Source organism: Medicago sativa, chromosome 2 (genome assembly GCF_051527215.1).
Source record: "Medicago sativa cultivar Bolivia chromosome 2, Bolivia_mono, whole genome shotgun sequence".
Taxonomy (NCBI): domain Eukaryota; kingdom Viridiplantae; phylum Streptophyta; class Magnoliopsida; order Fabales; family Fabaceae; genus Medicago; species Medicago sativa.
In genome coordinates, this window is record NC_140750.1 from 3970046 (window position 1) to 4106379 (window position 136334).

At 33.3% G+C, this 136334-nt stretch overlaps 12 protein-coding genes and 2 pseudogenes across 15 annotated transcripts; 9 read left to right on the forward strand and 5 right to left on the reverse strand.

Annotated features, from left to right (window-relative positions):
• The first annotated feature begins 10155 nt into the window (after positions 1-10155).
• LOC146943744 (F-box/kelch-repeat protein At3g23880-like) lies at positions 10156-11827 on the forward strand. The gene has a single exon (XM_085742017.1). The coding sequence runs from the start codon at positions 10270-10272 to the stop codon at positions 11566-11568; it is 1299 nt and encodes a 432-aa protein (XP_085598143.1). The 5' UTR covers positions 10156-10269; the 3' UTR covers positions 11569-11827.
• LOC146943745 (F-box/kelch-repeat protein At3g23880-like) lies at positions 10156-16077 on the forward strand. Its single transcript, XM_085742018.1, has 3 exons — positions 10156-10320; positions 12028-15765; positions 15861-16077. The coding sequence occupies exons 2-3, from the start codon at positions 14944-14946 to the stop codon at positions 15867-15869; spliced, it is 831 nt and encodes a 276-aa protein (XP_085598144.1). The 5' UTR covers positions 10156-10320; positions 12028-14943; the 3' UTR covers positions 15870-16077.
• Positions 16078-19544: 3467 nt separating this feature from the next.
• LOC146943746 (neryl diphosphate diphosphatase, chloroplastic-like) lies at positions 19545-22433 on the forward strand. 3 transcript variants are annotated; one of them, XM_085742014.1, is made up of 7 exons: positions 19545-19608; positions 19722-20004; positions 20279-20654; positions 20765-20983; positions 21204-21342; positions 21436-21693; positions 21877-22433. In XM_085742014.1, the coding sequence occupies exons 1-7, from the start codon at positions 19606-19608 to the stop codon at positions 22159-22161; spliced, it is 1563 nt and encodes a 520-aa protein (XP_085598140.1). In that variant the 5' UTR covers positions 19545-19605; the 3' UTR covers positions 22162-22433. The 3 variants fall into 3 exon arrangements, with proteins under 3 accessions (XP_085598140.1, XP_085598141.1, XP_085598142.1); XM_085742015.1 differs by lacking the exon at positions 20765-20983; XM_085742016.1 differs by lacking the exon at positions 20765-20983 and having other exon boundaries at positions 20279-20522.
• Positions 22434-23600: 1167 nt separating this feature from the next.
• Positions 23601-26622, forward strand: LOC146943747 (neryl diphosphate diphosphatase, chloroplastic-like). The gene is made up of 7 exons (XM_085748772.1): positions 23601-23624; positions 23720-24002; positions 24501-24876; positions 24956-25174; positions 25461-25599; positions 25691-25948; positions 26166-26622. The coding sequence occupies exons 1-7, from the start codon at positions 23622-23624 to the stop codon at positions 26448-26450; spliced, it is 1563 nt and encodes a 520-aa protein (XP_085604898.1). The 5' UTR covers positions 23601-23621; the 3' UTR covers positions 26451-26622.
• Positions 26623-28143: 1521 nt separating this feature from the next.
• On the reverse strand, positions 28144-29497 carry LOC146943748 (uncharacterized protein At5g01610-like). Its single transcript, XM_085742021.1, has 2 exons — positions 28664-29497; positions 28144-28430 (listed from the first exon to the last, which is right to left on the reverse strand). The coding sequence occupies exons 1-2, from the start codon at positions 29091-29093 to the stop codon at positions 28375-28377; spliced, it is 486 nt and encodes a 161-aa protein (XP_085598147.1). The 5' UTR covers positions 29094-29497; the 3' UTR covers positions 28144-28374.
• Positions 29498-32868: 3371 nt separating this feature from the next.
• Positions 32869-34169, reverse strand: LOC146943749 (uncharacterized; annotated as a pseudogene).
• Positions 34170-35575: 1406 nt separating this feature from the next.
• On the reverse strand, positions 35576-38392 carry LOC146943750 (multiple organellar RNA editing factor 9, chloroplastic-like). The gene is made up of 5 exons (XM_085742020.1): positions 38019-38392; positions 36765-36862; positions 36605-36670; positions 36335-36511; positions 35576-36023 (listed from the first exon to the last, which is right to left on the reverse strand). The coding sequence occupies exons 1-4, from the start codon at positions 38372-38374 to the stop codon at positions 36336-36338; spliced, it is 696 nt and encodes a 231-aa protein (XP_085598146.1). The 5' UTR covers positions 38375-38392; the 3' UTR covers positions 35576-36023; position 36335.
• A 5494-nt stretch (positions 38393-43886) lies between these two features.
• On the forward strand, positions 43887-46761 carry LOC146943751 (replication protein A 70 kDa DNA-binding subunit B-like). The gene is made up of 11 exons (XM_085747734.1): positions 43887-44036; positions 44128-44395; positions 44480-44576; positions 44658-44779; positions 44877-44961; positions 45054-45186; positions 45276-45430; positions 45518-45638; positions 45736-45909; positions 46026-46091; positions 46178-46761. The coding sequence occupies exons 1-11, from the start codon at positions 43890-43892 to the stop codon at positions 46403-46405; spliced, it is 1596 nt and encodes a 531-aa protein (XP_085603860.1). The 5' UTR covers positions 43887-43889; the 3' UTR covers positions 46406-46761.
• A 2745-nt stretch (positions 46762-49506) lies between these two features.
• Positions 49507-51561, forward strand: LOC146943752 (uncharacterized). Its single transcript, XM_085747735.1, has 9 exons — positions 49507-49656; positions 49780-50047; positions 50132-50228; positions 50332-50453; positions 50528-50612; positions 50707-50836; positions 50910-51064; positions 51170-51278; positions 51382-51561. The coding sequence occupies exons 1-9, from the start codon at positions 49507-49509 to the stop codon at positions 51559-51561; spliced, it is 1296 nt and encodes a 431-aa protein (XP_085603861.1).
• Positions 51562-53784: 2223 nt separating this feature from the next.
• LOC146943753 (uncharacterized) lies at positions 53785-56661 on the forward strand (annotated as a pseudogene).
• Positions 56662-60976: 4315 nt separating this feature from the next.
• Positions 60977-64939, forward strand: LOC146943754 (uncharacterized). The gene is made up of 3 exons (XM_085748773.1): positions 60977-61865; positions 61952-63175; positions 63274-64939. The coding sequence occupies exons 1-3, from the start codon at positions 60992-60994 to the stop codon at positions 64932-64934; spliced, it is 3759 nt and encodes a 1252-aa protein (XP_085604899.1). The 5' UTR covers positions 60977-60991; the 3' UTR covers positions 64935-64939.
• A 15567-nt stretch (positions 64940-80506) lies between these two features.
• LOC146943755 (basic helix-loop-helix (bHLH) DNA-binding superfamily protein) lies at positions 80507-83866 on the forward strand. Its single transcript, XM_085742022.1, has 7 exons — positions 80507-81003; positions 81264-81780; positions 82152-82247; positions 82373-82438; positions 82602-82667; positions 82806-82856; positions 83113-83866. Exons 1-7 carry the CDS (start codon positions 80627-80629, stop codon positions 83266-83268), a joined length of 1329 nt encoding a protein of 442 aa, XP_085598148.1. The 5' UTR covers positions 80507-80626; the 3' UTR covers positions 83269-83866.
• Positions 83867-93133: 9267 nt separating this feature from the next.
• Positions 93134-95908, reverse strand: LOC146943756 (NAD(P)H dehydrogenase (quinone) FQR1-like). Its single transcript, XM_085742023.1, has 4 exons — positions 95830-95908; positions 95388-95481; positions 94886-95148; positions 93134-93489 (listed from the first exon to the last, which is right to left on the reverse strand). Exons 1-4 carry the CDS (start codon positions 95850-95852, stop codon positions 93258-93260), a joined length of 612 nt encoding a protein of 203 aa, XP_085598149.1. The 5' UTR covers positions 95853-95908; the 3' UTR covers positions 93134-93257.
• A 28812-nt stretch (positions 95909-124720) lies between these two features.
• On the reverse strand, positions 124721-126474 carry LOC146943757 (putative NAD(P)H dehydrogenase (quinone) FQR1-like 1). 2 transcript variants are annotated; one of them, XM_085742025.1, is made up of 4 exons: positions 126322-126474; positions 126120-126213; positions 125745-126007; positions 124721-125301 (listed from the first exon to the last, which is right to left on the reverse strand). In XM_085742025.1, the coding sequence occupies exons 1-4, from the start codon at positions 126342-126344 to the stop codon at positions 125124-125126; spliced, it is 558 nt and encodes a 185-aa protein (XP_085598151.1). In that variant the 5' UTR covers positions 126345-126474; the 3' UTR covers positions 124721-125123. The 2 variants fall into 2 exon arrangements, with proteins under 2 accessions (XP_085598151.1, XP_085598150.1); XM_085742024.1 differs by having other exon boundaries at positions 124721-125204; positions 126322-126473.
• Between the last annotated feature and the right edge of the window lie 9860 nt (positions 126475-136334).

Here is a 136334-nt window from a genome sequence, read left to right on the forward strand (position 1 = left end):
ATGAAGGCTGGTCAGAAGCAATGTGAGTGGTAGAGGTTGAGACTTGAACATTGACTAGAGAGATGTCAACATCTATGGGAGTTGGTTGTGGGGAGTGTTCAATTTCAGTTGGTGGTTGTTGTGGTGAAGTTGATGTTTGAGTGTTGAGTTGGGGGTCAATGGTAGCTGTTGGTGATTGTGGGGGTGTTGTGGGTTTATGTGGTTCAGGTGTTTGTTGATGGGGGTTTTCTGAAACAACGTTTTCAGAAGCAGCTGCTTCTGGAGTTGCTTCAGAGGCCTTTTCTGAGGTAAACTCAACATTTTCTGGAGGAATCATGTTGAGAGGTTGAATGTTAAGGGGTTGAGGGTTAAGGCGAAAGATAGTCTCAATGACTCTTTCTCTCTGCACAGCCATTTCAGCCAACTTCTCATTAATTATGTGACCAACTGGTTCATAAGTAGTTGACTGAGAGGGCTTTTTGTTGGTTTTGGTTGATGTTGGCTGGCTTTTTACTGGTTTTTGAAAGAGTTGGGCTAAGGGTATATCATCATCAGAATCATCAGAATCTGATAATGGTGAGGATGCGGAATCTGATGATATATTAATTACCTTCTCTGGTTCAGGATCAGAATCCTCTTTAACAGACTCACTGGTCATCAGCAACAGTTGCTTGGCTTCTGAAACTACAGACTCTTGTAGCTCAGCAGCAATCTCCATAGCTTTTCCAATAGCTTCTGACACAATAGTAGCAACTTCAGTCTTCTTAGAAACATGAGGGAAGTTCTTGGTCCTCCTTACTGCTTGCTTCCTTTTCTTCTTTGGTATTGCAGGTTGATCAAGAGTAATGCCAACATCCATGATCATCCTGGAATCCATGTCTTTAATGGCTTCTTCAATAGAAGGTACTGATGAACTACCAATTTTGAGCTTGTCAGTAGCAACTTTTGCCTTTTTAGCAGATTGTTCAACCTCTAGATATTGCTCTGCAGTCATCTTTCTTTTTGACTTTCTGCCTCTGGCTCGTGGCAGAGCACCACCATACATTTCCTCTGGAATATCTTCCAATCTGATTATCTCATTGGTTGCCTCAAAATGTTCCTTTATATAGTACATCTGCACTTCAATGGGATCCTTCTTGCAGATGGGTGGAAAGTCCTTCATAAGATCAGACTTAACAAGTGATTCACTCAAATCTGTATGAAGCTTGGTGACAGCAGGGATCAACTTCATATTCTTGAGGGTTTGTGCATTAATGAACTTTCCAGTTTTAGTATCAAGCAACTCGTCTGTGAAGGCTTCAGCACTGCTTAGCTTGTCCAAGACTCCTCCTTGATAGAATATTTCTGACAAGAGTCTTCCATAAGGTACCCAGGTTCTATTCTGCAGCTGACTCTGTTTCAGACACTCTATCAAGTATTTGAACATATATTTTGGCACGTTCACTTTCTCCTTCTTAATGAAGTGTTGAAGAAAGACCTTTTGTGCCAAATTGGGTTTCTCACTTCCACCACATGGAAGTAAGTCCTCATTCTGAATCTTCAGAAGCAGCTTCTTATCCATGCTTAGATCAGCATACTTTCCTGCTTGTGTTGAGTTGTACAGGGCCAAGTTTACTTTCTCTTTCCAGAGGCGTTCTTCAGCTGTATTTGAGAGATCAATTTCAGAGTATTTTCCAGAGGCCTCTCTACAGAGTACAGCTTCTATCTGCCATTCCGCAATTCTTACTGGAATACCACAAATACTTGACCTGATTTCAATACCTGTAAATGGCTCAAGACCCATTTCTTCTCTGGTCTTCCCTTCCAGTTCGGGATAAATCAACACCATTTGACTTTCTTCAGTTATAGACGCAGCTTTGTCATAAACCTTAGCCCTCACCCAGAAGTGTCTTACCAATGCTTCGTATGTTGGTCCATTCAACATCTTGAAGTAATGCATAAGTTCCTGCTTTTCATAGTAGCTTCTGATCCAACACTCATGGAAGGCGAGTGATTCAAAATCCACCGGATTTTCTATTTGAACCTGTAGTTCCCATTCTTCCAATTTCATGCTTCTTCCTTTGTAGTCATATTCAGGGATCATTCGTGAAGTAGATACTGAAACTTCTCGTTGCGAGCTTGATGATGCCATTTGATGATTGACGAAGATTTGAAGAAGATGAAGATTTTAGGGTTCTAAGGTTGAGAGAATGCGCTTACTTCGCAAGAGGTTTGAGAGCAAATGTGTTTGTTGTGAGTGAGTAGTGTGTGAATTGTCAAAGTGTTAAAAGTAAAACGATTGCAATTCAAAAGAGACAAACAAACATAACATTAATGACAAAATTGGGGGCGCGTGAAAAGTACTTTCAAAGCTATTAAATCATCATTGCCCTTTTTAGTTATACACCAACACATACAGGCCACGTAAGAAGTTCACATAGTAACTACCAAGTTAGTGGGCCAGAAGTTACTTTTTAAAAGGTAACTTCCAACGTTTCCACTAATTCAACTATTCAGAAGCAACAAATCCAGCTTCTGGACTTCAGATGCTGACGTCATCATCAGTTGCGAGTTTTCCTCAGAACCTCAATAGAGAGCTTCTGATGGACTACCGCTTCTGAACTAACTTCAGAACCTAAAATCCTATTCAGGAGCAAGCAAGCATTTAATCAGATACAAAGTGCATGTTCAAATTTTTCTTTATAAAATCAAATCTTTCAACAGTTAAAGGCTTAGTAAATATATCAGCCCATTGATTTTCAGTATCAATGAATTGTATATCTAAAATTCCTTTTTGAACATAATCTCTGATAAAATGGTGTTTGATTTCAATGTGCTTGGCTCTTGAATGCAAAATTGGATTTTTAGACAAACAAATAGCAGCAGTATTATCACAATAAATGGGAATACTGTTAGCAGTTATCTGATAATCTTCCAACTGATGTTTCATCCAAAGTAGTTGTGTACAACAACTTGCAGCTGAAATGTATTCTGCTTCTGCTGTAGACATAGCAATAGTTGTTTGTCTTTTGCTAGCCCAGGATATAAGATTATCACCCAGAAATTGACAATTGCCACTGGTTGACTTTCTTTCAATCCTATCACCAGCATAATCAGCATCACAGAATCCAATTAGCTTATAATCTAAGGATTTCCTATAAAGGAGTCCAAGATTAGTTGTTCCTTTCAAATACCTGAAGATTCTCTTGACAGCAGTCATATGAGATTCTCTAGGATCTGATTGGAATCTTGCACACAAGCATACACTGAATAAAATATCTGGCCTAGATGCAGTGAGGTATAACAAAGAACCAATCATACCTCTATACAGCTTCTGATCTACTTTAGCTCCTTCATCTTCTTTGCTTAAGGTGCACGTAGGGTGCATTGGAGTGTTCATCACTTTACTATCTTCAAGTTTGAACTTCTTCAGAAGCTCCTTTGTGTACTTTGATTGATGAACATAGACTCCATCTTTGCATTGATTGATTTGAATGCCCAGGAAGAACTTCAGCTCTCCCATCATGCTCATTTCAAATTCATCCTGCATTAACTCAGAAAATTCCTTGCAAAGAGATGCATTAGTAGAACCAAATATTATATCATCAACATATATTTGCACAACAAGAATATCTTTCTCAAGGGTCCTTCTGAAGAGTGTAGTATCAACCTGTCCTCTTTTAAAGTCATTTTTGATTAAGAAATTACTTAGTCTATCATACCAAGCTCTGGGAGCTTGTTTCAAGCCATATAGTGATTTCTTCAGTTTAAAAACATGGTCAGGATATTTAATATCCTCAAATCCAGGAGGTTGCTTGACATACACTTCTTCTTCTATGGCACCATTTAGAAAAGCACTCTTGACATCCATTTGATATAATATTATGCCATGATTAACTGCATAGGAAAGAAGTAACCTGATTGCTTCCAATCTTGCAACTGGAGCAAACGTTTCAGTGTAATCAATGCCTTCTTGTTGACTATACCCTTGTGCAACAAGCCTGGCTTTGTTTCTTGTTACTTCACCTTGCTCATTCAGCTTGTTTCTGAATACCCATTTTGTTCCAATAATGTTCTTGTGCTGAGGTTTGGGTACCAGATCCCACACATCATTTCTTTGAAATTGATTCAACTCTTCTTGCATAGCTAGGATCCATCCATCATCTGAAAGTGCTTCATCAACTGTTGTAGGTTCAATCATTGAGATTAGTCCAATCATTGACTCCTCTTGTCTGAAATGTGATCTTGTTCTTCTTGGACTATCTTTGTTTCCAATGATTAGCTCCTCAGGATGTGAAGACTTGTGTTTGAGTGTGTTTCTGGGAGGATCTGCTTGATGTGAGCCATCTTGTGCTTCATCAGAAGCAGCTTCATCTTGTGCTTCTGATGTGGGTTCAGCTTCTGGACTATCTTCAGACTCAGCTATCTGATCAGGTTCTGGAGTAGCTTCAGGAACCTGTATCTCTGCAAAACTTTCACCTTGCTTTGAAGTTTTATCTATGATCTTGCCTGACTGGTTGCCCCCAAATTTCACATTTCCTCCCTCTTTCATTGTTAGGCTGAGGAACATGGACTTGTCTCCTGTCATGTGTCTTGAGCAACCGCTGTCTAGGTACCATGATCTTTGCTTTGGCACTGCTCTTAGACATACCTGCATCATTGACATTTTTAGATTTAGGTACCCATTGTTCTATGGGTCCTGGAAGGTTAGTACCTAAGGCTTTACTCTTCACTTCTTGTACCTTGTGCTGTGAGTTGGGTTGCTTCTGATTAACCATCACCTTAGGTTTTGGTACTTCAGAAGCAGTAACTATCTTCTTCTGAAACTTAGACTTCAGAACCCCAGATTTTGGTTTCACCAGACTCTGAGGAATAGGTTCTGATCTTTTCAGGATCCTGACCTTTGAAGTCTTGGAATCAGATTTGATCATAGCCTTTGACTTAGAGTTCTTTGGCGTTGAAGTAATCTTAACCTTAGGACTAGAAGCTTCAGGTTCTGATTGAACAACAGTTTCCAACTCAGCCCCTTCTGGTACAAAGAATGTTTTCAGACCTTCCTTGATGCATTCACAACAAGATTTTAGATTGGTTTTCTCAAGTTTCACTTCTGGAAAACCAATTCCTCTGCCATTGTTCTTGTAAATGCTATAAATCATAGAAGCTACTCTGCTTCTGTCAATGCCAGATATAATAAAATCTTCAAGAGCAATTTCATGGTTACTTAAAGGTTTTTCATTACACTTTTCTTGTAGCTTCTGACATAAGAACCTGAGCTGATCTTCATATGTTTTACACATGAAGTCAAAGCCCCTAAGTCCTTGTTCAGAAGCTTTCAGATCCAATAGAGTTGATTTTTGCTGTTGTACCAAATCAGCATATTTTTCTTTTAAATCCTTCAACTCATTGGTTCTTACTTCAAAATGTGTAAGAAGTTCTTTAAGTGACTCAACAAGTTCATCTCTGGGAATTTTGGAATATACCTCGTTTTCATCTTCTGAGTCTGAATCTGATCCAGCTTCTGAAGTTGCTGTTGCTACCAACCCAACAGCTACCTTTGCATCTTCATCAGCTTCCTCTTTATCAGATCCAGATTCACTACCCAAATCATCCCAGGTTGCCATTAAACTCTGCTTAATCTGCTTCTTGAGTTTGCTTGGTTTGAATGTAGACCTCTTTGACTTGTCCTTTGACTTTTCTCTTTGAAGATCAGGGCATTCAGCAATGAAGTGTCCAGGCTTCTTACAGTTGAAGCATCCCTTCTGATCTTCTTTCTTTGAGCTTCTGGAGTTACCCCTTCTGGAGAGAAACTTTCTGTTCTTCTTGGCCAGATATTGAAGTCTGTTTGAGAGCATGGCCATTTCAGCAGCATCTGGTTCAGAATCTGAACTTGACTGTTCTTCCTCTTCAGATTCAACTACTTTGAGAGCTTTTGATGACTTGCCTTTGGATGGAAGAGCTATTGATTTACTCTTCTTAGTAGACTCATGTTCATTAAGACTTAACTCATGAACTTTGAGAGAACTAACAAGATCTTCGACACTTAAAGTGTTTAAATCTTTAGCTTCCTCAATGGCAGTCACTTTTGGTCTCCATCTGGCAGGTAAGCTTCTGAGTATCTTGCTTACATGATCAGAAGCAACATAGCTCTTCTTTAGAATCTGTAGCCCAGAAACTAAGGTTTGAAACCTTGAGTACATCTCCTCAATAGTTTCATCATCCTTCATCTTGAATAACTCATACTGATGTACAAGCAGGAGAGCCTTTGCTTCTTTGACCTTCTTGCTCCCTTCATAATTTGAACAGAGAGAAGCAAACATAGCTTTAGCAGTGGATTTGTCACTCATCTTCATATACTCTGCTTTGGGTATGGCAGTGACAAGGGCTCCTCTGATAATATGATGCTTCTTGTAAAGTTTCCTCAGTTCTGGAGTATGTTTCTTTCTATCCACAGCAGCTCCTTCTTCATCAAGGACTAAATCACCAACACCATCTTCCAGAATATCCCATAATTCTTCATCCAGGCTCATGATGTAACTGTAAAAGTTGGTCTTCCACCAAGAGAACTCTTCAGCATCTCCATTGAACTTTGGAACTTTTCCAACACTGGTTTTCTTACTATCACTATAATCATGTGAGACATGTTTATAGCTAGTATCACTAGAACCAGTAGGAGGAGGAGTAGACATGTTTTTCTCAGATCTTTGACTGTTGCACGGTTAAGTGTTACACAACAGACCAAGGCTCTAGATACCAATTGAAGGTGAGAAAAACACAAGAAGGGGGGTTGAATTGTGTTTTGAAAAATTCTTCTTTTCTCCTAAAAACTGAACACACTGATCAGAAGCTAGGTGAGACAGCTTCTGAAGTGATAATCAGAATCTAAATGCAGCGGAATAAAACAGAGAGAGAGAAGAAGAACGACACAAAGCAATTATACTGGTTCCTTCCACAATCCGGAAGTAGTCCAGTCCCCCTTGCACTTCCAAGGGGATTTCACTATGAGTAATATCTGATTACAAATGCTCAAGCACACAAGCAAGAGACTTCCAATGCTCAAGCACACAAGCAAGAGACTTCCTTTGCTCAAGAACACAATCAAGAGACTTCCTGCTCAAGCACAACTGCTAGAGACTTCCTAACTAAACAAAATTACACAGAAAATTGTTTAAGGTTGAACACTTGATATACAATCAGAGGTGCTCACAATACAAATCAGATACAGACTCAATGGACTTAAGAATTTCTAAGATATGACTTTGAGACACAGAAATTCTAAGTGAATGCAGAACAATTTCAGCAGAGGTTTGGTACTTGTGAAAATCTTGTGAGTCTTTCGTTTAGCGTTCTTGCATTACCAATTCTCTAGGTCTTCACTCCTTTATATAGAGGTGTGAAAGAGACGTTATGAAATTGCCAGCACACCAAAGAGTCGTTAGTGAAGCTTGATCTTTCACCAATGATCTTTTGCCTGATTTGGTTGTTGTCCTATGAAGAACCAATTTGAAATCCATTCCTTATCCAAAGGAACATATATGCAGGCGAGACCGTATTCTGGAGCTGTTTTCTTGTCTTGAAGCGTGGACACAAAACAGAGTAGTGGAGAACGTGGTTGTACAATTCGTACAAAGTACAATGTCAACGCTTTCGTCCAAAATGCAAGCACAAGCCTTCAAACACCTTTGAAATGACAGTTGCAAAATTCCACTAATCCTTTGTTTGTGTTTTCGAATCCAATGGACAGCTTTTGCATTGATAATTCTTCAATTCTTGAATCTTTTGCAAATCCAGTTGAGATTCAGCTTCTGGTGAAATAGCTTCTGATGAGGCAGCTTCTGATGATGCAGCTTCTGATGATATGACTTCTGCAGCTTCTGATGACGCAGCTTCTGATGATGTGGCTTCTGGACCTCTTGTCTTCAGAAGCACTATTCTTCAGGAGCAGCTTTACTTCAGGAGCGCTATTTCTTCAGGAGCAGCTTGACTTCAGGAGCGCTTTGCCTTCAGAATCATCTAAGCTTCATTTTCTTTTGCTCTTTATTTGCTCATTCAGAACCAATGATGATGTGACTTTATAATTATGGTCCTGTACACTTGAACAAATATTAGCTAGTCCAATTTACAATTTTTAATACCTTGTTATCATCAAAACTCTTTAAGGTTCATTGTTAAACACATTTTGTTCCAACAGTTTGTACTAGCGTAACTTAAGTCACGCTACGTGACTTAAGTTACGTACGTTTTGTACTTGCGCATGTTAAGTTGCGTAGGGTCATATGTGTAATTTACTTTGGGACTGAGCAAAACTCTTTGGGTAAAGAGCAGAATTCAACTTGTAGATGTAAGCATTTACCTTGTCTGTTGCGGGTGTCTAGCGGGCTTGGGTCCATTCATTTTTTCACTCACTTTTATTATATTTTATTGAAAAGTGCTAACAAATGTCCTTATGACATTAGTTAGAGAAAAAATATACTCCATCCGACAAAGTTATAAGTTGGTTTGAATTTTTTTTTTGTCTCAAATTATAAGTCGTTTCACAATATCAATGAAACATTAATGTTATTATTCCTATTGTACCCTTAACTATTTATAATTATCTCTTTTTTCAATTCTTTAATTTATCTTTCATAAACATTTATTAAGGAAAATTTTGTAAAACAATTCATATTATCTCTTACCATGCAAAATTAACTACATTTCTAAATACGTGTGAAATGTTCAAAACGTTATATAATTTAGGACAGAGGAAGTAGTAATAAAAATATGTTGGAACTTGTGTAGTTAAACTCTTAAGAGTATTAAAAATATTATTTTCAATGCAAAATTAAAATCAACATTAACATGATATACAATAGAAAATGATACTCCGTATTTTATTATAAGTCGTATTGACATTACATTTTTAATGCGACTTATAATAAAACCAAAACAATTTTTCCAAAGCGACTTATATAATAAAGGGTTAAATATGTTTTTCGTCCTTATAAATATACCAACTTTTCATTTTAGTCCCTCTAAAATTTTCCTTCAACTTTTAGACCCTAAAATTTTTTCCATCTTCACTTTTGGTCCCTCCTTTAAAGTAAACTCATATTTAGATTTCATATTTTTGAATAAAATTTTGTAGAAAAATTCATAATATTATAAAAATCTCTTCCAAAAAAATTTAGAATTTTTTAACAAAACATAAATTTAATATGAATTTTTATATATTTTATGGTTAAAAATTCATATTAAATTTATGTTTTGTTAAAAAATTCTAATTTTTTTGGGAAATATTTTTACAATATTCTACACATTTCTGCACAATTTTATTTAAAAAAACTAAAATTAACTTAAAACTAGGGACCAAAAGTAGTGATTGAAAATTTTATAGGGGCTAAAAGTTGATTTTTTTTTTAGAGGGACTAAAATGAAAAGTTGGTATATTTATATGGACCAAAAACATATTTAACCCTATAATAAAATATGGAGGAAGTATGTATTGAGAAATGTTGTTATTTAAGACAATAACATAGTAAATGTTGTTAAAAACAAACATATTTTTTCCTTAAAAAAACAAACGGATTTTAGTCGTCTTGAATTTGAAAACGAATCTCTTATTTAAAGTGGTGGAGGAATATACATTAAGAAAATAATTGTTAAAAAGATTTTTCGTATGCATACTCGCACATGTTAAGAAGTTTAAAATAGTAAAATTTGTATTGAATTTTGTGTATTTTATATTAAATATTGAATTTTTTTAACAAATAATTGTTATATTCAATAAAAAAATTGTTATTTTAATAGCTTTTTTTTTAGGGATGTTATTTTAATAGTTGTAAGTATAAAATATTACAAATACTCCATCCGTTTCAAAATGAGTGTCGTTTTAGGTGTTTAAACACATAGTAAGAAATGCAATGATTAATAGAAAGAAAATGATTATTTTACTAGATTATCCTTATTAACTATTGGTTAGTTTTAAAAGTAATACTTTGGAAGTAGTGTGCTGAGTATTAATTGGAGAGTACAATTGAAAAGAAAAAGTTATTATTGCATTGAAAACTGAAAGCGGCATTCATTTTAAAACAATTTTTTTTGGCTAAAGCGACACTCATTTTAAAAGGAGGGAGTATTAGATTAGATACGGACAAACTCTTAAAAAAAAAAAAAAAAAAAAAAGATATTTATACGCGTGACAATAACGCAAAGTTGTGTACAATACATCTATCGTTACTCTTGACATGCTATATCACAACAGTACCACCACCGACCTAACCTTCAACTACCCGTCGTGAATAGACAACACCACCGCCGCCTCGCTTCGCTCTAATGAGTACTCCGCCAGCTCAATTGCATGCTAGACCCGACGCAGAGTCACCGGTAAGCCTCTCTTATGACCTTATCGCCGAAATCCTTTCATTTTCCGATGTGAAATCTCTTATGCAAATGAGATGCGTATGCAAATCTTGGAAATCTATCATTTCTGATCCTAAATTCGTCAAACTTCACCTTCAGCGATCTGCGCGAAACCCTTACTTGACACTATCCTCACCTAACATAAACAAAAACGTTCTGTTTCTGGAAAGAAAAGTTATTCCCTTCCCGGTGCGTCGTTTAATTCTTGAGAACCCGTCGATCCTCCTTCCGGATAACCTTCGTTATGAATGTCAAGATAAGGAATGTCAATATGCTATTGGATCCTGCAATGGATTGCTTTGTTTGATTGGTTATTCTTACAATCCTGAAGGGATCTGGTTCCGTGTCTGGAACCCTATCATACATACAATGTCAAGAAAGTTGGGACATTTTACAATATCAAAAAATTTCTGGGATTTTTTAGGTCCTGATATAGCCATCCAACTATATTACAAGTTTATAGGTCCTGATATAGCCATCCAACAATATTACAAGTTTGCTTTTGTTTATGATAATTCATCGGAGACATATAAGGTTGTAATGTTAACGTTGGATGTAGTTGAAAATACAACTCATGTGCAAGTTTTAAGTGTGGCTGATAATGTTTGGAAAACTATTCCAAATTTTCCCGCGGTTCCTCTTCCTAATCGATATACTGGTCAGGGTGGGAGTGATGGTGTGTATTTGAATGGTCGTCTTAATTGGTTGGCCATTCAGAATCGTCCTGTTAATGTTGATGGTTGGGAGAATATTAAGGCTAATGAATTTGTCATTGTTTCACTTGATATGGGAACAGAGTCATACACGCAGATGATGCCTCCCTCTGGTTTTGATGAAATGTCATCTGTTAAGCCGCCATCTGTATGTACATTGAAAGACTCCTTGTGTTTTTCTCATGATTACAGAAGAACTGAATTCATTATATGGCAGATGAAGATCATTGGAGTTGAAGAGTCATGGACTCAACTCTTTAAAATTAGTTACCAAAATCTTCGGACTAGATATCATGATTTTGCTGACTTGGAAAATTGTCAATTGTTGCCATTGCACCTTTCTTATCACAATGATACACTAATATTGGCTAATAATCAAGAACAACGAGCCATTCTATATAATTTGAGGAATAATACAGCAAAGCGGACTAGAATTATCGATGAAATACAATGGTTCTCCGCCAAGGTTTATGTTGAAAGTTTGGTTTCTGACATTTAGAAAGCACGTCAAGGCATTTGTGGGATGGTTAGAGGAAAGGAAGAAAAAGGAGGTTTTTGGTGCTACAATAGTTTTAGTTATGATAACTCACTTTCTACAAGACGTTTATGGCCCTTTGTTGCCTTTCTTTTAGGTTTCTTCGAAGACATTTGAAGCAACTCACAATTTAATAATTGTTTTGTTTTATAATAACTCTTCTGTTTGTTTGGAACCATGTGAATGTCACTAATACATTTATGCCTTTTAATCCTTTTCCTAATTCATTTCTTTACATGCCATCTCTCTATTAATTTTTCATCCAATTCAACTTTCAGTTTTTCCTTGTTTCTTTTAATGTAATTGTGGTCTGTGTCATGGGTCTGTGTCTGGTCTGTGTAATTGGTTAAGCAGAGTGGCAAAAAGAAAAATGTTTCAAATATTCGATTGCTCAATGGATGTCTAATCATCTTGCTTGTTTAGCTAGCCATTGGTGGATTATTTGATTTAGTCTCTGCAGTGCCGTTCTAGTTTGGTGAGTTCAGGATTTTTGCTAAAGAGCTGGTGTTTTGTTCAATTGTATCTGCTGTCATTTTTGCACAGTGCTTGTATTGCATGACAGAGTTATGCAGGAGCGTTTTTTTAAGCACAAGTGGTGAATTCTTGTGCTGGATTACATGTATTAATTTGGAACTATATAGCATCTTCTGTCACTGAAGGGCCAGTTAGTACATTAGCTATTTATCCTCTTTCTTGGGCTAGGTGGCATGTGAATTGAGACGTGCTTTGGTTAAACCGATCTGTGTGTCAGGGAGTAGAATCAGTAAGCTCTTGAGCTTAATTTGTCTAGGTGTGGCCTGTGTGGGAGAATTTGTCTGATATAATGTTGCATTTTTTTTCATGTGGGTTAGGCATTTTGGCTCGAGTAGTTTTGGATCACTCTGCGATTGTTGTGAATTCCACTTTGCTTGTATCCTTCTAACTATGAACTAATCCTTGTACTTCTTGTGATTGGTTTAGTGAGTATTATATTTAAGTGTTTGAAATCCATTACCTTATGCTATAATATTTTCTGTCTATTGCTTGTGCTATTATCTATCTCATTTTCTTCCCCCATTTTATTAGATTACCTTCTTTCCCAGATCTTAACCTGCACTTTGAAACTATATTTTTCTATTAGAAGCTCGATTACTTGGTCCCTTTTACTTCAACCATAGAATTTCTTTTTTGTTTTTTAGGCAGAGATATGATTTTTGCATCTAATGACTGATTGGCTGATAAAAGAATCATTTATATGATTTTGTTCATCTGCATTGCATTATACATGTTATGGAAAAACATTATACTTACGTTAATTATACCTTTGAGTCAATCTGTTCTAAGTTTGTTCATCTTTATTTTGTTTTTATTAGGCAGTTAGATTGATTTTTAGTTTGTTATTCTTTTCTTGTTAGGTTAGTTTGTAATGATTCTCCTTTAGCATCTGATTACATATTCAGGGTAAACTGTGTAAACCTTCTATTCTTTTAATTAAATTGTTGAGTATTCATTCATCTTTGGTTAATATTTGAATATCAACAAATAACCCATTGGGTTGATCTTGTGGTGTTGGCTTGGAATGGAGTGTGCTCCTCCTCAAGGTCTTAGGTTTGATTCTCTCCGATGTTAATTTGGATGAGTTAGTTTAACTTATTTGTGGTCTAGTTTAGTTTATTCAAAATAATAATATTTGAATATCAATGTCTTAGTTTATTCAAAATAATAATATTTGAATATCAATGTCCAGCTGCAATGATTAATTTACAACCTGTGAGCTCCAATTTTGGTTTAAGCTCAAGAAATCAATCATTTTTTTAAGTTGCTATCACGTCAAAAAGCAACAACTATAATAGTAGTGTTTTTTTTATTCCAATCTGCACTTTGAAAGATAAGAATCAAGCTTTTTTTTGAATAACCATCAATTTAGATACATAATTCAAACTATTGAATTACTGTTTTGTATTGTGGTCACAGCAAGCAAAACAAGTTTATTCTTAGTAATTGTTAATACATAATGCAAACTTGTAAGTTGTGACAAATCCACCATAGTTTTTATTTGTGGGAGTTTTGAATGGTTCCTAATTAAGGTATATATCATAATTTGTAATGCAATCAAGAGTCTTTGTAATTCAAGTACTATACAAATTAAGTATTGTTCCATGTTTTCGAAAAAAAAAATAATATGATGATTCTAAGAGAGTTCATATTTATACCCAAGAAACATTATTCATGAAAGAGTTTTTGCTCCTGAATTTCAAAGCGGACTAGAAATACAATGGTTATCTGTCAAGGTTTATGTTGAAAGTTTGGTTTCTGACATTTAGAAATCACGTCAAGACATTTGTGGGGAAAGGAAAGGAAGAAAGGGACTTTTTGGTGCTACAATAGCTTTAGTTATAATACTCACTTTCTACAAGACGTTTATGGCCCCTTGATGTCCTTCTTTTAAGTTTCTTCGAATACATTTGAAGCAATTTAATAATTGTTTTGTTTTATAACTCTTTTCTTCTGTTTGTTTGGAAACACGTGAATGTTACTAATACGTTTATGCATTTTAGTCCTTTTCCTTATTCATTTCTTTACATGCTATCTTTCGTTTAATTTTTCATCCAATTCAACCATTCAACTTTCAGATTTTGCTTGTTTCTTTTAATGTAATTGTATCAGTGGCTTCAATTACATACATACTACGGTTGTTGAAAAACATGTTACCCTCCCCCATTCCTTGCTGGTATGATGTCTCTTTTATTTCATTTGATGGCTTCACTAATTGTATGTTTTGAGCTTTTGAAGCAGTAGGCTTTAGAATTAGAAGTGTTGGGTTAGATGTTGTTAGAAGCATCATTTTATTCTTGCTGGTATGATGTCACTTTTATTTCATTTGATGCCCATAAAACTGAGATATCAATGATTGAAAACTGTTAATAGGCAAAGATAGAGAGAGGAAGATTTAATGAGTCCAGAAATATAATAAAACTGTAAATGTTTTATTTGAAACTACATGAGGGGAGATTGTCTAAAATGTTTTTGTGTCATAGTGCTTCCAACAAATTACACACAGTTCAATTCACCGAGTAAAAGGGAGTTTATTTAATGGTGTATTTATGTTTACATGATCAGATCACCTATTACATATTTTTGTCTTTCATAAAATATTAAATTAAGGGAAATGATAGATATAGTGACAAAATTTAATGTCTTTTGATGTTTTATTTGGTATTTAAGTTTGTTTTGTTTGTTTTGTTATCAAAAGTACCAAATAGACACCACCACCACCACAGCTGACCTAATCTTCATCCACCAATCGTGAATAGACAAAACCGCTGCTGCCACCAGCAACGCTTCTCGTCTCCGCCGAGTATGAGTAATCCTCCAGCTGAATCGTGTGCTAAACCCGATGCAGAGTCATCGGAAATCCTCTCTTATGACGTTATCGCCGAAGTTCTTTCCTTTTGCGATGTAAAATCTCTTATGCGAATGAGGTGCGTATGCAAATCTTGGAAATCTATTATTTCTGATTCTGAATTCATCAAACTTCACCTTAAGAGATCAGCGCGAAACCCTTACTTGACACTATTTCGAGGTAACGTTGCTAGCAAAGTTATTCCTTTTTCAGTGCATCGTTTAATCCTTGAGAACCCGTCGATCTTCCTTCCGGAGAACCTTTTTTATCCATGTCAAGATAGGGATTGTTGCTATGCTATTGGATCCTGCAATGGATTGTTTTGTTTGCTTGGTTATACTTTTAATTCCATCTGTAAACCTGTAGAGGTCTGGTTCCGTTTCTGGAACCCTGTCATACGTACAATGTCAAAAAAGTTGGCGCATTTCTCAGATCATGATATGGTCGTCCATCAACATTACAAGTTTGCTTTTGTTTTTGATAATTCATCGAAAACATATAAGGTTGTAATGTTAATATTGGATGTAGGAAAAAATAAAACTCGTGTGCGAGTTTTAAGTGTGGCTGATAATGTTTGGAAAACTATTCCAAATTTTCCCGCGGTTCCTCTTCCTAATGGATATACTGGTCAGGGTGGAAATGATGGTGTGTATTTGAATGTTCGTCTTAATTGGTTGGCCATTCAGGATCGCCCTGTTAGTGTTGATGGTTGGGAGAATATTAAGGCTAATGAATTTGTCATTGTTTCACTTGATACGGGAACAGAGTCATACACGCAGGTGATGCCTCCCTCTGGTTTTGATGAAATGTCATCTGTTAAGCCGCCATCATTATGTATATTGAAGGACTCCTTGTGTTTTTCTCATGATTACAGAAGAACTGAATTCGTTATATGGCAGATGAAGATCATTGGAGTTGATGAGCCATGGACTCAACTCCTTAAAATGTTACCAAAATCTTCGGACTAGATATCATTATTTCGCTGACTTGGAAAATTGTCAATTGTTGCCATTGCACCTTTCTGATCACAATGATACATTAATATTGGCCAATAATCAAGAACAACGAGCAATTCTATATAATTTGAGGAATAATACGGTTAGAGGAAAGGAAGAAAGGAGCTCTTTGGTGCTAAAATAGCTTTAGTTGTAATATTCACTTTCTACAAGGCGTTTATGGCCCCTTGATGTGTTTCTTATAGGTTTCTTCAAAGACATTTGAAGCAACTTACAATTTAATAATTGTTTTGTTTTATAACTCTTCTGTTTGTTTGGAAACATGTGACTAATACATTTATGCATTTTAGTCCTTTTCCTTATTCATTTCTTCACATGACATCTCTCTTAATATTTCGTCCAATTTCAACCATTCAACTTTCAGTTTTTCCTTGTTTCTTTTAATGTAATTGTGGTTTGTGTTATGGGTCTATGTCTAATTTACTACTCCCGTAGAGGCTGTTAGTTAAATTCTTTGGTAAAGCAGTGTGGCGAAAATGTTTCAAATATTTGACTGCTTAATGGATGTCAAATCATCTTGCTTGTTTAGGCATTGGTGGATTATTTGATATAGTCTACGCAGTGCTAATTTGGTGAGTTCAGGATTTTTGCTAAAGAGCTGATGTTTTGTTCAATTCTATCTGTTGTCATTTTTGCACAGTGCTTGTATTGCATGCCAGAGTTATGCAGGAGCGTTTTTTTTAAGCACAAGTGGTGAATTCTTGTGCTGAATTACATGGATTAATTTGGAACAATATAGCATCTTCTTTCACTGAAGGGCCAGTTAGTACATTAGCTAGGTGGCACGTGAATTGAGATGTGCTTTGGTGAAACCAATCTGTGTGTCAGGGAGTAGAATCATTGAGCTCTTAAGCTTAATTTGTATAGGTGTAGCCCGTTTGGGAGAATTTGTATGATATAATGTTACATTTTTTTCATTTGGCTTTAGGCATTTTGGCTCGAGTAATTTGGAAGGCACTCTGCGATTGTTGTGAATTCCACTTTGCTTGTATCCTTCTAACTATGAACCAGTCCTTGCACTTCTTGTGATTGGTTTAGTGAGAGTATTATATTTAAGTTTTTGAAATCCATTACCTTATGATATATTATTTTCTGTCTACTGCTTGTGCTATTATCTATCTCATTTTCTTCCCCCATTTTATTAGATTATCTTCTTTGCCAGATCTTACCCTGCACTTTGAAACTCTATTTTTCTATTAAAAGCTCGATTACTTGGTCCCTTTTTACTTCAACTGTAGAATTTCTTTTTTTGATTTTTAGGAAGGTAAATGATGTTTGCATCTAATGATTGATTGGCTGGTAAAAGATTTAACATAATAGTCACCAACATAATAGAATTATCTAAATCTTGAATATTTTGATCACTGTCTTTCAAAGTCTCCATCCATTATATTTCTTTCTGTCTTTCTTTCGGTTAGCATGACAAGGTTATGATGCATAGATGTTGTGTATAAAAAGATTGATTTTTTCGTCTCAAAAATTAAAAACGCAATTTGTTTTTTGGGAAAATTACATTGACTTCCCCTAAGATCTCTCTAAACGACACAAACACCCTCTCTAGTTTTATAATAGACACCAACCTACTCTAACACTGTTTCCTATCTGCTAAATGTTAAAACAAAAAACTTTTTTTATATAAAGAAAAACATCTTTGTTTCCATTGATGATGACTATATCATTCGTTGATGAAACCTGGTTTAAGAGCTTCAAGATTAAAATATCAAGCCAATTTGTTTCCCTATAGTTTTGTGCAATCTCCGTCCCTCTCAGTTTCACGCCTAAATGTTGACAATATGTTGTAGCTTCCACTCACAAGATTCTTCCACCCATTTCATATTTGACCACTCAAACAGAGCATAGTTCACTACAAAAAAAACACAGAAACAAGTCACTTTTTCTCTTCTTTTTCTAAAGGTACAAACAATCTACCATAAATATCATCTACGTTCACGCTTGACGGTGCAATACGGATAATAATTCTAGCATCTCCAATGTTAAGGTAAACCAATTTGTAACTAATTAGATCCCAGGAGTAGGATTTTGATTGCGATTTTACGAGTCCCGATTTTGCTTATCATTTTTTGTAGAATTTTTCTTTATTGGAATGCCACTCTCTTGATTCGCTCAAGGCATCCAAATTTGTATGGCCGGCCCTGCCTTTAATCTGTTAAAAACTATAAGATATGACATGACAACTTAACTTGTAAAAAGTGTTTGATTGTAAATCTTTTCCATAAACATAACAAATTGAAATCACAAATACTGAAATCAGATGGAGAATTTGGGCGTGACTTTGCATAATTCATTAAGCACTTTTTTGTCAAAGATTATGATCATATATACTTGAATCAATGCAAACGTTCATTAAGCACTTTTTGCAAAAGGTTCTAATGTATATGAAAGATTCCCATGAAGAGTTACAACTCTTGGTGAAGAGTTACAACTTTTGGTTCTAAACTGATTCCATTATTTTGGAAAGGGTAAAGATGAATATCGCGGAACAGTAATCGTGATAGCTTTCAAGAATGACGTGTCATGGTTGTGGCCTTTGGATTTCAATTTTTTTCTCCACTGCTTCATTAAGAAAAATATATAGCACCAGCATGCCTTGATTTCCGTGCCAGGCAAAACTGTGATTGGCCAATGTGTTTTTCGGGATGTTATCGGGACAAAATAATTCTAGATATATAGCACTACTGTTTTGGAAATCACCAACACATTCATCTTTATTTTTATTTTTAAATAATCCGATTGTAATTTTGTAAAGGATGAACCATTATATTCTTAAAAAAAAATGACTAAACTTTTTTCTTATCCCTAAATTACGGGGCACCTTATTTTCACTAATACTTTAACATCAAATATATAAACATACATTAAATAAGAATACCAAAATCATAACATTCATCAACAAATACTTGTAACAAACTTTCCAAACATCAAAGTACAATACCAAAAGTTGCATAAAATGCTTGCAAACATCGTACCAAATAAAGAAAGCGAAAGACCTCTAAATTTCCTAAAATCATGTCTCACAAAATAACAACGTTCAAGAGCCTAAATGCATCATTACAAGTTTACCGTATCAAATTGGGTCCAGTAAACAGGTTATCCGGATTTGTTAACTGGTTTTGCAATTTTGTAAACTAATAGTACCCATTTACCCAACCCAACCGTTAAATTGGGTCGATTCAGACCTATTTGATCGATTTTTTTTCGGTTTTACCCGGTCAATTGTTTACACCTCTAATAAAATGGGGTGACGGCTCACAAGAAAGACCATATCGAAACTTCTAAAAGCAATTTTTTTTTTTTTTTAAAAAAAAGAAGTGATTTTTTCAAAAAAAATATACAACAAATGGTCCCTGATATTAAAAAATAATATATTTAATAGAGAGTTAGATGGGAAAACGCTAATTGCCTAATTTAATTCATCGATTGGTTGCCACAGCTTCTTGTAAATAAATCTGTCCCCTAAGAAAATATCCACCATATTAAACATTAAGTTATAAATAGGACCACAAATTGTTCCCATTTCTTCAAAATATGCATCTTCCTTCAAATCAAAGATTGTTGTAGAACTATCAAAGCAAAAACTTCAACATGGTAAGTGTGTCAAAATACAAATGTATTTTTTTACAAGACAAATGTATATAACATCTTTTGTTGGTCAACATCTTTTAATATTCAATGTTATATGAAACTGCTTTACACTTCAGGATATTATCTATGGAAAACAAGCTTTGATATTGAAGGAAGCCAAACAAGCATATAAGAAATTACTTGCTTCTGACGAGGATCCGATGAAAAGTTTGTGCATGATTGACATTATCCAAAGACTTGGCATTGAACATCACTTTGTTGAGGAGATTGAAGAAGCCCTTGAAAAGCAACATAAAATGTTGAGCAGCGATCCCATTGATTTTGTCAATAGTCATCAACTCTATGAAGTTGCGCTTACATTTCGGTTGCTAAGACAGGGCAGACATTATGTTAAACTAGGTTAGGATCTTTCATTCTTCAAAAAAAAAATTAATCATCATGGCCGAACTCCGGATTACCAGGGTCATTTTTCCCTAGGGACCGGAGGTCAACATAAAAAAAAAAAAAAAATTATATACATGTATAGCAAAAGTCTAACAAAGAAGACAGAAAGTAAAGACACGCATATTTTGTTCACGTCTTTTTTTTCTTCTTCTTTCTTCTTTCTGGTAAATGTGAGCTTTATTATAGTGAAGTGGATAGTTACTAATCATCAAATGTAATGGCTGAGCAGATTTGTTTGACAGCTTGATGTGTAACAAGAGAAATTTTAGAGATAAATTTGGTGAGGATGTGAAGAGTCTCATTTCTATGTATGAAGCATCCCAGCTAAGTATAGAGGGAGAAGATGATCTCGACGATATAGGGCATCTCAGTAGTGAGCTTCTTCATGCATGGTTGTCAAGTCATCAATATCACAGTGAAGCTATATATGTTGCAAACACTCTTCAGTATCCACTTCACTATGGCTTGTCAAGGTTAATGGACAAAACCATATTCCTAAGATGTTTGAAGGGTAATAATGAATGGACAGGTTTAGAGGAACTTGCTAAAATCAATTCCAGCATAGTTAGGTTCATGAATCAGAATGAGATCATTGAAGTTTCCAAGTCAGTTTCCTAAAGTAAAAATATGTTATTTTAGTTATTTAATTATAAGGACCACTAATATATGTGTTTCTTCGTAATAATAATAATAATAATAATAATAATAATAATAGATGGTGGAGAGACCTTGGAATGGCGAAGGAGCCAAAGTTTGCTCATTATCAACCACTCAAATGGTACATGTGGCCCATGACATGCTTTACAGATCCAAGTTTTTCAGAGCAAAGGATTGAACTCACCAAAGTTATCTCTCTAATATATGTTATTGATGATATTTTTGATGTCCATGGGACACTAGACCAGCTTACTCTATTTACAGACTTAGCTACAAGGTATTAATTTCAAATAAACAACCAAAGGCCAACATTTAAAATATTTTTAAAGAATTACTCCAGTTGATTTTAATTGATCACACACATAATTGAGATTCAATTTCATTTGCTACAAAAAGGTTTTGGTAGATTTATCTATAAAAGTATACCTAGCCAGATATGTTCAGAATTATATTGATATATCATTCTAATATTGCAATGAAATGTTCTCTCAATTCAGATGGAAATTGGCTGGTACAGAGGCGCTTCCAGATTTCATGAAAATTTGCTTAAGTTTTACGTATAAGATTACCAATGATTTTGCAGAAAAGATCTACAAAAAGCATGGATTGAACCCTATAGATACGCTTAAAAAATCGGTAAAATAATCAAGTGTGTTTATAAATAATTCACCTTATCGATTATTTTTACCGACTATATATTATATCTAATGAAGTATTTATGTGAAACAGTGGATACAATGTTTAAAGTCTATGTTGAAAGAAGCACATTGGTTGAACTCTAGTCGCTTGCCAAAGGCAGATGAGTACTTAAACAATGGAATTGTTAGTTCAGGAGTGCATGTGGTACTTATCCATTCGTTCTTCCTCTTTGATCACATTCAAGATGTAACTAAGGAAGATATTGCTATTTTAGATGATGGCTTTCCAAATATCATGTATTCAGTAGCAAAAATTCTTCGTCTTTCTGATGATTTAGAAGGAGATATGGTAAAGTAGAAGTTTATTCTATAATTTATAACAATTTGAAACAGTATATATTGTTGTTTCATTTATTCTGCACATTTTCTAAATCACCAATGTGTTTTATGGGCTATTAACATGTTTATTGAAATGCGTCTTTTTGTTAAATGCCATGTTCTAATGATATGAATTATTGTCCATGCAACGCAGAGTTCAGATCAAAATGGTCTTGATGGATCATATCTTGATTGTTACATGAATGAACACCAAGATATTACAACTGAAGAGGCACAAAGGCATGTTGCTAACATGATTTCAAATGAATGGAAACGTCTCAATCAAGAAATCATAACTCCAAATGCAATATTTCCATCATCTTTTACCAAATTTTGTCTTAATGCTGCAAAAATGGTTCCTCTGATGTATCACTACAAGAGTAATCCTAGTATCTCCAATCTAAAAGAACTTGTCAAGTCATTGGTTAATGTTAATTAGTGCTAGGTTCATTTAGTACACTCTCCAAAGTTGTGGTTTCCTATTGCATAATTTGTATCAACTAATAGAGATACTGTTGTAAACGTTTCACTATTTGATTTTAGTTTATACATCCTTCTTATGTGATCCTAGTTAAGCAAGGGCTTTTGCTTTAGACCTCTTAATATACAAAAAAATTCCCTTAATATATTGGGCCGGCCCTGCATAGAGATTTTTTCCGTCTGCATTGCATTATATCTGTTATGGAAAAACAACATACTTATTCTTAACTATACTTTTGAGTTAATCTGTTTTAAGTTTGTTAATCTTTGTTTTGTTTCTATTATAATTTCAATAAAGGGGAAACTAACATTAATATCAATCAAAATTCTATGAAAAGTACTTTCTTAAGTAACTGGACCAGTTTAAGTTTAAACAGCACACTAATCAAAACAAAACTACTAAACTCTTAACTAGACATGGTCACATGGTGTAGGCCTATAATATATTTGGAGGGGAAATGAAAACAAGTCAAAATAGAATATTATACTTTTTGGCTAAATATCCAGAACAACAAGCAATTATGTATAATTTAAGGGATAATACAGCAGTGCGAATTAGAATTATCAATGAAATACAATGGTTGTCTGCCAAGGTTTATGTTGAAAGCTTGGTTTCCGACATTTTGAAAGCATGTTAACCCTAATTAATGGTAGTGATACAGTGTGGGATGGTTGGAGGAAAAGAGCTTATTGAAGCTACAATAGTTTAAGTTACAATACTCATTTGTGCAAGACATTTAAGGGCCTCTTGATGCCTTTCTTTTTGATTTCTTGGAAACATTTGAAGCAAATCACTGCTTAGTAATTGTTCTGTTTTACAACTCTTCTCCTATTGTTGGAAGCATGTGAATGTCTCTAAATATTTATTTTTATAAATAATTTAAGTTCACTATTTTTAAGATCATTTGAGTATACTAGGAATATATTGTTGTAGTTGCCCAAGATCCAGTAATCTATGCTCGAATGTTTAGATTTATTGTAATTTGCAACTTTGACAGACTTATCAAAGTGATAGTTCCAACTTCCAAGAGTTCATCAAAATGAAAATCTTCTAAATCCTCTCCTCAGCATTATCTAGCACTACAAGTAATCAACTTGGAATGTGAAACCAACATAACAAAAGTCATACCCTATAAAAATAAAAATAAAAAAGTCACACCTTTGATATTAAAAAAGAAATGTTTAAGAGAGAGTCAGATGGGAAAACTCAACTGCCTAATTTTATTTATCAATCATGAACCATGCATTAAGTTATAAATAACTCATCCACACGTTGTTCCCACTTCTTTAAGATATATTCCTTAAATTATTGATTATTGACTTTGTAAACTTCAAGATTAAATCATTGCAAGAGTACTTAAATAACAACCAAAATTAAGCTAACCAAATCAAAGATTGATCAAAGCAAAAACTTCCAACATGGTATGTGTGTCAAAGTACAAATATACACAATATTGTTCTAATATCTATGTAACATCTTTTAATATTTAATGTTATGAAACTGGTTTACATTTCAGGATATTATTTACGTAAAACAAGCCTTGATATTGAAGGAAGCCAAACAAGAATATATGAAAGTACTAGCTACTGGCGAGGATCCAATGAAAAGTTTGTATATGATTGACTTAATACAAAGGCTTGGCATTGAACATCACTTCGCTGAGGAGATTGAAGAAGCCCTTGAAAAGCAACATAAAATGTTGAGCAGCGATCCCATTGATTTTGTCAATAATCATGAACTCTATGAAGTTGCACTTACATTTCGCTTGCTAAGACAAGGAGGCCACTATGTTAAATCAGGTTACGATCTTTCCTTCTTCAAAAAAGTTGATAGAATTAATCATATAGAATAATGATACTTCAAGATTTTGATGGATTTACTCACTTTTCCTCCTCTTATTCAATGATTATACAGAGCACATGCAGATACAATAGCAATTTGCAATATGCAAAATAAAAAGCATAGCATTACAAAATATGTACATACTATATATTTTTTTTTTCTTCTGACAGAATAGTAGCAGGGATTAAACCTTGAATATTTTGCATATAACAGGAACATATGTACATATTATATATCAATAATTACACCTGAAAAATATATAATAATATACCTTCTAATGATAGAAATTAAAATTAAAAAGTAACTATATACATATATAGCAAAAGACTAAGAAGATATAGAAATTAAAGACAGACATATTTTGTTCGCATCACTTTTTCTGATATCACTAACACTGATTAATGAGCTTTGTTTTAGTGGATAGTAACTAATCATCATATGTACCGGGTGAGCAGATATATTTGACAGCTTGATGTGTAACAAGAGAAATTTTAGTGAAAAATTTGGTGAGGATGTGAAGAGTCTCGTTGCTATGTATGAAGCATCCCAGATAAGTATTGAGGGAGAAGATGATCTCGACGATATAGGGCATCTCAGTAGTGAGCTTCTTCATGGATGGCTATCAAGTCACCAAAATCACAGTGATGCTCTATATGTTGCAAACACTCTTCGGTATCCACTTCACTATGGCTTGTCAAGGTTAATGGACAAAAGCATATTCCTAAGTGATTTGAAGGCCACTAATGAATGGACATGTTTAGAAGAACTTGCTAAAATCAATTTAAGCATAGTTAGGTTCATGAATCAGAATGAAATCATTGAAGTTTCCAAGTCAGTTTCTTAACTTAAAATGTTATTTTAGTTATTTAACTGTAATGATCGCTAACGTACACGTTTCTTTATATAATAGATGGTGGAAAGACCTTGAAATGGCTAAGGAGCCAAAATTTGCTCACTATCAACCACTGAAATGGTACATGTGGCCCATGGTATGCTTTACAGTTCCAAGTTTTTCAGACCAAAGGATTGAGCTCACCAAAGTTATCTCTCTAGTTTATGTTATTGATGACAATTTCGATGTTCATGGGACACTAGATCAGCTTACTCTATTTGTAGACTTAGTTACAAAGTATTTGAATTAAAAATTATAGGTCAATATCATGAAATACTTTTATAGAATTACTCTTGAAGTCAGTTGATTATTTATACGTGTGTGTGCACGCGTGTTTACAATCACTTTTTTGGTTGCAACGGGTTTACAATCGCTTGATCACGTATAAATGAGATTTAATTTCATTTGATATAAAAAAAGTTTTAATATATATATATATATATAAGTATACCTTGCCAAAGATGTTTAAAATTATTTTGATATATCATTCTAATATTTATAATGGATTGCTCTCTCAATTCAGATGGAAATTGGCTGATACAGAGGAACTTCCAGACTTCATGAAAATTTGTTTAAGTTTTATTTATAAGATTACCGATGATTTCGCTGAAAAGGTCTACAAAAAGCATGGACTGAACCCTATCAATACACTTAAAAAATCGGTAAAATAATTGTGTTTTTATATACTTCACCGTATCAATTATTTTTTTATAAACCACATACTATATATAATGAAGCATTTGTGTGGAACAGTGGATACGATATCTAAAATCTGCGTTGAAAGATGCACATTGGCTGAATTCAGGTCACTTGCCAAAGGCAGATGAGTACTTGAACAATGGAATTGTTAGTCCAGGAGTGCATGCGGTACTTGTCCATGCGTTCTTCCTCTTTGATCACATTCAAGATGTAACTACGGAAACTATTGCTATTTTAGACGATGGCTTTCCAAATATCATGTATTCAGTAGCAAAAATTCTTCGTCTTTCTGATGATTTGGAAGGAACTAAGGTAAAATGGATGCAGTCTATTCTACACATTTTAGCGCCCCATTTGGTCCCTTTAGCCCAATTGAGAAACTTGAAAAGATATAATGTGATATTCAACCATGCATGATTTTTCAATCATATGCACACAAAAGTATGTTATTAATTTGTTTATTTAAACAAGACTTTCGGTCAAATGCCATGTTCTAATTATATGATTTATTATCTATGCATGAATGCAGAGTGTAGATCAAAACGGTCTTGATGGGTCATATCTAGATTGCTACATGAATGAAAACCAAGAGATTTCAGTTGAAGAGGCACAAAGACATGTTGCTAACATGATTTCAAATGAATGGAAACGTCTCAATCAAGAAATCATAACCCCAAATCCAATATTTTCATCCTCATTTACCAAATTTTGTCTTAATGGTGCAAGAATGGTTCCTCTCATGTATCACTACCAGAGTAATCCAAGTCTTTCCAATCTACAAGACCTTGTCAAGTCATTGGTCAATTTTAATTAGTGCTAGATTCATTTAGTACACTTTCAAATATCAAGGTTTCTTGTTGAATAATTTATATGAACTCATGGAGATATAAAGCACTTTACTGTTATAACAGTAAATTGCTTTTACCATCACTGTTGTAAACAATTTGTTTCACTATTTGATTTTAATTTGTACATCCTTCTTATGACATCCTATACATTTGAATCTAATTATTGTCTGAAAAAAAAAAAAACATAGGTGTGATTTTGTTTATCAGCGTCGCATTTATCTGTTATCGAAAAACACAGTTACTGTTAACTCTAATATGTCTTTAGTTTGTTAATCTTTGTTTTGTTTTTATTATGCAGTTATGTTGAATGTTAGTTTGTTATTCCTTTCTTGTTAGGTTAGTTTGATATGATTAAAACAAAACTAGTATACTCACAAGTAGACATGGTGACATGGTGTAAGCCTATAATATATTTGGAGTGGAAATGAAAACTAGTCAAAATAGCATATGATACTTTTTGGTTTGCATTTGGTTCCTACTCATATGCTTTATTTTACTGAAGACTAAGCAGAAGTTATAAAGGTTAAAGGGCTAAAGAATTGAAGATGCCCCTGAGTACTTGTGCTGTTATTTAGACAACTAGAAATTTGATGGTGGGGAGGGGAGAGTAAAGAGAGGGACAAGAAAACTGTTGAGGGCTTAAACCTTAAAATAAAAGCAAGAGCAGAATCTATGTTGTCTACTTAAGGGTGACATGCACCACCTGCTATGTACTTCAACCAAATTGAAGCTATGTGCTAATAATATTGTTCTAGAATTTGAGCTCAACATGAAAATGCTTTGTCCTCTATTAGAATAGCAGCCTGGTTCAAAAGTTAAAAGGATACAAAAAATGCAGACAAAGTACATGTTTGACCACGGAGCTCGGCTAATTGTGCCGACCTCTTAGATTGCAATATTGAAGCAGTACCTTTCTTTTAATCAAGCTCAGGATTTACAAAGTATAACTTGTATGTGACTACTATAGTCAAGTTTACAAGATTACCCATGAAGTATAACCCACTTATCAGGAACTATGAGTTATACTCAATATCCTCTATCAAGAACCGGTAACATAACATCTAGACTTGAAAATAAGATAGGTTTCCAATCTTGATGATGAGAATTGAGGATTGAGGAACTTTATGTTCAATATTTGAATCTAATCAAACAAGTTGATATATATTTTTTTTTTCTCAGTCCTTAGAAAATACTACACAACTAAGCAAAATGGCATAATATATATATAATAAATAAATTCACATCAGACTAACCTTAATGATTATAATCACAATGTTTATCTTGTCTATCCCATTGACCGTCTAGCAGTCGATCAATGCATTTGAAGATCGTTTGATTGAAATCAAACAGTCTAGATTTAAAGCTCGATAAATAAATCAAAAATATGGTAAACCACCGATCAACATTGGATGACTTAGATCTTCTGCAGTCAAGCAGGGAATCCATTCAATTTTAACATGGACCACCAAAGGTTTTCACCACTCAAAATGGGATGGTTAAATTTGGTTCCAATAATCATCAAAATCAAAATAACAGTAAGAGTTAGTAGATTCTCTAAATATTTTCAGTATAGAATCAAGTAGGCTTTTCTTTCAAAGAACAGTTTCCCTCCTATAGTACTAAAAGAAAAGGGAAAGAAATAAAATTATAGATATGACATGAAATGAAACAACTTTCCTTGAAGATTAGTAATAAAAGCGGCACACAAAATTGCAGAAATTACAACAAACACCGCCATCAGTTTCTAATTTCTTTCCTATTTTTCTCATGAGTCATGAGATCTATGCACATTACAAAGTATAATTATTTCTAATGAAAAACAAACAAAAAAACAAAACTGGGAATTGAACAAAAAAAACCATCTTTCCAGATAGATAAACAACCAATCAACTATCTCTGATCTTGAAATCCAACACTCTTCCTTCCAGCCATATTCATTGAGAGGCCTACATACTCATTCAAATTTAAAATCAAAACTCTGCATAACAAATGAATTCATAAATTCTTGAAATAAATACGAAGTTCAAATTCTATATGTGCACAAGCTTTCCCTTTGCTAATTATAGTAACAAAGCATAAATAAAATAAATAGCATCCTCTACCGCGTGCAGTATGGTGCTACAAAAAGCGCATCATACTGTCGGTAGAGGATCCAATTTCATAAAGGGCGATTGATTACCTTGGGATCTACAAATTGGGGGATCTTCAAAGAGAGAAAGAGAGAGCTGTTTATAAGCAAGACCAATATCAATAAGAATGAGACCTGATGAAGGATCGTCCACAATGATATCTTTAACCGGTAACCAAAGGAAAAGCTCTTCTTGAGAAAGACCCTCCAACCCTTTAAGCTGACCAAAACTAAGATTAGCACGAACAACAGTTTCAAAGAACACTCTTGTTTCATACTTTACAATACAAGGACTATCCAACTTCACTTCCAAAACACCACTTTGATCCAAATTGTATGATTTTACACTCTCCGGAAATAGCCCCACCGGTAAACCATGGCCGCGAAGAACCTCTTGAAGAGAAGTATATGCATCTATCACGGGAAATGCAATAAGAACAACAAGAAAAATTGCATCAAAAAATCTGATTCTGAGTGCCATAAGAAGCTAATGAAGTAGTAGAGCTTTTGAATGTGGACAGACACAGAATAAGGTTTTAAGAGGGTTTTTAAGGTAACATGTGACAGCACTATTTTTGAACACTATGATTGGTATTTAGAAGTGGGAGTCAGAGAGGACAATTGATATAATTTCTAGGTTTTTGTTTGGTTTCACATAGATTATTTGACTAGAAGCCTGTACATGTGAAATTAACAAACTACCCTGCGTTACAATCTATGATTGTTGTCTGAGGCAAATTTTGTGTAATGTGACTAGCAAGTGTGACAAAAATTAGACAGCTCCAAAGTTGAAAAAAGGAATAAAGTTAACGTTACATTTTAGTAATCAATTATTATTATGATGGTAAGGAAAATTAGTTGGTTTGTTTGGTGGTGATACCGATCATTTTGAATATGGTGGATATAGAAACTATATAATAAAAATAATTAATCATGCCGGTTGAAAACAACGTTGCCTTTACGATTTCTAATGTGTTTTTTATATATATAGTGACATATATTTGTACGATAGTGTCTTATATTTGAAAATGAATTTGATTTGAATATATTTTTAATTTAACTATTCTTTGGCACTTTGGCCTTAATTTGCGCTTGGAATGGGACCAATCATATCAATTCTTTCTCTTTGTCTTCATCTTTTTGATGGGGTATCATTGTATTATACCAAAGTCAAGTCATGCTTTGTCGAATGTTGTGGAGGATAATTTGATCTTCTTTTAATTCCTTTGATTAGTAGTAGTTAATTTAGTTCATAAGTTTAAGCAAAGTATAGAAGTGGATCCACTGTAATCACGTAAACATGCGCGCGGAATGTGGCCATAGGCATTAATTAAAAAGATTTTAGACGCTAATTACGCTGATTATATTATGGTGGGAGCAAAATTAAGGCCCTAGCTTCATTACTGGGTTTGTTAATTTAATTTTAAAGACTTTTAATTACTACTTTTTGTCCTTAAGAGATCTTTATAAAGCATAATCCTAGCTTCCTAGAGTATTGGATCAAGAGTAAAAAAAGATTGTTGGATCAATACAAAATCCAACTTAAGATACTTAAGCGGTCGAATTCTGCTCTTCTCCCAACACATTTTGCTCGTGCCTAACTAAACTTCTCAAAATATCGCTGCGTGAGTTAACTCACGCAAGTGTTAATTTCTAGCGTGAGTTAAGTTGCGCAGCGCATGTTAAGATGCACAGATTTTAACAGTTGTGTTACTTAACTAACGCAGGGGTATTTTTGGTATTTCGGTTGAGCGTGAGCAAAATGTGTTGGGAGAAGAACAGAATTCTAAGCGATCTTGGATAGAATTTGGTTAAGCTTCTTAGGGTTTTGTATAATTGGTAACCTCTTATACCTAGGTGAGTTTGATTCGTAAAACAGAAAGTGATAAACAAAATAATATTCCCTCCTATCTTTATTAAATTATAATTTTTTAAAAAAATAAAAAATTTAGTCCTATTTATAAGAAAATGTTACAACTTTTAGGGCATGTTTGATGGTCAGGATATGATATAAAGCTGGATAGAGATAGGATATGATAAGGATAAACAGTAATCCTATCATGTGTTTGATGCGCACATGATAACAAACATGATATCATTATAATTAAATGTAAAAATTGCTCTCATAATTAATTAAATATTATAAAATTGGAATGTTATTAATTATAATAGAAAATAAATGCTATCATTATTTTAACTGGAAGCTTTTGCTACACGATCAGTCCCTTTGTACTCAATTTTTTATTTATTTTCTTGCTATAACGTTAAATTACATGTTGAGGGTGATGTTGTTGGCCTCTTAATTCAAATGATTGTATAGTGCTACAAATAATTAGCGATATCACAAGAATATAGTCGGTTGAAAGATAAATTGCTTTGTGGCATCACAATTTGGATTTGCAAACACAAACTGGAAGAAGCCATAATAACTCTTAAGAAATCAATAAAAAACAATTGAAGAACGGTTCACTACAATTTCGGCGAGAATGGTTTCGTGCGACATAAGGTTGTGCACTTGTGTTATATTATGCGAAACATGTTTTGTTTTAATAACTTGTTCTATCAGTTTTTCATCCGTTAGATTAATACAATGTTTGGATTTTATTGTTGAGAGGATTGAGAAAATAGCCGGATTGAGAGGATCCAGATCCTGATATGATATACTGGACACGGCGCAATTGTACCCGGGAGAGATATAGTAATATTTTTGTATGTTGGATAGCAAATATAGTATTTGGTATTTTTTTTTTTATTGTGTTCTGGACAAAAAAGTTGTCTCATGGTTTAGTGAGGGACAATGATAGTCGTTTTGTCCACTCTTTATGTTTTGTATAGTCTCATTACCAGTTTCTAGATCAATCAAAGCACAAAAAAAGTTATATATAATCTTTTGTATTTTTTAGCAAATCAAACGCACCATATATGGCATCAGATGGGCCAAGCAACACGCTCCTAGCATTCTAACCGAGGTGGGGGAAAATTGTTTAAAAAATTCGATGGACCATATAAAATATAACATGGTGTCAATGTATAAGTGTGTGTTTCCTATTATTATTCTTGTATTTTTTTTATCAAGGCAATGAAAATAAAATGCAAACCAGGATTAAGGCCTGAACCTATTTACACAAGAAAGAAGGGAAGCCTAAGGCTGTCCTAAAGCAACAAAAAGCAAAGAGGAGCCTGCCAAAAAAGCAAATGACTGCAAGCATACCCTAAAGAAATCTAAACAGACACAACAGCAGGTATGTGGAATCTTAGAGTATCAAACCATCCTAATCCTCTAATCACAAATATTTGGGATTACTTTTCACTACACCCTTTTTTGAGCGAGTTTGTATGTGCTCACTACTTGTGCTTTTTGGTGAAACTTGTCTATTTGTTTGCTTCTTTTGCCTTTTGTTGTTAGCTGCGCTGATGGACAAACAAGGCTAGACTCATGCTCCTCATTAGTATAATCCCCCCAAAACTTTTGTAAAATTTCGACGCTTCTCTGAGCTTCAGAAGAACAAACAACTGCATTATTATTATTCTTGTATAAATGAACAAAGAATTGAATTTGAAGAACTCATATAACTAGGGTGGTAAAATAGGTCCAGACCAATGGGTCAGATAGTTTAAGTTGTAGTTCTAGGATGTGTGAGTTAAAGTGTTGGAGCTGGACCACTTAAGTTGATATTTTATGTTGAATCGGCTAAAAAATGGTGTGGGATGGGAGTTTCAATTCACCTATCTAAGTTGGCAACCCCACTTTAAATAGGTTGATCCACAAATGTAAGGGCGGGCGAACTATGCTGATTGGACCGTTTTGTCACCCTACTCAGAACAAAATCATATAGAACATAGATGACAATATGATAGATTTGGACTCTACTTTTCTATCTCTTACTACTAAACAACCTCATATGTTTTGAGAAGAATATTTTTAAAAGGCATAAATTAACCAAAAGTATATTTTCAGACACCATAAAAATTACTTAATTTTTATGGAGTAGAGATTCTCTCCAATTCTTAAAAGAAATGGAATAGTTGTAAAATATGTGTACATCTGAATTCATATTTGTGAATGTGGTGTAAAAAAATTTCCCTAGAGTTAGCTATTTTTGAATTGCAAAATATGATATATTCAATGTTCAATGTAAATTGCAGGACAAAGCATGTAAACATGTAAACATGTAAACATGAAAATTTATTCTTTTCACCTCTTTGAATCAAATTGTTACATTTATTATTACACTAAAACTGCAGGACAAAGCATGTAAACATGAAAATTTATTCTTTTCACCTCTTTGAATCAAATTGTTACATTTATTATTACAACAGAGACAAGCTTTACAACTTCAAATTCTTCCATTCACCATGATTCATCATTGAAATCAATGCCTTTCATAGCCATAGACAAGTTCTCCACCATAATCATCATCCCTTCTCCCACCATATGGATATGGACTCCCAAACAAATAATCTGCAGTCTCTTTCCACATATTCTCCTCACAATTATTTCCTCTATGAATGCCTACATTATTACAACAATTTTCTCTCTTCATTTTTGACAAACAAGGCCAAGTCCCAAACAAGCTTTCACAAATATCCAATGTTTCCAATCCATATCCACTAGGATATTGAGGAGGAGTCACTTCCTTCACAATCTCAATCTCACGCTCACCAAACCCACTTCCATCAATAGACCCTGAATTGTAATCATCATCTTTTTCCTCATTATAAATTATAATCACTATCTTCAGATTCTTCACCTTCATAAGCCTCACTAGTTTCTTTTATAGTACTATCTTGTAACTGTGGCTTTTCTACAGCATTTTGGTCTATGGTTTCATTTTGAGGTTTGATTACTTTCTCATCAAGTTTTGTCTCTTCCACAGGAAGAGGAAGAGGAATTGGAATTGGAATTGGAATTGGAGTTGGAGTTGGAGTTGGAATTGGAATTGAAGTTGGAGTTGGAATTGGAATTGAAGTTGAACCAGAACGAGGATAGCAAATTTTATCTGAAGGTGCAAGAGGCTTACCATAGGTTTTATCAATGTCATATCCACCACCATAAGGTGTTGGATCATATTCATCAAATGCAGGTTCATTGAATTCCAAGGTAGAATAAGATAGCACAAGCTGAGTCATACCATAATTAGGATCATACACGTGATATTTTGGATCACTAAAAGTTGTGGCAGAATATGCTATGGTTTGGTTATAACTATGATCAGGGTAATTATTACTAGGAGCAAAATATGAACTTGAATCATAGGCATAATTTGGTTGATTATAGTCATAGCTATTGTAAGTCATAAAAGATGGAACTTGAGCATAATCATAATTGAAAGTATAAGAGTTGAAATTGTTCTCACCATAATCAGATCCAGAATAGGAAGAGTTGTAGTAGGCCATGCTTCATAAGAGATTGAAGATGAAAACTTCAAAAGTGGTTACTGCATATGCAACTATGACATGAGTTTTGGATCAACTCTTCCCCCACCTACCGCATAATTCTTATCTATGCTAAATTGTCCACATGCTTGGAATGCCACTTTGCACATGAGGAACCCATTTTCTAGCATGTGTGTCATGTGTCAACACTTACCAAGTGTTCATTTGACATAAAGTCATAGAAAAGTCATCCATGGCTTTAAAGAGTACTTATATCTAGTTAAAGAGTTGCCACCAATCTTTTTATTAACCTAGCACATAAGCTAGATTAGGTGAAACTACTTGAAATTTTATCACTACCAGTCATTAAGATTTGTATTTAAAAAAAAAAAAAAAAAGCTCAAATACAGTTATTTTAAAATAAAATAAAATAAAGGTTTTGAGTAGGAGATGAAGTAGGACTAATGGGACATAACATATCAATTCTAACCAGCAAAGCAAGGGCCAGGGCATTTGTTTACGGTTGATGTTAGGACTAGCTTTTCAATTGTATATGATTGGAGACATTATGATCAACGATGGCTATTGGCTGATGGATACTGCAGACCCAATTAAAACATGGTGGTCTGATTGTGACATAAAAAGAATCTTTAATTTTAGTAGTTTTGTCAAGTTAATGCTAACTGTGGTGAATTATTTCATTTTACATGTGTTTTGAGATAGAAAGAAAAAATGGTTGGTAACATGTATTTTTACATGCATTTAGCAATCCCCAAACTAAAACTCAACCATGAGAGGATGATAAAATGACTCCAATTTGCGAATATAAATAAACCCCGCTGGATATAATTTGAACTTTTTAGTAATAGTAGACTTAAGAAAAAATATAAATTGTCCAAAAGGGAGATGCTTGAATGATAGATATTTAAGAAAGGGGGATGCTCGAGTCTTTTAATTATTTAAAGAGATTTTATGCATATGAAAAAATATAAATTGAAAAATGTCAGTCCACTCAATAAATCTTAAATATCTCGATTGATATTTTTATTAACTGATTTACAGTTACTAAATTCATTTAAATATCCAAATAAATTGTCCTAAAAGGAATAAATATAAATTGAAAAATGTCAATCCACTCAATAAATCTTAAATATCTCGATTGATATTTTTATGAACTGATTTACAGTTACTAAATTCATTTAAATATCCAAATAATTTGTCCCAAGAGGAATGCTAGCACACACATTTTAACACACTTTCTTTGATTGGTTAAAATAAATATGAGTCTCACCAAATGTCTATAATAAATTTGGTGGATCTCATATGAATTTAAACCAGTCAAAGAGAATGTATTGAAAACTATGTATTAAAATGCATGTTGCTAGCATTTCTCATTGTCCTAATTTTATTTCATTATAATTGTGTTTGAACATGTATTGTGCTACTGTTATTATAGTTTTAGGTTTTCTATTTTAGTCTCCAAATTATATAATTTAGTTTTGCAAAAAGTATCTATTAGATAATAAAGCAGAATATTGAATTTTGTCTTGACTTTTTTTAAAAATTCATATTCTAACACATCTATGGTTACTCATGATACCCATATAGGGCCATAAATATTATCAAATCCGTTAAGAAAGCTAATACATACTTGTATGCTTATCATGGCTGGTGTAATTATGCACCATGACACCTAGAGCTAAATATGCACATTGTCTGAAACAATAGTTGTGTTCCTATCAGTCACTTTATGTGTTCAAAATGTCATGATCTTCCAAATTACAAACAACCCTAACACCAGTCTTACATCTCATAAATAATCACACAGTCCAAAAGCACATATTCCTAAGATAATTTGTGACATGCCCTTTTGAGTATGCTGTAAACTTTATATAACACTATGCATCTAGCGAGGATTCAATATGGGTTTGAGCAGCTTCTAGGAGTTATATGAGCTTGATAATGCCGCGTGATTAAGGAGGAACGATCCTTTGTTTTGGAATTACTCTAAACAAAACTGAAAATCACCTGAAGGCTGCAACAAAAGTAAATTATAAGTAATCGTAGAGTTTGATAAGATGTAATTAACAACATGCACGGGAAAAACTAATGGAGCTTCACAGAACAGTTGGGGAAGAATTAACATATTGATAAAAACCCAGCAAATGAACTTCCATCTCAAAGGAATCCCATTCTCATTTCCTATTAGACAAAAATCCTAACTCTCCCTTGACGGGAAGTAAGCCATGATATGAATCATTGATAGTTTATATAGGTATAACTTAACATATCAGGAAAGATAAGACCAGTAACATCCATGCTGGAACAGAGAATGGAATGGATTACCTCATGTAGAGGATGAATCTGAGGCAGCTGTCTCTTGTCTTGGCTTTGGACGCCCAGCAGCAGGAGGGCCATCCCTCCGTCTCTCATACCTTCTACCGTCACTCTTTGATCCACTGCGTTTTGGTTGATAAGTAGGGTACTTGCAAGGAATTATCTCCCCGTTGATGTACTTGTCACCTAAAATTTAAAAGAATTGATATTTAGTGATAAGATTTTCAAGAGGTAGAATATTGAGCGCATGAAAAATTAGGTTAAAATCGAGAAAGTAACCTCCGTAGTCTTTATTTTTAACATCTATGTATGAGTCTGGAAGTACCCAGAGAACACCAGGCAAACCTATAAGCAGGACAAGCATAAATAAGATATTAAGAGCAATAATTCACCAAGAAACTTCACAAGATTGTCAAGACAATCCGAATTGAAACATTACCCTTGAATTTCTCAGAGGTTGCTTCATCAACAGTGCACTGAAATCCAGTGTAAGTTGTGGTGCTAAAGGCATACATGTTCTTCTTAGCTTCTTCCATGCTGATACACAACCACAAACACATCTATTACTATTGTATTCAGCATTGCACAGGTTTGTCTAAAGAATCCATCATTACCATGTTGAACAAAACAAAATCCATTGTTTTCCACATACAAGTCCCCCACAAAATAGAATCCATTATTACCATTGTATACCATTCACCAACCAACTTTTTATTTACAATAATAACCAAATTCTTTTCCCACAAGATGGGACGCCCTACTAGGTTGTTAGGTTCCATGTCTAAGTTCTCAAACTCACGTCTAGAGTGGCAGTTCCGTAGATATTTTTACTTCTAACATGAAAGCTACCACTTAGTAGCTTCTATAAACTCACGTCTGCATCCAATGCCCACCCTACCAGAGACATACTACATGGATCACATGAGGCACAATGCCCTAATAAGAACCATATATAATAGTATGCGATTTAACTTGAAACCTTTCTAGAAGGCTTGGACCATAATTTTCCTTGGTCACAACTTGTCTCTAAATATTGAACTATCTTTCATTTGGTCTACCATCCTCAAGGATACTTCTATAGGTCTTCTGCGAACATTCCAAACCACCTAAAACGAGACTACCGTAATTTGTACTACCCTACTTCTCTAATGATTCTGTTCCTAATCATGTCTTGTCTTCGGTGACCCGTGACCAATCATTTAAAACACTTAATTTACTTTTTTGTTAGTTCTTTACTACACAACATTTACTCTCAAATAATATTTGTATGTTTCATTGAATTGCAGTAAAATTTTCGCTGAAACATTTGATACATTTCTATCACAAATCACACCTAGAATATTCTTCCATTTCATAGTAGCCCAGTTGAGTCATATTTGAACCATGCTGAAGTCTAAACAAAATATTTATGTGTGACCGACACTATTGCTATATATCCTAGATTATTAATAAAATATACAATATCTACGTCCATTCCAATTTCCAAATTGAAACAAAGCTTTCACCTTTAAAACACAATCAATAAAAATTCTACAATTATCCCCAATAACGTAACCCCAACCCATGTACTACCTACAAACAACTACAAAATCTTCATTTAACAAAAAAAATATCATAAAAATTAAAACTTTATTCAAAATTATGAAATAAGAAATGAAAAACAAAATTAGAAGCAAAAGGGGCAAAATAGAACCTTCCCAAGACAGTTGCAAGAGTTTGAAGATAAGTATCAATCATTTGCTCACGAGAGGGTGCAGGATCTTTAGGAAACTCCATTACAATGAGCCAATGATTGTAATCACAACCAGGAAGCATAATTGTCTCTCTCTGTTCATTGCTACTGCTTCTTTTTGAAGAGTAATCTTCATCCAATACTGCTTGAATTCGGATAGGGTTTCGGGAATTGGGTTTGGATTTGATAGAGAGAGGATTGAAGTTGAAACTTGGGGTTTTGGGGTGATAGGGTAGGGTTAGGGTTTTGGAGGAGAGAGCGAAAGAGGAAATTGTGGCCATTTTGAGAGATGGAAGACAAGTTTGTAACAATGCCATTGGAAATGATAAGACTCTTAAGTTCAGTTCAGCCGTTTTGTGTATTTGAACAAGAGATTTGCTTTATACGACGTCGTTTTTGACCTTGAACTCAACTTCATTATGGGCCAAGTCATAATGGACTAATATCAACCCACTTTTTATAGAGGAGAGAAGAAAATGTTCAAAGAAAATTGCTCTTTAGACACCTAGTTTTTGCTCACAAACATTTTAAACCGACTAAAATGTCTCAAACGGCAATTAACTATCGTTAGCTTCGAAACAATAGTTGATTGTTGTTTAAACCTAGAAAACTAACAATGTGTATGATTAAGAATTTTAAGCACTTACTTGATTACTTGCTTAACTTTGAAGAAATTTGATGGAGTTTGAATTTAACTCTTAATTCTTCTGCATTTGATATGGTATATTTTTGTTGGTGTGTTTATTGGAGCTTTCGGAAACACAATTTCGACATGTTTTTAATGTGAAACTAGACCATTGACCCGTGCTCCGCACGAGTCTTATTGACTAAAAAGACAACAATTCGTCTGTCTATAATACTTGTCAAAAAAAATGTATTATTCCAAAATAAAAGATAGTTCACATATAAGTCGTACCATTTTTTTAAGTTTAAAAATCTAAAAGAACGACTAAAACTGAGTGTTTTTTCAATGGGGGATCAATTCCGCGTTTGAGTAAAAAAAGAGGGACGAAAACGCCTATACTAATTGACCTTGACTCTCATTGAGAGTCATTACTCATTACAAATGAAACAACTAAGCATTCATACCATTATAGCTTTTAGGAAAATCCATTTCAACAAACAAATAAAATAACTAACATTGTTAATGAAACAAAATGGAATTCATCTTAAATGCTTGTTAGCTTTTAATTTTTTTTATAGGTGCTACATAAGTGTGATGAAATCAAACATAGTTTTTTTGCACAGAAATCAAACATAGTTGTCACACAAATATAACAATTTAAAATCAAATTAGAAATTTAAATTACATAGCATTCAAATAGAGTAACTAAACATCAACCTGAATTTTAGTAAAATAGAAGCGATGTGTTTATTTTGCTTTGCATAACAATAGGAGATTTCCATAACAATTAACATTTAAATTAAATTAAATCTAGGGTTAATATAGTAAAATCAGACAGAGAAATTAGGGTAAATCTAGGGCAAAATATTTCTTACGGGTTAACTTTAAGTAATAAGATATAGAAGCGATCTGTTTATTTTGCTTTGCATAACAATAGGAGATTTCCATAACAATTAACATTTTGATTAAATTAAATCTAGGGTTAATATAGTAAAATTATGCAGAGAAATTAGGGTAAATCTAGGGCAAAATATTGCTTACGGTTAACTTTAAGTAATAAAGAGATGCATAAAAATAGAAGCAATCTGTTTATTTTGCTTTGCATAACAATAGGAGATTTCCATAACAATTAACATTTTGATTAAATGAAATCTAGGGTTAATATAGTAAAATTAGGCAGAGAAATTAGGGTAAATCTAGGGCAAAATATTTCTTACGGGTTAACTTTAAGTAATAAGAGATGTCTAAATATAACATCTGAAGACCTTTGGCACATTTACGTTGAGAAATATCTTTTTCATTTTTTTGAGAGGTTTTCTAGAAAATCTTTGAAAACAATATGAATGTGGAAAAAGATTGGGAAATTTTCAAATAATATGGGAAAAATATGCTCTAGAATAATAAATATATTGTGGCGTGTGCATTAATATATTTGTTATTTTAAAGTATGTAATTTTTCCCACATTATTTGAAATTTACGTATTCACTAGAACTTTTACCCGTGCTACCGCCCGGATCATAAAAAATGGATAAGCTAATATATTGTGATATGATCCATTACATAGATAATAAAAGAATTAAGAACATACAATGGTTCTTCACACATTTTGGAAAATCTCCTTATACACTACATTTGAAGTGGTGTTAATACAGTCCTCATTGTCATCTGTTAATAATATTTTTAGGACATTATAAATGTAGTAGACAAAAGCAAAATTTTATAGTACAATCTCAACTTATAATTTTAATGTCATAATTTTAAATAGAACTATAAAAGCAGACTGTGCAATTGATTCAAAATATTTTTAGCGACATTCAGCAGCAATCTATAATTTTTTAATGAAAGAGATTTTGGCAAAAACACCACACAAATTATAAATTACTGAAACAAAGAAAATGTATTTTGATTCCTATCAGTTCTATATGTAAGTTTAAAATATCTGTCATGATTCTATATTTATGTCATTTATATTGTGCACTTAGTTTTAATGATAATTTTCTTGTAAATTATCATACGTCAACTATCCTACTGTAAATCATCCTACCACTGCTTGTTATAGTAATATGTTTAACTCCCAAAACAACTAACATAATTATGGCCGAATAAATTAGATTGATGGTAAGTTGAATAACTTATACATAAACTATATAAGAATAGAAGAACAAAAAAATCCAAAACAATTAGATATGACAGAAACAAATTTGCATAAATTGTAAATCCCTTCCTAGTAGTAAAATTTGTTGCTTGTTAAAATATTTGAGGGATGTAACAAAACGTAAAAATAACAAAACCTAAAAAAATTAGGGTTAGTATTAGGAGGGAAAATATTAGGTTTAGTTGTTGCAGACTTAACAAAATTAATAAATAAGGATACAACATCTGAAATGAATTTATTTTTTTTAGCAAAAGGAAAGCTAATTCATTCAATTCAAAATCAATTGATACAAAGTAGGTGGTACATAATAGAATATAGGGGGTTGGGGGTGAAATAACGATGTCAATAATATGAGCGACCTTATTTACTTGTCTCCGAACTTACGACACTATAAAGTAATTTCTATTAAATATGAAACTTCTACATTGAGACACATGGTCACCAAACTCGTTAAGGGGGAGATTGTTGGTGGCGAGACCATGAGATAATGTTTTGAAATCAGTTTCAAACCAAACAACATGCATTCCATTTGATATAGCCACTTTGATAGCTTCTAGTAAGACTATAACTTAGGCTTCTAGAGCGGTGGTAGAAGAGTATGAATGATCTGACTTGCTCAACAAAAGTAATCATGTAGAGTTTCAAAAACACATCGCACCCCAAGATAGATTTTTTGTTGGAAAAGGCGGCGTCCACATTACATTTGATCATGTCTAACTCTAGCTCGGTATAAGAATGGTCATGATCTTCATTCTGTACCTCTCATGTGACTATGGAAGAGAGAGAGAGGTGTTAGTGGCTTCCCATAGTTTAGTGTTACAACTCTTCCATAAACTCCATATAGTAATTGCTACTAATAATTGTTGTGTTGCCAACCTGTCAAATAAATCAAACAACGTTGTCGTAAAATTGTTAGCATTAGGATTTATCAAAAAAAAAAAAAAAATTGTTAGCATTAGGGAGTAGCATTTAAAAAGTGTCATGAATGTCAATTAATTTCCAACAACTTGTAGTCCTTGAGCAAACAAAGAAGGTATGCATTTGTGTTTCAACGAGAAGATCACAAAAAAACATAAAATTTTGCTTTTCACCCTGCACTTTTCACTCGCGTCCTACAACCATGCCAAAAATGTCCTTACGTTAGTTAACTAACGCATGTGTAAATCAAACATGACTTAATTTTACACATGCGTGATTTAAGTCACGCAACATGAGTTAACTCACGCAGGTTATAAAAACTCACGCTAGTTTATATGTACATACCTATGAAATTTCACCAAATGAGCATCCAAAAAGTGAGATGAAATAACGAGTGGTAATAAAGTATCCCAAAAATAATAATAATGATTCTTATTGTTTATGAATGGAACAGCAAATTGACTTTTCACAGCATAAAAAATCTAATGGGTCGTATTTATGTTTAAAATTCTTGAGATTTTCTTGTCTTTTATCTATATTATATACAAATACAAATGTTTTACAATGGCCAATAATAAATGCTTTTTCTATCTAGCCTGTCCACATATGCAATTGTGCCACTTGGCATTTCTATCTTATATTTAACAACTTTGCTTGCACTAATCTACTTAAGGCAACTACCACAAAAAAAAAAAAACTACATAAAGCAGTATTATATTACATTTAAAAAATTCTACATAATGCTTCTTCTCTCTATGATGCTGCTTCATCTGTTGTGATTTAAAATATTTGTTTTGCTTTTGTTTGATAAAACAAAAATAAAGTAATTCTAATAATTTTTGAAAATCCTAGATAAAACAAAAAAAAAGTAATTCTAATAATTTTTGAAAATCCTTTCAGAAAAAATAAGAGTCACAATAATTTATATGTCTATCTAGCATATAAAATAATTAGTTTTTTATTTGAAAAAAAGAAGGCACATATTCTAACAATATATTATAATCATTTTGGCGTAAAAAAAAAATCAGAACCATAGACTAAAGTGAATTATCTTTATTATCAAACAAAATAAAATATTTTATTTCTGGTATCATTTTGACCTGTGAAAAATCAAGAGACAGGACAATAATTACAATAATTGATATCTTTAACAGGACAATAATTCTAAGAATTCTAACTCTATTTGACCAACAATAGTTATTTTGCAATTAATTAATTTATTATTCACATATTTTATCAAAATCTGACATAATAGTATACCGTGTTAAATTAACATTGTGGGCTAGAGTTAGTACTGCTTTAGTGTTTGATAATTCTTTTTTTTTTTTGAAGGAAGTGTTTGATAATTCTTGATTGGTTGTTTTGGTTACTGATTACAAAAGTCAAGCTAAAAAAAATTGATACTAAATTAATGTCTCGATTAGTGCTTTAAAGATTTATGTTGTATCACATAATTTTTTTCCTTCCTGATTTATATGAAGACCATGCTCCTTTGAAATTGTAAAGTAATGACTTAATTGATAATGAAAGCAATTTACATGAAATAATTTTGCTTCCTCAATTAGTTGGAAATATTGATAGGTATTTGAAATCATAAATTAATTAATTTTCAACGCAAGATTCATACCGACTTTTTTTGTTTTAGCACCATATTTTCTTTTTTTGACAAAATATTTTTTTTAAAAAAAAAACTAAATTTTTCCATCTTAATAGACACCATGAGTATCAAAGGTGAGACTTTGTTTTAATGGTATATTCAAATCAACCTTTAATATTCCTATATGAAAATTGTTTTGTCTCCTGATTCTTTGAAATTAAAATTTTGGAAAATTAGTCACATGGCTGCAATGACTATGAAAATTAATCAACGTTGTTTTAATTTGTTTGAAGACCATCCTTGACTACAGAGTCAAACAAAATGAAAGACAATACAATAATTACAATGAAGGACAATACAATAATTACAATTATTGTTTTATTGTGTAATTTTGACCTTGGAAAAATCACGAGACAATACAATAATTACAATAATTGATATGTTTGACAAGACCGTGTTCCCAATTGTACTATAAATAGGATGATTCTTCATTCACTTTCCATCACATCTTTTTTCTGTCTCTGTTTGTTTTTCAAATGGCCAAAAACGCCTTGATCTCCGATGTTACTGAAAAAGCCCACAATTTGGTGTTAACCGTGAGGGTTGTGAGAATGTGGCTTGTGCCTGAGTTCTCGAATCCTCAGAAATCCCACTCACTCGAGTTGGTTTTGCAAGATCGTGAGGTTGATTAAAATATTATGAATTTTTGTTGTGTTTTTTTTTTTATATATTATTACTTGCACTAAATCGTTTTGATTTTATGTATACATATAGGGTAACAGAATTCATGCAACTGCCAAGAAGACACTGATATATAGGTTTCAAAAACAGCTCAAAGAGGGTGTCGTTTATAATGTTTCTCTCTTTAATGTTGTAAAAAACACGGGGGAATATAAGACCACACATCACAATTTTAAGATTGATATTATTTACGACACTAAGTTTGAGAGAGCTGATAGTGGTGTTGTTCCATTAACTATCTATAATTTCACAACACCTGCTGATATATTTGAAGATGGTTTTGACCGTGACTATTTAGTCGGTTAGTAATTTTGTCTATTGATTATTTTTGAAAATATACATTTTAATTGTAATTTTGTACTAATAACTTGGTTTTGTTTATCAGATGTGATTGGGGTCTTAACCGCTGTTGGCAAGGAAAGGGAGTATGTCAAGGATGGCGTGAGTTCAAAAATTAATGTCATTGAGCTCGACAACAATGGGTAGTTCAGATGAACAATATGATTTGTTTATGTTATACATATTAGGTTTAAACATATCTAATATTACTTTTTTTTGTTCAGTTATAGGTTTCAGTGTTCATTGTTTGGACAATATGTGGATGTTCTGAACTCATTCCTAGCATCCGGGGACTCGACCAATGCTGTTGTCGTTGTACTTTTTGCAAAATCCAAAATCTTCCAAAGTATCCACGTTGTTTTCATTTGTTGCATTTGGCTTTGTAAAGTAGCTTAATATTGTATTAGTTTGATTTGATTCAATACTTTTTTTTTATTCTTTAGGGAAACCTGTTTTGCAAAATTCAATAAATGCTACAAAGATATTGTTCAATCCTGAAATTCCTGAAGCTTTGGCTTTTAGGGCTAGGTAAAAAATAATAACACTACTGCATTTTTTTATCCTTTGTAACCTACTAGATAATAGATTTACATAATTATTGTTTTCTACACTGTTATCAGCGTGGCTGCAAATGAAGATTCTCCACCAATGGTGGTTACTGAGCTGAGGGACACATATAAGGTTTCCTTTGAAGAGGAAATGCTAACTTTGACACCAAGAGCAAGTATTGTTGACCTGAAGAATTGCAACGAAGTAATTATCATATTTCCTTTTCTGTTTATTATGTTATCCAATGTAGTTATTTGATTTCCTTTGTATACTGATGACTCCAATTTTTTTAGGGTTCTGCTTATGTTGTTGCTGCCACTGTTGATAGCATGGTTGACTCTAGCACTTGGTGGTATTCTGCATGTCAGTGTAACAAAAAGGTCTATCCTGCAGACAATATGTATTTTTGCGAGAAGTGTGATCGCCATGTGGTTAATGTGACTCCAAGGTCAAAGTTTGAAATTATTTATTAATATATCCTTATTACATTTATTTTCATTTCTTTGACTATGGTACATTTATTCATTTGTCATAGGTTTTGCTTGAAGCTTCGTGTCAAGGATGACACAGCTATGTCAACCTTTGTCGTTTTTGACCGTGATGCTACCCTATTGCTGAAAAAAAGTTGTGTTGAATTGATTGAAGCTAGCAACCTGGTAACTATGTGTGTAGTTAAACAATTAGGACGCGTAGTGCGACCTATCAAAATGAATTTATAATGACATGTTTTTTTCCCGTCTCAAAATGAATCAGACTCCAGGAGAAGAAACTGTACCCAAGGATATCACTGACTTGGTTGGGAAGAAGTTTCTATTCAAAGTTGAAGTTCCAAGTGGTAGCAGTTCTAGATTTAGGTTGTCTTATAGGGTCAAAAGAGTTGTACCTGATGGAGAAATGTTGCAGAAATTCGAGAACTCTTGCTCAGAGGTCTAATACCAACTAAAAATCTCCTTTATAGTGAAAATTATAGTTAAGTTTAACTGTATAATGAAATAATTTTAAGCAACTGATATTTTTCTTTAAATTATATGTTGATAATGCAGGTTGACAAAGGAAAAGATAAACTGAAGGATACTACAAGTGTCATAGGAACCTCAGGGGTTGCGCAGGTTTGATAAAAACCACAATTTTTTATTTTCACTTTGTTTCTTACATTTTTTATTTAAAATATAAAATACAATATTTTTTTAATCAGGATCTCTATAACAAGTTTGAGGAAGCAGAAGGTGAAAATTGTAGCAGAACTACATCTTCATTTGTTATCGATCTAAGTCAAGACACTACTGAAGTAAATGATAATGTGTCAGCTGACAAAAAGGATGGTGATGCTGGCAGTAAAAGGGCTTTTCCATTTGAAGGGGTTGAGAATGGCACACCAGGTTCATTGGTCTTGAAGAAGGTGATCAAAGTTGAAAAAGAATAAATTTGAAATAAGTGAATTCACATCGAGATTGCTACTAAGCTATTTTTCCTGTGTTATCTTGATGGACTTTTAGATTGTTCTTAAGGTCTAAGTATTTCCCTTTTAGATGTTTTAATAAGTGTGTCGTAGTAATGACGTACTCTGCCATCTACTTGATGTTGAGTTTATTGTCAAGCTGTTACTAACGACAACACATTTGAATTTGGTTTTTTAGCTTTGCGAGTTTTAGAGTCTTAAGTGTTTCCCTTTCAAGATGTTTTAATAATGGTGTCGTTGTTGTGCCCTGTAATACCCACCATCTACTCAATGATGGGTTTATTGTAAACAATATCAATGACAACTCTTTTGATTTCCGTAATTTTGGTATTTTTTTTCTCCACGAAATTTTCTATTTTGCTCTCTCGCGAACATTTGGTCTGCTAATTTAATCTTAGTCTGTGACATATTATAACTTTACAAAACATTAAATTTTGTAAAACCATACCATTCTTATGGAAATGTAATAAGTGAGTTCCTTCTTGCGGTGTCCAATACAGCTTAGCGACCCAGTTGATTGAGGTCGTACCTGTTTAACATGCAACATATAAATTAACAAATTAAAAGGTGTTTATTACTTGAAATTAATACTCTCATTCTAAATAAAAACTAAACGGTGTGTATAAAAACCTTAAGGACCATTCTCTGCAAAGCGGAATATCTCTCTTTTTTGTTGCGAAATACAAATTTAAATGAGTATTAAAATGACACCATTGAATTAGTATGTTAGCCAAAATGACTCAATTAGAATAAGCATACACAACGACAATTTAATTAGTAACCATGTACATAATATAATTAGAACATTTGCGCGAGGTGAAACTCCTTTGAACATATTAAACTATGAGAGGAAATGTTTGTTTAATATTTAATCACAACCTATTGACATTTTCCTCTCCCATACTCGCATACAAGTTGTCACAAATAGTTGTACAAATATTACTCCTCTTCGGCCATTGAGAAATGGAAATAGTCTTCTTAGTCAATCGTAATATTCGAGCCAATTTTTTTATTAGAAATGTCAAATCGAAATTAAGAGAAACTAATACTTTCTTGGTACGAAATGATCCCAATACTTGGAATAATTTATACCACCGATTTTATTTACATACCTAACAATCAAACTTTGAGTTATTGTGGTTTATTGCATCTGTAAATCGGATAGTTATAACCTAAAAATACTATACTATTATTTTTTATTTTTTAAATGGTGTATATAGGAACCTTAATAACCCTTCTAAAAAAAACTTGATTTGGTTGATTCTCCATATAAATCGGATAGTTGACACCAAGATATCTATACTATTGATAAAATATCTATACTATTAATTTGTAATATTTAAATGGTGTGTATACGAACCTAATGACCCTTCTTGATAATGATTAAATTATATGATTTTCTATATGATTGTTTAATCATATGATCGCAATTAACGGAAAAGACTCCGTTAAAACTAACATTAAAATTATAGTACTCCCTCCGTCCCTATATCTAATAGCACCCATTTGACTTTATTTTTGTTCTTAAATGTAAACTCCTTTTCAAATTACTAGATGCATTTATTATTTTTTTCTAAACATACTCCTACTTAATACTACTAAATATCTTTGAAATATGAAAAGTCAAATTTAATACACATACAAATAAAAAACAATTTGGTAATATTAACCAATAAAATAGACACATAAATTTTTGTTTAATATTTAATCACAACCTATTGACATTTTCCTCTCCCATACTCGCATACAAGTTGTCACAAATAGTTGTACAAATATTACTCCTCTTCGACCATTGAGAAATGGAAATAGTCTTCTTAGTCAATCGTAATATTCGAGCCAATTTTTTTATTAGAAATGTCAAATCAAAATTAAGAGAAACTAATACTTTCTTGGTACGAAATGATCCCAATACTTGGAATAATTCATACCACCGATTTTATTTACATACCTAACAATCAAACTTTGAATTATTGTGGTTTATTACATCTGTAAATCGGATAGTTATAACCTAAAAATACTATACTATTATTTTTTATTTTTTAAATGGTGTATATAGGAACCTTAATAACCCTTCTAAAAAAAACTTGATTTGGTTGATTCTCCATATAAATCGGATAGTTGACACCAAGATATCTATACTATTGATAAAATATCTATACTATTAATTTGTAATATATTTAAATGGTGTGTATACGAACCTAATGACCCTTCTTGATAATGATTAAATTATATGATTTTCTATATGATTGTATAATCATATGATCGCAATTAACGGAAAAGACTCCGTTAAAACTAACATTAAAATTATAGTACTCCCTCCGTCCCTATATCTAATAGCACCTATTTGACTTTATTTTTGTTCTTAAATGTAAACTCCTTTTCAAATTACTAGATGCATTTATTATTTTTTTCTAAACATACTCCTACTTAATACTACTAAATATCTTTGAAATATGAAAAGTCAAATTTAATACACATACAAATAAAAAACAATTTGGTAATATTAACCAATAAAATAGACACATAAATTACAAAAACAGCTTTTCTTAAAAATAAGAAAAAACAAAGGGGGCTTACATACAACAACAGAGGGAGTATTATATAAAATTCCTTCTCTCTTATGACAATTTAATCAGTGACAATAAAATTAGCATTTAATTACAACATAACTAATTGAGTGTCTATAACCAATTAGAATGGAAAACGTTCTCAAATTGCCCATTTTATACTATATTTTGACCAACGATAATTAATTTGCAATTAATTAATTTATTGGTAATTCTTACTTTCATATTACACATTCACATGTTTTATCAAAACCTAAGACAATAATATACCGTGGTTTTAGTCCTCTTTTTGATAAAAAAAAAAGTTGACATTTTAAGAATGTACCAGTTATTACTGATTTAATAACGATTCTTTGACCCTAAAAAATATGTTTCTCTCTCTCTCTCTCTCTCTCTCTCTCTCTCTATATATATATATATATATATATATATCATCCACCATAGACCCTAAAATATGCAGTGCTGATTGTGTTTTCCACTTCAATACAAATTTGATTAATGGCTCCTAACTACGATTCCATTCTTGAAATTAACAACCAGAAAAGTGAATGGTGTTTTATGGCAAGAGTGATTAGGTTGTCAGAATCAATAGATACACAGATTTCGCCATTGCCATTGTCCATTGATTTGGTTTTAATGGACTGCTATGTAAGTTTTCAAGATAGTTTCTAATTACAACATTAATATAGTTCTGCTTTATATATGTTATATGATTTTTTGAGAGGATATATGTTTTATGATTGTTTTTATTATTTGTTTTTTTATATGAAGGGCCATAAAATAGATGCAACTATTGGTGGGGAACTAATTACCAAATTTCAACAATCAGTCAAAGAAGGAGGAGTTTACATAATGTATAATTTTTATGTAACGCTTAATCAACTGGAACTGAAGACAACAAGCCACGAATATTTTCTGAATTTCACAAGCGATACGAAGATCAAGGCAGTCGAGAATGAGTTGGTACCTATATACTCATATGTTTTCACCCATCCTGCTGAATTCCTCTCAAGGAATTACAGATCTGAAGTTTTGGTTGGTAAGTTTCCCTGAAATTATAAGAAAATTCTAGATTTGCATTGATTAGTGTGTTAATCAAGATTTGCATGTGTGAATTTTTTAGACGTGGTTGGAATGCTAGATAAAGTTCAAGTTGGAGATGACTGTATGATTGATGGTGAAGTGAGGAAGACTGTGTCTATGGAATTGGTCAATAATGGGTTTGTTTTTTCATTATTTATATCTCTATTATGCGATGAACTTAAAGAAAAATACTGAATCAAATTTACACACATATTTTATTAATCTTTCTGTTTTATTTAGCTACCGTTTTAAGTGTATTCTGCATAGCCGGTTTGTGGATGAACTGAGTGAATTTTTAATGTCCGGATCGTCGAACAATGCATGTGTTGCAATGATTTTTGGGAGGATTAAGTCTTGGAAAGGTATTGACAAATAGTGGATAAGATTAAATTTTATATCACTGTTTAAAAAGTTGTCTAACATTTACAAAACTCAGGTGAACCTACTGTTCATCATTTGGAACAATATACCAAGATGCTATTCAATCCAAATTTCAATGCTGCGGTAAATCTAAAACAAAGGTATTAAATTTTTGTTATTCGCATTTGTATATTTATATTCAGTCATAATACACCTTATGTAGTTCAATAATTAATGTAGTTTAAAATGAAACAGGATGTCAGGCACAACATTTGCTCCATGTAAACATTTGCATCCCTCAGCTCCACCAAAATTGCATATCTTTGATTGGTGGGTACTCTCTACAGCAAGATCTACTGTATATGGCTTGCGTAACTGCGGAATGGTAATTCTCACAACCTATACCCTTAAATTATTTAGTTTGTATACAATACACTTACCATATATATCTGTTACAGGAATCAGTGTCCCTCTTATTGGCCAGTGTTGAAGTAATCGAGCCTGACTTTGATTGGTGGTATTTATCCTGTGTGTGTCGTCAAAGAGTGACTCCTGATAGAGGCTATTTTTACTGTCCGAGGTGTCAGAGGCATATTTTAACCGCCATTCCAAGGTAATTTTTAAAAATATATTTAGTTCTATCGATTTTTTTTTTTTTAAAAAAAAAATATAGGACTAATATATGAAATCAATATTATTTTCATAGGTATATGATCAGGATCCGTGTGAGGGACAACACAGGATCAATTACGATTGTTATGGATGATCTATTGGCGTCTAAGTTTTTTGGAATGTCATGCAAAAACATGCTAGAACTAGCTGGAGAGGTATTACAACGAATGTATATGTTGCAGTTCAATTTTTTTAGGAACTTTTTATTTAATTAATATGCTAATATTAATTATTTTGCAATTGTTTTGTATTATTCAGGGTGCACTTAATGGACAAGTCCCTGAGCAAGTTCAGAATATGGTTGGAAACTGGTATCTGTTCATGGTTGTTACAAATCTCCGTGGAAGAGATGGTGCTAATATCTGTTATCGAGTTACAAAAATCAGTGAAGATGATGTGCTGATACAATCTTTCAAACACCATCATTCTATAGAGTAAATCTATTTCTTAGGCTGAAGTTATCGACAATGTCGGACAATGATTTGTGTTTGTGTTTGTTTTTGTTTTCGTTTATCAATCTTATTTGTGGTGTTTTGAGAGTTTTTTAGGTTCAAATTTCGTTTGTTTACAAGAGTTTGTTTATTAAGACATTTTATCTTATCTCAATGATTATCGTTAGTTTCGTATCCGAAGCATATCTCTGTGTATTAGTTTGGGAAATAGTTATGATATGGAATGAAAGCCAATATATTACAAAATTAAAAAAAAAAAAACATGAAAAAGTAAAAGTGAACCATACCTTTATCAATATAACACAAGCATGTACATCCAAGCTGTGTTGAAATGTCTACTTTTGTTTTCATTGAACAACTCCATTACTTTGTTGGTGAGATCTGAATTTGTATAAACAAGGTTTGGTTATAGACACTGTGTATTACATTAATATTGAAGAGAGTGAATGTGATTCATAAACTTGCAAGTTACCTTTCAGTTCCACGATGCAGACTGAGATGTTCGCATCTTTATTTTCAACTTTCAACACCTTGACTATGAATTTCGACGTAAGCTGGATAGATAAGTAAATAATAAATAGTCTGCAAGCATTTACATATCTTTTTATCAAAAGTAAAATACATTTGGTAATCAATATGTCATAAATAATATTTCAATAATTCAAGTTGAAGGGGGGTAGATTGCATGGCTTTAACATACTTTTCACGTAAACTAACTGAGTATATCAGCATATGATTTCATGATCATATATGAGTAGGCCTCAATTTTGCGATGATGCATTCAATCGTTTTCGTACAAAGGACCTGAAACAAGACAAACATTCTATTATAATTTATACGGTGTTCATAAAGATAAATGTCCTCCTCACAAAAAAAAAGGGAAAAATGTTGATGGTCTATTAAAACTATATGCTTCATGTATTCACTACCAGGAAACCATGTTTTTAATTGGACGTATTTGATACCATAATTTCTTTATTAAAAGTGTATTATTCATGCTACTCATATCTTCATAAAAAGGGAATTACCCTTGGCAATTTTGCTGTATTGCCAAAAGCAGAGATGTATTTGTCCAACATTCATCGTTTTGTTTAATAGTATTTATATTAAGAATGAAATACACACATCATTGATTTTTTTTGTTTTTTTTAAGAAGCTAAGATGAAATATATTAATCAAACTTTAGTCTATCAAGCACAAGGAGTGCCAAAGAAGAACTAAGATAAAAGAAGTATGAGTTACATAGGTTAATGTAGACTGCATTTGTATTTGTTATTTTAAATAAATATTTACTATGATGTTTTATTTTTTTTTTCTTATAATTTACTATGATATGTTATTAGCTTGGAATGAAGGAAAGTTATTGGTTTTTTGTTTTTGTAACCGGCACATTAGCCCACTGTTGGGTTAGTGTTTCACACAATGAATTAGTCAAAAATAATATCAGGCTTATTACGTTTTCATCAAGGACTCACTTTTTTTATTCTTAAATGGTGTGTATCCCAGCTGTAAGACCTTCTAAGCATACTTAAATGAGTTGATTTTCATTATTTTAAAGAGAATAAATGACATAAATGATATGATTCTCTATGTGATTATTTCATCGTACAGTCACACATTGACATAAATGACTCCAATATTATTAAATAAATTAAATTAATTCTTCCTACCATAAATGTTGATTGTCTATTGAGACTTTATAATTCATGTATTCATTAACGGAATACATCGTGCTTAAACAGACATATTTGATACCACAATTTTTTTACTAAAAGTAATTTAATCGAAACCATTATTATCATTGGCAGTTTTCCTGTATTGACTAAAGCAGAGATATGATTGAAAAAATGAAGACAATTCTCTTTTATTCTCAAATAACGCGAATCTTTTTTTTTTATGGTATTAATTTCAGATTACACGCCTAAATTAATGTCATTGAAAATTTTCAACGAAGATTTTATTTCAGCCCATAATTTTATTTTATTGATATAATTAAATAGTAGAGATTTTTTGATTTGTCACGCTGAAGAAAAACAATTTGAGATTACTTTTGTCAAAAAAAAAAAAACCAATTTGAGATTATACCAAAAAAAAAGGGGATTTGTGAAACGCATGTGTAGTCATAGCTTATCATTCACCCTATAAATTGACTCCAATATCGCCCATACTGTACACCAATCATTCAACGCTTAAGTCCGTCTTCACACGAATGGCTCCCAGCTATGATTCAGTCATTTCCATTAATGACACCAAAAGTAAATGGTGTTTTTTTGCAAGAGTTGTTAGGTTGTGGAACTCAGTTGATTCGAAATATTCCAATAGACCATCAACTATCCATTTGGTTCTGATGGATAACTATGTGAGTTCTTCAGATTTTATATCATGATACTGTTAAATTATCATAATTTAGATATGATTGATATGTTATATTTATGTTTTTGTATTGTTTTCGTACGTAGGGCCACAAAATTCATGCGATCCTTGGAAGCGAACTGATCAAGGAATTTGGTCATTCTTTGAGAGAAGAAGGAGTTTACATAATGTATAAATTCCGAGTTGGTAAAAATGAGATCCAAGAGGTCATGACGACCTCGCACAAATATTGTATCTACTTTACCGATAAGACAAAAATCAGACCAGTTGACCATGGAATTGTGCCTTATAATTCGTATTTTTTCGCCCATCCTTCAGTTTTCCTTTCAAACAATTACAAATCTGAGGTTTTGGTTGGTGAGTTTTAGCTTGCTTTTGAAAACAAATTTAAAATATAATCATATAAGGTTAGAGATATTATTTTGAATTTCCATATCTATGTACATAAGTCTGTCTGAATTTTTTAGATGTGATTGGAGTCCTTGCGAAGGTTGATGTTGAAGATGAATATGTCATTGATGGTATTATGACCAGGATTGTTTCCATGGATTTGGCAAATAATGGGTATTTTTATTCTTTGACAATGTAAAATGAAGAAATATTTATTTTGTATAAATTGTAACACGACAATATTCATTGATATTTGTGGTTTATTTAGTTATCGATTTAAGTGTATTCTCCATGGCCATTTTGTGGATGACTTGAGCGATTTTTTGCTATCCGGATCTTCTGACAATGCGTGTGTGGCGCTTTTTCTCGGCAAGATCAAATTGTGGAAAGGTATTTTACAAATTTTTTAAAATAAAAATCTATATTTTACAATTCGTTCTAATAAATTAGGGTGTATACAGGCATACCCACTGTTCAGAATTTCGGTCATTATACCAAGATTATGTTCAATCCAAATTTCGATGCTGCTGTAGACTTGAAGCAAAGGTTTCGTTTGTATATATTCTTATTTTTATACTATTTTTCTGATCAATTCAAATTGAAGATTTATCTTTTTACCAAAATATAAAATAATTTATCTCCCATTTGTAGGATGTTGGACAAAACTTTTTCACCATACAAGGCTATATATGAAAGTAGTGAAAATACTTGGTTTCATAATTTAGATCAGTGGGTGTACTCAACAGCAGTAACCAATGTATCTGCTATTAAAAAGAATACAGTGGTAATTGTCAAACGCAATTATTCATTCTATTTAAAATTTGATTGGGCTGTATTTATATACGTCTTTGCGCGCGCACTGTATAATTCGTATTCTTTAACTTATTCAGGAATCAATGTCTGTCGTATTCGCCACTGTTGAGCTAAGTGGCACCGATGAGGGTTGGTGGTACCTGTCTTGTGTGTGCAATCAAAAAGTGATTCCTGATAGCCCTATCTATTATTGTGAAAGGTGTAATAAGCATGTTTTAATGGTTACTCCGAGGTAGGCTTTTTATTTCACAGTTTTGCAGTTGTTTCTGTTAATGGTGAATAAATTATATATTATATGTTATATATAATTTGTGATTCGCTATTTATAGGTATAGCATCAAATTTCGCGTGAGTGATAGCACAGGATCAGCTACATTTATAATGCATGATAATGTTGCTGCTGAGTTTTTTGGGATGTCGTGCAGTAAAATGCTTGAATCCAGTGGAAATGTATATTTGAGAATGTCCTTGGCAACTTATAGTTTTTATACAATAAAAAGTATATTTTACAACATTATTAAATTTAATTTTTTTTAAACATTTATCATGTAGGCTGGAGTGACTACGTATGTCCCAGATGAAATATTGAAGATGATTGGAAAATCCTACTTATTTATGATTTTCACCAAGGTTGGTACTGGAGTCGATGGTGAGAAATGTTATCCAATTTCAAAAGTCAATGACGATTATGAACTCATTGCATATTTCAGACGTCATCATTCTGTAGGTTTGGTATGTAATCAATATCATTATAGTTTTTTATTTCCATATAATTTTCATATATTAACTACAAACACAGAGCTAAAAATGTATACTTATTCATAGGTCTTATCTTCCGATCTTGCTCAAGCTGATGCGAACAAGGTTGACAAAAGCGCTGAAAACAAGGACTACCAGGGTGATAAGGATTTTGTGAATGATGTTCAAGGAGTTGAAAAGGTTGCAGCTGTTGTTGCAGTAAGTGCTGCTAATGAGCCTAAGGAAATTGGTCCAGATGTGAAAAGGCCTTTCCCGTTTTCAGATGTTGAAGATCACATGCCTGAATCTTATGTGGAGAAGAAAATTGTCAAGCTTGAAAGGGATTGAAGTGGATGTTACAAGTGTTGGTTATGGAGTCTCTGTTCATGGTTTATGTTAGATGTTGTTTTTTGTGTCAATAATTGCAGACGTCTCACTCTGGTGAATCTTATGTCATATTTCTTGCAAAGTGTCTTTTGATTCCAAATTACGTGTGTTGTTCATGTAAACGGAAACAAAATTAAAGTTTCAGTGTTTTATTATACATATTTTGTGTTTTGTTCTATATTTTTTTGTGCGACAATATTACCAAACTATACAAAAAATTTATCATCCTCCTGTAATATAATTAAAGAAATTATGTTTGAAATTAATAAGTTTACAGGTATAATAATTGTGTTAATTATTCATGTAATTAGAGTGTTGTTGATTCAAATATCGACAATTAAATAGTGTAAGACATTAAATTGATGACGTACCTACACTCGATAGGTTATCCATATTCTGAGATGAATCCTGCAAGTTTGTCAAGTTGTTCCGTCAAAACGTATAACTGAGCAGTGTAAATAATACATTATTAATTATTATAATTATATTTACTAAAAAAAATTAAAATTATAATTATTATGTATCATGTAAATAAATGTAGTGGTAACAAATATATGTAAACAACGTTAATTAATATTCACGTCCTTCAAAAAAAATAAAACAACGTTGATTAATTTTCACAGTCATTGCAGCCATGCGACTAATTTTCCAAAATTTTAATTTTGAAGAATCAGGAGACAAAACAATTTTCATATAGGAATATTAAAGGTTGATTAGAATATACTACTAAAACAAAGTCTCACCTTCGATACTCATGGTGTCTATTTAGATGGAAAAATTTAGTTTTTAAAAAAAAATTAATATGGTGCTAAATCAAAAAAAGTTGGTATGAATCTTGCGTTGACAACTGAAAATTAATTTATGATTTCAAATACTTATCAATATTTCCAACTAATTGAGGAAGTAAAATTATTTCATGTAAATTGCTTTCATTATCAATTAAGTCATTACTTTACAATTTCAAAGGAGTATGGTCTTCATATAAATCAGGAAGGAAAAAAATTATGTGATACAACATAAATCTTTAAAGCACTAATCGAGACATTAATTTAGTATCAATTTATTTTAGCTTGACTTTTGTAATCAGTGACCCAAAAAATCAATCAAGACATTAATATACTCTTTAAAATACAAAATAAGTTCCAAATTTAATATCAGTTTTTTTTTTTATTATGACTTTTGTAATCAGTTACAAAAAAAGGTGATTCATTAAAAATAAAAATAAGAGTGACTCTCACCTCTGTTACATAGAGCTCCTACTGTGCAATGTGTACCTCTTCAAAATTTAAACAATATTGAATCTACAACAGAGTAGTATAAGGTCAGCAACAAGTTGTATTGTAATCAAGGAATGGTGACATTTATTATATTATAAGATGAACCCTGGACTGTCCTATATTTATTTGCAATTTCGTGTAACATATATTTTTGTGGTATCTACAATCCATTGTTGCATCCCTTTTTGCATTTCATTATTGTTTGCAGGATGAAAGCACTTAATCAGTCTAAATTATGTTCAAATAACAATAGTAGAATCATCAAAGAGCATAATTTGTCAAAAAAAAGAAAATCAGGTATTATGAATTTAACTTTTAGTATATGTCTTATGCAATATTGAATTATATGGGTTTATATTTGTGGATACACTTATTAGGTAGTATAATATAAAAATCTGGATTTGTATAGACATATATATTGTGATGTACTCATCACTGTATGTTAACGTCTTAATGGTTCTGCTGTAATATGTTTTTACAGATTCACAGGATGATAAAAGTGTATGTTTACAGGAATCCTCTTCAGATGCTTCTGATCATTGCTATAATGTTAGAAAACCGTTGGGACAATTATCGAGTGGTATACATATATTATTTTGAACCGATTTTTTCCTTTAGTCACACACACAAACCTAATATTAAATATATTATTTTCACGCCATTATATGACTTTGAATACATGTAGGAAACACCCAATTTCAAAAGACAACCACAGATGTTCATGAATTGAAGCGTCAACAGTTACAGAGTAACCAAAACCAATTTTTGGCTAAAATAGCCCGTTCAAATAGAATGGAAATTATGCGGCAGAGATCTAAAAAAAGACAAGCATCATTGTCAGGTATCAATCTAGCTGATAAAAATTAAGATTTTAGTCAGATGTTTTTACGCTATTATAACGAAGAAAATAATCAATGGACTACTCATGTACAGATGAGAACAAAGATCCAAATAAAGCATATACACACGTATCAAATGGTGCTTCAAGTGTTGCAAAATTATCGGCACAACAATCATGCGGTATAATTCAAGGACAACTATGATGTTTATGAATAGTGTCTTTTATGAGGTCACCTATATATGACTATTAAAATTTTACTCGGTTTCTGTTAAGATGGCCGGATTTCTCATAATTATGCTGCATCAGCAACTAGAATTGCACGAGCAAATCGAAAGAAAATTCTGCAACAAAAGCGTATTCATGGCAAATCAGGAATGTTAGGTATATGCTTATTTCCAGTATATGGATACATGAATACAATATTGGTTATCTTATGTCGATTTACATTGAGTATTGACCTGTATACAATAACTCTTTGCTTGAATAGCCGGTCATGAGAGGATGAGTATTGATACACCAATATTAGCAAATATGGTCACACCTCATAATGCAGGAGTGACAAACAAAGGAAAGAATGTCATGACAGCTAGGAATTTTTCGACAACTGCATCTGTACAAGGTTTGTACTATCACAAAACTTATTTATTAAATCCTCATATCACATTCTTTACCTTATATATTAATATCAAAGCACACGGATTTCATCTTTTAAGCACATAACTACCATTCCTAATGTTTATATCTCAGATGGCATGATTACACCAAACAGTGGGATCACCATGGTTCACACTAATGCACCTTCTTCAAGATCAGGTGATAAAATGTTAAATCGTAATATAGATGTCAATTTTTTCATGTCAGTTTTTAAATCAATGGTTATTCTGCATCAATAGCTAGAATTGCACGAGAAAATCGGAAGAACATTCTACAACAAAAGCGTATGCATGGCAAAGCAGGAACCTTAGGTATATTCTTATTTCCATGTATATGGATACATGAGTACAATATTGGTTATCTTATGTCGATTTCAATTGAGTATTGACCTGCATACAATAACATTTTGGTTGAATAGCAGGTCATGAAAGGATGAGTATTGAAACACCAATATTAGCAAATATGAATACACGTCATAGTTCCGGAGTGACAGACAAAGGAAAGAATGTCATGACAGCTAGAAATTCTTTGCCAACTGGATCTATACAAGGTTTGTACTATCACAGAACTTATATGTTGAATCATAAAATTACATTCTTAAATATATATTTTAATATCAGAGTACACAAATTTTATCTTTTAGATAACTAAATATCACAACTACTATTAATATCTCAGATGGCATGATTACACCACACAGTGGGATCACCATGGACCACAACAATGCATCTTCTTCAGGATCAGGTAATAAAATGTTAAATAGCAATATATATGCCAATTTTTTCATGAAAGTTTTGTACATCAATATTTATTTTTGACGATGTTATTCTAAAAACTATTTTCAACCTAAATTGACCATTCATATATTATAAAGTACTTATACAAGGTATCAGGGACACTTCTAGAAATCAAACAAGTGACACTCCTTTTTGCGAGGTCACAGATCAGTCAGCCCGGGAAAGACCGCAAAGACATGTGTCAAGATCAAACAGGTTCATGGGGTCATTTCAAAATTTACGAGTGCAAATTAACTTTGTCTCAGATGAAGATGAGGAACCACCCTTTGCATCTGGTAATTGAACACACTCAATTGACTATTGGCTATTTTCTCATTAAATTTAATATTGCAATTCAACAATGTTGTAGGTATTTTTTTGCAAATATTTATCATGATATTCAATAACTCAATTACTATTGGCATATTTAGACTCTGAAGAGGAACTCCATGTGTCACAGAATATACTTTACGACAAGGCAGAGAAAGAGCGTGAGTGTTATAAATACATAATTATCATTGAAGTAATACGTAACATTGTCTTTTTGTTTTTTTTTCTACAAGTGTTAATATTCTTATTCAAATACATTTTACAACATGTCTTGATATTGGCAATCCAGATGGTGTTTGTCGTCACTGTAAAGCAGTTCTATTTTTTGACGAGAGGCATGAAGAAACCAAGAATGCATTACGGCCAGAATCTTCTTTGTGTTGTATGAAGGGAAAAGTACAATTACCATTGTTGAAAAAACCACCTGACCTACTCTTGAATTTGATTAATGGAAGTGATCACAGAAGTAGCCATTTCAAGGACAACATAAGAGCATATAATAGCATGTTTTCATTTACTTCTATGGGGGGGAAGGTGGAGAGATGCATAAATGACGGAGGTGGCCCGCCACAATTCATCATTAGTGGACAGAATTATCACCGTATTGGGAGTTTGTTGCCTCAACAAGGACATAGGCCAAAGTTTGCCCAACTTTACATATATGACACGAGTAACGAATTGTTAAACAGAGTTAGCAACTTCGGGTTAGGAATTTTCTACTTATGAGTTTTAATTTAATTAAATTCTATATTACAGAACTTGACATTAGTTTTGGTTGCATGCAGATCTGATGGTGAAAAAAACTTTGACGACACACTTATTCAAGACTTGACGCAAATGATTGATAGACATAATCGTCTCGCAAAGAATTTCAGAAAAGTTCGTGATTTAGTTGAACAAAATGTAACATCAGATTTTTGTTTGAGGTTGTTGAGAAATCGTTCAAAGGATGCTAGGATGCACAACATACCAGAAGTTGATGAGGTGGCAGCTCTAATTGTCGGAGATACTGACAGTATAGAATATGGAAGAGATATTATCGTCAGAAAGGAATCAGGTCATTTGGAAAGACTTCATGAGACACATACTTCCTTTATTCCATTACAATATCCTTTGATCTTCCCTTACGGTGAAGATGGTTTCTCTGAAAATATTAAAATAAGTCAAAAGGAGGAAGCCAATCCAGACCGTACTCGAACCAGGGTAGCAATGAGGGAGTTTATTGCTTTTCGAATCCAGGAGAGAAGTGTTGAGTTTGGCAATATAGTTAACTCTCAGAGATTGTTTCAACAATATTCAGTTGATACGTATACGATGATTGAATCTCAAAGGTTATCTTATATTAGAGCAAACCAAGAGACTATTAGATGTGACATCCTACACGGTCTTCAAGATGCAGTTACCCGGGGCGAAACTAACGCATCGTCTATTGGACGAAGAGTAATTCTACCAGGTTCATTTACCGGAGGTATGAGATATATGTTCAACAATTGCCAGGATGCAATGGCTGTGTGTAAGCGTTATGGTTATCCTGATCTGTTCATAACAATTACATGCAATTCAAACTGGAGAGAAATTCAGGATTTTGTGAAAGCCCGAAATTTGAAAGCATGTGATAGACCCGATATAGTCTGTCGTGTCTTTAAAATTAAGTTGGATCAACTAATGGATGATTTGAGGAAAGGAGAACTGTTTGGAAAGGTTGACGCAGGCAAGTAAAATTTTATTTTTAGAATTACTTTAATATATGTTATTTAATAACAATGACTGTTAACCCAATATTTCAATTCGTTTCAGTAATGTACACCGTTGAGTTTCAAAAGAGAGGTCTACCGCATGCCCACATTTTGTTATGGTTAAACGGTGATGCAAAGCTGAAAACCGGAGCGGACATTGACAATGTCATAACTGCAGAGTTGCCTGACTCGAGATTGTATCCAAAGTTGTCGGAGGCCGTTGCCAAATACATGATTCATGGCCCATGTGGTCCTGCCAACATCAATTCTCCTTGCATGACAGATAAGCGATGCTCAAAGTTCTATCCAAAGCCTTACACACCTACTACCATGATTGATCAAGAAGGTTATCCAAGATATAGACGTCGTGTTAGTGGAATTCACATTACTAAACACGGTGTTGAATTGGACAACAGGAATGTAGTACCTTACAATCCGCATCTTCTGATGCGTTATGGTGGACATGTCAACGTAGAGTACTGTAACAAGTCCAACTCCATCAAATATCTTTTTAAATATGTCAACAAAGGTCCGGATAAAGCTACTTTGGAAATTTCAAACGGAGAAGATGACAATGACAATGCCAAAGATAAGGTGGTCGATGAAATCAAGCAATATTACGACTGTAGATACGTATCCCCATGTGAAGCAATTTGGCGGATATTTAAATTTGATATTCATCATAAATGGCCGCCCGTATTTAAGTTGAAATTTCACCTCGAAAATGAACAGTCTGTCTGCTTCCATGATTATGATCCTCTTACAGATGTTGTTAAGAAGAATGAAGAGGCCGACACAATGTTTCTTGCATGGTTTGAAGCAAACCGAAAGTTCCCTGAGGGTAGGAATTTGACATATGCTGAATTTCCTACTAAGTTCACTTACCATCGCGATGATAGGATGTGGCTTCCACGAAAAAAAGGATATAGTATTGGGAGGCTTCAGTACATTCCACCTGGTGTTGGCGAGTTATATTATATGAGAATTTTATTAACCGTTCAAAGAGGGTGTACTAGCTATGAAAGTATAAAAACCGTGAATGGGATAGTAAAGGGTTCTTTCCATGAAGCATGTTATGAGATGGGACTACTCGCTGATGACAGGGAGTTCATAGACGGAATCAAGGAAGGCAGTGAGACAGCATCTGCATTTCAATTACGAAGGCTGTTTGTTTCGTTATTAATGATGCATACAATGTCAAAACCAGATATTGTTTGGGAATCCACATGGAGGCTTTTGTCTGATGATATTCTATATAACAAGAGGAGAGAATTAAATATTCCAGGTATATTATTAATATTTGTTAATGATTATTTTTTTTGTTTAAATATTCTGTATAGTTGTAATAAAATATTAGTCATTAATTAATAATTACATGTGCAGACCTACAAATCTCTGATGCTGAGTTAAAAAACCTATGTTTGATTGAATTGGAAAATTTATTGTGTTCAAGTGGGAGGTCTTTATCCGAATTTAAGACCATGCCGTTTCCAGTAGTGTCAGACATGAACGAATTCGATAATAGGCTAATTGCGGAAGAGCTGCAGTATGATACAGGAGAATTGGAAAAAACTCATGCAGATTTGATGGATAAGTTAACAGGAGAACAGAAAGAGGTTTACAACGAGATCATGTCTTCTGTCGTCGGAGGATCCGGTGGTCTCTTTTTTGTTTATGGATATGGTGGTACTGGAAAAACATTTTTGTGGAAGACTTTATCAGCAGGTTTACGATCACAGAAGTTCATTGTTTTGAATGTAGCTTCAAGCGGAATTGCTTCATTATTGTTGCCTAGAGGTCGAACTGCTCATTCAACGTTTTCAATTCCTTTGGTAATTCATGAGGCTTCCTCTTGCAATATAGATAAACAAAGCCCAAGAGCAAAATTGCTGCTGCATACCAAGCTTATCATATGGGACGAAGCTCCGATGATGAACAGGTTTTGTTTCGAAGCTTTGGATCGTACTTTGCGGGACATTATGAGCATTCAAGATGAAAACAACAAGGACAAACCGTTTGGTGGTAAAGTGGTGGTTTTAGGTGGTGATTTCAGACAAATTTTGCCAGTGATCAGAAAAGCAAATAGGGAGGATATTGTTTCGTCTGCTGTAAATTCTTCAAAGATATGGGACACATGCAAGGTTTTGAGGCTCACGAAGAACATGAGGCTACAGTGTAACTCTGGAGATTCAGCGCAGGAGGATATCAAAAATTTTGGCGAATGGCTGCTTAAGATAGGTGATGGTGATAGAGTTTCTAACGAGTATGGTCAGAGTGACATTGACATTCCATCTGATATGTTGATACAGGACAGTGAGACACCGTTACAAACATTGATCAATTTTGCATATCCTGAGATACTAAAGAATATGGAAACACAAGATTATTTTAATGAGAGAGCGATACTTGCTCCTACTCTTGATGCTGTACAAGAGGTAAATGAGTTGATTATTTCACAAATTCCTGGTGATGAAGTAGAGTATCTGAGTAGTGACTCCGTGTGTCATTCGGATGAAGACACTGAAGTTGAAGGTGGATGGTTCACTACTGAGTTTCTGAATGAAATTAAATGTTCAGGAATTCCAAACCATAGGTTGGTACTTAAGGTTGGTGTGCCTGTCATGCTGATGAGGAACATTGATCAATCCGCTGGATTATGCAATGGAACTAGACTCTTGATCACAGGTTTGGGTAAAAATGTTATATCTGCAACAGTGCTTACAGGCACAAACATAGGGGATAAAATTTTACTTGCAAGGATGAACTTAATCCCAAGTGATCCTGGGTTGCCTTTTAAGTTCAGCAGGAGACAATTTCCTTTGCAGCTATGTTTTGCAATGACAATTAATAAGAGTCAGGGCCAGTCACTGTCTCATGTAGGTATTTATCTCCCGAAGCCTGTTTTCACTCACGGTCAACTGTATGTGGCGTTATCTCGGGTCAAGACAAGAAAGGGACTCAAGATTTTGATTTTAGATGATGACAAAAAAGTCTGCACTACAACTCAGAATGTTGTTTATCGTGAGGTTTTTGACAACGTTTGACTGATTCTGCAGGTATGTTTATATTCTAAATCATATAGACAATCCACATGCTTACAGTTGTTTGAGTGTGTGTTTTATTGAAAATTGTTTTCCCACACATAAATCCAACTCACATATATATATATATATATATATATATATATATATATATATATATATATATATATATACCTACGACATGTAGGTTCAAGATTTCACAGGAAACAAGCAATATCTACAGATCAAGGGATACAGCAAGTTATATCTAATTTCATTTTGTAGTCAATTTTAACATTCATACGCAACTCTGACGTTTTTATAATTATGTTGATATTGGCAATTGCGGATGGTTATATAATTTTATTATAGTTATTGCAATTTACATATATAGTCTGTGTTATACTAATTACTATTTACAAAAGTATCTTCAAACTGTATGATTATAGTAATTCACAACAACATTCTGGATAAGTCTATGACTCTTAATTCGACCATATTCCCCAAATTATTAAGTTTAACAGTTAAATCTAACCTGTGAGAAAGGATGATCACGTTGGTCCGGGTTACACATTCTGGAATTATTGCTACTGCGACATGGATAACCACGTCAGAAATTTAACTAAAATATGATGGAAGCTGAACTGCAAGCTATTCTAATCGCCATATATCTCACAGAGTAGATATATTGTTTATGAAATTGAGTGAAATTGTTTGGAAATAAAACTGATGATGAACATAATTAAGAGCATTTTACAATTATTACCTTGGATTACAAGGGCAGGTGTTTGGCATTGTAGATTAGTTGCCCACTACGGCAATTCCTTTCAATTTCGAATCCTTTCCTTCCTTGAACTCTCTTTCCTTTTAACGTATAAGCTATCGGCGCTTAGATTGCGGTGTAATAAAGTTGCTCTATGGATTGTTGATGTTGGGATGATGTTGGATTGCAATGTGCAGCAACACAAAAGAGAATCGGAATAACCGAGATGGAAGCTTCTCGGTTGCTTTTTCCCCTTCTTCTGTTCTCTTTCTTCTACTTTTTAATTAGTTTTTAGGAAGCTGCTCTATTGCTTTTTTTTTTTTTTCCTTAAACCTTTAATTATTTATCTATTGTTTTATGACATTTTTTTTTTTAAAGAGGAATGCTACAATGGTCACAAACATGAATGAACAGTTTTTGACACATATATTAGAAGACTTTCTCTAATAATAAAAAATAATAAAATGATTTAGTATGTTGGGGAAAAAACTTTTTTTGTGTTTGTGACCAAACATTGTTCATTTATGTTTATGACCATAGAAAAATGCTTCGCTACTAGGTCATTTTATTAAAAAGTCTTTTTGTGTTTGCGACCGAACACTTTTCTAATAGCAAATATTCTTTCTAATATATAAGAGAGAGTTCGAATCAATTCTTAGTTCTTATTTCTAAATCTAGATTTATAGCACATAAATTCTCGGTTATTGTTCTAAAATTAGTACATAAATAATATTTACAATTTGAACTAGGTCATGATAAAAAAAATATATCTTAGTTGGTATTTGTCGCTCCCCCTAACTTTTTGGACAAGATCCGCCACTGGATGCGACAGGATAAGAAATCATACTATGTTTCTTCTTCTTTTTGTTATTATTTTACCACCTTAGGAATTAACGTATTTTTTTTTTTTTCCATGGTTTCTTTTTTCTTCATTGGAAATTTATATAGGTTAGAAATTATTTTATATACATTATTTTATATAATTTTGTTTGAGCGAAAATTAGTTTATCTAATAAAAATATTTATTTATGTTATTTGAATGGTGGTTCAATATTTGTTTATAAAATAAAATATTTATTTATGTTAAAATAGACTAAAGTGTGATCCATATTTAATTATTAAGTGAGAGAATTGTAATTCAAACATCTTATAGGAGATGAAGTATAAACTTTATTTTTCAATGAAATATAGTGTATATTTTAATATAAGAGGAGAGGAGAGTCTAATTCAAATTTCTCATAGGGAAAGCGAGTGTAATTTACTCTATTAAACAACATATAATATATTGAAAAACACTTTAATTTTTTGAATTACTAATGTGTAGATAGGATGTGTAAGAAGGTTGAAAGTTGGCAAAAGTAAACTATTAAATTTTGGTGTTGAAGATCTCTTATCATTCGACAATGTGAACAAACATATTCAAATAGTTTGGAATAAACTTTTTAGATATATAAATTTCCATCAACAGAATTTAATATATATATATATATATATATATATATATATATATATATATATATATATATATATATATATATATATATATATATATATAATGACGTAGTTTTCCCCGTGCATGGCACGGGTTTCATACTAGTTGTAGCATAGTTAGATATGTAGGCATCTAATGAGCATGAATTGGGTCCATGTGTTGAGTCGTGATCAATAGTGGTTGCCAGAGCCAATATTAAATGCCACCATTCTCTTTTGAGTTCCTGATGATCTTCTATGCAAGAGAACAGAAAGCCATATGATATGTAAACTACCGTGAGTGAAGTCACGCATGTGTAAAATTAAGTCATGTTTGATTTACACATGCGTTAGTTAACTAATGTAAGGACATTTTTGGCATGGCTGCAGGACGCGAGTGAAAAGTGTAGGGTAAAGAGCAAAATTCAAAAACATAAGAGTCATCAAATGGAATGCCACGATAGAGCTAGACACCAAATATTGATGAGCTAGACACCAATTCACCAAATAAAGGCATGGGGCCGAATTATATGGGTTACATAAGAAAGGAGGGGTGAGAAAGCCAAAACTAGGGAGTATATTTAACAAATCTAAAAAAATATGAGATAAGTTTACTCATTTTGGAAATTAGCTGGCTTTGTCTACCTTTCTGGGTTGCCAACCCAAATTTCTGGGGGTGCACCCCAAATATGCGCCTTTTAATTTTTGTTTACTTAGTTGATGTTGTTATACAAAAAGATTGCACTCTTGACCAAAAAAAACATAAAATGGAAAAAAGAAAGAAAAACAAATTGAGAATGTCTTCTCACATGCTTTCACAATTGCTTAATGGTTTAAGTAATTAGTTGTTATCCTGTGTAGTTGACTAATCAAACTAGAAGCTTATTAAGTTAGATAGTGAAGTGAAAAGTTTGTAATTTTTCAGGTGCAAAAAAATGTTTGGTTTGTCTGTAAAAAAATGTTATCTCATGAGGTAGCATGTAGTCTAGGTTAAAAAAGAAAATACATTAAAAAGATGTTGATACAACACTAAACCGTGTTAGGGGAACCTGATCCTCTTTGTTTGTCATTTTTCATGACTTATGGGGTTCTTGGATATATAGTTTGCTTAAAGAAAGTCTATTCATATTATAATAATTCGTTTCAAGAAGTTATATATTAAAATAAGTTGAAAACAGTTGACAAACATGTAATTAATTACTTGTTTTTATAGTATAAATATTTATGTCACATTAAAAAAGCATAAATGTCTAATATTATAGTAAGCTCTAAATAATTTTATTAGGAAACCAAACCTTTAATTTTTTTTAAGGAAACCAAACCCTGTTTTATTAGCGTCAGAGCAGTTTACTATCAATTTGTCAACTAATTGTTGAAACAATATAATTAGCATTCGATCACGTCATTTAGTACTTACTTCTAGTTCATTCGTCTTCTTATATTTGTTGTTTTTGTTTCACATGAATTCCATTTAATAAACTTATACAATTATACACAGAGCTACCTTAAGATCAGTATATATAGCTGGAGCAGTTTTACCTTCTTTTTTTGGGGCAATGGAAGTTAGTACTTGAATGGAAAATATCAACTTGTCAGAATCATAAAACGGTTTCACTTGTTAACTTAAACAACACGTAATATTATTAATTAATCGTATTTTGACTTTTTGGTTGTGTTTGATTTCACTTAGTAATACCAATAGAGAACAACAAAGAAAAAGAATTGACTACTTAATAGTCAAAATGGTCTTGTCCTCTGCTCCCTAAATCATTCCCAATTAACTTCAACCATTCCCAACTTCCTATAGCCATGAACTACTCAAATTTAGACCTGTTTGAACAAGTATGTTGCGTGAGGAAAACGGTATGTCATAAATTTAAATAAAATGGTGTTTTGACTTTTAACCAGTAAAATGTGACAATGGGTCATTGGTTTTAGTCATTGAATGTGTGAGAGACCGCCATTATAATATTTGAATGTATCAAAGTTGCAAACACATTTTTTTTTTAGTGTTTTTTAGTGTTTTTTTGAATGTATCAAAGTTGCAAACACATTTTTTTTAGTGTCTTTTTGTTAAACTAGTTACTATTTTGTTTTTTATGAGACAATTTTAATTCCAACATTACAACCAAAAGAGATACTTAAACATGCTTTTGCAATTTTGATACATTCATTTACTATCGTGCACCACCTCAATATTTAGCGATTAAAATTATTGTTTACTCATGTGATACATGATGCCAAATCTCTTATATCCAAATGGTGCATCTAATATGAATCTCTTAAAAGGATAAAAAGCAAAAAGTTTTAGATGAAATTTTATTAATATATTATGGGTGCATCTAATACATACCTCTAAAAAGAGTCCAAAATAGACGCATCCTTCTTTGTCATTTGGAATTGTGTGGGGTTTGTGATGTGTATTTGTGATGATGGGGAGAGTTTTATGCTTGCTAAAACTCTTTGGTCCACTCCGTTTTGCTCCACAGAAGTAGGTGAAGTGTTGGGATTGTTACACCATGAACTAGGTGCATAATCTACAACTCAATAATGTCGATTTTGAGCTTGTTGTAGAAAAAGTTGTGGATTATTACAATTAATGCCAGAACGACATAACAACATTCAGTGCTTATTTTAGATGAAAACAAAAAATGTTGTAATTTATATTTTATAAACTCTTATGTTGAGTTCACTTGAAGACAATCGAATGATGCGTCCTCGTGAGCTTAGCTCAATTAGTAGGGACAGTGCATAAATTATGCAAGGTTCGGGGTTCGAATCCCAGCCAAAAAAAATGATGCAACTTATACCTTAGTTGAAAAGATCCATTCTTTGTTAGTCTTCACATTTTCATTGATGTTCTACCATAAATCTTTAAATTGATATCCAATAAAATGTTGTGAGTTTTTTTCTCTAAAAAGAAAAACAAATACTACATGAGATAGACGATTAATGTTGGAATTGGTTTGAATATAAAACTTGGTCTAGTATTTAATTTACTATGTGGGACCAAATGTTGACAAAAGGAATGTTTATGCATATAAATCAACGAGGGTCAATTGTCCATGTCAACCGCACCAAGGCAGATTAATTTGGTGGAATTTCGTTTTGTCCACAAAACCAATGATTATCAAAGGACCCTTGTCACCCTTTGAAATGCAAAGATCACCGTGTGAAAGATGAAGGCGTGACTGACTTTCATACTTGATAGTCAATTCTGATAGAGATTGCTTCAAGTAAAAACAGACCCTAAATTATGTTTATATTTTACCCTTAAATCAATTGGAAACCAATTGCTTACATTAGTTGGATTGGTTAAAAGATCATTAGACCTTATATTATTAATGAATAAACTAATGCCAAAGCAAAGTAAGATAAGATATGAATTGCGGATACAGACATCGGACACGACACGGATATAGAAATGTCGATACCGATAATAATTTAAGAAAATTACATAATTCAGTGTAATTATAAGTGTCGGTGTGGTGTCGCTTTCCGACACGATACATGTCCGACACCGAGACACGCTTAATTCGAGAAATGTCCGTACTTCATGTAGGATAGATCATAGATCATCTAGAGTCTTGTAAGAGGAACCAATCCATTAGGGTTGACTCAACAAGCTTACCAACAACACAACACAACACTTCCACTTTTGATTAAATCAACAAATAAAGCAAGGTGTACAAAACACATGTGCTAATGAAAAAGCCTTCTACCAATTCTAGTTCTAGTTTTATTTTATGTCTACTCGTGGCCACAAATCCGTGTGTCCATTTTTGGTTTCTTAATTTCTTTTCAATTTTCATTTACCCATTTCTTTATCGTTTTCCCTCTTTCTTTTTGTCGCATTTAAATAAATTTTTGTGATCTTTTTATTCTTCACCTGGCCAAGTTATCATGGAATTGCAGCTCATCATTCTAATACTGATACGTGTCTTATGCCATCCTGCATAACACGTGACCCTCGTCCCTTTATATATAAAACAGATGAATATTTCTCATAATAATAGTTCTATTTTTGTTTTTAATTTGTACAATGCACATCTCAATATTACAAGAGCATGACGTCAATAAAATAACTATCTATACGAAAAGAAATTACCCCTCCACCCCCAAAAAAAAGTGTATTCTTGATTATAAAAAATATACAATATTTATTGTACATTACACATAGTACAAATTAATTATGATTTTGTCAATATATTATTAAAACCTTTCTCCGAGTGTTTTCCCCTTTTTCGTTATATATATTTGTCAATAAAAAAATATTTATTGTACATTATACATAGTACAAATTAATTATGATTTTGTCAGTATATTATTAAAACCTTTCTCCGAGTGTTTTCCCCTTTTTCGTTATATATATATTTGTCATTAAAAAAATATTATTAACAACTAATAAATAAATGTATATTGTTCTCTTAAGAAAAATTATATTGTTTGAATACATTTGTAAAAATGTTTTTACAATGTTGGTGTATTTAAATTATGGGAAATGTTAACTTGTGCCCTTGGGGCATAAGTTAAGGAACCAAATGTAGAAATTTTTTCTTAAAACTTGTGCATTCAATGCTTTGAAAGTTTCAAAAGTTATCATTTAAATATAAAATTTATTTGTTAATTCTATTTTAACCTCCTTAACTTGTGCCCTTAGGGCACAAGTTAACATGACCCTTAAATTATTGGTATAAATAACATCTTTAAGTGATTTGAATGAATGGATGTTTATGAAATAAAGATTTACTATATTAAGTTTTTATGGGAAATGTTAACGAGTGCTCCGGGGCACTCTTTAAGCACTTTAAATAGTACACCCTCCGGTCACTAATATAAGCAAAAATCACTTTTTTATATATATTCAATTAATGATGTATGTGACATATAATAAAGACCACATACATCATTAAATGAATGTATCTAAAAAAATGAATTTTTGCTTATATTAGTGACTGGAGGGTGTACTCCCTCCGGTCCTTAATATAGGAAGAAAAACCAAAAAACATCAAAACCAATACACTCATTAATTAGTGTAACTTTTTGAATATTTTTACAAATATACACTCATAAAAAATTGTGTAGCATTAAATACACTCACTAATACTATTAAAAAGACAAACATTAAATAAGGGGTAGAAAATCTTTTAAGCAATAACTACACCTTAAAAGTTGTGATATTTTCTTATAAATAGGACCAACATTTTTTTTGAAAATTTTCTTATATATAGGACCAGAGGGAGTAACTTTTTAATGAAAAGTTGTGTATTGAATGCATTTGAAATTGTAATAATTAACTTTTTAAGAGAATAATTACTAAATTTAGAATGTTTAAAGAGTGCCCCGGAGACATTCGTTAACAAGACCCTAAGTTTATATACTCCCTCCGGTCACTATTACAAGCAAAACTCTACTTTTTTAGATACATTGAATAATTAATGTATCTAGTCTTTATTGTAGCTTATATACATTAATTATTCAATGTATCTAAAAAGTGGAGTTTTGCTTATAATAGTGACCAGAGATAGTATTTGTTACAATATTAAAAAAAATTGACGAAAACAATATTCAAAACGTATTTAGTATTTACTCCTCAATCACATAAACAAAATTCTCTTTCATAATCTGTACTATTGTATTTAAGAATATTTTTTTACACATGCATGTACAAAGGTGAAGGCAGCTGCAAATAAAATGAATGGGTAAGTGTGAAGATTAAAAAATAAAAACAAGTCAACCCTTTATTCTTCTACTGTTTTTGACTCATAGTACTAGTAGGATGAAGAGGTCCCTTTCGCTGTTGTAGGCGTGCTTGTTTTGTGGGTCCTTTGACTGTTTCCACCTCAACTCAACCAGGTCCTAAGCATGACGTCAACTTTTTTCATTTCTAGCGGTTAATTCATTTCTCTATATTTTTCTCCATCTCAGCTTAAAAAACATTTAACGTAATAATTTGTTTTTTTTTTTTTTTTGTGAGGAACGAAATAATTATTTTAGAGATTTTAAAAACATTTATTAAAATGTAAGGATTATTCTTCAAAGTCACGCAAAATGTAGGGACGAAAATATATTTAAATTTAAAATAATTGGGATCCATTAATCGCCACATCAGCATTCTGTGAAAGAATTAACAGCAGAGACTAATTTTGATAACGGAGATAAAATGTGAGGATTTTAAAAACATTTAATGAAATGTAGGGACTATTCTTCAAAGGGGCGTAAAATGTAAGGACTAAAAACATATTTAACTCATAAATTTATCTCTATATTTTTTTTTCTAACCAATCATTCTTTCTCATTAAAATGATTTATTTTAACATTCATTTATCAACTAAATATACTAAAGTCATCAATGTTATCAAAACTCGCATGTAAGTATTTTCCTTAATAATATCAATGAATGGTTGTCCACAACTCTTAATTGTGAAAAAAAAATACCGAAATTGTTAGGTCGGACGTAATGATAGGTCAAAACCCGACAAATATGGATTAATTGTTGATTTATTTTTATATATACTCTTAATTTAAAAGAGAACTAAGGAAGGGGGCTATCAGATAACCATCTGAAACCAAAAAAAAAGATAACCATCTGAAACAAATATACTCACTAAATTTCAAATAAACTTCACCTTATTTTAATAATCACAAAGTGTATTGTAAGTCAATTTCCTCGCAAATTCAAAGAGAACTGAAATGTATTATGGATCTGACCTAACTTCTCTTATTGGATCAAAATACACTCAAGACTTCCCTTTCTTAATTTTTTTTCACATCCTATTTTTATCAACATCTTTCATGTCCTTGTCAAATGAATCTATAGATTTTCCCCTCGAAAATAATGGATCTATAGATTTTGAAAATTTATTGAATAATGACATTTAGTATATGAAGTCAATACATTTTTTTTTGACAAAGTCAATACATATTTTCGTTATATGTTTGACAAAACAATTACATATGGTAAATAACAGATAATCTAGCTGATAGAAATTAAGTTATCCCTTCTTTCTTTCTTTAAAAAGAAAAAGAAATTAAGTTAGTCCATTCAAAGAAAATTGACATTAAATGTCAATATTTTAAAATTTTAATTAAATATAATAAAAATGAGACTGTTGGCAAAGGGATTCCTATAAATGGAATTTAAAACTGAAATATTGCAGAAGTGAAATAAGACCATTTACAATGGTCACCAACATTAAACACCCTTCAACACCCACTTTTTCAATTCCCAACACTCCACATCATCTTCTCTCTCTTAATTCAACACTCATTCAACTTTAACCTCTCCAATGGTTTTTTTCATTCAACACTCTACCCCACCACCTTTTATTTCTTATTCTTATTTAATTTTATATTTTTGTTTTTATAATTACATAAAATTACAATTATCGATTATAATTAAATTAAAATAAAGAAAAACTTAACAATTTTTTTTTAAAAACAAAATTTATTGGGATTCATTTCACTGAAAAGAAGATTAAAACTTCACTTAGTTTGCTAATAAAAAGATATAATAAAAAGAAGATAGTGAAAAACTTGGTATTTTTTTCTGTGTCCAAATGAAATGAACCAAGTCTCTATTTATAGAGGAAAAAAAATCATGAATTTTGATATATTTATTTTTTTTTTAAAATTATTTTTCAATTAAATAATTGATGTACAATTATTAAAAAAATTAAAAACCGGGTGTTCAATGAAAAGCCAACACGCGTTCATACTGTACAGATTTTTTGCTTTCTCTCTCCGGGCTCTGCTCTTCACGTGCGCTGTCGGGAAGTGTAATACACCCGCCATTTTCGGGCGAATCAAAACGCGACGCGTGGCATTTCCTTCCCTTTCAATTGTGTTGAACCGGTTAAACCTCTCTTTCCTCCAGCTCAGTTTTCATCACTTGTTAAACATACCATTGGAGTGCAATTTTCTGTTTAATGCTTCATTCAACAGACCATTGTAAATGGTCTTAAGAACAAGTAACTGACCTTGTCATAAGAAAAAAAGAAAAGAAGTAGCCGACATGTTGACTAAAGGAGTGACCATCAAAGTGTTTAAGAAATTAAGAAGCCTCTTGGTTTTATTGTTTGTCTAACGTGAATTAAGGTGGAGTACTGTGAATTATTCTCTCCGTCTTAAATTATAAGTTGTTTTAACCATTTTACATAAATTAAGAAATGTAATCAATATTTAATGAAAAAAATGAATTATAAATAACTTTATAAAATTATGCTTTATTAGTCGTATATGAAAGAGAATTTAAAGAATTGAAAGAAAAGATAATACTCCCTCCGTCCCATAATAACTGAGCCATTTGCAAAAAAAAAAAAAAAAAGTGTCCCAAAATAACTGAGTCATTTTACTTTTTAATACAATATTAATTGAAAATTGCTGCTGACACATTTGATAAGGCTGTGACACACATGTAAAATACGATTTTGCCCCCTCGATAGTTAACTACCGAGGAAAAATAAAACCGGTTGCAGTTAACTACCGAGAAAAACCTCGGTAGTTAACTACCGAAATCTAATGAAAATCACAAAAGCACCGTAACAGTTATTGGCTTCCTGATGTATCTTATTGTTTTATTTTAACAGAGACAAAGAACCCCAACCAAACCTTGCTTCTTCTTCTTCTTCTTCCAACAACATGCTAATAGTCCCACTAAGCCCCATCAACACAATCAGGATCACCATCACAACAGCCTTCTTTCAAAATTCAGGGGAAAAACAAATGGGGTTTCCTTAAATCAATCAAAGGTTGTTTCTTTGCAAGATTTTGGTTGTGAGGAAAATTGTGCGGGGATTTTAAATTTAAGTAGCCTCTAAAAAATTCTTCTCTCCGATCCTTTGTTCTCCTTGTCCAATTATATGAAAATAGTTCTTAAAGTGTAGAATGGATTTAAAAATTAAATTGAAATGTTTAAAGAAATTTCCAGAATCAGAATAAGAAAAATTCAATTGAAAATAACTCTAAAATTAATGTGGATAAAACCCATCTTATGAAATTTTCAAACACAATGATGTTTAATTTTCTTCAATTGATAAAGCTGAAAGATGATGAAAACGCAGTTTGTTGTTTTGACACAAAGCTGGAATCAGAGATACATCAAGAAGCCAATAACTATTACGGTGCTTTTGTGATTTTCATTAGATTTCGGTAGTTAACTACCGAGGTTTTCCTCGGTAGTTAACTGCAGCCGGTTTTATTTTTCCTTTGTAGTTAACTACCGAGGGGGCAAAATCGTATTTTACATGTGTGTCACAGCCTTATCAAATGTGTCAACAGCAATTTTCATATTAATTACTTTTTTCCCTTTATAACTCTAATTAATACTCCCTCCGTCCCTCAATACTTGACCTATTTGGAAAAAATATTTGTCCCACAATACTTGACCTTCTTAAATTTTTAAGCAGGGTTTGACAAATTTACCCCTTATAAATACTTTTTGTGGTCTCCATATAAAAGTTTGTAGTGGAACAAAGAAAGTAATCATTACTTAAAAGTGAAAGTTTTAAAATAATAACAAGGGCAACTTAGTAAAAATATCATTCTCTTTCTTTGATCTTTACACTTTTCTTAATTTGTGTGAAATGGTCAAGTAGTCCACTTTACATTTATGATAGTGGAGAATGCATCAATACTTAACAAGTGCACTTAAAATTATTTTTCTCTCTCCTTCATTTATACATTTTTCTTAATACGTGTGAAATTAGCTTTTGGCTCAGTTTTCTTTTTTGAACAAATCAAAATAGCTTTTGGCTCAGTTAATTCGGGACAGAGGGAGTACGAAACAATGAAGGGTATAACAGGAAAAAAATCATTAATGATTTATTGATATTATAAAGTGATTTATAATTTTGAATAATTTTTTTCATCAATACGATTTATAATTTAGGACGGAGAGAGTAATGGATATACTAGAGTAACTTTGCAATTAAAAATTGTATTAGTAAATCAATGTGAGATTAGAAATTGCATTGTGTATGTATAAATAGTTTGAGATAAATTCAATAAAGTGTATCTGCACAATTCAATATTAAATTTGTGTTAAGTCTCTTTTTTCCTCGCTTCTTGATATTATATCATCTTCATAAAAGTTGTGAGTGAAACAATATAGATCTATTTGTGCTCATGATAACCCACAACAAGGCACAATTTTATCGTGTAATAAGAAGATCGATTCCACACGGACTTTTAAGTATTAAATGTTTAGCTAAATTAATTTGAATACGGAGATATATCCTCGTGATCTTATCTCAATTGGTATGGATCTCAGTTGGTATGGACAATGCATAAGATATGCAAGGTCCGGGGTTCAAACCCCGATTACCACTAAAAAAAGAATATGGGGGAGATATTGATTTTATTTTTTTTAAATGTTGAAAAATATGCAATTTATAAGAGTTAAATTATTTGAATTTCATTACAATGATGAACCAATCAAATTCTTCCAATATAATCTTATAAAAAAACAAGACCTAAATAAATGTGAGGTAATTTTTAAGGTAACTAATCCCATGTAATGTCATCTTTATAAAGTAAACAATACTATCTATTTGGGAAAAATAACTTGCAGTTCGAGAGTCATCCTTCTTAATAAGTGCAATTTAAAAAATATTTAATTATTTTAAAAATATACACTATTTTTTTCTTTTATGTAGGTGCGTCTAAATGTTGTGTTCAAACCTTACGACAATACACAACATTCTCAAATATTTGATCTCAGATTTTTGTGTTGGTATATCATTACTCTTACAAAATAAACACAAAAGTCTCAACCCAAATTATAAACTTTAGTCAATATGATGAGATTATCACGATATCTAATCTGAAAGATGATTAATTGAACAAAAGCTAGCTCAACGCCAAATATTAGTTAGGGTTTGACATTGACTTAATTAAGCTGGGTTTCTTCTGAGAAAGTAAAGCTACTCCATTTAATTAGTATTTGACATCAAACACAAGTATTGTGCAGTAGTTGAAAATTAAAATCTTCAATTGCTTAATTATTTGATTACCTAAAGCCATAATACTAGTATTCAGTGTTATCTTTTCTCAGCTAAAGAAGGAGCAGTTTTGAAGACAAAACAAAAAAAGACATACGAATTTGGTCCATGCTACAGTTACGTCTGGTCAAGTACTAGTTACGTTGTGGCATAACTAGTTGTTGTGTTTCAGTTTCACTAACTCTCGTGATATACACGCGCTTACCGACTGCGATTTGGTCACTTTTTAAAAAGGGTCTTGTTAACCAGTGCCCCGGGGCACTGGTTAAGGAAGCCAAAAGAGGAAATTTTAAATAAAAAAACATACTTTTTCAGCTTTTAATGCACTGATTACACATCTCTCAATGCAAATCCTACTATATTTGACCCTTAACCAGTGCCCCGGGGGCACTGGTTAACATTTTCCTTTTAAAAATTAAAATGTTAATACATCATGGTGTTAGCTTAAGAAAAAAAATATTGGTTTTGTGTGTACACCATGGTAGTGCTACGATGTCTATATTGAGAAATATTATGACTGTATTATTTGGACCATCAAATGGTCCTCAAGTTTATCATGAAGAACACTTTTTTGAATGATTAAAATTGTGCACCACGTCTATAATTTATCAAAGAAAATTGTGGATCACATATGAAGCTTAATGAATATGAAATGTCAAAGAAGGAGGAAACTAATAAGAATAGTCATGTTTGTACAAGGAAACTAATAAGAATAGTCATGTTTGTACAAAAAGAAATATTCTTGCTATAATTATTTTACACATACATTGAATCATATAACTGATAAGATATGAGTGAGTATTTGTCGATATATTTTAAGAAATAATGCAAAAAGAAATAATGTTTAAAAAGAAAAATATAATTGTTTGATTTTCTTTTCACAAATGATACTTAAGAGAACTTCAATAGTTCCACTATAGTTGACAAAATGTACGTAGTTAATGTTTAAAAATATAAAAGTTAAACATATTGTAGACCAACCCAGTGGCAGAGGCAGGGGGCATTTAAAAATAAATAACTTATTTTTATACCCAGGCACTTACTATATTGCTTCCTTTGTTAATTTCAACCATTCTTATCCATTACACATTGTTAAATTGAAATTAAACCTAGTTGAAATTGATAAATTTGTTTCTTTGCATCATAAAAGTTAAGATGATGAAGAGTCAAAAAATCAATTCCTTTTTCAAGAAGAAGGCCGAAATTTATTACAACTCAAATAAATCGATTCCTTTTTGTCTGGCTCCGCCACTTAACCAACCTTTTTGAATCCATGAATTTAAACTACATAACCTATGGTCTAAACGGCCGAAACAAAGTCCTGAGACCGGTCTTAGGGGATAAATGAAAAAGTTATAAGTTATTAAAATTTGCACAATTTTTATATTAACTTAATTATGTTAAAAACACTTGGATCATAGTCTTAAAAATCAGTTCATAAGATGAGCCCCCTCCCCCCAACACACAAAATACATCTTCAATATTCAACCCACGCTTAGCTTGGTTCATGGGTCTAATTATACTGTCATCTATAATTCAACTTTGAAACCATGTTAAATGAGTTTAGATATCATTTTGAAAAGTTAGCTCATAATAAGATAATGCAGCCCAAACACATATATAAATCCAACAGTTCTAGAATCTTGTCAATATAAAACCCACTATAATACAACTACAATATCCACGTTCATGTCTAGTTTTAGTCCTGGGTCGAATTCTCACATTGATATCTTTAGCTCAACTATGATACCATGTTAAATGAATTAGATTTTACTCGTAAAAGTTAGCTCATAAGATACGATTTTCCTACCCCATATATACATATAATAGCATTGAAACATTGTCCATGCGAAACTCCAATACAACTTCAATTTCTAACTCCTTTTATTTTTCAAACAAAAGTTCACAACTGAGTCTTCAATTATATAAATATATAATTTCAATTACATTTAGAAAACCATGGGATTAATTTCAACCATATGATCGATATTTTATAGATAAAAGCCCACCACACCATCTCCATTATGGTCAATCCAATATCATCATCCTCACAAAACTTTATACACAAGGAACAAAATTGTCCACACGGTATGTACTACAATTCTTTATACACTATTATATTTTATTCAATAAAGCAAGACAAAGAGAAAACAAACCCAAGACAATTAATAAATTAATCATAGGAACATATACTAATTTGTATTTAATAAAGAAAGAATTAGAATTGGATTCAAAATTCTCTAATATTTTCTCTCATTTGTCAAATCACCCCCTTGTAATGTCAACCAAATTCTGGTCATTTCCGGGGTCCATACCCTTCTAACCATTCCATATATAAATATTATCCCAATGAGCTTATAAACATAGTTGATTTTGAGTGTGATATCATTGTTAACTCAAAGAAGAAGAGTTCTAACACAGAAACTTGTTATTAGCAAAAATATAACATATAGATTTTGTTTATAAATAGCAACAATCTTAACATGGCTGAGGAGTTTCAAGCTGGAATTTGTGGTGAAACATGGTGGAATATTAATAATTCAACAAGAAGTGTATTCCCTCTTATGATGAACTCATCATCAACATGTTCTGTTGCAGCTAATGATGTAGGAAACTATAGTACTTGGCAAAATGACTTTTTGGGTTTGAAGGAAACAATAAGAACTTGTTCTGATATTGAAGTTAATAATAACTTTGATGTTTCTGATTGTTCTCTAAGTTTTCTTGATCCTCAGAAGCCACAGCATAGTGAATCATCATCAGCTAATGGAACTGGTAGCATGTTGATTGATTCCACCTTACAAATCATGGGTTTTGACCTCTTATCTCCAACTTCATCTAATTGGAATCAGTCCTTATTGTAAGTTCTCATAATATGGAAGATTTTTTCTTTCTTTCTTTTTTGTTTTAATTGTTTTATCTTATTGTTCCATTTTAAAAAAAGGAACAATTAGGTATAAAAGTTAGTTAGAAATAAAGCATGATTAGGATATATATAACCAGAAGAACAACTAACAAGTATAACCAACTTTTATATGAATAGAAACATCATGTTATTAAGAATATATGTGTATAGTTCAAAATTTATTTCCTTATATGTTGTAAATTATTTTTCTGCAGTAATGATTCACAAATTCAGAAGGAGTGGAGCACAAAGAATTTCTCATCTACATGTGGAAGCCAAGTTTCAACTTTCATCAAGCCAATGGATCAAGAATTTTCCTTAGAACAACAAAATCTGAATTCTGTAACAAGCACTGGTTTATCATGTGGATATCCAATTGGATCAGTTAATAATTCTTATGGTTACCCTTCAAGTTTGATACAAAGTTTATTTGATCCTGAACCTCAACCACAACCCCAAAACTCACTTTTTACCAACCCTTCTATGTCCTATTCATCCTCCAATGAACTTTCACCAACATGGTCTAATGTTACTTCCCTTATGAAACCTTCTTCAATGCCAAAACAACAGCTTAGTGGATTGCTCTTTTCAAACAATACTCCTTTCTGGAATGCTTCAGCTGAGGCCCTTAATGACATTAGAGCTGGAGTTTTTGCTTCATCACAACCACAACATCAATCTCCTAATTTTGAAGACAACAAATTTAATTCATCAAATACTCTATTAAACAAGGTATATAATTATTTATTTGTTTACATCTAACCATTATCCTATTATTATCAAACTATAAATAAAATACAGTCGGTTTATCCATTTTGTGCAACATTATATCGTCTCCATCTATCTTTTATCATTTCTATTAATAAAACACAGTTCGTTTATCCACGTTGTGTCATGTGTCGACGTCTCCATTTATCATTTTATATATAAATAAATTTATAAAAAAAAAAAAACTCTCATACCAACTAGGTTTTCAGCACGCGTGCTGAGCACGGGTCCCATATGCTAGTTTATTTATATGTAAACAATCCATGGCTAGCTAAAATTAGGGCTTTTTTTGGCTAAAGGATAATAACATATTATGAAATTTTATCTATGTGCAGCTGAAGAGAGAAAAATCTCCAGATACTAAAAATTCATCAGAAGCTGCAGTTAAGAGGCCAAGAATCGAGACTCCATCTCCATTACCAACTTTTAAGGTATTGTACTATTATATTATAAAGTGTTAATATTCTTGATAATTTTTTTTTTACTATATGCAAGACTATTTAAGATGTATTTTGCTCTTTTAGATTTGATAAAGTTGATATGTATGGACATGCAGGTCCGGAAAGAGAAGCTAGGGGACCGGATCACAGCTCTTCAGCAATTGGTTTCACCTTTCGGAAAGGTGAATTTCTTTTTAATGGTTCTCTTTCACTTTTTCCTCTATAGCTACTTTGAAAGTGATATATGTAGAATTTAAACACCTTTACCTTTTAAAGACATTAACTAAGGGTAACTATATTATTTAAACTCACTAGTTACATATTTTTGTTGATCTTGATATACAGACGGATACAGCATCTGTTCTTCATGAAGCCATTGAGTACATCAAGTTCCTTCATGATCAAGTCAATGTATGTTTCCATTCTTCTTATAATTAACTTTGCTTTAAAAAAATCCTAATTAATAATATTTTGGCTAGCATAAGATCGTAGCATAGCTTTCTTATGTTTATAGTAAAAATAAATATAATTGTTTATTATTAATTTCAGGTTTTGAGCACTCCATATATGAAAAATGGATCTCCCATTCAACAACAACAGGTATATATATGCTATATCTATATAATAGCTTATCTTCAAATTTATTCTTGGAAATATATATAAATCTATCAAATTTACATGGCATGCAAGATATATAAGTATAGCTTATCTTCAAATTTATTCTTGGAAATATATATAAATCTATCAAATTTACATGGCATGCAAGATATATAAGTATTTATTTTCATAAAAAATAAAGATTTATGTAATGTTTGGATCTTGAAAAATTAATTTGTATATATATCTTTGTATGAAGGATTGTGATAATGTGAATGAGTCAGAAGGGAAAAAACAAGATTTAAGAAGCCAAGGACTTTGTTTGGTGCCGATTTCAAGCACATTTCCGATGACTAACGAGACTCCTGTTGACTTCTGGACACCTACATTTGGAGGTCCACTCTTCGGCCGATAGAAAAAAGACTCTACCGGTAGAGTGCGGTTATGAGTACGACTGGGCATGGAGAGTAAACTAATTGATGACATGAATTAATTATATATTTACAAAAACCATAGTTGCTTGCATGGTGCAATAGACAATCCATTATCATCACATTTACATTTGTAAGGTAAAAGGAAGAAGACAAGATATTGGTATGCAAAAAGATAAAAGCTGAAGAGGCAAAAGAAGGATAAAGGAGGAATGAAAATAAATAAAAAAAAAAGGAAGTAACACTTCAAAGATGGTCTGGGCCATGATGTGCTTTATATATAAAACTAGAGATTAGAGATAGGTTGTTTAAGATTATACTAGCCCCCATTAGGTTTTTGTAATCTAAAGTTAAAGAGGGGCAGGAACAAGTGCTAAATTCAGCAGCATTAGACATTAGATTATAGTTTTCTTTGTTCTTGTTTTATGGCTGAATTTAGCAGATGAGGCTAGCTACCTAAAACGCCTTTTGTTCCTGCTAGTCGATATATTTGAGTAGTATATATCTTTTGAATCATATCATTAATTAAAGGGGGATGCACCAACTTTTAATTTATTAATGTTTAGATCAGAAAAAGAAAAATGTGCAAAATGTAGTGGATTATATATAGTATTGTGTGACTATTCATTTGATGTTGGTTTAATTTTCACTTTTGTTAGTTTATTTCTTTGGAATGGTCTAGTGGTGGAGGTGGCTTTTGTTTGTTACCTCCGTTTTAGAGTTGCTTCTTCTCTCAAAGAATGGTGTTTTTAAATTAGGGCATATGCGACAATAGCTTTTCTAGCACGTATCAAATAATTGTCTTTGGCAGCCAGTGAATCATTATATATGTTCCAACCTTTTATACATTTTGATCTTCCCCATTACGATTCTTATTGTAGAAACATAAAGAGGTTCAAATATTACAATTGAATATATATTTTTTTGAGAGGAATTGAATAATGCTGCGTTGTTCGATAAGGAGGATCAAATATTACAATTGTATATAATTATACTTGTATTACAAAAGTCACCATTAGATTAAAAATAAGGTCATCATGCTAACAAATGCCAAGAGCTAAAAAGTATTAATTTTATATTGAAAACAACAACTTTTAAAATGTTAAATTTAATTATCACTTTCCAACAAGTATTTCTATATATGTTTCCTTAACCAAAATTCTAAGAGTACTTTTTAGCATTTTCCAAATTTTTATCTTATAAATTGTTTTTTCTAAACTTTTATGTAATGATGAAACCCTTCACATATTCTCTCCATCACTCTTGGTTTACTTCTCTTACATGAAATGATGAAACTCCTCACAAAAAATCATTTTATATGAGAAGAATGTGGTTTAGAAACTTAGATATGATAGATAATCAATACTTAGATTTACATGAACCTCGTAACTCTCATCTTCATTTTTTTTTTTTTTTTTTAGTTTGAATATAGTCTCATGTTCCAAAGAAGAAATTTCCAAGTCCTTGGAATATCCATCCATCCTTCTTTTCCATTCATTGAAATTATTGTGATGACTTGACTATGAACTATCAATTAAGGTCACCAATTAAGGAGGGAAAACTAAAAACTAGACCATCGAGAGGTGTCCCTACAATTGAAATTTTATCTATATACTCCCTCCGGTCCTAAATATAAACAAATTTGACTTTTTACATTCATTCAATTAATAATGTATGTGGTCCATAATATGAACCACATACATCATTAATTGAATGAACCTAAAAAGTGAAATTTGCTTATATTTAGGACCGGAGGGAGTATTTTTAGCATCAAATTGTTCAACTAATCACTTTTTCTATGGTAAAAAGAAAGAGTAACTTTTCATGTTCAACTCACGCTTATATTAACATTTGTCTTACATTTATAAGTTTCTTAAGTCAGGTCGGTCTGGTAAATAAACATCTCTTATGGAAAGATATAGAGCAGTTTTCTTTTTAGGCTCCCTCAACATTTCTTAAGTCATTTTTTAACACATTCAATAGATTATTTTTGGAGGACATTTATTAATCAAAAGAGATATTCATGGTGATTAAAAAGAAATGTTCAAAGATACACTAATTCAATCAAGTTACAACTAATCAGACTCCATGACAACACACTTGCGAAGGCATAACGAAACATTTTTACCTCTAGCATGAACAGCCACATATAAAAGAACACGTGGAACAAGTGAAATAGATTCGAAGACAAGACTGAAACAATATGTTACCATGTAAAAACAGACCAAAAAGGAAATTTACACCGCATAATTAGATGATTTTCCCCACAAAGTATGCAAAGTGTATCCATTATTTACATCATCAGTTTCCCTTTTGTGATACATATTAACTAGATTGGGAATTTTTCGTTTTAAAGAACTAGATTGTGAATCTTATTTAGTAAGATTAATTGCAGTCGAAGGAACAGTAGTCCACTGAGTTTGGTTGAGACGCCAAATTAGTAGAATTGCTCTAGAGACTTATGCTCAAAATCCCCTTAATTTATCGGAACATATATCTTTTGACGACACTAATACATCAAAACGTATCTTTTGATCAATCTTTTCTTAAAGTTGAACAACCTAAAGGGTCTATAAAGCAACCTTCTTAATTTAGTTATACGCTTATAGAATCATGAAATAAGCTCTTGCCTCGTTTTTTTTTTTTTGGCCCAGATAAAGGACTTCATGGCTCCTTTTTTTATTCATCCAACAATATTTTGAATTAATTGTTTATAAATTTTTTAAATTTGTTAACATAAACAATTCAAAAAAGTCATTTATTTCGGGACAAAATTTATTTATTTCACTTGAAAATATAAAAATATAGTCTAGGGAAAAAGGTTATGTCATGTGGATCGGCTTTAACTTTGGGGGCTTTTTGTCTTGGAGACATTTAAATGGGGATTCTTTAGTATCGAAGACATTTTGGCCCCCAAACGTGTGGGTTAGGGTCATAGTTTGAGGACTTTCAAAATTGATAAGAATATATGCAAGAGGTTCGGAGTTCAGTCGCTTCTTCTACTAATTTTCTCACTCTTCGTAAAGTTGTAACAAACTAGTAACCATTAATATATTTTAGAGTAAATAGTCAATTACCCCTTGAAATTGTAAGTTTCGTCAATTACTCCCCTGAAATTAACAAAACTTCAATTACCCCCCTGAAATTGCACAACGTTAATCAATTTACCCCCTCCGTCAAATTTTTCTGTTAGTCAACATAACGTTTTGCAAATACCCCATGAAGTTTTGCACTTATGTGCAAAATGCCCCCTGAACTTGAAATTTTTTATATTTTTTTCCTTATCCTTAAAAGTGACTGCATTATCACTGAATTGTGGAGCATATTAGCTAAGTTTTGACGGTATACAACCATATGTTCCTTTAAACGATCAAACATTAACCATGTTACTTCTCTCACCACCAAAACACTTCTCTCACTTTCAAGAAAAAATACATAAACATGTTACTTATCTCACTTTATAAAGGATCTTGAAGGAATCATGGTCTTCTTCCCACCGTTAGGATTCAAAGGAATTGATAATAATATTATATTATGTATATTTCATTATGTTTTTTTAAGAGAATAAAAAAACATGATGGCCACCATCCTTTTGATCTCTAATGGGGTGAAGGACAACTTGAAAAAGAAAAAACAACATTTGATGTTGGAACAAAGAAATACTTTTATGTTTGTTTTGTAAATATTCTTGAGTTTTGAACATTATTGTAGGGTTTACCAAATACTGCCAATTTATTCTACCATACTGCCAATATATGGTTGTATATCGTCAAAACTTAGCTAATATGCTCTACAATTCAGTGATAATGCAACACTTTTAAGGATAAGAAAAAAAAATTCAAGTTTAGGGGGCATTTTGCACATAAGTGCAAAACTTTAGGGGGTATTTGCAAAACATCATGTTGACTAACAGAAAAATTTGACGGAGGGGGTAAATTGATTAACGTCGTGCAATTTCGGGGGGGGGGGGGGGGGGGGGGGTAATTGAAGTTTTGTTAATTTCAGGGGGGTAATTGACGAAACTTACAATTTCAGGGGGGATAATTGACTATTTACTCTATATTTTAATATAAAAAAAAAGTAGATTAATATTTTTGACATAATTTAATAAGGTTTTTTTAATTTTTGTTTCTAGGAAGATTATTTAATTCATGGTATTCGTCAATTAAGGGAAAAAAATAAACATTTTAAACTCGCTATGTTCACACTTCATATAGAAGAGGTGGACCGTTGGAGAAGGCTGGACAATGAATCAAATAATCAAAAGAGAAATAAGCTTAAAGCTAAAGAATCCATTTATGAAAAATGACTAATCATAAAAAAGTACTACTTTAGGAAATAAAAAATCTAATAAATGGTAAGTATCTCTTGGCAGAAGGTTATCATTTTTATTCATCACTTTTTAAGTTGATCGGACGATATGAATTGCATCATATCATACCTTTAATTCAAGCATCTACACATCATTTCCAGTTTCTGAATATATATGTCTGCAGGAGTAATCCATGGATATCAAATCTTTTTAGAAACGTTAGGTTACTTCATGTAAAAGAATATACTTGAAACGAATTTGATAAAGTGCATGCAATGCTGTGGAAAGTAAAAGACATGAAGCATCATTGTGATGTTAATAATTAAAGTATGCGTATTATGACTATACAAAAACTTTTCTTTTGCTGTTTTGGCAAATCAATTACAAAGCCTGTGTTACAATCTTGTAATGCAAGTCTTTATGGAAAGCTTGAAAAGGGTTCTTTCTTTTTTTGATTTTGCAAATTATTCATATAGCAAAGTACCGCTCAACTCAAATTATACTATCAAATTGCATTGACATAGGCCTGTGTCATATTATTCCATACCTGGTCTGACAGGCTCTACCCTTAATTGAATGTACTTTTGACATTTTTTAGAGTTGTCAAGTTATATATGCATCCTTGACCTAAATATGAAATGAAATGTTCTCATTTGAAAAGACACGAGGAAATTAGTGTGCAGCACATTCCTATACTGAATTCTTTTTTTTTTGAGTCACATACAGATACTGACTTGATCATATCAATAATCGGTCATTATTCCTAAATTATGTTATCATAGTGTAAGAAGAATTTGAAATAAATGCCTTCAACAAAAAGGATTTTGTGATAAACGTGAATTCTTTTTATGTGTTCCTTGTATTTTTCAATAATGACAAGAGGATTACTGTACTGAATATACTCTTTTGGTACAAATATTCGAATTAATAGTTCAGTAAGTTATCATTTGTTTCAAGATGAAAAATCCTATTTAGTTCCAAATTTTCTTGTGGCCCAATTAAATTCTTTGCAAAAAAATGATATCTAAGTTGGTCTCTGGTATTATCATAAGGAGAATATATTAGTCATAATGCTCAAATTATTTTACTATTAGTATAATACATTGTAATTTTTGTTTGAATCTCCTACTAAACGTGATTGATATAATATGATTGATATTTATTTTTCAATATTTTTTTTATGAAGGAAAAAAAAACAAAAGTGTGTGTTTAATATGAACCCCTCAATAATGATTCGACCTTTACCATGTTCATCAAAAATTGAATTTTATAATAGACCTTTACCATGTTCATCAAAAATTGAATTTTATAATAAGAACGTATAAAGAACAAAAATAAAATTTATAATAGCAGTAATAATAATAAAATTTAATAATAATGATAATACATTTAATTAGGGTTCAATTTTTTTAATTAAAATAGGAGGGTCTCGACCGAATAGCTAAACCGACAAAAATGTTAAAATTGTTAGGTTATGATCGGGTTAAAACATCCACTCCTCCACTTATGTGTGTGAGTTTTTACTATTTTCATTTCGTCTATCTAAAAAAAATTGTGGACTTGGAGTGCTGTCTTGATGTTAGGATCCAAAATTTGTGAAACATGAATATGATATTTTAGTTAAATATTTCAATTGTTTGCTAGTATTAATATATTTTATTATTTTAACGGCAATATTAATATAAGTATTTTTTAGCGAATAGAGTGCATATGGATATGCAATGTATGAAGTAGAATAAAATAAAATTAAAGAGTACAAATATTTGAGGGACATAAAACCTCATCGAATGATAAAAAAAAAAAAAAGGCTTAAATATGAATTTCGTCCCTGTAATATAGGCGTGTTTTGATTTTCGTCCCTGTAAAAAAAAAAAGGTTGAATTACGTCTCTGTAAATTTTTTTTTGTTTGAAAATGGTCCCTGGGCCCACTGTAGCGCTGATGTGGCATGGCATTCGCCACGTGGCAGTTGCTGACTGTGCAACTTTTGCCACGTGGCACTGACGTGGCGTCCCACATAATATTAAATTTTAAAAAATATTTTAAAAATTCTGAAAATTGTTTTTAAAATTAAAAAATATGAAAATAATTTTAAAAATCATAAAAAATTACCGAAAAATTCTGAAAATTATAAAAAATTTCCGAAAAATCTGAAAATAAATTTAAAAATCATAAAAAATTTCCGAAAAAAATCTGAAAATTATAAAAAATTTCCAAAAAATCTGAAAATAAATTTAAAAATTATAAAAAATTTACGAAAAATCTGAAAATAAATTTAAAAATCATAAAAAGATTTCAAAAATTTTAAAATTTTTAAAATTTATAATTTTTAATTTCGAAAACTTAAAAAAATTCGAAAACTTGTGTGTCATGCCAGCAAAGTTGATCTATATATGATTATGATAACATTATACATATATGAATATGACAATTTTTACTGTAAAAGGCTTGTTATTTATTATTTTCCCCGCATATTCAGTTAATTAAACAAGTAGAAGGGGGTTATACGAAAAAAGTTTCCTGTCAGACTTCTGCTACATCTTTCTTGCCCCATTAGTCTTTCTTAATGTTGCGCCTTACCTCATGATTATTTTAAAAAAATTGAAATTTTCGAAAATTTAAAAATATTTCGGATTTTTCAGATTTTAAAATTTAAATTTTCGAAAATTTCGAAAATTTTTCGAAGAATGTGAAATAAATTCCGAAAAATTTAAAAAAATGTGAAAATTTTCGAAGAATGTTGTAGATAAGAATTAATTTTTTCCCGAAAAAATTTTAAAAATTTTTAAAAATTAAAAATTCCGAAAAAATAAATCATAAATTTTTGAAATTTTTTTAAATTTTCAAAAAAAATTTAAAATTTTTTTCCGAAATATTAAAATAAAATTTTTCATAATTTTTTTTCTGAAATATTAAAATAAATTTTTTTTCGGAAATTTTTTCTGAAATTATGAAATATATTTTCTGATTTTTTTCTGAAATTAATATATATATTCTGAAATTTTTCGAAAAAACTGAATATAATATATTAATTTCAGAATATATATTATATTTTTCTGAAATTATGTTTTTCGAAAAAAATTTAATATATAATTTTCAAATTAAAATATCTATTTTTCGAATTTTTTTTATGATTTTTAAATTTATTTTCAGATTTTTCGGAAATTTTTTATAATTTTCAGATTTTTTTCAAAATTTTTTATGATTTTTAAATTTATTTTGGGATTTTTCGGAAATTTTTTATTATTTTTAGATTTTTTTTGGAAATTTTTTATGATTTTTAAATTTATTTTCAGATTTTTTAAATTTAAATAAATAATTTTCAGAATTTTATTTTTATTTTTTAATTATGTGGCACGCCACGTCAGCGCCACGTGGCAAAAGTTGCACAGTCAGCAACTGCCACGTGGCCAAACCCTTGCCAACTCAGCTGAACAGTGGGCCCAGGGACCATTTTCAAACAAAAAAAAATTTACAGGGACGTAATTCAAACTTTTTTTTTTACAGGGACGAAAATCAAAACACGCCTATATTACAGGGACGAAATTCATATTTAAGCCAAAAAAAAAAATCCCAATTGGGTAATACAAAGCATCATTAAAGGTATAGATGCCACATCCCAGTTCAGAACAAACAATCCTATACCACTTGCATAATCTAGGCTATGTAGAACATCTATGACATTACGGAGGATGCGTTCCGTGATGGCGAACCACGTTCATACTATCACAGTATGTTTAGGAGGATCTAGGATGAGATGCACTTAGTGACCGACGTCGACAATTTTTTGGATCTTTGTGATTGTAAATTTTCGTATTTTTATGACATTTTGGCTACATTTTGGATGTTGATCTAAATTAATGACATATGCGTATTTGTGTATTTATTTTATGACATTTGAATGATTTTGGAATTGATTTTGATTTTGCTTATTTTTAGTTAGAATTGATTTTGGAAATGATTGAATGATGAATTGATTTTTCCATTACATGTGAATGATTCATTGATTGAATTAATGAATGTAGTAGTAGCCAATGATTGTAAATGAAAAAATTGCAAGTTTAGGTGCTTAAAAACACATCAATTCTTGACAGAATTGTTGTTGTGTTAACAGACCTGAAACCAACACAAGTTAACTTTCGTTGGGGGTCAGCGCAAGTTAACTGCCATTGGTTGAGACCGAAAGTTAACTTACGTCGGGGTTAATATGAGATTTTTGGGGGTGGGAATAAGCAATTTTAAAAGTGAGAAGAGTAAATTTCCAAATAGGAGGGGAAAAGGAGGAGACCCATTTGTTCATAGCAACTGAGTTTTGCTTAGGTCTCCAGTGTTAACTAAGGAGCTGGTTTTGTAAAAAATGTACACCATTTCTGTCAGCTAGGGCCGACATAAGGCATAGGCCGAGGGTGCGGCGGCCTAGAGGCCATGCTCGTAGGTTGCTCAATTTTTTATTTTTTTATAAAGGGGGTGTGTGTATAACAATACTTGGTTTAAAGGGGCATATATAGCAATAAACGCAAAGAGGACCCAAACATTTACCAGACTTCAGCCCATTAGCCGTTTCACCTTGTTTTTACAACCCAGCAACATTTCATTTTCACCCCACCATTTCATTAGCTAAAACGCAAAACTTAGAAGTAAAACGTAAATCGCAGAAGCAACATGTAAAACTCAAAATATCTACTCCTTTATAGAGACCAAATTTGTTTTTTATTTTGACGATGTTTTTTGGTGTTTCAGATTGAAGCAAACCTGAATTTCTATTTAGATTTCATTATATAATATGACTTTCATTATGAAAGTTTCATGTTTGAAAAGGGACTTCAAATTTGGTCTTGTTGTGATTTTCGATAAGTAACATATAATATTCTGTTGACATATAATAAAGGGTTTTCATGTTATTGGAAGTATATTTTATACTATTATGAATTTATGATGACGAATGATAATGAAGCTCTTTGAGAAATTTTAGAAGTAGTAAATCAATTGAATTATCAAATCAGAAAACGAAACTTATATAAAGCTTGGTATGTTTACTATCGTTTAACTTAACTTTGTTGGTTTAGTTTGACCTGCCCAATTTGTTTTGTTTTGTTATTCTTTATTTATTAATAATACATAGGACGAGATACATTTGACACACTATTTTAGAGTGGGAGCTTAGTTGGGATTTCAAAACATGTTAGGAGGTCATTTTATTAAACTTGGCATAAAATGCTAGGAATGGGCTTGCTGTCAGCCTGTCACAAATATTGTTATTTTTTTGCAACTAACTAAATTCATTAATATTTCTGATTTTCTGCATCACTTTTAACTACAATTTTTTGTTGTTGCTTATAGAGATTTTTGTTTTTAAATCAGTCCGACCCCACTTAATGCAATAAAGTCTGATTGTTGTTGTATGATACTACTATTTTTTTTTACCAGTGTTGTATGGTACTATTAAATCAGTCGTATATTATTTTTCTTTATTTTAAATAATAAAATTAGTAACAAATTTAAAAGTTATCAGCACAGGTTAATAAACTATTACTAAAATAAGGAGAAATAATTAAAATTAATTAATTGTCCCACTCTTTTCCCCCTTTATGTTACAAACATGACATCTTATTTTACCAGACTATATGATAAGTGGATTCAGAAATGCAGTGGAAAATAAAAATCATTGTGATCCTTTGAGCTTCTTTGCAATTCCAGCAAAGTATTTTCCCTGATGAAAAGCTTGAGCCAATTCTAACTCACTAGGTTCTCCTATTCCATGTTCCCCAAAAGTTCCTGAACCATATGGTGATCCACCCTTCACCTTTTCCATCTCAAACATTCCAGCACCAAATGTGTATCCAATAGGTACAAAAATCATACCATGGTGAACAAGCTGAGTAATAGATGTAAACCTGAAAATTTGAAAAACCATAGAACAAACAGTTACTTTGCTTGTGTTGACTTCTTTTAGCAAGTATATCCGATGGCGAAGCCAGCCTAAATTCTACAAGGAAAAAAGGGGGTAAATATGTTTTTGGTTCCTATAAATATGTTAATTTTTTGTTTTAGTCTCTATAAAATTTTTCTTCAACTTTTAATCCTCCAAAAGTTTTTCATCTTCAATTTTAGTCCCTCTTTTAGAATAAATTTATATGTAGAATTCATATTTTTTAATAAAATTGTGCAAAAAAATTATATTGTAAGAATCTAAAAAAAAATAGATTTTTTAACAAAACATAAATTAATTAATATGAATTTTTATATTTTTTACGGTTAAGAATTCATATTTAATTTATAATTAATTAATATGAATTTTTATATTTTTTACGGTTAAAAATTCATATTTAATTTATATTTTATCAAAAAAAAATATAATGAATATTTTCTTGACAATTTTTTAATAGTGACCGTACTCTGTATAGTTAACAGAGAGTTTGAGACCGGAAGTTTGTTAGTTAGTTTAGTTTGTTTTTAAAGCGATTGTGACTGAAAGTGTTAAAATAAGAAGAATAAATTAATCTATCAAACGATATATTTTTTTTTTTTTGTCGGATTTCTACTAACTTTTTATAACGAGACTTAGTTGGGGTAGGTAAATCTACATTATTAAAATAATATAGTATAAAAAAATACACTAACTTTTGTACCAAAAAAAAAAATGATCTAATTTTCTTCTAAAAAAATACACTAACTTACTAAAAAATTATTTTTCTTTTTAAAAAAACAAGGGTGGGGTAGCCTTGGCACACTACCCTTCCCCCCTGATTACATCTTCCATGGTAAGTGGATTTATTTGTTTAGCTCAATTTTAGTTGATCATTCTTTTTACTTCTTTTTTCCATACACTAAGTGGGAAAAATAAGATTATTACGGGTTTGAGATAATGTGGCAACATATCAAATATTTTTGCATCCTTTTACTATTTTTACAATACACTAAAATGGCGGACTCTTTCTTGGACTCTACGTATACGGGAATTTTATACACTGAACTACCTTTATTTTTTTTCTCAATAAATTAGACTCTATCTAATATTATATTAGATTTTGAATTGAACATGACTTATTTCCTTAATACCAACCTGTAAGATAAACATATAGGTTATTTTCAAGTTCTCATCTCTATGTTTGGCCCTTTAACTCTGTTGGTAGGGGGGTATTACATATTATACGCAGAGGTCGGGATTCGAACCCCAGATACTCCACTTCTTCACATTTAAAATGTGTGGGCTCTAACCACTAGGCTATACTTGACAAAAGAAAAAATTCTCTGTAGAAATTAGAAAGATGAGAAGGATGAGTGACTAACGGTGTTTCCTCTTGGCCACTTCCTTGAGAAGCAGTGGAGAAAAAGAAGCCAGCAGGCTTTCCTGCAAGTGTTTGTTTGTTCCATAAACTTCCAGTTGCATCAAAAAATACTTTGAATTGAGCAGACATCATTCCATATCTTGCTGGAAAACCAAACAAAAAACCATCAGCTTCAGCAAGCTGTTTAGGTGAAATGTCTGGAACTTCACTCCTTGGAGGTGCTTTCATCTTCCTTAGGATTTCTTCAGACAATATTTCTGGTACCTTAATATATGAATTATAATATATATCATTAGTGGTAAAAGTGCATATTTGATATCAGAGTGGATTTAAATAAAATCACGACGAGTCGTTGACATTGACATTGATTTGGCTAAACTTACCAAAATACTAAACAAGCACTAAATATAAGATCCAATTGTAATTCATTTATACTTCTTTTACAATGATTTGTAAAAAAATAAAATAAAAAATAATCTGAATGAAAATGAAAAGGTTTGTACCTGCCAGAGTTTTGCTTCTACTCCTTCTACAGATGCAGCCCCCTTTAGAATCTCTTCAGCTAGCTTCTCAACATGTCCGTACACAGAATGGTAACTAAACATGCAAAGTAAATTTCATATGAGGATATAGGATATGATAATTGATATATACTCTTATTGATCTTGTGATACTACTAATTAAGCAAAAAACCGAGAAATTAAGCTTATCTTTGGTTCTATGTTTGGAGTAGTTGCTAGGATTTGCAACTTTTACGTCTAAATGTATCTTTACACTGAAATTTATTTCTCAACTTACTTTTATGTACTACGCCAACAAAAACAGTAAAAAAAAACACTCATTTTGTATCCAAACATAAAACGCGTAAAAATCAATTTTACAAAATCAGTTTTGATCATCCAAAAACCAGTTAGACAGTAAGAAGAGAGAGGAAGAAGATCTTACATGATGTAAACTTTAGTGGCCATTGATGTAATTTGCTTGCTCTCCTCTCCCCGTCTTTATAGAAAAGGAATTGGTGAATGAAATGAACACATGCTGCTACTCTCTTCTTATAGAAGCCGAATTCATTCTTGCAACAATGCCATTCTTTAACCTAACATTATTATTGTTTTGTTTATATACATAAATATAAACTAAGGTAGTTTTGTTTAAGGAAACGTATAACATGTACCATCAAAAATTTATTCCATCAGTTCACGACAAATAATAATCATTTTTAAAATCTAATCGCCAAGATTGAATGATTGAATAAATCACCCTTTATAAGATGTATGTTAAATCCTTACAAAAAAAAAAAAAAGATGTATGTTAAATAAATGGTTAATTTCATATATTTTAGTGACCAATAAAATATTTAAGTGATTATTGTTACGACTCTACATTTGTGTTATAAAAATTTCTCTTTAGTGCCTCTATATAAATAAATAAGCATTTTATATTAATTTATAAGTACTCATTAACGTATCTTTATAAACAGTTTTTCTTTTAGTCAAAAAAAAAAAAAAACAGTTTTTCTGTTAAACATATTTTTTTTGAGTATTACTTTTCCCACCCTATGCCTTTCCTCGCGCGCCCTATTTTTTTTTCCAATTTTACCCCTTGTTCGGATTATGTTTTCCGGATTTATTTGCAGATATATCCGGATTGTATATTCTGGAACAGTGTTTTATTAGAACTTTTGCAATTGTAAGGTCTACAATTCGTAAAAGAAAATGCAAATAAACTAAAAAACATAAATAAAAAGACAAAAACATAAAAAAAATCATTTTATTAATATATGAACAATACATTACAATAATTTTCAAGCTTTCAAGCTTTTTAAGCTTATTACATAATATCCTAAATCTATTTCTAATCCTATCCTATTACATAAGCTATACCAGTGGCTCCAGCTCTAACTCCAGCCACTGATGAAGAGGAAAAAGGGTGGGAGGAAAGAAGATGGCGGTGAAGAAGAAAATCTGTTGGTGGGGAGACAGAGGGGGCACAGGGGCCTCTAGGGAACAAGAGACCATGATGGTCAACATGACACCCAGGCAAACCAACCTCAGATTCAAACTGACCCCCACCCTATTGACCGATCATATGACCCCTGATGCTTTTCCAAAGAGGCCTCTTTCTATGAAAGGCCAACGATGGAAACACATCGTTGTAGAAGAGGAGAAGAGAAGAGAGAAGAATGTGTGAAAATTTTTGAGAAAATGAACCATATTTATAGGGGAGGGGGGTTAAAAAACGTGTGGGAGGCCATCAATGCCGGTCAAAAAAACGTGTTTTTACACTTGACCACCGTCCAAAACGTTTGAAAAACGTTTTCTTTGTGGTGCAGACCACCGGCCTAAAGCTTCTGGTGCAGTCCGGAAGATATAATCCGGATAACACATGCATTCCGGATAACGTATTCCGGAAAAAGACGATAATGGGGTGTCCCAAAGTGAAACTTGGGACGTTGTGTATGGTGAGGGTTGGTTCGGATTGTATAATCCGGATTGCTTCAGCATAGGATTCTTTTGTATGGACCACATTGCACTAAGATTTTATGTGGTCCAAAACATCCAAGGACCTCTATAAATACACCCTCTCCGGTTTTGATCTTCAATACCAGCAAAACACACAAACACACCAAAGCAAACCATGCAAATTTTTGTCATTGTCGCGAATGGATGAGTTAGCTCTCTATTTGACGGCATTATGAAGATCCTGAGCATGCTGTCAAAAATATATAGATAGTCCTTCTAGATTTACAAAAAAAAGTTTGGTATTTATTGTTATGAAAATTATGATTTGATTGCATTGTTCATAAGAAGAGGTTCTTATGAACTTGATCATGTCGGCCTGCCGATCGTAACATGTCAGTTGGCAGGCCGGCAAGATCGAGTTCAAAAGCTCCTCTTCGAACCACCTTCCCAAAAGATTCATTATTTATGTTATTCTGGTGCCATTCGGACTATATAATCCGGAAATACTGCATACATTTCGGATTATATAATCCGGAAGCACTCAGTAACAACTTGGCCAGTGACGTTCACTAAAAGGTTTGGCCGGTTAGTTGAGTTTTAAAGCGTTTTTTGGACGGTTTTGAATGAAAAACACGTTTTCTTTTACTTACAAATCACCTAGTACTTGTTTTAGGCTATAAAAAGGCTTGGATCTTTAACATTTTCCTTCATTCTTCTTCACATCCTTTCTTACATTTCTTCAAAAAATTTAAGTTTTTTAGGTAGCTTTTGGGAGTGTTTGTGGTGTCATGGTCATTGTTGACCGTTCCTATGAACCCTGCAATTGCATTGCAGCTTGTGTGGGGTTCATATAACGGTCAACAGAGACCCTTGACATCAAAGAAAGACACAAAATATGAATACCGTATTTGTCCGGAATTTATGTTCCGGAAAAACTAACAATCTTGTTCGGAAAATGTAATCCGGACCAGGGGTATTTTTGGAATTTTTGCAGGGCGCGCGAGAAGGCCATAGGGTAGGAAAAGTAATACTCATATTTTTTTTTATCCATATGTACATGTACCTATACAAGAAGTTGGATCAATTTTCTGTCAAGAAAACAAATAAAGAGCTCACGATCAGTTGATGTCATCCGTGACTAAGCTAATTTGTCTTCCTATATATTTAAATATTTGTTTAAAATTGATCGCAGAACAAAATAAAGATCTACATCTTCCGGTCACTAATATAAGCAAAAATCATTCATTCGTTTAATTATGTATGTGGTCTTTATTATAGACAACATACATCATTTATTGAATGAATCTTAAATATGAATTTTTGCTTATATTAATGACCGGAGGGTGCATCCCTGATCATGTTTGTCATTGATTGTTAAATCAAAATTGAAAAAGATAACTAGTATGGATACCCGTGCCAAGCACGGGCTAGAATTTTTTCATATTTGAGGGAGATAATGTTGTGATGTATCAAATGTAAGTTATAGTCTAACATTGAGTAGAGGATTGAAGGTTGAACAACATATAAGTGAAAAAATGCATACACTTAGTGCCTTAAAATATTGGGTGAAAATGTGGTATCATTCTTGTTTGTGTGGTTCCTCTTTATTCGATTCAACTTTGTGGGGAAAGCGGGAGAGATTCAAGGTGGTAGATCACAGATGCAAAGAGTCTCATACTTGAAGAAGAGATGTTAATGTGTCAATTGTGAGTTAAAGTTTTGCATGAACGCTAGAGTAAATTTTAAAGAACATTTAAATGATATACCCATATACCTAGTTAATTCCTTAAAGCTCTATATTGGATGGAATAGTAGATTTCGAAGAAGGTATCAATAAAAAGACTCATATACTTGACGCTATAAGATATTTTGTAAGGATGTGGTATCAATCTCACTCGTGTGGTTTCTAGTTTACTGTGGGAATCATACCCAGTGTAGGATTCCATGGTAGTTCCAAAATTATGAGGAATTTTTTTGTTAGTTTTTGGATCCCTGGTAGTCCCCCAACAACTCAATATATTCCGTATACTTTCACAGACAAAACACACACTCCTTAATTTTTTTCCCTTATCATTTCTCTTATGTCAAAATTCATTTTCATACTATATTTTTATTCAAGTTCTATTATTTTAAATTCCTTTAATTTTGATATTAGGTGGGATGTAACAATCGAAAAATGCAGATGTGTTATGTTGAGTTTAGAAAATACATGCTTATTAAACATTTTAAAATTATATTGAGTTTTTTTAATTAAGTCTAATTTGTTGGTAAAATAATTACTCAAGATTCCTCAATTCCTTCAACAAATCTATAAAATTAACGACAACTCGTATTATTCACTACTCTCTTATGCACAAAACACACTGCATATTTTTTTCTCTTATTATTTCTCTCATATCCAATGTCCTTTTTCGTATTCATTGTGTTTCTTCTAATTTTCTTTATCTCTTCTCGTGAAAGAAAGGAACATAAACATACATCCACGAAATAATCATCAACCCAAATTTTTGAACATGTTGTGTCTCTATTTTACTTTCCATGACCGTGTCACATAATTAAGAACACATGTAATCACACAGTTGGTTAAAATATGGTAACATTTTCAAGTGTGAGTTAACATTCTACATATTGGATGAAAGAGTAGATTTTGATCAAGATAGAAATGAGATGACCCATTTACCTAGTGCCTTAAGGTTTTTTGTGAAGACGTAGTGTCAATCAAACTTGTTTGGTTGCTATTAACATAACATGATTATCCAACCTAATGTAGGCTCTATTGGAAGGCCTAACATTATGATAAACTGATTTGTTAGTTTTTGAATGTCATTTGTTTGATTTTTTTTTATCTTAAATTTTAGTTAGTAGATGTCATTCGCTTTAATGCTATATTTTCTATTCAAACTTAATATTTTTTTCAAATTCATTTACTTTTGGCATTTGATGGGATTTTACATTAGACAAATGCAGATGTATTATGCTAAGTTGATAAAATACATGCTTATTAAAAAATTTAAAATGATATAACACGTTTTTTTGGTTTAGTCTAATTCTTCTTCTAGAAAATATTAAATTTAAGTTTTTCCATGTTGTTCTCTTTCATACCATTTATTTCATTCAACTTGTATTATTTCAAATTCTTTTATTTTTGGTCTTTGGTAGGATTTAACCTTAGAAAAGCACTTTTATGTTATGTTAAGTTGACAACATACATGTTTATTATACATTTTTAAATGATGTGGTTTGTTTTTAATTGAGTCTAATGTTTTGGTAAATTAATTATCGAGAAATTCTCTACCCTTTCAAGAAACTCATAAAATTACCAACAACTTTTGAAAAATGTGTTTCATAATGTAATTCCAATAATCAAGAACAATTAAACCAATAAACTTTTTTCAGTAAAAAACCAAGATGAGAGATGGTTCATGTATAAGGAATATGCTATTTATCATGATTAATTTGAATTAAAAATGCATTTTCTACTTCATTGTGATTTCCGACTCTAAGGGTTTAATCTAGTGGTAAAAAGAAAAACTTTGGATTTAAAGGTTCCAACTCATGACAGAAAACCCATTGCATATCTTTTTCTCTTATCATTTCTCTCATAATCAATGTCCTTTTTCGTATTCACTTTGCTTCTAATTTCATTTATCCCTTCTCATGAAAGAAAGGAGCGTAAACCTACATCCTTGAAATCACCACTAACCCACATTTTTGAACATGTTTGTGTCTCTATTTTACTTTTTATGACTACGTCACATAATTATGAATGCATAAATTCACACACTTGATTAAAATACGTTAATGTATGAAGTGTGAGTTAACGTTCTACATATCGGAAGAAAGAGTAGAATTTGATCAACATATGAATGAGATTACCCATATGTCTAGGCTTTAAGGTTCTGCGTGAATATGTAGTGTCAAATTAACTTGCGTGATTGCTATTGACCTAACATGATTACCCAACCCAATGTAGGCTCCACTGGAAATCCCGGCATTATGATAAACTCTCAGGATTTAGTCTAGTTAATTGTGATTTTCCAACTCTCAGGGTTTAATCTAGTAGTAAAAAGACAAATTTTAGATTTAGGCTAGTATCATTGGAGATAGATGAAATCATATTTCATACCTTTCACAAAATCAACATTCGTCGACATATTTTTTTTATTAAAAATAAAGTCAATATGATTTTTGTTTCTTATTTTATTAACTTCATTAAATATTATACCTCAAAAATCGTTAGTGCAATGATCATTAAAGAGTTATCCCATGTACATTTTTATTTATAAAATTAGACAAAAAGGCATTTAAAAAAGTGTTATTAAAAGACTTTTACATGCATTATGCTATTAAAAGGACACGACATATATACTTTAAAAAAAAATTGAAATACAGACTTTGTAGAAAATTAGTAAAATTGGAATTTAAAAAATCACCGGTTATTGCTCAAATTTAATTTTGGGTAACATTCGATTCTTCTTCAAAACTTTATTATTATTGTTTCTATAATTATATGATTTTTCCATTTTATTGAATAATCTTTCCTAAAAAATGTTTTCGATTGATCTTTTTTCTTTTATAATATGCTAAAATTTAGGCTTTCATTTTGAATCAAAAGTTGAGATTTTTCATTTTTAATTTTTTTTAAATTTACAATTTGAAAAAAAAATTATAAAATGTTTAGATGAGTTAGGCTTCGGAAGCTCATCAGGGTCAAAATAAATCTCATGGCTCGAAGAGCATTTAGAGAGGTACTTGTAAATCATTCACTAAAGAAGTCCTCGCGCAAGCACACCATAAGTTAAATCAATTACCTTGCAGTTAAGTCAATTCTTTACCAATTGAGTCTACCTTCCTTTGTAATGCTACTATTAGTAATTTAGTATTAACTTATAAAAAAAAATTTAAAGACATGTTACCATATTTAAAAAAAAAACATGATAGCAAATATTAATACTAATAATATCATTCAATTCTCCTTTTAAATATTGTTGTTATTACTATTTCTATAATTATATGATTTTTCCGTATTGTTAATTTTTTTTTCTTTGGCTTAAATGTCACTTTGGCCCTGTAACTAATTTTAAAGTTTAATTTAGTCCCATAACTTTAAAATTGGTCAATTTAACCCATAAACTTATTTTAAAATCTCAGTTTGGTCCCTTAATTTTAATATAAGTCGAATTGATCTCTTAACTTGTGTAAGTTAGTGCAGCTTGATCCTTTATATTATAACCAGATTAAACTTTGTTAGTATCATTAACAAAAAAAACACCATTAAATAGAAGCAAATTTATATGTAGTACAAACCTATGGAATATCATCTTTTAAAAAAGGAATAGGTGTAAAAATATGATGACATATTCAATTTCATTATTTTTAGAAAAGTAATAAAGACCGTTTAGTGGAAATTATATTGTTGTATATTGTATGATTATTTTTAGGGAAAATGATAATGAGCATTTATTCCCTAAAATAATAATAATGGGTATTTAGGTGTCTTTATATTTTTTTTTTTGTTAACCTTATGGTTCCTAAGAGAAGAGTTCAACCGTGACGTAACTAAAATTTGAGTTTTCGCAAAAAAAATCATTTGATGGAGTTCATAAACAACTTGAGCCAAAATAAGTGATTTTCATATTTATTTTTTTAAATTATTATGATTACGATTTCAAAATCAATCAATTTTAATTTTTCAAGTTTGGAGAAGTGTTTTAAAAGAATTGTTTTTCCGTAGAAGTCAAGGATGGAACGAATATTGTGGAAAGAATTAAATATGGAGTCATTTTTAAACCATTTGCGATTATAAGTTTTAATAATAGAATTGATGCTCCTTAAAAAAAAAAGAATGAATACAAAGATATGGTGTTGAATAAAACATTAATATTTTTTTCTAAAAAAATTTAATAATTTAATAATCATTAATTAGAATATTATTTTTAATAATAGTATGAATTCATTTAAATATTTCATAAGGATGAAGGAAATAAAACTAAAAAAATCAAAAACATTATACACTAACACAAGGTCTTGTTTTTGTTTTTTATTTATACGCCCATTAATTAATTAACTTTGTCCACTCAGATATCTATTTGTTTTAATTATAAAATATTAGTTTTGTTATTGTCTGTTTTAAATAAATCAAAGGAGCCATAAAAACAATTTTTTTTTGTTATCTACAAAAGAAAATAGAAACATGAATAGAGATTCGGTCAAAAACAAAGAATATAGAAAAAAGCACCAAAAGAAAAATTTAAAAGAAAATATGAGTAGAAAATAGCAACATAAGAAATCACAATCAAAAGTAACATGTCATTAAGAAATAAACAAATAAAAGAAAAGAGAATGGGGTTGAAAACAATGATTTTTTATGGGAGAGGAAGATGTAGATGAAAATAATGAAAAACAAATTGTCTCTATATATAGGAAAAAAAATCATGTCATTATCAATTTTGATTGGCTCATGAAAAGTAAATGAGTCATTGATCCATTTTGATTGGCTAACAAAAAGTAAATGATTCAATATCCATTTTGATTGGTTGACAGAAAAACATTAAATGAGATGAAGAGTGTTATACCCTAATTTTGGACCTAAAAATACTAGTCAATTTTTCTTTTCTTGCATTATAAGTCATTTGAACTGTCTCTGATCAATTGCATCTTTCTCTGCATTTTATTTCAATATTGTTTGCAAAAATTCACATGCAAGGGTATTTTAGTCATTTCCTATGTCAAAATTTCTCTCAGTCTTTCAAAATTTTGTTTGAGTCCTTTTCAAGTAGTGTGAATAAGTCTCTGTTTCATTCTATGTCTAAATCCATTTTAAAAAATTGCATTTGAAGTCATTTTTGAGTCAGTTTTGCCCCTGGGGGCATTTTAGTCTTTTCATGTGTCAAAGTCCTGTTTAAGTCCTAAAATTGTCTCTGAGTCTGTTAACTTTGCTGGTATAAGGTCTTGCTCTAATTCCTTGTTAAAAATCCATTTTTAAAATTGCGTCTGAGTCATTTTTAGTCGTTTTAGCCCTAGGGGCACTTTGGTCATTTCACACGAAATTTTGGCAGAGAGAGGTTACTTTAAAGTACCTCATTTAAGCCATTGGTTCGTTTTAGTCCGTTTTGTCATTTTAATCGTTTCACTTTACGTTTATTTCCAAATTACGTTTTTTACCAATTTTATTATTAAGTCCTTTTGTCATTTTTGCATTTTAGTCCTTTATTTTTAGTCATTTGCAATTTAGTCCAAAAGTTTGTTAAGTCCAGTGCCATGTGTCAGATTTTTATTAGTCCAGTCCACGTGTTAATGTTGCATTGGTCCAGTCAGTTACAAGTTTAATCCACGTGTCACTTTTCTATTGGCCCAGCCTGTCCAAGTGTCAGTCTATAAAAGGGGGCCAAATCATCACAGATCCAATAATCACAATCCAACTCAGCTAACAACTTTTATTTTCTCTCTCTCTTTCATTTCGGATCAAACGCCACAAAATCGCAGAAAAAACCTCAAGAACATTCAAGAACAAGATGAAGATTCATCTTCATCTTCAACTCTAATCATCTATTGCCAGTTCCAGAATCCTCATCAATTACACGAAGCAATCACAAATTATCAGAAAACGAAGCAAAAACAACGCCAATTCGAAAATTCTCAGCAAATTCGAACAGCTCTCAGGTGATCTTCTTCGAAAATCCTCATCATTGAGCTGGTTGATTCCTCTCCTCGCAATCCAAGCCAGAGGCGATCACGAGAGGAGAATCAGAGAAGAGAAAAGAGGAAAAATGAAGAATCAGTGAGTGTGAAGAGAAACGGTCTAGAAAAAATCAAATTCAGCGAAGATTCAAAGCAATTTCATCAGAATCGAATCAGTTTCGTCCAAGCCGAATCAACATTCACAGCAAAACCGGTTCAAATCCTCGATCTATGCCTAATCCAAAACCCTAGGGTTTCGAATTGGACACGAAATCAAGAAGCAACAGCAAAAAGATCTTGAACCTGCAAGAATTGGAACGGTTAGGGTTGAATAATTTCCAAGGAATCAAGAAGACGTAGACGGAAGAACGAGAAGGACGAACGAACAACAACAACGATTGTTCGAGCATCTCCAAACAGATCGCAAAAGAGGTAAATCATCTTCTCCTTGTTCGTCTTTTCTTCGTTTCATCCTCAAAAGCCGTAAGCATAAATACATAGATTCATGACTAGTTTTCCTTCCTCCTTCGAAATCGCGCTTGGATCCACAAAGAACATGGAAAAAGATTCACAAAAACTGAAAAAAAGATTTGAAAACCATGGGGGATACCGAGTTTGACGGAGAAGATGAGAGCTTCTCTCTCTTCTCTGCATGTTAGAGAGAGAAGGAAAGGGATGTTATGAATCTATGGACCGGTTTTTGGCTTAAATAGGAAGGTGAACCGGACCGGTTCACGTGAACCAGTCTGGTTCACCTTTGGTTTGTTCTAAATGCCTGACCGTTAGATGTAGGGTTTGCTAGATCTGAATCGATCCAATGGCCCCTGAGGCATCTGGATGATCCAGATCTAGTGTTAGTGTTGGGCCTGGGCCTCTTTCTACTGAATTTCGTTTTGTCCTCCTTTTTCTTGCTATTTGCGCCACGTTGCATGTCTTTTTACACCTCCTGCATGTTAAAATTTCTCTAAGAATTCCAAATAAATTTCTATAGGTTCTTGATAATGTTCTTGATGTTTTTATGACATTTTTACATAATAAAATTTGATAAAAAATATGTATAGCTTTTTTTCCTTATTTTTGATAGAACTAGTAATTTTCTTGCACTTTTTAGTCCAAAAACCCTTTAAAAAATTCCTAAAAAATTCATATAGGTTTCTTGATAGTTTGGTAGCATTTTGTGATAATTTTTACATAGTAAAATTAGTTAAAAAAATAAAGTGTTAGTTTCCCTACTATTTTGTGATATTTTGTGCTAAAAATGAATGAAACTTTGCTTGATTTCAATCCTATTGCTTGATGAATACTTGTGACCTATGCCACTTGATTTGAGGGAGTTTTAACTACTGTTTGTGCTTGATTTTACTGCATGTATGGGAATATTGATGGATTACTTAGTTTACAAGTTACTTGTGTAAATAAATAATGCAAATATGCTTGAAGTTTGTTTTAAAATGCCAAGTAAATCATGTTGCCTTAATTCCCATTCCAAGGCTTGATTCTAAACCTTTAAAAATATATTGGAATGTGAGGATTATAGGTCATTTGGTTCTTGCATTTTATGAACAAATTTTAGCCATATTTGCACTCATTTTGCCTTTATTTTCTATCCTTTATGTTCTAGTGCTTCTCTTGCTTTATTTCCTTTGATATTGCCTTATGCCACTAACCTTTTCATTTCATATTTCATATTCATCATAAGCATCCCCATTTCATCCCATCTTCATCTCTATTTCTTCTTGCAATTTAATTTGTACCAAAGTTAGAATGTAATACTTAGGAGCTTTTGTAAAATTTTACTTTCATGCTTTTAATTTCTTGGCAAAGAGGCCATAGAATGTATCTAGGGTATAATGTAAAGGACAATGGACTCTAATGATGTACACCGACACAAGCACCGACACATGCACACACATCACTTTAGATATAGCTAGAATATGCATGTTTAGATGTATGTTTAGGATTGTATGCTTAGATGTATGTTTAGGCTTTATACTTAGAAAAATCATTTTTCCCAAAAAACTTGAACAAACTTCACTCAAACATTTTTTCATAATAAACCTTGGGGTCAAAACCCCATTGAATTTTTCTTTTATTTTCTTAATCAAATCTTAATGAACCTTAATCATACTTTGACTATATTTTGCAATTCACTAATCCAACCTCACAATTTCATAATCTCATGCCCTTGAGGCCTCTTTCTATTCTTCAAAACTCCATTTTCAAACTTAAAATCAACCAACAAAAACAAAAGCATTTTTGAGAGAGAACTACGGTGGATTTGATCCCTTAATCGGGTACGTAGGCAAGGAACAAAATTCCTTCAAATCAACTAAAATAAAAATCCAAAAACATTCTTCTCCCTCCAATTCTTCACTTAGAAACTCTTTAGGTGTAAATAACATTTCAAAATAGCATTTAAAAATAGAGCGCGCGCGTAGAAATTAAAGACGGTTCCTATAGGAGACTATAGTCGTTATGGGTGCCTAACACCTTCCCGTAGCGAAAACAACTCCCGGACCTCGATTCTCAAGGGTTTTGCTTACTTTTTCCCTTCCCAAGAAAAAATAAGATATCACCGGTTTAAAAGGTTCAAACGTAATCAATGTTTGACACCCGAAAACCAAGATAAAACAGCTGGCGACTTCACTGGGGAGATTCGAGAGTTACGCCTAGTCTTTATTTCCACGCTTGCGCTTGTATTTTTACTTGCTTCTTTTACTTGCTTTCCTATGTGAATAAATGTTTAAATTCTTGCAAACGTGTGGGGTGAGAATATCAAAAGTCCTGCACCCGGGCTGAGTGAACTTAGGATTTAGGAGGGATATAATCGACAATTCATTCCGGGGGTTGCCTCGTGTTTTGGATTATGCGATCAATCCCACATAGCTGAGGCATTTTGGGGGTGATGTTGTCGGCGCGTGTTGTCGCGTTTAGGCACTTTACTTCTAATTGTTCTATGACGCTATGAACCGTAGATAACCAAACCCATCCATGGCCATTTTCTAGGACGTAGTGCGGAGGCTAAACCGAGTGTTGTCTCGAGTTTTAGTCGTCACGCGATACTACACTCAAGTTAGACCTTCCACGTATAATCTTGGAGCGAGTGTTGTCTCGTAACACCATGATATACGTCGGAGAGGTTGCAGCTTGGGAATCTTTTTAGAACCCGGTTACTATTATCCTAAAGCCCTAGTTTCACCGGACGCCGTGTCCACCCATGACTCCTCGACTTTGAACTTCACCCACCATGTTTTCTCCGAACTTGAACATAATCATGCATTCATGCATACATGCATTCATGCATAAACTTTTGTCATGCATTGTTATCGAAGGGCTTAGACAAGTTGAATTTGTAAACATTGTAGGGATGAAGATGACTAAGTCCTACAAGTTCAAGGAAGTGGATTTGGCTAGTTTGAGAGATTTGGCACTCAAGATTGAGGATCCGACTGGTTTCCGACGTCGTTACGGGGCCTTACTTCCTATTCTCCATACTAATGTGGATGAGAAGCTTGTGCACACTCTAGTGCAATTCTATGATCCGGGGTATCGGTGCTTCACTTTCCCAGACTTTCAGTTGGTGCCCACTCTAGAGGCTTATTCTTCCTTGATGGGTTTATCTATTGCTAAGGGGGTACCTTTCTCAGGACTTGAGCCTCCTCTTACTCCATTGGTTATTGCTAAGGATCTCTATCTCAAGACCACCGATGTTTCCAAGAATCTTGTCACTAAGGCACGCATCCGAGGGTTCACTTCAGAGTATCTTCTTGGGAAAGCCAATCTCAATACCACTTGTCAGGACACTCTCGAGGCTATTCTTGCACTTCTCATCTATGGGCTTATTCTCTTTCCGAATCTTGACGGCTTCGTGGACATGAATGCTATTATGATCTTCCACTCCAAGAATCCGGTTCCTACTCTGCTAGCTGACACATACCATGCTATTCATGATCGTACTGGCAAGGGTCGTGGATATATTCTTTGTTGTGTGCCTCTCCTCTATAGGTGGTTTATTTCGCACCTTCCGGAGTCTTTCCATGACAATCCGGAGAATTGGTCTATTTCACAGAGGATTATGGCTCTCACTCCTAATGAAGTGGTTTGGCTCACTCCCGCTTCTAGGGTTAAGGAAATTATCTTTGGTGGTGGTAAGTTTCTTAATGTACCTCTTCTTGGTACCCGGGGTGGAATCAACTATAACCCGGAGCTTGCTTTGCGACAATTTGGTTTCCCAATGAAAGGTAAACCCATCAATCTTGCTACAGCTCCTTACTTCTTTCACTACTCCAATGCTCCCACGGGAATAAGAGAGGATTTCATGGAAGCTTGGACTAAGCTTCGGAAGAAAGAGGTGAAACACATGGGTGTAAGGTCCGGTATTGCTCACGAGGCCTATACACAGTGGGTGATAAACCAAGCTGAGGAGATTGGTATGCCTTACCCCTCTATGAGATATGTGTCTGCATCTGTTCCTACCATGCCTTTGCCTCTACTCCCACCTACCCAGGAGATGTATCAGGAGCATCTAGCTATGGAGAGTCGGGAGAAGCATCAGTGGAGGGCTAGATACTATGAGGCTGAGAACTTGATCATGACTTTGGATGGAAAGGATGAGCAGAAGACTCATGAGGTCTTGACACTGAAGAAAGAGTTAGCTAAGGCTAAGAGAGAGATTGAGGAGAAAGATAGATTGCTCATGAGAGACTCCAAGAGGGCTAGGGGTGCCCGCGACTTCTACGCACGATACTGCAGTTATGAGTCCGACTCTGAGGACGACGCTTCCACTTCCTATGCTTGAGAATTTCCATTTCCTGTTGTTATTTCCATTTGTTTATGTTGAAATTGCCTTGTAAAACTATGTGTTGGTTGTTTGTTTCCCGTTTATGTTAATTGTTGTTTAGAAATGTTTACGAGTTTATAATTTGTCTAAAACCCTTCGATAACACAAAAAGAGTCTTTTTTGCATATGCATTAACACATTTCATGCATCATATGCATCCATTGGTCACAAAGAACTTCTCTCGTGCTCATTGCCTCCTGGTTTTGTCCGCCGCAGTCTGAAAAGTGGCTCGTGTTCGCAAAGTCTACCAACCAGACAGAATTCATCAAATAAGATTTCACAAGAGAAGGATGATGGCTAACTTTGAAGAAGAAAATGCTCAGCTCCGTGCCGAATTGGCTGCCATGAAAGAAGACTTGGCTAAGGCTCATGACGCTATGTCCGCTATGATGGCTTCACAAGAACAGCCAGCCACTTCTATTCCAGTTACTGCTGAGGTGATTCCCTCTATCCCACTGTCTACTGTGGCTACTGATGCTCGTTTTGTTATGCCCAACGGCCGTCCTTATGGCCTCTCAGCTTACTACTCTCCTAATACTGCTGCCGGTGTCTCTGGTGTTGCTGGTCAAGGACAGATTCCTGTGTCTACTGCTATGCCTCAGGTGACTACTGTTGTTACCGACCCTATTGTGCATACTGTGCAACAGGTGATTGATGTTGATACTCCGCGTGGACAAGATCCCGCAATAGAAGCTATGAAGAGACAGTTGAGGGAGTTGGCTGGAGAACTCCGTGAGGTCAAGGCTAGCCGAGGAAACAATGGTGCTCCTGCTAAAGCTCGTGATCTATGCCTGGTATCCCGATTCGAGGTTCCTAAGAAATTCAAAGAGCCAGAATTTGACAAGTACAATGGGACTTCTTGCCCACATAACCATGTTATCCGGTATGTCCGAAAGATGGCTAACTACGCCGACAATGATGCACTGATGATCCACTGCTTCCAGAGTAGCTTGACAGATGATGCAGCAGATTGGTACACTAGTCTGAGCAAAGATAACATTCATACCTTTGAGGAACTCGCTGCTGCTTTTGAAGGTCAATATGAGTTCAATACCCGTCTAAGGCCAAATAGGGACTCTCTTAAAGCCCTATCTCAAAAATCAGATGAGACCTTCCGTGAATACGCTCAGAGGTGGAGAGGGGCAGCTGCCCGTGTTTCTCCTCGACTCGATGAGGAGGAGTTAACACAGACATTCCTGAAGACTCTGAAGAAGGAATATAAGGAGAGAATGATAGTCTCTGCTCCGAATAACTTCTCTGATATGGTTACGATGGGAACTCGCCTAGAAGAGGCTGTCCGAGATGGTATTATTGTCCTTGAGAAGGGTGAATCTTCAAACAGTGCGCCAAAGAAGTATGGTAATGGTCACCACAAGAGGAAAGAATCTGACGTAGGAATGGTGTCTGGTAACCCATCTGCAGCTGCTACACAATTACCTCTGCCTTATCACTACATGCAATACTCTCAACACCCTTTCTTCCCACCATTTTATCAGCAATATCCTCTACCACCGGGTCAACCACCAATGCCCGTCAATGCCATCCCTCAGCAAGTGCAACAACAGCCTCCTGCTCAACAGCAACGACAGCAACAACAGGGTCCCCGCCCCAAACCTTCTTTTCCAACAATACCAATGCGGTATGGTGAGCTGCTCCCAACTCTACTAGCTAAGGGACACTGTGTTACTAGACCAGGCAAGCCTCCGCCTAATCCATTGCCTCCCAGGTTCCGTCAGGACCTAACATGTGAATTCCATCAGGGTGCTCAAGGTCACGATGTTGAAGGTTGCTTTGCTCTGAAATATATTGTGAAAGATCTGATAGAAAAAGGACGTTTGACTTTTGAGAACAGTGTTCCTCATGTCCTTGACAATCCGCTTCCGAACCATGCTGCTGTTAATATGATTGAGGCCTTTGAAAGGGTCCCTGTTCCTCAAGGGGATCCCGTGTTGGATGTCCGCAATGTCGTTACTCCCTTGGTACCATTACATGTCAAACTTTGCCAGGCTTCTCTGTTCAAACATGATCATGATTCTTGTTCAGAATGTCTGCAGAATCCCATGGGCTGTTGTGTGGTGCAAAATGATATCCAGAGCCTGATGGATGACAAGTACTTGATTGCCAGTGATGTATGTGTGATTGTGCCAGTGTTCCATGACTCCCCTGTTGAAAGTGTATCTCAGGCAAAGAATGTTGAGCCTTTGGTGATCAGGTTACCTGGTCCGGTGTCTTATACCTCTACCAAAGCAATTCCCTACAAATACAACGCAACCATGATTGAGAACGGAGTGGAGGTGCCTCTGATATCCCCAGCTACAGTTGACAATGTTGCCGGTGAAGTTACAACTCTGAGAAGTGGAAAAGTCCGTCCACCCTTGTTTCAAAAGAAGGTGGTGACACCTATTGCCACGGTAACTCCACCAGTTGTTCCTCCTGTTGACAAGAACACCGGCCCAGCAGGACAATCTATTGAAGAGTCCAATCTGGACGAAATCCTGAGGCTTATCAAGAAAAGTGACTATAAGATTGTTGACCAGCTGCTACAAACCCCATCAAAGATATCCATCTTGTCTCTACTTATGAGCTCAGAAGCTCACAGGAAGGTGTTAATGAAGATACTGGAGCAAGCTTATGTTGACCACGAAGTCTCTGTGGATCAATTTGATGGGATAGTGAGTAATATTACTGCCTGCAACAACTTAGGGTTCGGTGACGATGAGCTCCCCGAAGCAGGGAAACACCACAACTTGGCTCTACATATCTCGGTGCACTGTGGGTCTGATATGATATCCAACGTATTAGTGGACACTGGATCGTCTCTGAATGTAATGCCTGAATCCACACTAAGGCAATTGAGACATCATGGAATCTCCTTGAGGGGTAGCAGCTATCTGGTTAAAGCTTTTGATGGATCCCGCAAAGATGTTCTCGGGGAAGTGGACTTGCCAATTACTATCGGTCCTGAGACGTTTCAGATTACTTTCCAAGTTATGGACATCAATGCTTCCTACAGTTGTCTCCTCGGAAGACCATGGATCCACGACGCTGGAGCAGTCACGTCCACTTTGCATCAGAAGCTCAAATTCATGAGGAACGGTAAGATTGTCACTGTGCATGGTGAGGAAGCATATCTAGTTACCCAGGTATCATCGTTCTCTTGTGTTGAAGCAGGGTCCGCTGAAGGGACGTCGTTTCAAGGATTGACCGTCGAGGGTGCAGAGCCCCGGAGGGCTGGTGCTAGCATGGCCTCACTGAAAGACGCCCAGAAGGCTGTTCAAGCAGGGCAAGCTGCTGGCTGGGGCAAAGTGATTCAGATTCTGGAAAACAAGCGTAAAGAAGGCCTTGGATTCTCTCTAACATCTGCTGTTTCAAAGGGAACCTTCTACAGTGCTGGGTTCATCAATGCTATTACTGAAGATGCTGCTGAAAGAAACCATGTGCCTACATTTGTTATACCAGGAGGCACTGTGAGAAATTGGGAAGCCATTGATGTTCCTTTAGTCATGCATGCTTCCATGTAATGTGTCTTGTTGCTCATGTTTTTTTTTGTTTTCAAAATAACAATCCTTTCGCTCTGCCCAAGGCGAAAGTGATATCATTGTAAGGGCGTGTTTGTTTCGGCATTGCCGTTATCAATAAAAGTTGTCGTTTTTCTCACGACTCTTTGTTTTTTACTTTTTAGTGCCTTTTTCTTGGAAATAATGGTAATGCCAGAAAAAACTAAAACATCTGTATTTTTCTTATTAATTTCAAAAATCTGCATGAAATTTTTTTTTTTTTTTTCTAAAATCATCCCAATCATATTATGTAGATTGAACCATAATAAACCCGTTGAACACAATGACCCTACGGTTCCTCCAAATTTTGAATTCCCTGTATACGAAGCTGAAGATGAGGATGATGATGAAGAGATACCGTATGAGATCACTCGACTGCTTGAGCAAGAAAGGAGAGCCATTCAGCCTCACCAGGAAGAGATTGAACTCATCAACCTGGGTACTGAAGAGAACAAGCGGGAGATCAAGATTGGTGCTGCACTTGAGCCAGAGGTGAAAAAGAAGATCATTCAGCTTCTACATGATTATCCAGATGTCTTTGCATGGTCCTATGAAGATATGCCGGGACTAGATCCCAAGATTGTGGAACATCGGATACCGACAAGACCTGAATGTCCTCCTGTCAAACAGAAATTGAGAAGGTCTCGTCCAGACATGGCTCTTAAGATCAAGGCTGAGGTGCAGAAGCAGATTGATGTGGGTTTCCTCATGACAGCTGAATATCCTGAGTGGATTGCCAACATCGTACCAGTACCAAAGAGAGATGGGAAAGTTCGAATGTGTGTTGATTACAGAGATCTGAACAAAGCCAGTCCAAAAGATAACTTCCCATTACCTCATATTGATGTGCTTGTTGACAGTACTGCTCAATCCAAAGTCTTCTCCTTCATGGATGGTTTCTCTGGCTACAATCAGATACGAATGTCACCTGAAGATAGAGAAAAGACGTCCTTCATCACCCCGTGGGGAACGTTCTGTTATAAAGTAATGCCGTTTGGCTTGATAAATGCTGGTGCTACCTATCAAAGGGGTATGACAACTCTGTTTCATGATATGATTCACAAAGAGATTGAAGTATATGTTGATGATATGATTGTGAAGTCAAGTGATGAAGAGCAGCATGTTGTGTATCTGAAAAAGATGTTTGAAAGATTGAGAAAGTACAAGCTGCGATTGAATCCTAACAAGTGCACATTTGGTGTAAGATCTGGGAAATTGCTAGGCTTCATTGTCAGCCAGAGAGGCATTGAAGTTGATCCAGACAAAGTCCGAGCCATCAGAGAGATGCCGGCCCCTCAAACTGAAAAGCAAGTCAGAGGTTTCCTCGGACGTCTGAATTACATTTCAAGATTCATATCTCACATGACTACTACTTGTGGTCCAATTTTCAAATTGCTCAGAAAGAATCAACCTGTTGTATGGAATGATGAATGTCAAGAAGCTTTTGATAGTATTAAAGAATACCTGTTAGAGCCACCTATCCTTGTCCCACCAGTGGAAGGAAGGCCTTTGATTATGTATCTGTCAGTGTTAGATGATTCAGTGGGCTGTGTTCTCGGACAGCAAGATGAGACTGGTAAGAAGGAGCATGCTATCTACTACATGAGCAAGAAGTTCACCGACTGCGAGACTCGGTATACAATGCTTGAAAAAACCTGTTGTGCTTTAGCCTGGGCTGCCAAACGCCTACATCATTATATGGTAAATCATACAACTTGGTTGATATCCCGAATGGATCCAATCAAATACATCTTTGAGAAACCTGCTGTTACTGGAAAGATCGCACGTTGGCAAATGTTGTTGTCTGAATATGATATTGTGTACAAAGCTCAAAAAGCAATCAAAGGAAGTGTCCTTGCTGAGCATCTTGCTTGTCAACCCCTTGATGATTACCAGCCAATTAAATTTGATTTCCCTGATGAAGAGATTATGTATTTGAAAGCGAAAGACTGTGAAGAGCCACTGATCAATGAAGGGCCGGATCCCAATAGCAAATGGGGATTGGTGTTTGATGGTGCTGTTAATGCTTATGGTAAAGGAATTGGGGCCATCATTGTAACTCCGCAGGGGCACCACATTCCTTTCACCGCTCGAATAACTTTTGAATGCACAAACAACATAGCTGAATATGAAGCATGCATCTTGGGCATTGAAGAAGCTCTTGACCTGAGAATCAAACACCTTGACATCTATGGAGATTCTGCACTTGTTATCAATCAGATAAAGGGTGAATGGGAGACTCATCATGAGAAGCTGATCCCATACCGTGACTATGCAAGACGTCTGTTGACATACTTTACAAAGGTTGAATTGCACCACATCCCTCGGGATGAAAATCAGATGGCTGATGCTCTCGCTACTTTGTCTTCCATGTTTCGTGTCAATCACTGGAATGATGTGCCCGTAATCAAAGTGCAGCGTCTTGATAGACCCGCTCATGTGTTTACCATTGAAAATATGCCAGATCAAGCTGACAAAGATGTGAATGACAAAAAGCCTTGGTACTACAACATCAAACAATTCTTGCAAAATCGTGAATATCCACCTGGTGCTTCTAACAGGGATAAAAAGACTTTGAGACGATGGGCTAGTAGATTCCTTCTGGACGGATAAATCCTATACAAGAGGAACTATGACATGGTCTTGTTGAGATGTGTTGACAAGCAAGAAGCTGAGAAATTGATGCATGATGTACATGATGGTACTTTTGGGACCCATGCTTCGGGTCACACCATGTCAAGAAAACTGTTAAGAGCCGGCTATTACTGGATAACTATGGAACGTGACTGCAACAGACATGCCAAAAGATGCCACAAATGTCAAGTTTATGCTGACAAGATTCATGTGCCTCCACACGCTCTCAATGTTATATCTTCCCCATGGCCTTTCTCTATGTGGGGCATTGACATGATCGGAAGAATTGAACCGAAGGCTTCCAATGGACATCGTTTCATTCTAGTGGCAATTGACTATTTCACCAAGTGGGTTGAAGCTGCCTCCTATGCCAATGTGACCAAGCAAGTGGTTGTCAAGTTTATTAAGAATAACATCATCTGTCGATATGGTGTTCCTAACAAAATCATCACTGACAATGGTTCCAATCTGAACAATAGTATGATGCAAGCTTTATGTGAAGAATTCAAAATTGAACATCACAACTCTTCTCCTTATAGACCTCAGATGAATGGTGCAGTTGAGGCCGCTAACAAGAACATCAAGAAAATTGTTCAGAAGATGGTCACTACTTACAAAGACTGGCATGAAATGCTACCTTTTGCCTTGCATGGTTACCGTACTACGGTGCGCAGTTCAACCGGGGCAACTCCCTTCTCTCTGGTATATGGCATGGAAGCAGTTCTCCCTTTGGAAGTGGAGATTCCATCTCTTCGAGTGATCATGGAAGCAAAATTAACTGAGGCTGAATGGTGTCAAAGTCGGTATGATCAATTGAATCTGATTGAAGAGAAACGTATGGATGCTATGACTCATGGACAGTTGTATCAAGTGCGAATGAAGAATGCTTTTGACAAGAAAGTCCGACCTCGAGAATTCAAGGAAGGCGAACTTGTATTGAAGAGAAGGATAAGCCAGCAACCCGACCCAAGGGGCAAGTGGACACCTAACTATGAAGGTCCTTTTGTTGTCAAGAAGGCTTTCTCTGGTGGTGCGTTGATTCTTACACACATGGATGGTGTTGAGCTTCCAAATCCTGTTAATGCCGATATAGTCAAGAAATACTTTGTCTAAAAAGAAAAGAACAGCGTGGTAGGTCGAAAACCCGAAAGGGCGGCCTAGGCAAAAATGCGCTTCCCGGTGGATCGAAAACCCGAAAGGGCGATCCAGGCAAAAGTTAGGGACAAAAAAAATGAATATGAAAGAGCTCGCTGAGATTGTACGCAACTCAGGCAAAAATGAGCGCCTCGATGAGCCGAAAACCCGAAAGGGCGGTTCATGCAAAAATGAGGTTGATAAAAGACAAGTAACTATATCTGGCAAATCACCATCACCCCTTGGGGCATCTGCAACTGTCAATGATCGTCTTCATCAGAGGTTTCTGTACTTGTGGATTCAAAATTTCTATGAAATGTAGCGGTCATCGTGTTCAATGTATCACCAACCAATAAAATTACCATTTTCCAAGCTTTGTAAATCTGTGAAGTCATGCCTTTGGCTGACCCTCACTCTTCTACGTCAATTTGAGCCTTTCTACTGTTTGAAGCTCTATTTTTCTTTCTACTTTCAATGCTTTATACAAAACATTTTCTTTCTATTTGATAATGTCAATGTCTGAAACAAACATCTTTGAAAATTGAAAAAATCTTTTTCTGTCTATTTTGAGAGCAAACCTGAGCAATAGGGTACATTTCAATGAAACATGCATGAATGAATGAGTGTCAATGTCTCTTGCAATACGTGTTACAAGCAGGATACTCCCCAGGATGATCTGTGGTCAATGGCAAGAATGAAAAAACAGAATGAAGATGAAAATTGAAAAAAATGAAAATGAAAAGCTCGCTAAGTTGAAAACCCGGAAGGGCGGCTTAGGCAAAAACGAGCACCCCGCTGATTGACAACCTATGAAGGCAATTCAGGCAAAAATGGGGCAATGAAAAGAATCTCTACTCCCCGGTGAATCGAAAACCCGAAAGGGTGGTTCAGGCAAAAATGGGGTTTGAAAATGAAAAATGAAAGAATGAAATATTGAAAAAAGCATTGACCACAGATGCGAACATCCAATGATTACTCAGCACTGACACGCCTAGCAACGGCGACCTGTATCCAAGGACCTTCCAAGGGTCCCTCCTCTACAAGTTTATTGCCCTCAGCCATGGATTCAATACGTCTCTCAACGACGGTCTCTCCAAAGAGGTTTTCCCCTGTGAATATGTCGCAGCACGAGCCACTACGTGCCCAAACTTCCAATGTTTTGTCTATCCCTGTGAAATTTCTCTGCCAAATTGCCAACCAATCATGCATTTCAAGCATTCATACATGCATAATCATGCATTTTATGTGCCCATACATCCAACAATCTTGCTATACCATGCATACATGTTGCATATCCAACTCTCAACTGTCAAATCCAATTCAATGTCAAACTGTCAAATTCGAAGCAATTTCCAATCTCAATTTCAATTTCAACTGTCAAATTCGATGCAATCTCAATTTTCCAATCCCAATTTCAAACCATGTCAAATGTCAAATTCGAAGCAATCTCGACTTCAATCCAATGTCAAATTCGAAGCAATTTCCAATCTCCAATTTCAATTCCGATTTCAAATGTCAATATCCAATGACGATCCTCAATGTCAATTTCAATGTCAAGTTCAATTTCAATTTCAATGCCAATCTCCAATTTCAATTTCCAATTCAATGTCAATATCCAATGCCAATGACAATGTCAATGTCAATTTTCAATCCAATTTCAATCCAATTTCAATGTCAATTGCAACTCTACAATCCAATGTTTATGTCTCTGTTCAATCTCAACTTTCAATCCCTCTTCTAATGTCAATTTTCAACTCAAATCAATGTCAATTTACTCTCAATTTGCTCTTGGGCCAACAAAAATGGTCATGCCTATTTTCAAATCAAGTCAATGACAAGTTACCCTCAATTGGTATCTTGTTAGATCAGACTTTCAATTTGTATCTTGTTACTGGTCGAGTGCCAGGTTCGATCCAAAAAGAACCACTTGTACCTGCTCATATACCTATGCTTCCGGACAAACGGCAAGTTCAATTTGAAGAACAGTTTGTACCCAGCTCATGCCTTGTTATCAGTCAGACGGCAAGTTCAATCTGAAGAACAGTTTGTACCCCAGCTTATGCTTTGTTATCGGTCAAACGACAAGTTCGATTTAAGAGAACATTCTGTACTCCCCCACATGATGTGGTGATAATCCAACAAGCGAGTTCGATCCAAAGAAACAGCTTGTATCAACCCTTTTGTCTATATCCCCAGCCAAACAGCCGGTTCAATCCAAAAGAACAGTTTGTGTCTGCCCATCTGTTTGTATCTTCAACCAAGTGTCAAGTTCGATCCAAAGAACAACTTGTATCTGCCTATATGTCTATGTTTCCGGTCAAGTGCCAAGTTCAATCCCAAGGACAGCTTGCACCCATCTCTTGTTTTGTATTCCTTGGTCAAGTGGCTAGTTCGACCCAAAGAACAACTTGTACCTATTTTTTCTACTCCCTGGCTTGTCTACCCTGTCAGTGTCTATCTGAATCCCCAGTGACATGATAGGTTCCATAGACTCCAGTTATTTGTCTTGCATTCATAATCAAAGTATTGCATAACATTCATATTTTTGAAACTCTGAAAGCGTATTTTTATGTCCAAAAGCAGTGCAAATGTTAATATTTAAGTATCTTTGTCCCGTCAACTCTAAGACTTCGTCTCTTGACCCTCCGGACAAAGAAACTTAAATAGGGGCAGCTGTTATACCCTAATTTTGGACCTAAAAATACTAGTCAATTTTTCTTTTCTTGCATTATAAGTCATTTGAACTGTCTCTGATCAATTGCATCTTTCTCTGCATTTTATTTCAATATTGTTTGCAAAAATTCACATGCAAGGGTATTTTAGTCATTTCCTATGTCAAAATTTCTCTCAGTCTTTCAAAATTTTGTTTGAGTCCTTTTCAAGTAGTGTGAATAAGTCTCTGTTTCATTCTATGTCTAAATCCATTTTAAAAAATTGCATTTGAAGTCATTTCTGAGTCAGTTTTGCCCCTGGGGGCATTTTAGTCTTTTCATGTGTCAAAGTCCTGTTTAAGTCCTAAAATTGTCTCTGAGTCTGTTAACTTTGCTGGTATAAGGTCTTGCTCTAATTCCTTGTTAAAAATCCATTTTTAAAATTGCGTCTGAGTCATTTTTAGTCGTTTTAGCCCTAGGGGCACTTTGGTCATTTCACACGAAATTTTGGCAGAGAGAGGTTACTTTAAAGTACCTCATTTAAGCCATTGGTTCGTTTTAGTCCGTTTTGTCATTTTAATCGTTTCACTTTACGTTTATTTCCAAATTACGTTTTTTACCAATTTTATTATTAAGTCCTTTTGTCATTTTTGCATTTTAGTCCTTTATTTTTAGTCATTTGCAATTTAGTCCAAAAGTTTGTTAAGTCCAGTGCCATGTGTCAGATTTTTATTAGTCCAGTCCACGTGTTAATGTTGCATTGGTCCAGTCAGTTACAAGTTTAATCCACGTGTCACTTTTCTATTGGCCCAGCCTGTCCAAGTGTCAGTCTATAAAAGGGGGCCAAATCATCACAGATCCAATAATCACAATCCAACTCAGCTAACAACTTTTCTTTTCTCTCTCTCTTTCATTTCGGATCAATCGCCACAAAATCGCAGAAAAAACCTCAAGAACATTCAAGAACAAGATGAAGATTCATCTTCATCTTCAACTCTAATCATCTATTGCCAGTTCCAGAATCCTCATCAATTACACGAAGCAATCACAAATTATCAGAAAACGAAGCAAAAACAACGCCAATTCGAAAATTCTCAGCAAATTCGAACAGCTCTCAGGTGATCTTCTTCGAAAATCCTCATCATTGAGCTGGTTGATTCCTCTCCTCGCAATCCAAGCCAGAGGCGATCACGAGAGGAGAATCAGAGAAGAGAAAAGAGGAAAAATGAAGAATCAGTGAGTGTGAAGAGAAACGGTCTAGAAAAAATCAAATTCAGCGAAGATTCAAAGCAATTTCATCAGAATCGAATCAGTTTCGTCCAAGCCGAATCAACATTCACAGCAAAACCGGTTCAAATCCTCGATCTATGCCTAATCCAAAACCCTAGGGTTTCGAATTGGACACGAAATCAAGAAGCAACAGCAAAAAGATCTTGAACCTGCAAGAATTGGAACGGTTAGGGTTGAATAATTTCCAAGGAATCAAGAAGACGTAGACGGAAGAACGAGAAGGACGAACGAACAACAACAACGATTGTTCGAGCATCTCCAAACAGATCGCAAAAGAGGTAAATCATCTTCTCCTTGTTCGTCTTTTCTTCGTTTCATCCTCAAAAGCCGTAAGCATAAATACATAGATTCATGACTAGTTTTCCTTCCTCCTTCGAAATCGCGCTTGGATCCACAAAGAACATGGAAAAAGATTCACAAAAACTGAAAAAAAGATTTGAAAACCATGGGGGATACCGAGTTTGACGGAGAAGATGAGAGCTTCTCTCTCTTCTCTGCATGTTAGAGAGAGAAGGAAAGGGATGTTATGAATCTATGGACCGGTTTTTGGCTTAAATAGGAAGGTGAACCGGACCGGTTCACGTGAACCAGTCTGGTTCACCTTTGGTTTGTTCTAAATGCCTGACCGTTAGATGTAGGGTTTGCTAGATCTGGATCGATCCAATGGCCCCTGAGGCATCTGGATGATCCAGATCCAGTGTTAGTGTTGGGCCTGGGCCTCTTTCTACTGAATTTCGTTTTGTCCTCCTTTTTCTTGCTATTTGCGCCACGTTGCATGTCTTTTTACACCTCCTGCATGTTAAAATTTCTCTAAGAATTCCAAATAAATTTCTATAGGTTCTTGATAATGTTCTTGATGTTTTTATGACATTTTTACATAATAAAATTTGATAAAAAATATGTATAGCTTTTTTTCCTTATTTTTGATAGAACTAGTAATTTTCTTGCACTTTTTAGTCCAAAAACCCTTTAAAAATTTCCTAAAAAATTCATATAGGTTTCTTGATAGTTTGGTAGCATTTTGTGATAATTTTTACATAGTAAAATTAGTTAAAAAAATAAAGTGTTAGTTTCCCTACTATTTTGTGATATTTTGTGCTAAAAATGAATGAAACTTTGCTTGATTTCAATCCTATTGCTTGATGAATACTTGTGACCTATGCCACTTGATTTGAGGGAGTTTTAACTACTGTTTGTGCTTGATTTTACTGCATGTATGGGAATATTGATGGATTACTTAGTTTACAAGTTACTTGTGTAAATAAATAATGCAAATATGCTTGAAGTTTGTTTTAAAATGCCAAGTAAATCATGTTGCCTTAATTCCCATTCCAAGGCTTGATTCTAAACCTTTAAAAATATATTGGAATGTGAGGATTATAGGTCATTTGGTTCTTGCATTTTATGAACAAATTTTAGCCATATTTGCACTCATTTTGCCTTTATTTTCTATCCTTTATGTTCTAGTGCTTCTCTTGCTTTATTTCCTTTGATATTGCCTTATGCCACTAACCTTTTCATTTCATATTTCATATTCATCATAAGCATCCCCATTTCATCCCATCTTCATCTCTATTTCTTCTTGCAATTTAATTTGTACCAAAGTTAGAATGTAATACTTAGGAGCTTTTGTAAAATTTTACTTTCATGCTTTTAATTTCTTGGCAAAGAGGCCATAGAATGTATCTAGGGTATAATGTAAAGGACAATGGACTCTAATGATGTACACCGACACAAGCACCGACACATGCACACACATCACTTTAGATATAGCTAGAATATGCATGTTTAGATGTATGTTTAGGATTGTATGCTTAGATGTATGTTTAGGCTTTATACTTAGAAAAATCATTTTTCCCAAAAAACTTGAACAAACTTCACTCAAACATTTTTTCATAATAAACCTTGGGGTCAAAACCCCATTGAATTTTTCTTTTATTTTCTTAATCAAATCTTAATGAACCTTAATCATACTTTGACTATATTTTGCAATTCACTAATCCAACCTCACAATTTCATAATCTCATGCCCTTGAGGCCTCTTTCTATTCTTCAAAACTCCATTTTCAAACTTAAAATCAACCAACAAAAACAAAAGCATTTTTGAGAGAGAACTACGGTGGATTTGATCCCTTAATCGGGTACGTAGGCAAGGAACAAAATTCCTTCAATTCAACTAAAATAAAAATCCAAAAACATTCTTCTCCCTCCAATTCTTCACTTAGAAACTCTTTAGGTGTAAATAACATTTCAAAATAGCATTTAAAAATAGAGCGCGCGCGTAGAAATTAAAGACGGTTCCTATAGGATACTATAGTCGTTATGGGTGCCTAACACCTTCCCGTAGCGAAAACAACTCCCGGACCTCGATTCTCAAGGGTTTTGCTTACTTTTTCCCTTCCCAAGAAAAAATAAGATATCACCGGTTTAAAAGGTTCAAACGTAATCAATGTTTGACACCCGAAAACCAAGATAAAACAAAGAGCAAGAAGATGCCACGTGTACTATCGCTTATAGAGGTATGCTTTTGTATTATATAAAGATTTGTTATGTAATGCTAAAATTTTATACTGTTAAGTACCAGGTAGGTTAAGATAATTTTTTATTTTTTTTGGGTGGGTGGGTGGGTGGGGGGTGTTTGTGTGTGTGTCAAATATTTAAGGTGCGTTACTAACGATGCCCGAGACCAATAGTTAAATAATTATAAAAGGCTTTGTTTTTTTTTTCTTTTTTAATCTCATGAAACCAAAGAGACGATATTTAGGACACTAGGCTAAAAGTTAAAGGTCTTTGGGTAAGTTTTGAAAGGTAGAAAAATGTGAATCTTTGGGAATCAAAAGAGGTGACTTTTGAGAAAGGGTGGTACTTTTGGTGAGAGATTTACGACGTGAAAATCACATGAGAAAAACACGAGAGAAGAAGAGATTTATGAGCAACTTGGGTGAATCTTAAAGACCAAAAGAGAACATTCTTAAAAAATCAAAGACTAAGAATTGATTCCTTTTAAGGATAGATTCAGAATTGAGAAACACTTTGTAAACACATTGGATAGTGAAATCATTGATTTCTTTTTGACTTGTACATAATGGATCACCATCTACGACCGGTAACATTTTAATAACGAAATGATATTATCATTTTAATAACAATCATTATTCAGTCAATTTGATTTATTTTCAATGTTTTTGCTTATATTCGTTTTGTTGGAAGAACAACGAAATCGAAATGAATAAGAACACTGATAATCGAATTTCTGAAGAAGAAATGCACTTGTGAAGAAGAGAAGAAGAATAAGTTGAGGAGAAGAATCAGTGAAGAAAGAAGAAGAAGAAGAAGAATGGTAAATGCATCTGATTTAGGGGATATATTTTTTATTTTTTTTATATTTGTTCACATGTTTTTGCTTTGATCCATAATGTATTTCTATCATTTCTATTTTCCTACTTTTTTTTTTTGTGTTAACCCTCTGGGTCTTAGGAAAAGGAGACCCTGTTAATATGGAGTTCGGCGTGATCATGAATTGTTCCACTCAAGAATCGAGTTGGATTCTTCCGAATGATTCGTCAGTATGATGAAACTCATTAACCACTTGAGTCAAATCACTTGTTTCTATTCTTGTCCCTTTGATAATGAAAGTTTAAAATTTAAATTAAAACTACCACATCAACATCGTCCAGGATAAACTAACATAACTGAATGATAGGGATGACAATAAATAACTTATGGTCTTGTAAGGACTGATTCAATTTTTTCTAGAGGGAAAAAAACTTTTCTTTGCATGCACGCATCAAATATTTAGAATATGTTAAGTGGATGCAGAATATGCAGTGGAAGATAAATATCACTGTGACCCTTTGAGCTTCTTTGCAATTCCCGCAAAGTATTTCCCTTGATGAAAAGCTTGAGCCAGTTCTAATCCAGTGGGCTGTCTTGAGCCATCCCCTGCATAAGTTCCAGCACCATATGGTGAGCCACCTTTCACCTTTTCTATCTCAAACATTCCAGCACCAAATGTGTATCCAACGGGCACAAAAATCATTCCATGGTGAACAAGTTGTGTAATAGATGTCAACCTGCAGGTACATTGTAAAATCAGAAAATAAATGGCGAATGATAGCACTTGTTGTGTAATCGATGTCAACCATGACTCTGATAGCACTTGCGGAAAGTCTGGGAGCACCAGAGTGTAAGAAAAACCTTAGCAGTAGCAATTTCTCAGTAAATTCAGTAAAAAATGACTAAATGCATTGTGTATCGATCTCAATGAAGTATTTCAAGATAGTTTTATCAGATAAATAACTATTTTAGTCCCTAAATGTATGAGACGCTGTTACTATAGTATCCAAATCGAAAATAGTTAATTTAGTCAACATATGTGTTCAAAAGTTTACTCGTTGGTCAATTTAGTTCATAAAATTACTAACAAAAGAGGTACTAGGGATGTATTTGCAGTTACGATACATTTATGGACTATAGTGGCAGTAGCTGATACATTTAATCCATTCATTTCTAATTGATGCGGGACTAACCAATTATTATTGAATTCTAAAAACATTTGGCATCTTATTTTCAAAAAATAAAGTGTGATGGAAACAGAAGAATGAGAAACTCACGGTGTAGTTTCTTGACCACCTCCTTGACAAGCAGTGCTGTAAAAGATGCCAGCAGGCTTTCCTGCAAGTTTCTGTGTGCACCATAGGTCTCCAGTTGTATCCATAAATGCTTTGAATTGAGTAGCCATCATTCCAAATCTTGTTGGAAAACCAAACAAAAAACCATCAGCCTCAAGAAGCTCATTTGCTGAAATAATTGGAACATCACTCTTTGGAGGTGCTTTCATCTTCCCAAGAACCTCTTCTGGCAATATTTCAGGCACCTATACATATATATAAATAAATAAAAATATTGTAAGCTTAAAAAGAAAATTCTGCATTTGTTCTAAATCATGTTTGAGAAGTGTTCAGTTTGGTTTGGATGAGTTTACAAACCTGCCAGAGTTTTGCTTCTACACCTTCTATGGATTCAACTCCATTTTTGATCTCTTCAGCTAGCTTCCCAACATGTCCATACATAGAATAGTAGCTAAACATGCAATGCAAATATTAATAATCATACACGTTAAATATAACTTCTGAAGGAGGATAAGATCTTAAGATTCGTGAAAATAGAGAGAGGAAGAAAATGACTTACACAATGTAAACTTTAGTAGCCATTGCTGCTAGTAACTTGAAGTCTTGAACTGCTCTGTTCTCTCTGTCTCTATAGAAACCAAAAGGGCGTTCTTGGTGAGTGTGAACGTGAAGTGTATGCAGCTTGCATATTTTTATACACAAAACCAATTCCATTTATATAATGCACCTTTTTCTTTGCCCGATAACCTTTTTATTTTTTTTATTCCAAAAAAAACCTTTTTATTTTTTATTTTTTTTTACTTATATTGCTTCAATTTATTATTGTTGGAAAATGACTCAAAAATGATGCATCCTGGAACTGTCAAAATCGGCGCCCGAACACTGTGCAATCGGGGCCCGATTTTGAGCTAATTCTGAAGGCCTGTGATACTGTAAAAATCGGCGCCCGAATGGTATAAATCGGGGCCCGATTTGTTGCGCTGCAGAAGTTAAAAAAACGGTTTTTTCATGGGCCGGTTCTGTTCCGTTTGGTTTTTTGAGGGATGCTTTCCACTATAAATATAAACCTTGTATCAGATGATTATGTGGTGTAGAAAAACAAGGTTTAGAAGCCAACAAACAAACTAGGGTTTATAGAGAAATTCTCTTGGCAACAACACTAGGGTTGGGATTGTTTTTGATTCACCTTGAACAAAACACTATTAGGATTGAGTCTCTTGGTCACGGGAAGAGGCTGGGACTGAGGGTAGAGTTAGGTTTGAAGACTAATTCTTGTAACCTTCAAAATCTCTTTGTAAAGAAACTCATATCATTATAGTGGAACGGAGAGCTGCTCTCTCCCCCAGAGTAGGTCATCATTAGACCGAACTGGGTAAACAGATTCTTGTGTTCTTCTTCTTCTTCCTTTATCTCTTGCTGTTTATTTTTGTTTGAATTATTTTTTTGCCATCCGCTTCAATTGATTGCTTGGTATTAATTTGCTCCACGCATCAGTTTTATTATTGGTGTGGTTTTCACAACGAATTCACAACAATTGGCGCCCACCGTGGGGCAAAGGTCAAATCAATAACCAGGTATCATGGGTTCGAAGTGGGATATTGAAAAGTTTACCGGTAGTAACGACTTCGGGTTGTGGAAGGTAAAGATGAGGGCAATTCTAATTCAATAAAAGTGTGTTGAAGCATTGAAGGGAGAAGCACAGATGCCTGCACATCTGACACCTGTTGAGAAGACGGAGATGAATGATAAAGCGGTCAGTGCTATCATTCTGTGTCTTGGTGATAAGGTGTTGAGAGAAGTATCAAGGGAGACTACTGCTGTGTCTATGTGGAATAAACTTGATTCATTGTACATGACCAAGTCCTTGGCACATAGACAATGTCTGAAACAACAACTCTACTTTTACCGAATGGTGGAGTCAAAACCTATAATGGAGCAACTGACGGAGTTCAATAAGATTATTGATGATTTGGCGAACATAGATGTAAATCTGGATGACGAGGATAAAGCCTTGCACCTACTGTGTGCTTTACCTAAGTCCTTTGAGAATTTCAAGGATACTATGCTTTATGGCAAAGAGGGCACTATCACTTTGGAGGAAGTTCAAGCAGCTTTGAGAACCAAAGAGTTAACCAAGTTCAAAGAGTTGAAGGTTGATGATAGTGGAGAAGGCTTGAATGTCTCAAGGGGGAGAAGTGAAAACAGAGGAAAGGGGAAAGGCAAGAATTCCAGGTCAAAGTCTAGGCCAAAGGGTGGTGATAATAAAACAAAGTACAAATGTTTTCTCTGTCACAACTATGGTCACTTCAAGAAGGATTGTCCGGAGAGAAAGGGCAATGGAAGTGGTAATCCATCCGTTCAGATTGCAAGTGAAGAGGAAGGTTATGAGAGTGCTGGAGCACTAACTGTGACAAGTTGGGAACCTGAAAAGGGTTGGGTCTTGGACTCTGGGTGCTCTTATCACATCTGTCCGAGAAAGGAGTACTTTGAAACTTTGGAGCTGAAAGAAGGTGGAGTTGTTCGCCTTGGTAACAATAAGGCTTGCAAAATTCAAGGTATGGGTACTATCCGTCTCAAAATGTTTGATGACCGTGATTTCCTTTTGAAGGATGTGAGGTATATTCCTGAACTTAAGAGAAATTTAATATCTATAAGCATGTTTGATGGTCTAGGATATTGTACTAGAATTGAACGTGGTATGATGAGAATTTCTCATGGTGCATTAGTTATAGCTAAAGGGTCTAAAATACATGGTTTATATATTTTAGATGGTTCCACTGTTATAGGTCATGCATCGGTTGCTAGTGTAGACACTCTGGACATAACTAAACTGTGGCATTTGAGGTTAGGTCATGTCAGTGAGAGGGGTTTGGTTGAGCTAGCTAAACAAGGTTTGCTAGGGAATGAAAAATTGAACAAACTAGATTTCTGTGATAATTGCACATTAGGCAAACAACACAAGGTGAAGTTTGGGGTGGGTGTGCATAAATCTAGTAGGCCTTTTGAGTATGTTCATTCGGATCTTTGGGGTCCAGCATCAGTTAAAACTCATGGGGGAGGTTCATATTTCATGTCTATTATCGATGACTATTCTAGAAGGGTATGGGTTTACATTCTGAAGAATAAAAGTGACGCTTTTGAAAAATTTAAAGAATGGCATACACTTGTAGAAAATCAGATTGGAACTAAACTGAAAGTGTTGAGAACTGACAATGGCCTGGAGTTTGTTTCAGAGCAGTTTAATGAGTTTTGCAGGAAACGAGGTATAAAGAGGCATAGAACCGTGGCATACACACCTCAACAGAATGGTCTTGCTGAAAGAATGAACAGGACCTTGTTGGAGCGTGTGAGGTGTATGTTGTTGGGAGCTGGACTGTCCAAGAGTTTCTGGGGAGAAGCTGTTAGTACTGCAGCATATTTGATTAACAGATGTCCATCAACAGGGATAGATCTTAAGACACCTATGGAGGTTTGGAGTGGGAGACCGGCAGACTACTCTAATTTGAAAATTTTTGGAGCTTTAGCATTTGCTCATGTGAGACAGGACAAACTTGATGCTAGAGCTGTGAAGTGTATTTTCATGGGTTATCCTGAAGGTGTGAAAGGTTACAGACTGTGGAAGATGGAACCTGGAGGATCAAAATTTATTATAAGCAGGGATGTTACTTTTGATGAGACTCGTATGGGGATGAAGTGCAAAGACCTGGATACAAGCTCAGAAACGGGGGTAGAGAAAATTCAGTTTGAGGTGGAGCCTACCACTGATGAAAGGGAAGGGGAGGATCAGACTCCAGTACCTGATGAGAGTGAAGGCCAAGAAACAATTGATCCTGACTATCAGCTAGCAAGAGATAGGATAAGGAGACAAATTAATCCACCTGTTAGATACGGTTATGCTGACCTCATTTGTTATGCTTTGAATGCAGCTGAAGAATTGCAAGACTCGGAACCAAAGAACTTCAGGGAAGCATTAGAAAGCAACGAAAGCAAGGATTGGTTGAAGGCAATGAATGAGGAAATGCTTTCATTGGAAAAGAACCAGACTTGGAAACTTATTTCATTACCTAAGAATCAAAGGGTAGTGGGAAGCAAGTGGGTGTTTAAGAAGAAAGAAGGTATACCAGGGGTCGAAGCACCAAGGTATAAGGCAAGACTTGTAGCAAAGGGTTTTACTCAGGTGGAAGGGATTGATTACAATGAAATCTTTTCACCGGTGGTAAAACATTGTTCTATAAGGGTACTTATGGCAATTGTTAACATGTATGATCTTGAGTTAGAACAAATGGATGTGAAGACCGCATTTCTACATGGAGAGTTGGAAGAAACTATCCATATGCAACAACCAGAAGGTTTCGTGGAAGATAATACAAAAGTGTGTTTGTTGAAGAAATCTTTGTATGGGTTGAAGCAAAGTCCAAGGCAGTGGTATCGTCGGTTTGATGAGTTCCTAGTAAAGGATGGTTTTGTGAGAAGCAACTATGATAGTTGTGTTTACATGATGAGGAGGAATGAGAAAGTCATTCTCTACCTTCTCCTTTATGTAGATGATATTCTTATGGCAAGTTCTGACATGCAAGAGATTCAGAAGCTCAAGAAAAGATTGAATGATGAATTTGAGATGAAGGATCTTGGTAATGCAAAGAGGATACTTGGTATGGATATCATAAGGGACCGAAACAAAGGTGAGTTGTTCTTATCTCAGCAAGGTTACTTGAGGAAAGTGGTGGAGCGGTTCAGAATGAGAGATTCTAAGGTCGTTGGCACTCCTCTTGGTCATCACACAAAGTTGTCAATAAAGCAGTGTCCTCAATCCGATGAAGAGAAAAGCAAGATGGAGGGTACTCCCTATGCAAGTGGGGTTGGAAGCATCATATATGGTATGGTTTGTAGTAGACCGGACTTATCCTATGCAATAAGTGTGATAAGTCAGTTTATGGCAAATCCGGGTCAAGTGCACTGGCAAGCTTTGAAGTGGGTTCTGAGATATTTGAATGGGACTTTGAAAGGTGGTCTGAAGTATACAAGGTCACAACCAGGAAGGGATGCTTTGGAGGGATATGTGGATGCGGACTATGCAGGTAATGTAGACACTAGAAAATCTTTATCAGGTTTTGTGTTTACTTTGTTCGGTACAGCAGTAACTTGGAAGGCAAATCAACAATCAGTTGTAGCTTTTTCAACAACTCAAGCAGAGTACATAGCCCTTGTTGAAGGGGTCAAGGAAGCCATATGGTTGAAAGGTATGATTGGAGAAATGGGGATTAGTCAAGAGTGTGTGAAGATACATTGTGATAGCCAAAGTGCCATTCATTTGGCAAATCATCAGGTCTATCATGAAAGAACAAAGCACATTGACATTCGTTTGCACTTTGTTAGAGACATGATTGAGACAAAGGAGATCATGGTGGAGAAAGTGGCATCGGAAGAAAATCCAGCAGACATGTTCACCAAATCATTACCGAGATCAAGGTTCAAGCATTGCTTGGACTTGATTAACTTCATTGAAGCATAGATGAAGGTTGGAGAGAGCAGCAAGGTGATTGATGGTTAAATTGGCATCATCACCATTTTGGAGTCAAGGTGGAGAATTGTTGGAAAATGACTCAAAAATGATGCATCCTGGAACTGTCAAAATCGGCGCCCGAACACTGTGCAATCGGGGCCCGATTTTGAGCTAATTCTGAAGGCCTGTGATACTGTAAAAATCGGCGCCCGAATGGTATAAATCGGGGCCCGATTTGTTGCGCTGCAGAAGTTAAAAAAACGGTTTTTTCATGGGCCGGTTCTGTTCCGTTTGGTTTTTTGAGGGATGCTTTCCACTATAAATATAAACCTTGTATCAGATGATTATGTGGTGTAGAAAAACAAGGTTTAGAAGCCAACAAACAAACTAGGGTTTATAGAGAAATTCTCTTGGCAACAACACTAGGGTTGGGATTGTTTTTGATTCACCTTGAACAAAACACTATTAGGATTGAGTCTCTTGGTCACGGGAAGAGGCTGGGACTGAGGGTAGAGTTAGGTTTGAAGACTAATTCTTGTAACCTTCAAAATCTCTTTGTAAAGAAACTCATATCATTATAGTGGAACGGAGAGCTGCTCTCTCCCCCCGAGTAGGTCATCATTAGACCGAACTGGGTAAACAGATTCTTGTGTTCTTCTTCTTCTTCCTTTATCTCTTGCTGTTTATTTTTGTTTGAATTATTTTTTTGCCATCCGCTTCAATTGATTGCTTGGTATTAATTTGCTCCACGCATCAGTTTTATTATTGGTGTGGTTTTCACAACGAATTCACAACAATTATTATTAATTAATTAATATTTTTTGTAACAAAACTAGATTATATTGAATCTAGAGCAAGCCCATAGGCCTATCCTTAACGATATGATAAAAAATACAGGTTATTACTTTTTCCATCCTAATAATTTCTCGCGCGTCCTATTTTTTTACGAAAATGTCCATGTGTTTTTCGGATTTTATAATCCGAAATGAGTTTTTCCTTTGTCATGGGGTGGAAATTTTGTGTTTTTCAACAATTCGAATTTTATAATATGAAAACCTTAAAAAAAATATGGCGCGTTCCTTTTTTTTTGGATTATACAACCCGAACACCCCATAAACACCCTTTTTCAGGGGAAAAATAATTCGAATTATGTAGAATTATGTAATCTGAACTGCATCAGCACAAATTTTGAGTCTGTTTGTAAGATGCATGACCAATTTAAGGACCATATTAATCTTCCTAACTCTCATCCTTCTGTTTTACGTCATTGTTAGTTGTTCTTAGTAAAAATTCCGGTTTTCGGACTACTTAATCATATTGCTTCGAAACTTTCCAAAAAAATAAAGGATCAAGACTACACTAGAAGGAACTTCTTACGAGATTCCACCCTTCAAAATCCAAAATTCCATCGTTTAGACCCATTTTTAATTTTTTTTTAATTTTTCATATTCTCAGAAAAATCCAAAAAAAATTTGCATTAGTTATATTTGATTTTTATATTTTTTGGTGGTATTTTTATGATTTTATTTCACATGTTTTTATCATTCTTTTACTTTGTTTTTAAAAACAAAATTCAAAATAGCTGATATGTGAAAGATTCTGATTGTTGATTATATATAAACATATTTCAGATTATAAAATCTGAAATGTGAGATACTCTGATTGCTGATTATATATAAACATATTTCAAATTATAAAATCTAAATAGAGTTTGGTTGTTTTCAAATTTTATAATCTGAAATCCCATTGACATTTTTGTAAAAATTATAGGACGCATGTGAAGTAGATAGGGTGAAAAAAGTAAATCCCAAAAATACAAGGGGGGTGTCAATTGGTGAGTCACCCTACTAACTTTTTTTTTTATTTAAGAGATACCCTTTTGTTTTCTTGTTTTCGATATATTCTTTTCCCGTTCCCAATTGCTCAAAACCTTTGAAGTACAGACATCTCTGACATTAAGCGTATTTTGATGTCCGACACACGTCAATGTCCAACATCCGTAATACATGTCAAAACTGTTTCAAAAACAAAACAAAAATATCTTTGTTTCGACACACTTACGCTCTCTAGAGAACTCCCAGACATTTCTATGGGACTTAAAATTGTGTCGAAGTAGTGATAGTCAATGAAGGGGTTGAAGATATTAAATTCAATAACATCATTTTTTTTTTTAATTTTTTGGTATAGTAGAAGGATGAATGAAGTGAAAAATTGTCATGTTTTGTTCAAGAACTTTGTACCAAATGGCTCAATTTTTTTTGTGGTGTCCGACATTTTAACCCCGAACCTTTCATATATTTTGCATTGTCCTTACCAACTGAGCTAAGTTCACGGGGACCAAATGACTCAATTTAGACCAAGGCCCGTTATTTTTATTCTTTTTCTTTATTTCATTTTTTATTTTCTACTTGTTTACAAATAAAAATACAATATAACCTTTTTTTTCTTTTTTTTAGAGCACTTGTAATTTTTGGCCCATATTTATCGAATAAAATAACAAAGCTTTAAGAACAAACATTGTAGTTATTCTCTCAAAAAATAAAATGAAACAAACATTATAAAGTTTTTTTTTTTTGCTCTTTTAAAAAAATTGTATTTTTTTTTTATTTAGGAGCCTATCTTTACTATAAGAGTTCTCCAATTTCACATGAACGATCCTGATTATAATAATAAATGTACCCAATTAATTTTTTTGAAAGATTGATAGAATTGCAACAAGAAATTTCGAGTAAAAATAAGGATTATAATTTTCATCGTAAGAACCAGTGAATGCTTATTTAGACCATATAAGCAAATGTAAACGTTTCAACCAAGTAATTATGCAATAATTTATTTATGTGTTCATCGAGTGGTTATTTTCAAACTATTTTGTTATATTAATGTTTTGATTAATCCAAGTTTGACCCTAAATGATGTATTGGTTGATTGGGTCTATTAGACTAATCAAGTGTAGCACAAAAAAAAAAAAAACTAATCAAGTGTTAAGCTCAATTAGTTAATAAGTGGTATAGTACAAAAAAAGCTCTAGAGGTGTAGAACATTGATGTTTGGTAGTATAAAGAAATAATGTTAAATGTATATAGTAGAGAGAAATAAGTAGAATATTATGACATGTCTATAATTCTTTCTTAGAATCTATAAAAAGGGGAAAGTTTATCATTTGCAACCAAGATAGTAAAAAGCAAGTAGAAGTGGGTAAAAAAGAATCAAACGTATCATCTCAAGAAATAGATATGGTCATTCTATCAAATATTATCTCATCCTTAATTCCTCTCAAGCTCAACACAACCTTCTCCTTTTTCAACAAAGTGGCATAAAAGAATAGGTTTGAGAAGAATCCTTCCATAGTCATGGCAAGCAATGAAACAACATCCTTTCCGGTTCCACATATCAAAGGAAGTACCTATGATAACTGATGCGTCAAAATAAAGGCTCTTCTCAAAGCACATGATGTTTAGGGGGTTGTTTAGAAAGGCTATAAGGGAAAAAAAAAAAAAAAAGGAGGATTCCTTAACTCAATCATGAGACGTTTCGAGGGATTCAAGAAAGAGAGACAAAAAAGCTTTATTCCTCATCTTACAAGCATGTGATGAAGAATAGTTGAGAAAACTTCAAATGCAACACCCGTTAAGGAGGCATGAGAGAAGCTTCAAACCTCTTACAAAGGAGAAGACAAAGTATAGAAGGTACATCTCCGAACTTTAAAAGACGACTTTGAATCCTTAAACATGAAAGAGTCAAAGTCTATTTCCAAATACTTTTTAAGAGTCATATCGCCATTTTAAATAATTAAAAAGAAATGGTGAGAATTTAGAATATCTTTTTTGAAATTACATATATAACTCTAATATATAATGATTAAAATTACATAATCACAACATATTTTTTAAGATAACACTACTAATGGTGTCAAATAAAATAATAACAACAATAATAATAATTAACAACAACAAAAAAGTTTATGCAAAATTACTCCAACCATCTCTTAACTTAATTTCAAATCACGGTTAAATCCTTTAGAGAAAAAAAAAATTATTCCCGATTTAATCGTTTACATTTTTAAATATTAACGCCGTTACCATTTTTTAATATTACCCATGAACCCAGAATCATCATCTTCAAAGAAGCTCATAAATTTCTTTTCTAACAACAACGACAACATCTAATCTCCATACTCTATAAATAAGTCCTTTCTTTTGTTACTAAAAAAAATAAATAGAAAAAAAGGACTTTATATTGCAAGCACCAGAACACATGAAAACGTCCACACAAAAAAATGCAGCACAATCCAGTGAAATTTAATGCCAAAATAAGAAATTTAATCACAACATAATTGATAAAATGGATAATATTTTACGCATTAAAATAAGCAATTTTTTTTTAAGAAGTCAAACTAGCCCACCATAATTAGTATATGAAGAATCGAATCCGAGACCTTGAGAAAAGCACAATCCACGATCTCAAACCAACACCATCAGACCAACCCAAGTGGAGGTTTGTAGGATTCTCTTGGGAGTTATTGAAAACAAGCCAACACCACCAGACCCATCGAAGGTATGTGAGTTATTGAAAACCCTAACTCTAATCACAATCGAACCTGACATTCAAAATCAAGCTTTCTTTTATTGATGTTTTTCACTTTACTCACTTTTGAAGATCCAAATCATACTAACCCTAATATTGAAAACCCGAACTCTAATCATTTTCATTTCCTTATGACATTCAAAATCAACTTTCTAATTGTTTCAAAATCAAACATACTACCCTAAGAGCAGAGACATAAAGACCAAGAAACAAACTTATGGCCCCTCCCAAAAGCACCCAATCGCGGCCCCACTTCAACCGACTAGTGGTCCCAACAGATAGTTGGTTCCACCACACACCCATCATAATTGGATCACTGATGACCATTGTGTCTCCCAAAAAACAAATACCAATAGGTCAACTATATTTTATCAAACAGTTGCTCTGCCTCTAATGGCCTAACAGAGAAGACCAAATCATTGCGACCTACCAAATGGACCTCACAACCATGCCTAAAACCTCTCTCTCCCTCTCCAAGGAAACAA

Bases quoted from the DNA above. Each gene is read 5' to 3' on its own strand.
- LOC146943744 (XM_085742017.1), top strand. From the start codon at position 10,270: ATGAGTACTCCGCCAGCTCAATTGCATGCTAGACCCGACGCAGAGTCA.
- LOC146943745 (XM_085742018.1), top strand. From the start codon at position 14,944: ATGAGTAATCCTCCAGCTGAATCGTGTGCTAAACCCGATGCAGAGTCA.
- LOC146943746 (XM_085742014.1), top strand. The intron at 20,005-20,278 runs GTTAGGATCTTT...ATGGCTGAGCAG, and splicing joins CAGACATTATGTTAAACTAG to ATTTGTTTGACAGCTTGATG. The intron at 21,343-21,435 runs GTAAAATAATCA...TATGTGAAACAG, and splicing joins TAGATACGCTTAAAAAATCG to TGGATACAATGTTTAAAGTC.
- LOC146943747 (XM_085748772.1), top strand. The intron at 25,175-25,460 runs GTATTTGAATTA...CTCTCAATTCAG, and splicing joins TTTGTAGACTTAGTTACAAA to ATGGAAATTGGCTGATACAG. The intron at 25,949-26,165 runs GTAAAATGGATG...GCATGAATGCAG, and splicing joins ATGATTTGGAAGGAACTAAG to AGTGTAGATCAAAACGGTCT.
- LOC146943748 (XM_085742021.1), bottom strand. From the start codon at position 29,093: ATGGCACTCAGAATCAGATTTTTTGATGCAATTTTTCTTGTTGTTCTT. The intron at 28,431-28,663 runs GTAATCAATCGC...ATGAGTATGTAG, and splicing joins CCCAATTTGTAGATCCCAAG to GCCTCTCAATGAATATGGCT.
- LOC146943750 (XM_085742020.1), bottom strand. From the start codon at position 38,374: ATGGCATTGTTACAAACTTGTCTTCCATCTCTCAAAATGGCCACAATT. The intron at 36,671-36,764 runs GTAATGTTTCAA...TCCTGCTTATAG, and splicing joins AACCTCTGAGAAATTCAAGG to GTTTGCCTGGTGTTCTCTGG. The intron at 36,512-36,604 runs GTTACTTTCTCG...TTTAAATTTTAG, and splicing joins TAAAAATAAAGACTACGGAG to GTGACAAGTACATCAACGGG.
- LOC146943751 (XM_085747734.1), top strand. From the start codon at position 43,890: ATGGCCAAAAACGCCTTGATCTCCGATGTTACTGAAAAAGCCCACAAT. The intron at 44,577-44,657 runs GTAGTTCAGATG...TTTTTTGTTCAG, and splicing joins ATTGAGCTCGACAACAATGG to TTATAGGTTTCAGTGTTCAT. The intron at 45,431-45,517 runs GTCAAAGTTTGA...CATTTGTCATAG, and splicing joins GTGGTTAATGTGACTCCAAG to GTTTTGCTTGAAGCTTCGTG.
- LOC146943752 (XM_085747735.1), top strand. From the start codon at position 49,507: ATGGCTCCTAACTACGATTCCATTCTTGAAATTAACAACCAGAAAAGT. The intron at 50,229-50,331 runs GTTTGTTTTTTC...TGTTTTATTTAG, and splicing joins ATGGAATTGGTCAATAATGG to CTACCGTTTTAAGTGTATTC. The intron at 51,279-51,381 runs GTATTACAACGA...TGTATTATTCAG, and splicing joins TGCTAGAACTAGCTGGAGAG to GGTGCACTTAATGGACAAGT.
- LOC146943754 (XM_085748773.1), top strand. From the start codon at position 60,992: ATGATTGATAGACATAATCGTCTCGCAAAGAATTTCAGAAAAGTTCGT. The intron at 61,866-61,951 runs GCAAGTAAAATT...AATTCGTTTCAG, and splicing joins GTTTGGAAAGGTTGACGCAG to TAATGTACACCGTTGAGTTT. The intron at 63,176-63,273 runs GTATATTATTAA...TTACATGTGCAG, and splicing joins GAGAGAATTAAATATTCCAG to ACCTACAAATCTCTGATGCT.
- LOC146943755 (XM_085742022.1), top strand. From the start codon at position 80,627: ATGGCTGAGGAGTTTCAAGCTGGAATTTGTGGTGAAACATGGTGGAAT. The intron at 81,781-82,151 runs GTATATAATTAT...ATCTATGTGCAG, and splicing joins CAAATACTCTATTAAACAAG to CTGAAGAGAGAAAAATCTCC. The intron at 82,248-82,372 runs GTATTGTACTAT...ATGGACATGCAG, and splicing joins CTCCATTACCAACTTTTAAG to GTCCGGAAAGAGAAGCTAGG.
- LOC146943756 (XM_085742023.1), bottom strand. From the start codon at position 95,852: ATGGCCACTAAAGTTTACATCAT. The intron at 95,482-95,829 runs GTAAGATCTTCT...TTGCATGTTTAG, and splicing joins GCCACTAAAGTTTACATCAT to TTACCATTCTGTGTACGGAC. The intron at 95,149-95,387 runs GTACAAACCTTT...TCATATATTAAG, and splicing joins TAGAAGCAAAACTCTGGCAG to GTACCAGAAATATTGTCTGA.
- LOC146943757 (XM_085742024.1), bottom strand. From the start codon at position 126,344: ATGGCTACTAAAGTTTACATTGT. The intron at 126,214-126,321 runs GTAAGTCATTTT...TTGCATGTTTAG, and splicing joins GCTACTAAAGTTTACATTGT to CTACTATTCTATGTATGGAC. The intron at 125,205-125,744 runs GTGAGTTTCTCA...ATGTACCTGCAG, and splicing joins GGTGGTCAAGAAACTACACC to GTTGACATCTATTACACAAC.